The sequence below is a fragment of the Ranitomeya variabilis genome, chromosome 4, assembly GCF_051348905.1.
Source record: "Ranitomeya variabilis isolate aRanVar5 chromosome 4, aRanVar5.hap1, whole genome shotgun sequence".
In the NCBI taxonomy this organism is placed as follows: domain Eukaryota; kingdom Metazoa; phylum Chordata; class Amphibia; order Anura; family Dendrobatidae; genus Ranitomeya; species Ranitomeya variabilis.
This window is the reverse complement of record NC_135235.1, coordinates 683,850,547-683,994,725: the sequence shown is the minus strand read 5'-3', so window position 1 is coordinate 683,994,725 and position 144,179 is coordinate 683,850,547. Positions and strand designations below refer to the sequence as shown.

The window sequence follows — 144,179 nt, the reverse complement described above, 5'->3', positions numbered from 1 at the left end:
CTATCAGACACAATATTTTCAGGAATGCCGTGCAAGCGAACCACATTCTGAAAAAATAGAGGAACCAAATCGGAGGAAGAAGGCAACTTAGGCAAGGGCACCAAATGGACCATCTTGGAAAAACGATCACACACCACCCAGATGACAGACATTTTCTGAGATACTGGAAGATCCAAAATAAAATCCATGGAAATGTGCGTCCAAGGCCTCTTCGGAACAGGCAAAGGCAAAAGCAAACCGCTGGCACGAGAACAGCAAGGCTTAGCCCGAGCACAAATCCCACAAGACTGCACAAAGGAACGCACATCCCGCGACAAGGAAGGCCACCAGAAGGACCTAGCCACCAAATCTCTGGTACCAAAAATCCCAGGATGACCCGCCAACACCGAAGAATGGACCTCGGAAATAACTCTGCTGGTCCATCTATCCGGGACAAACCGTCTCTCTGGTGGACAACGGTCAGGTCTATCCACCTGAAATTTCTGCAGCACTCGTCGCAAATCTGGGGAAATGGCAGACAAAATCACTCCCTCTCTGAGAATACCAGCCGGCTCAGAAACTCCCGGAGAGTCAGGCACAAAACTCCTAGAAAGTGCATCAGCTTTCACGTTCTTCGAACCAGGCAGGTATGAGACCACGAAGTTAAAACAGGAGAAAAACAACGACCAACGAGCCTGTCTAGGATTCAGGCGCTTGGCAGATTCAAGATAAATCAGTTTTTTGTGATCAGTCAAGACCACCACACGATGTTTAGCTCCTTCGAGCCAATGTCGCCACTCCTCAAATGCCCACTTCATAGCCAACAACTCCCGATTACCAACATCATAATTCCGCTCGGCAGGCGAAAACTTTCTTGAAAAGAAAGCACATGGCTTCATCACAGAGCCATCTGTTGTGAATTAGACTTTTTGGCTCCCTCTTGTGGCCACTAGTGATATGACTCTGGGATTGTCTTTCCTCAGTTTGGCACCCACCTGGGTCGTTAGTCCAGGGGTGTTGCTATATAACCTTCCTGGATCCTTAGTCCAGTGCCTGGCATCGTTGTAATCAGATCCTTTCTGTTTGCTCCTGTCTGCTGGTCCTGGTTCGTGCAAAATTAAGCTAAGTCCTGCTTCTTTTTTTTTTGTTTATTTACTTTGCTCTTATTTTTGTCCAGCTTGTACTAAATGTGATTCCTGACTTTGCTGGAAGCTCTAGGGGGCTGGTTTTCTCCCCCCGGGCCGTTAAACGGTTCGGGGGTTCTTGAATATCCAGCGTGGATATTTTGATAGGGTTTTTTGCTGACCATATAAGTCATCTTACTATATTCTGCTATTAGCTAGTGGGCCTCTCTTTGCTAAATACCTAGCTCATTCTTACGTTTGTCTTTTCCTCTTACCTCACCGTTATTATTTGTTGGGGGCTTGTATCCAACTTTTGGGGTCTTTTCTCTGGAGGCAAGAAAGGTCTTTCTTTTCCCTTCTAGTGTTAGTTAGTTCTCCGGCTGGCGCGAGACGTCTAGAACCAACGTAGGCACGTTCCCCGGCTGCTGCTATTTGTGGTGCTAGGATTAGATATATGGTCAGCTCAGTTACCACTGCCCTATGAGCTGGTTTTTTGTGTTTGCAGACTTAGTAATTATTTCTGAGACCCTCTGCCATTGGGGTCATAACAGTATGCCAGGCCAACATTGAATGTTTAATGCATTGCAGAAGTGGGATTATAAGAAAGGAAATTCTGAGGTTTTTTTTTTTTTCCTCTCTTCCTCCCCTTTACCTCTGAGTGGCTTGTGCTTGCTGCAGACATGAATGTCCAGACCTTGATTACAAGTGTAGACCAGCTTGCTGCTCGTGTACAGGGTATACAAGATTTTGTTACCAGTAGTCCTATGTCTGAACCTAAAATACCTATTCCTGAACTGTTTTCTGGAGACCGATTTAAGTTTGGGAATTTCAGGAATAATTGTAAATTGTTTCTATCTCTGAGACCCCGTTCATCTGGAGATTCAGCTCAGCAAGTTAAAATTGTTATCTCTTTTTTACGGGGCAACCCTCAGGATTGGGCTTTCTCGCTAGCGCCAGGAGATCCGGCATTGGCAAATATTGATGCGTTTTTTCTGGCACTCGGATTGCTTTACGAGGAACCCAATCTTGAAGTTCAGGCAGAAAAAGCCTTGCTGGCTATTTCTCAGGGCCAGGATGAAGCTGAAGTGTATTGCCAAAAATTTCGGAAATGGTCCGTGCTTACTCAGTGGAATGAGTGTGCTCTGGCCGCAAATTTCAGAAATGGCCTTTCTGAAGCCATTAAGAATGTGATGGTGGGTTTCCCCATTCCTACAAGTCTGAATGATTCCATGGCGCTGGCTATTCAAATTGACCGGCGTTTGCGGGAGCGCAAAACCGCTAATTCTCTGGTGGTGTTGTCTGAACAAAACACCTGATTTAATGCAATGTGATAGAATTCAGACTAGAAATGAGCGGAAAAATCATAGACGTCAGAATGGGTTGTGTTTTTACTGTGGTGATTCTACACATGTTATATCAGCATGCTCTAAACGCCTAACAAGGGTTGTTAGTCCTGTCGCCATTGGTAATTTGCAACCTAAATTTATTTTGTCTGTGACTTTAATTTGCTCATTGTCTTCTTACCCTGTTATGGCGTTTGTGGATTCAGGTGCTGCCCTGAGTCTTATGGATCTGTCATTTGCCAAGCGCTGTGGTTTTGTTCTTGAACCGTTGGTAAATCCTATTCCTCTTAGAGGTATTGATGCTACGCCATTGGCGGAAAATAAACCGCAGTTTTGGACGCAGGTAACCATGTGCATGACTCCTGAACATTGGGAGGTGATTCGTTTTCTTGTTCTGCATAAAATGCATGATTTGGTCGTTTTGGGTCTGCCATGGTTACAGACCCACAATCCAGTCTTGGATTGGAAGGCAATGTCTGTGTCAAGTTGGGGCTGTCAGGGAATTCATGCTGATTCCCCGCCGGTGTCTATTTCTTCCTCTACTCCTTCGGAAGTTCCTGAGTATTTGTCTGATTATCAGGATGTATTCAGCGAGTCCAGGTCCAGTGCTCTGCCTCCTCATAGGGACTGTGACTGCGCCATAGATTTGATTCCAGGTAGTAAATTTCCTAAGGGAAGACTATTTAATCTGTCTGTACCTGAGCATGCCGCAATGCGTTCGTATATCAAGGAGTCTCTGGAGAAGGGGCATATCCGTCCATCCTCTTCCCCTCTTGGTGCGGGATTCTTTTTTGTGGCCAAGAAGGACGGATCTTTGAGACCTTGTATTGACTATCGGCTTCTGAATAAAATCACTGTTAAATTTCAGTATCTTTTGCCTGTGTTGTCAGACTTGTTTGCCCGGATTAAAGGTGCCAAGTGGTTCACCAAGATAGATCTTCGTGGTGCGTACAACCTTGTGCGCATTAAGCAAGGAGATGAATGGAAGACAGCATTTAATACGCCCGAAGGTCATTTTGAGTACTTGGTGATGCCTTTTGGGCTCTCTAATGCTCCCTCAGTGTTTCAGTCTTTTATGCATGATATTTTCCAGAAGTATCTGGATACATTTATGATTGTTTATCTGGATGATATTCTGGTTTTCTCTGAAGATTGGGACTCACATGTGGAGCAGGTCAGGATGGTGTTTCAGGTTTTGCGTGAGAATGCTTTGTTTGTTAAGGGCTCAAAGTGTCTCTTTGGAGTACAGAAGGTTCCCTTTTTGGGGTTTATTTTTTCCCCTTCTGCTGTGGAGATGGACCCAGTCAAGGTCCGAGCTATTCATGATTGGACTCAACCCACGTCAGTTAAGAGTCTTCAGAAGTTCTTGGGTTTTGCTAACTTCTACCGTCGTTTTATCGCTAATTTTTCTAGCGTTGTTAAACCTTTGACGGATATGACCAAGAAAGGTTCTGATGTTGCTAACTGGGCTCCTGCAGCCATGGAGGCGTTCCAAGAGTTGAAGCGCCGGTTTACTTCGGCGCCTGTTTTGTGCCAGCCTGATGTCTCACTTCCCTTTCAGGTCGAAGTGGATGCTTCTGAGATTGGGGCAGGGGCCGTTTTGTCGCAGAGAGGCCCTGGTTGCTCGGTAATGAGACCATGTGCTTTCTTCTCTAGGAAGTTTTCGCCTGCTGAGCGGAATTATGATGTTGGCAATCGGGAGTTGCTGGCCATGAAGTGGGCATTTGAGGAGTGGCGTCATTGGCTCGAGGGTGCTAAGCATCGTGTGGTGGTCTTGACTGATCACAAAAATTTGATGTATCTCGAGTCTGCTAAACGCCTGAATCCTAGACAGGCCCGCTGGTCATTGTTTTTCTCCCGTTTTGACTTTGTGGTCTCGTATTTACCAGGTTCAAAGAATGTGAAGGATGATGCTCTTTCAAGGAGCTTTGTGCCTGACTCTCCTGGAGTCGCAGAACCTGATGGTATTCTTAAAGAGGGAGTTATCTTGTCGGCCATTTCTCCTGATTTGCGACGTGTGTTGCAGAGAATTCAGGCTGGTAGACCTGACTCTTGTCCACCTGACAGACTGTTTGTTCCTGATAAGTGGACCAGCAGAGTCATTTCCGAGGTTCATTCCTCGGTGTTGGCAGGGCATCCGGGAATTTTTGGCACCAGAGATCTGGTGGCTAGGTCCTTTTGGTGGCCTTCCTTGTCACGGGATGTGCGGTCATTTGTGCAGTCCTGTGGGACTTGTGCTCGAGCTAAGCCTTGCTGTTCTCGTGCCAGCGGGTTGCTCTTGCCCTTGCCTGTCCCGAAGAGGCCTTGGACACACATTTCCATGGATTTCATTTCAGATCTCCCGTTGTCTCAGGGCATGTCTGTCATCTGGGTGGTATGTGATCGCTTTTCTAAAATGGTCCATTTGGTGCCTTTGCCTAGGCTGCCTTCCTCTTCCGATCTGGTTCCTGTGTTCTTTCAGAATGTGGTTCGTTTACACGGCATTCCTGAGAATATTGTGTCTGACAGAGGATCCCAGTTTGTTTCCAGGTTCTGGCGATCCTTTTGTGCTAGGATGGGCATTGATTTGTCGTTTTCGTCTGCCTTTCATCCTCAGACTAATGGACAGACGGAGCGAACTAATCAGACTCTGGAGGCTTATTTGAGGTGTTTTGTTTCGGCAGATCAGGATGATTGGGTGACCTTCTTGCCGTTGGCTGAGTTTGCCCTTAATAATCGGGCTAGTTCCGCTACTTTGGTTTCGCCATTTTTCTGCAACTCTGGTTTCCGTCCCCGTTTTTCCTCGGGACATGTGGAGCCTTCTGACTGTCCTGGGGTTGATTCTGTGGTGGATAGGTTGCAGCAGATCTGGAATCATGTGGTGGACAACTTAAAGTTGTCACAGGAGAAGGCATAGCGTTTTGCCAACCGCCGCCGCGGTGTGGGTCCCCGACTTCGTGTTGGGGATTTGGTATGGCTGTCTTCTCGATTTGTTCCTATGAAGGTCTCCTCTCCTAAATTTAAGCCTCACTTCATCGGTCCTTACAAGATATTGGAAATCCTTAATCCTGTGTCCTTTCGCTTGGATCTTCCGGTGTCGTTTGCCATTCACAACGTGTTCCATAGGTCTTTGTTGTGGCGGTACGTTGTACCTGTGGTTCCTTCTGTTGAGCCTCCTGCTCCGGTGTTGGTTGAGGGCGAGTTGGAGTACGTGGTGGAGAAGATCTTGGATTCTCGTCTCTCCAGGCGGAGGCTTCAGTATCTGGTCAAGTGGAAGGGCTATGGTCAGGAGAATAATTCCTGGGTGGTTGCCTCTAATGTGCATGCGGCCGATTTAGTTCGTGCCTTTCACGCTGCTCATCCTGATCGCCCTGGTGGTCGTGGTGAGGGTTCGGTGACCCCTCCTTAAGGGGGGGGTACTGTTGTGAATTAGACTTTTTGGCTCCCTCTTGTGGTCACTAGTGATATGACTCTGGGATTGTCTTTCCTCAGTTTGGCACCCACCTGGGTCGTTAGTCCAGGGGTGTTGCTATATAACCTTCCTGGATCCTTAGTCCAGTGCCTGGCATCGTTGTAATCAGATCCTTTCTGTTTGCTCCTGTCTGCTGGTCCTGGTTCGTGCAAAATTAAGCTAAGTCCTGCTTCTTTGTTTTTTGGTTATTTACTTTGCTCTTATTTTTGTCCAGCTTGTACTAAATGTGATTCCTGACTTTGCTGGAAGCTCTAGGGGGCTGGTGTTCTCCCCCCGGGCCGTTAGACGGTTCGGGGGTTCTTGAATATCCAGCGTGGATATTTTGATAGGGTTTTTGCTGACCATATAAGTCATCTTACTATATTCTGCTATTAGCTAGTGGGCCTCTCTTTGCTATATACCTAGCTCATTCTTACGTTTGTCTTTTCCTCTTACCTCACCGTTATTATTTGTTGGGGGCTTGTATCCAACTTTTGGGGTCTTTTCTCTGGAGGCAAGAAAGGTCTTTCTTTTCCCTTCTAGGGTTAGTTAGTTCTCCGGCTGGCGCGAGACGTCTAGAACCAACGTAGGCACGTTCCCCGGCTGCTGCTATTTGTGGTGCTAGGATTAGATATATGGTCAGCTCAGTTACCACTGCCCTATGAGCTGGTTTTTTGTGTTTGCAGACTTAGTAATTATTTCTGAGACCCTCTGCCATTGGGGTCATAACAGCCATCAGAGCTTCTCTGCGACAAAACAGCCCCTGCTCCAATCTCCGAAGCATCAACCTCGACCTGGAATGGGAGAGAAACATCTGGCTGACATAAGACTGGAGCTGAAGAAAACCGGTGCTTCAGCTCCCGAAAGGCCTCCACGGCCGCAGGAGACCAATTAGTCACATCAGAACCCTTCTTGGTCAAATCCGTCAAAGGTTTAACCACGCTAGAAAAATTAGCGATGAAACGACGGTAAAAATTAGCAAAACCCAAGAACTTCTGAAGACTCTTAACAGACGTGGGCTGAGTCCAGTCATGAATAGCCTGGACCTTGACTTGGTCCATCTCCACAGTAGAAGGAGAAAAAATAAAACCCAAAAAGGAGACCTTCTGTACTCCGAAGAGACATTTTGAGCCCTTCACAAATAAAGCATTAGCACGCAAGACCTGAAACACCATCCTGACCTGCTTCACATGGGACTCCCAATCATCAGAAAAGACCAAAATGTCATCCAGATAAACAATCATAAATTTATCCAGATATTCTCGGAAGATGTCATGCATGAAGGACTGAAACACAGAAGGAGCATTAGAAAGTCCAAAAGGCATCACCAAGTACTCAAAATGGCCTTCGGGCGTATTAAATGCTGCTTTCCATTCATCTCTCTGCTTAATGCGCACAAGGTTATACGCACCACGGAGATCTATCTTGGTGAGCCAACTGGCACCCTTAATCTGAGCAAACAAATCAGACAATAGTGGCAAAGGATACTGAAATTTGACTGTGATTTTATTCAGAAGACGATAATCTATACAAGGTCTCAAAGAACCGTCCTTCTTGGCCACAAAAAAAAATCCTGCACCAAGAGGGGAAGAGGATGGGCGAATATGTCCCTTCTCCAAAGACTCCTTTATATAACTCCGCATCGCGGCATGCTTGGTTATAGACAAATTAAAAAGTCGTCCCTTAGGAAATTTACTACCAGGAATTAAATTTATAGCACAGTCACAATCCCTATGAGGGGGCAGGGCACTGGACCTGGGCTCATCAAATACATCCTGGTAGTCAGACAAAAACTCAGGGACCTCAGAAGGAGTGGAAGAAGCAATAGACACCAACGGAGTATCGCCATGAATTCCCTGACAACCCCAACTTGACACAGACATAGCTTTCCAATCTAAAACTGGATTATGAGCCTGCAGCCATGGCAGACCCAAAACGACAACATCATGCAAATTATACAAAACAAGAAAGCGAATCACCTCCTGATGTACGGGAGTCATGCACATGGTCATTTGCGTCCAATACTGAGGCTTATTCTCAGCCAATGGCGTAGCATCAATTCCCCTCAGAGGAATAGGAAATTCCAAAGGCTCCAGGACAAAACCACAGCGCCTGGCAAACGACAAATCCATCAGATTCAGGGCAGCACCCGAATCCACAAAAGCCATAACCGGGTAGGACGACAAACAACAAATCAAAGTAACAGACAAAATAAATTTAGGCTATAAAGTACCAATGGTGACAGGTTTAGCGAATTTTTTTAAGCGTTTAGAGCATGCTGAGATAACATGAGTAGAATCACCACAGTAAAAGCGCAACCCATTTTGACATCTATGACTCTGTCGCTCAATTCTGGTCAGAGTTCGATCACATTGCATAGACTCAGGTCTCTGTTCAGAAAATACCGCCAAAGGATGAGCAGATTTGCGCTCCCGCAAACGCCGATCAACCTGAATGGCTAAAGCCATAGAATCAATCTAACATTTCAGATTTATAGCGGGAACTTTAAACAGCATAGTGAACATATATCTCCTTTAAAACACAACTTTTAATAATATTATTATAAAAATAACACCACCCCAGTGTTTCTCCCAGCAAAAAAATGTTGCAACATTTTTTTGCTGGGAGAAACACTGGGGTGGTGTTATTTTTATAATAATATTATTAAAAGTTGTGTTTTAAAGGGGATATATGTTCACTAAGCCATAGAATCACTCAGACTTATAGGGTTTCCCACCATAACATTCTTAACGGCCTCAGAAAGACCTTCTCTGAAATTTGCAGCCAGGGCACACTCATTCCATTAAGTAAGCACCGACCATTTCCGAAATTTTTGACAATACACCTGCTTCATCATGACCTTGAGAGATAGCCAGCAACGCTTTTTCTGCCTGATTCTCAAGATTAGGCTCCTCATAAAGCAGTCCAAGAGCCAGAAAAAATGCATCTACATTAAGCAATGCAGGATCTCCTGGCGCCAGAGAGAAAGCCCAATCTTGAGGGTCGCCACGCAACAAGGAGATAACAATTTTAACTTGCTGAGCGGAATCACCAGAGGAACGAGGTATCAGAGATAGAAATAACTTACAATTATTCTTAAAATTTAGAAACCTAGATCTATCTCCAGAAAACAACTCAGGAATGGGTATCTTTGGTTCTGACATAGGGCTATGAATAACAAAATCCTGAATAATTTGCACCCGTGCAGTAAGATGATCCACACTAGAAGTCAGAGTCTGAACATTCATGTCTGCAGCTGAGCTCAAAACCACCCAGAGTTCAAGGGGATGAAAGAAGCTAAACAGACTGCAGCAAAGGAAAAGCGGGAGGAGAAAAAAAAAATGTACTCAGGTCTTCTTTTTATCCCACTTCTGCGATGCATTAAACACTTTTTGGCCTGCTATACTGTTATGATCCTTAGTGGTTGAGGATCACAAATTACTCCAGCTAAGTAACAAACATAGGACAGGCTCTAGGGAGGTGGCAAACTGGACTGACCGCAAATCTGAACCTATCCAAACACACTAGAAGTAGCCGTGAACATGCCTAAAATCCTAGAAGTCTCGAGCCAGCCTGAGGAACTAACTACCCCTAGAGAGAGAGAAAGACCTCACTTGCCTCCAGAGAAATAATCCCCAAAGATATAGAAGCCCCCAACAAATAATAACGGTGAGGTAAGAGAAAGGCACATACTCAGGGGTGAAAGCAGATTCAGCAAATGAGGCCCACTAATACTAGATAGCAGAAAATAGAAAAGGGGTCTGTGCGGTCAGTAAAAAACCCTTACAAAATATCCACACTGAGAGTTCCAGAACCCCCGCACCAACTAACGGTGTGGGGGGAGAAACTCAGTCCCCTAGAGCAACCAGCAAGCGAGGAAATCACATTTTAGCAAGCTGGACAAGAAACATGATGAATGCTGATAATCAAAAAATGAACAAACAAAAACTTAGCTTGTCTTGGAGAGACTGGGAGCAAGGTAGTCACAAGGAATCTGAAGAGCACTGAAAACATTGATAGCAGGCAAGGAACTGAGTATCCAGGTGAGCTAAATAGGAAACCAGCCAAAGATAACGAACCAGCTGATGCTGCCAACCTGCAGAAAGACAACACTACACAGTACCGCTTGTGACCACTAGAGGGAGCCCAAAAATAGAGTTCACAACAGCCTCCATCCTCACCCTATCTCCTGTTTCAACCCTAGGCTGAAACAACCACCCACCACCCAGTGAAGAGACCACACACCAATACCCACAGTTAGCACAGACAAGGATAACGGAAAATATGAACCACGCCGCAGTCACTCAGGAATACACTATAAATGCACAGGGAAAAACAAATACAAATATAGAAAGGAAAAAATATGACAAAGGGAAATACTCCACCAGATACGATACTCCTTCTCCTAGATCACCACTCTAGACCGAGATAACCAAGCACAAGACAGAAGCTATAATTGGCGATGCCCAATGTTCAGAAGAACTATTTAAAGGCAGTGGGCGTGACCCAGCTTCCAATCCGAGCACCAGCTAAATTAACCCCGGACCAGCTAGATAAAATCTAGCCGACGCCACTGAGCACATAGTGGACAAAAGCGGAATTACCGCTGTCTGACGAACGACCTAGTATGAACAGCGTCCGACATGACAGTACCCCGCCTTCTACGAGGGACCCCAGGGCCCTCACGACTTATAGGACCCGGCTTGTCCGGATGGCAGCGGTGAAACATACTGACCAGCCGATCCGCATGAATGTCCAAGGCTGGTACCCAGGACCTCTCCTCAGGCCCATAACCACGCCAGTGTACCAAGTACTGTAAAGTGCGGCGCACCACACGAGAGTCAACCACCTTGGAGACTTCAAATTCCAAATTACCATCCACCAAGACTGGAGAAGGCATCGGTGTCGTGTCCACAAGACCCACCATCTTTTTTAGCAATGATCTGTGGAACACGTTGTGTATCTTATACACCGTAGGAAGCTCCAAACGGTACGCTACTGGGTTAATGACGGCGGCGACCCTAAACGGACCAATAAACCTTGGACCCAATTTAAGGGATGGTATTTTGAGTCTTATGTTTTTTTGTGGATAACCACACCCAGTCATCCACACTCAGGTCCGGACCTGGCACACGCCTACTGTCAGCCACACGTTTGTACCTAGCACCCACACTCAACAGGCGCTGTTTAACTCTCCTCCAGACTGATGACAATTGTGCTCCTAACTGGTCTTCCTCCGGGAAGCCAGAAGAGCCCCCGTGACTCCAAGTACAAAAGTGAGGATGTAGCCCATAAACACAAAAAAAGGAGACTCCCCAGAAGACTCCTGGCGGTGATTATTGATGGCAAACTGAGCCAAAGGAAGGAACGTCGACCACTCCTCCTGGTTATCAGAAACAAAGCAGCGCAAGTACTGTTCCAAATTTTGGTTCGTACGCTCGGTCTGACCATTTGACTGAGGATGAAACGCCGAAGAATGAGACAACTTGATCCCCAGCCGTGAGCAAAATGCTTTCCAAAATTTTGCCACAAACTGAGACCCCCTATCAGAAACGATGTCAGATGGAACCCCATGAAGTCTGACCACCTCCTGCACAAATACCTGAGCCAGAGTCTTAGCGTTAGGCAACGAAGGCAACGACACAAAGTGCGACATTTTTGAGAACCGATCAACAATCACCAAGATGACCGTGTTCCCAGCTGAAGAGGGCAAGTCAGTGATAAAATCCATGGAGATCTCCGTCCATGGCTTACTAGGTACCTCGAGAGGAAGTAGTGTGCCAACAGGACGGGAGCTGGGCGTCTTAGCCCTAGCGCACGTGGTGCAAGCTGACACGTATGAGACCACGTCCTGTCGGATTTTGGGCCACCAAAACCGACGTGACACCAACTCCAAGGTACCCCTAACCCCTGGGTGGCCAGCCAGGACAGCATCATGATGCTCCGCCAAAACCTTTAAGCGGAGATGAAGCGGTACAAACGATTTGTTGATGGGAAGTTCAGATGGTACCTCCTCCTGGGCCTCGGCAATCTCAGCCTCAACCTCGGTAGTGAGAGCTGAAACCACAACACCCTTTTGGAGGATGGGTACCGGATCTTCCCGAGGTTCTCCCCCCCCGGAAAACACCTGGACAGAGCATCCGCCTTAGTGTTTTTAGACCCAGGTCTGTAAGTAAAAACAAAGTTGAAACGCGTGAAAAACAATGCCCAGCGAGCCTGCCTGGGAAATAGATGCTTGGCAGATTCCAAATAAAGCAAATTCTTATGGTCGGTAATAACAGTAACCTGATGAACTGACCCCTCCAGGAAGTGTCGCCATTCCTCAAAGGCCAACTTGATTGCCAACAACTCCCTGTTGCCGATATCGTAGTTACGTTCGGCGGACGACAGTTTCTTGGAGAAATAGGCGCATGGACGCAAATCGCTCAAGGATGAACCTTGTGACAACACCGCCCCTACACCCACCTCAGACGCATCGACTTCCACAACAAAAGGTTGTGATATGTCTGGCTGCACAAGAATGGGGGCCGAAACAAAACTGTTCTTAAGAAATTCAAATGCGCGCACAGCAGCCTCAGGCCACACGGAGAAATTGGTACTCTTTTTAGTCATGTCAGTTAGCGGTTTAGCAATGATAGAAAAATCCTTGATAAACTTCCTATAGTAGTTAGAAAACCCAAGGAACCGCTGAAGTGCTTTCAGGTTATCAGGCCGTTCCCAACGCAACACCGCTTGCACCTTAGCGGCGTCCATTTTAAAACCAGAAGCAGACACAATATAAACCAAGAAAGGCAACTCCTGAACCGAAAATACACATTTCTCAAGTTTTGCATATAGCTTATTCTCTGTGAGAAGCTGTAACACCTGCCTGACATGATCCAAATGAGTATCACGGTCGCAAGAATATATGAGAATGTCATTTAGGTACACGATAACTAATTTTCCCAAAACATGCGAGAACACATAATTTATGAAATGTTGAAACACTGCAGGCGCGTTTGTCAACCCAAAAGGCATCACCAAATTTTCAAAATGACCCTCAGGAGTATTAAAAGCCGTCTTCCACTCATCACCTTGACGGACTCTTATGAGGTTGTACGCCCCCCTGAGGTCAAGCTTGGTAAACCACTTAGCACCTGCCGCCTGGTTGAACAAATCCGGTATCAATGGCATAGGGTACGGATCATGAACCGTAATCTGGTTTAACTCCCTGAAATCCAGACACGGGCGTAGTCCGCTATCTTTCTTCTTTACGAAGAAGAACCCCGCTGCCACAGGCGAGGATGAAGGCCTGATGTGCCCTTTTCTCAAACTTTCAGCAATGTAATCCTTTAACGCTTGTCTCTCCGGACCGGAGATGTTAAACATCCTTGCTTTAGGCAATTTGGCCCCTGGTTTAAACCTGATAGTACAGTCATAGGGGCGATGTGGTGGCAACTCTGAGCAACCCTTCTGAGAGAAAACATCTGCAAAATCGAGAAATGACTCAGGAACGCTTGAAGTCACAGCAGACACACATGTGGCCAGGCAATTCTCCTGGCAGAATTCGCTCCACTGAATTATGTCCTGAGTTTTCCAGTCAATAACCGGGTTGCGCATAGACAACCATGGAAAACCCAAAACCACCTGTGCAGGTAGATTCTTGAGCACCTTACATGTAACCTGCTCGAAATGTAGAACCCCAATGTGGAGTTTCACCTCAGCCACAAACTCAGTAATTTCCCCCTGTGAGAGAGGAGCAGCATTGATGGTGACCACACGGATAGGATGAGGCAGTTTTTCGATCTTAAAACCGGCAGTGCGCGCAAACACCTCATCAATGAGATTTGTGGCAGAACCACTATCCACGAAAACAGTAAATTGGCAGCTCTCTGCCAGCGATAATAACCTTAGCAGGGAGCATGCATTGAGAATCCACCATGGAGGATATACAGTTATATGAAAAAGTTTGGGCACCCCTATTAATCTTAAGCTTAATGTTTTATAAAAATGTTTTTTTTTGCAACAGCTATTTCAGTTTCATATATCTAATAACTGTTGGACGCAGTAATGTTTCTGCCTTGAAATGAGGTTTATTGTACTAACAGAAAATGTGCAATCTGCATTCAAACAAAATGTGACAGGTGCATAAGTATGGGCACCCTTATCATTTTCTTGTTTTAAATACTCCTACCTACTTTTTACTGTCTTACTAAAGCACTTTTTTTGGTTTTGTAACCTCATTGAGCTTTGAACTTCATTGCCAGGTGTATGCAATCATGAGAAAAGCTACTTAAAGTGGCCACTTGCAAGTTGTTCTCCTGTTTGAATCTCCTCTGAAGAGTGGCATCATGGGCTCCTCAAGACAACTGTCAAATGATCTGAAAACAAAGATTATTCAACATAGTTGTTCAGTGGAAGGATACAAAAAGCTGTCTAAGAGATTTAACCTGTCAATTTCCACTGTGATGAACATAGTAAGGAAATGGAAGAACACAGGTACAGTTCTTGTTAAGGCCAGAAGTGGCAGGCCAAGAAAAACATCAGAAAGGCAGAGAAGAAGAATGGTGAGATCAGTCAAGGACAATCCTCAGACCACTTCCAGAGACCTGCAGCATCAACTTGCTGCAGATGGTGTCACTGTGCATTGGTCAACTATACAATGCACTTTGCACAAGGAGAAGCTGTATGGGAGAGTGATGTGAAAGAAGCCGTTTCTGCAAGCACGCCACAAACAGAGTCGGCTGAGGTATGCAAAAGCACATTTGGAGAAGCCAATTTCTTTTTGGAAGAAGGTCCTGTGGACTGATGAAACCAAGATTGAGTTATTTGGTCATACAAAAAGGAGTTATGCCTGGCGGCAAAAAAACACAGCATTCCAAGAAAAACGCTTGCTACCCACAGTAAAATTTGGTGGAGGTTTCATCATGCTTTGGGGCTGTGTGGCCAATGCCGGCACCAGGAATCTTGTTAAAGTTGAGGGACGCATGGATTCCTCTCAGTATCAGCAGATTCTTGACAATAATGTTCATGAATCAGTGACAAAGTTGAAGTTACACAGGGGATGGATCTTTCAGCAAGACAATTATCTAAAACACCGCTCCAAATCTACTCAGGCATTCATGCAGAGGAACAATTACACTGTTCTGGAATGGCCATCCCAGTCCCCAGACCTGAATATCATTGAACATCTGTGGGATCATTTGAAGAGGGCTGTCCATGCTCGGCGACCATCAAACTTAACTGAACTGGAATTGTTTTGTAAAGAGGAATGGTCAAAAATACCTTCATCCAGGATCCAGGAACTCGTTAAAAGCTACAGGAAGCGACTAGAGGCTGTTATTTTTGCAAAAGGAGGATCTACTAAATATTAATGTCACTTTTCTGGTGAGGTGCCCATACTTATGCACCTGTCACATTTTGTTTGAATGCAGATTGCACATTTTCTGTTAGTACAATAAACCTCATTTCAAGGCAGAAACATTACTGTGTCCAACAGTTATTAGATATATGAAACTGAAATAGCTGTTGCAAAAAAAACATTTTTTATAAAACATTAAGCTTAAGATTAATAGGGGTGCCCAAACTTTTTCATATAACTGTACATAAGCTCAGATTGGCCTCCTCCACACCCTCTGAGCTTAGAAGTTTTCCGCCGTTGCGTTTTTCTTAGACAGCAGAGGACAAATGTTAACAAAATGACCAGTTTTACCGCAGTAAAAACAGGCTCCCTGCTTCCTGAGCACAGGGGCTCGACGCTTAACATGTGACACCCCTGCGATTTGCATAAGCTCCGTGGGCTCACCTGCAGCAACCTCACGTGAACCTGAACCCTCTCCCAAAAGCGGCGTCTCATGCTCCCCCTGACGCAAACGGCGATCAGTGTGGACAACCAGACTCATAGCGGAATCTAGAGAAGCAGGAGTCTCGTACATCAGGAGGGCTTTTTTAACCCTTCCAGAAACCCCATGAATAAACTGACTCCACAGCGCGGGATCATTCCACTGTGTGTCGACCGCCCAGCGACGAAATTCAGAACAGTAATCCTCTGCAAAATGCTCCCCCTGGCGAATAGTGCGTATCTTAGATTCTGCTAGAGCCATTCTGTCTGGATCATCGTAAATGTGTCCAAGAGCAGAAAAAAAACTCTCCACAGAGTCAAATGCAGCAGAATCAGATGGCAAAGAAAACGCCCATGCTTGGGGGTCCCCGTTTAATAAAGACAACACCAGACCCACACGCTGAGCCTCATTACCCAAGGAAATCGGGCGCATACGGAAATATAGTTTGCAAGCTTCACGAAAAGAAACAAATTTACTGCGTTCCCCAGCACCTTTTCAGGCAAAGGAAACTTAGGCTCAGCAACTCTACCTGTAGCTCCAGCTTGCACATTAGATACTGCTAGTCCCTGGTGCTGCACTGCCCCCCTCAACTCAGTGACCTGTAGGGACAGCGCCTCCAACTAGCGGGTTATGGTAGTCATGGGATCCATGGAATACAAATAATGTTGTCCGATTATAATGTCACGGGAAGCCTAGGTAGGCAAGAGCTAATAACCCGGGCCCCTGCGATTTCCCTCAGACAAGGGAAATCCTGACTGACCCTCTCCCAGAGTTTACAATGATGGTGTGCATGTCTGGGCCTCCATCCTCACCCTATCTCCTGTTTCAACCCTAGGCTGAAACCACCACCCACCACCCAGTGAAGAGACCACACACCAATACCCACAGTTAGCACAGACAAGGATAATGGAAAATTTGAACCACGCCGCAGTCACTCAGGAATACACTATAAATGCACAGGGAAAAACAAATACAAATATAGGAAGGAGAAAATATGACAAAGGGAAATTGTTGTGAATTTGCTTTTTGCTCCCTCTAGTGGTTACTAGTTTTTTGACTCTGGTTTTTCTGTCATTCCTTTTATCCGCACCTGGGTCGTTAGTTAGGGGTGTTGCTATATTAGCTCCCAGGACCTTCAGTTCTATGCCTGGCAACGTAGTTATCAGAGCTTGTCTGCTGTGCTCTTGTCTACTGATCCTGTTCCAGTTATTTCAGCTAAGTCTGCCTTTTGCTTTTTGCTATTTGTTTTGGTTTTGTATTTTTGTCCAGCTTGTTCCAAATCTATATCCTGACCTTTGCTGGAAGCTCTAGGGGGCTGGTGTTCTCCCCCCGGACCGTTAGACGGTTCGGGGGTTCTTGAATTTCCAGTGTGGATTTTGATAGGGTTTTTGTTGACCATATAAGTTACCTTTCTTTATTCTGCTATCAGTAAGCGGGCCTCTCTGTGCTAAACCTGATTCATTTCTGTGTTTGTCATTTCCTCTTACCTCACCGTCATTATTTGTGGGGGGCTTCTATCCAGCTTTGGGGTCCCCTTCTCTGGAGGCAAGAAAGGTCTTTGTTTTCCTCTACTAGGGGTAGCTAGATTCTCCGGCTGGCGCGTGTCATCTAGAATCAACGTAGGAATGATCCCCGGCTACTTCTAGTGTTGGAGTTAGGAGTAGATATATGGTCAACCCAGTTACCACTGCCCTATGAGCTGGATTTTTGTATTCTGCAGACTTCCACGTTCCTCTGAGACCCTCGCCATTGGGGTCATAACAGTTTGCCAGGCCAGTATTAAATGTTTAATGCATTGCAGAAGAGGGATTATAAGAAAGAAGATTCTGAGTTTTTTTTTTTTCTTTTTCCCCTTTACCTCAGAGTGGCTATGCTTGCTGCAGACATGAATGTCCAGACCTTGATTACAAGTGTGGACCAGCTGGCTACTCGTGTGCAGGGCATACAAGATTATGTTATCAGAAATCCTAGGTCAGAACCTAAAATACCGATTCCTGAACTGTTTTCCGGAGACAGGTTTAAGTTTAGGAATTTCGTGAATAATTGTAAATTGTTTTTGTCCCTGAGACCCTGTTCATCTGGAGATTCTGCTCAGCAAGTAAAAATTGTTATTTATTCAGTCGTCATGACAGCACTAACGAGAGAGGGGATCCGCCCTTCAGGGACAGGAAACCTACAGAGATAAAAGGGCGGCACCTCTCTCCCGCATCAGTTGGTTTCCTGTCCCTGACAGGGGACCCTGCAGAGGCCTTTGGAAGAAGGCGAAGAAAATTTGACCCAGGTCCGACTCACCGATCCTGGAGGCGGGATGGCCCCTTCCTCGGTGTTGATCGCGACGCTGGATGTGCCGCACCACAGAGGGCTGTGGGGGTAGGCAACAGCACGGCAGGAGCAGCCTTCAGGGGGAGTGCTGTCTCCAGGGGTGTCCCATCGCCAGGTACGCGTGAGTATACGGTGGGAGGCCCTCCATTCCCTGGCGTCCCCTCTCACCGGCGTTCTAAACGGTACTCACATCGCAGCAGCGGTACTCTTACGGCCGGCACTACACTCGAGCGTCCCCTCTCATCGGCGTCTAAAACTAACACACAGCGCAGCAGCGATACTCTTACTGCCGGCACTGCGCTGGAGCGTTCCCTTTTCACCGGCATCCTAACCAGCACGAGCGCTGCGTTCAGCGTCCAGGAAGCGTCGCACCGGAGGTGACGCGCATAAGGGGGCGGGGCTTAATTCGGCAGCAGGCAATGACGCTCGGCGCATGCGCAGTGCGTCGCACTGGGGAAAACATGGCGGCGCCCAGCGGTTTTCTTTTGTATAGGCGGCGTGCGCGGATTTTTCGGATATTTCTGGCGGCGCTACTTCCAGACGAGGATCGTGGTACCATTGGCGGGGGTCTTGGAAGGGGAGGGGCCTCCCACACGCCAGATTGTACCAGGCAGTTCACCGGGATTGGCCGGCTGTCCCCCATCAGGGGGAGGTACCTTTAGGGGGCCGGCTATTTAAGGATTCAATGATGGCTGCTTCATGCTTCATGTCCATTGTTACAATGGAGTCTCAGGAGCAGGTGCAGTTGCCTTCTGAGCAGCAGTGTTTAACCCTGGAGAAGCCCCATACAGCGAACACCCAGCGACGTTCTAGTGGCAGTAGTCGTCCTGGAGGTAAAGCTGGGCAATCTGATAAAGCCGGAAAGTCCTCGAGCCGGATGGATATTGCTTCGGTGGAGAGGGTCCCCCCGCAATCTTCGGTACCACTTGGACACTGTAGGGGTAAGTGATCATCGTGAAAGTTCACTTAGTGATTAGTGTCCCTCCTTATTCCCTCTTTTTACATCAGGGAAAAAAGCGGTCCTCTAAATCCAAGCACAAGGAATGTGCAGAATGTGGTATTCCTCTCCCTGACGAATACGTTAAGAGACTATGTGGTCCGTGTATCCAGCGTCTAATAGCGGAAGAAACACCGGATTTCGCTTCTAGTCTAAGACAGATGGTTAGACAGGAGATTAGAAGCTCTACAAGATCTCAATCTCATAGGGGGTCTAAAATAACAGACCCTGGATCCCCAAGTTCACATGAGGATAGTGACTTAGGAGATCTGAAGTCGGAAGTCTCTCTCTCGTCAGTATCCTCCTCGGGTTCTGAATACGAACATTCCTGTTTTTCTTTTGACCGCATAGACCGCCTAGTTAAAGCGGTAAATAATACAATTGGGATTGAGCAGACGACACCAGAGAGATCCATGCAGGATGTCATGTTCCGAGGTCTGGACCGTAAATCCCGCAGATGCTTTCCGGTAGTGGAGAAAGTTAGCGCCCTAATTTCCAGAGAATGGAAAAAACCGGAAAGAAAAGGTTCTCTTCCTCCATCCTTCAAACGGAAGTATCCGTTCGAGGAGTCTGCTTCGGCCACGTGGGATAAAGCCCCGAAGCTTGATGCGGCTGTTGCCAAAGCTTCAAAAAAGTCCTCTCTACCATTTGAGGATCTTGGTACTTTAAAGGATCCACTGGACAGAAGGGCAGATGTGTTTCTCAAGGGAGCCTGGGAAACTTCAGCAGGGGCTCTCAGACCATCAATCGCCGCCACCTGCACGGCACGGTCTATGATGGTGTGGTTGGATAGCCTGGAGAGTCAGCTGAAGAACAAAACGCCGAGAGATGAAATATTATCCTCCCTCTCTATGATTCAGGGGGCTGCGGCTTACCTTGCTGACGCTTCAGCGGACTCAGTTAAATTGGCGGCTAGGTCAGCCGCGCTCTCTAATTCAGCCCGTAGAGCAATCTGGCTGAAATGTTGGCAAGGAGACATGCAGGCCAGATCCAAATTGTGCAACATCCCGTGTGTGGGAGAACACCTATTCGGTCCGGTTCTGGACGAGTTATTAGAAAAAGCGGGAGACAGTAAGAAACGGTTTCCCTACCTCGGTAGGTCCTCTTACAGAAGAGGCACTAATAGGAGGTGGTTTGATCGAACAAGACCAAATAGAGAAAGATCCAGATACGATGCCAACAAAAAGAAAGGTAGAGGCTACATGTTTAGCTCCTTTAGAGACAACAGGAAGCCGCAATGACTGGCGGACCGGGTAGGAGGCAGGCTTCTAGCCTTCTATCCGGCATGGCGTACTATATCCAATAGCCCGTGGGTCTTGAACATTGTGGAGTCTGGTTTAAAGTTTGACTTTCGTTTCACTCCTGACGACAAGTTTCTGGTAACACCATTGCGTTCTTCCTCCACAGAACAGCTGGCGTTAGAGACTGAGGTCCAGGAACTCCAACAAAAAGGCGTTTTGGTGGAGGTTCCTGAAACACAGAGGGGTAAAGGCTTCTATTCTCCCCTCTTCTTGATTAAAAAGCCAGATAACACTTTTCGCACAATTATAAACCTGAAAGGCCTAAATAGATTTTTGTGGATCCCGTCATTTAAAATGGAGTCGGTCAAGTCCGCAATAAAGTTATTGTTTGGCGGGTGCTTTATGGTCGTCTTGGATCTGAAAGACGCGTATTATCACGTCCCCATACACGTAGACCACCAGTGTTATCTAAGAGTTGCAGTCCTCTTAGGAGAATCAATAAGACACTTCCAATACAGGGCACTCCCCTTTGGTGTTGCGGTGGCCCCTCGGGTATTCACTAAAATAATGGTGGAGGTTATGGCGCATCTTCATGAGCAGGATATTCTCATAGTCCCATATCTCGATGACCTATTAATAATAGGAAATTCCGAATCACACTGCACGTCCCAACTACACAAAGTAATCGCAGCCTTGCAAAGGTTGGGGTGGATAATCAATTTTAAAAAGTCACGGTTGCAGCCTCTAGAGATCCAAGAATTCTTGGGTCTCATATTGGACTCAAGGTTACAAGAATGCCGTCTACCTGACGTTAAGTTGGAAAAGATCCAACGACAGATTCTTGGAGTGATTGCTAATCCAGTTATAACATTGAGGGGAGCAATGTCACTGTTAGGCTCACTCACGTCGTGCATCCCGGCAGTACGATGGGCCCAGTACCACACCAGGGTCCTACAGTGGGAGGTTCTGTACAACACTCGTCGGTTAGAAGGTCACTTGGACAGTTTTCTTTCCTTGTCAATTGCCACTATTCAGTCCTTACGTTGGTGGTTACACGCTCCAAACCTTCGTAAGGGGGTACCCTGGATAAACCACATATCACGAGTATTAACCACAGACGCTAGCCCCACGGGATGGGGGGCACATATGGGCGAGATGTGGGTCCAGGGGGTTTGGTCACCCTCCGAACAGAGTTTGTCATCTAACCTCAAGGAGTTGTTGGCCGTAGAACGAGCTCTGAGATATTTCCTTATATCCTTACAGGACCATCACGTCAGAATATTCTCAGACAATCAGGTAACGGTAGCTTACGTTAACCACCAAGGGGGAACCCGATCCAGGTCCTTAATGGAGGTATCGGGTCGTATCTTACAGATAGCCGAGAATCATCTACGGTCACTAACATCACTGCACATAAAGGGGAAGCACAACGTTGTAGCCGACTTTCTAAGTCGCAGAAAGCTCGGGCAAGGAGAGTGGGTGCTCAATCAGACCATCTTCGATCAGATCACCCATCGTTGGGGATACCCACAAATAGACCTCTTCGCCAACAAAGAAAACAAAAAATGTCGTCGGTTTTGTTCCCTAAATCCCAGAGACAATCCGGTGGCGGTGGACGCTCTCCTGATTCCTTGGCACTTCGAAACAGCCTATGCCTTTCCCCCGTTGAACTTGATCCCGATAGTCCTCAGAAAGATTCGGGAGGACAGAGCTCACGTGATTCTGATAGCGCCATTCTGGCCCAAGAGGCCATGGTTTCCTTGGTTGAGGAAGATGTCCATTTCTCAACCATGGATTCTCCCAGAACTCCCAGACCTCCTCTCACAGGGTCCGATCTTCCATCCACGAGTGGCCAGTTTACATCTGACGGCGTGGGATTTGAAGGGTCATTATTAAGAAAAAAGGGATTTTCTGACGGACTTATTAATACCCTATTAAAAAGCAGAAAAAACTCCACTACAAATATTTATGTAAGAATCTGGAGAAAATTCCTTTCAGTCTCAGGATCGGTTATCGGTCAGAAAGCTAGTATTCCAAAGATCTTGGAGTTCCTGCAGAAAGGTCTCGAAATGGGGCTAGCTACAAGCACCCTCAGAGTCCAAGTTTCAGCCTTGGGGGCACTGTATAACTGTGGGTTAGCTAAAAATTATTGGATTGCTCGGTTTATTAAAGCGGCCGCTAGATCAAGACCCATCGTTAAGAATAAACTAGCCCCGTGGGACTTAAACTTAGTCCTCTCGGCGTTAACGGAACCCCCCTTTGAGCCTTTAGAATCTGCGTCTATAAAGATCCTGTCCTTAAAAACTGCTCTTTTGATTGCTCTTACGTCTGCTAGGAGAGTTAGTGATTTGCAGGCCCTCTCTAGACTAACTCCTTATATGCAGATTAGAGAAGATAGAGTAGTATTAAGAACGGATCCCCTCTATCTCCCAAAAGTAGCATCTAGGTTCCACAGACTCCAGGAGATAAATCTCCCTACCTTTTGTCCTAATCCTAAAAACCCAAAGGAACTCAGACTCCATACATTAGATGTCAAAAGATGCCTTCTTAAATATATTTCTTTAACAGATCCCTGGAAAAAAGACAATTCCCTGTTTATATCCTATCAGGGAGTCAAAAAAGGGTGTAGAGTGTCCAAAAACACCTTGAGTAGATGGATTAGGGAGGCAATTTCTCTGGCTTATTCAGCAGGTGGCCTAGAAGTCCCGGAAGGCGTAAAGGCTCATTCCACTCGTGCCATGGCATCTTCCTGGGCAGAGAGATCGGAGGTGTCAATTGAGGACATATGTAAGGCGGCCACATGGTCATCTCCGTCTACTTTCTTGAATCATTATAGATTAGATCTTGGTAGCTCCAACGATCTCACATTTGGTAGAAGGGTGCTGGAAGCAGTAATCCCACCCTAATACTCTTTTCTCTGTAATTCTCTCGTTAGTGCTGTCATGACGACTGAATAAATACTCAAGCTACTTACCAGGTAGCGGTGTTTTTCAGGAGTCCATGACAGCACTCCTATATTCCCTCCCTTTCTACTGGTATGGGTTTCATCACGATAAGTATATTCTAATGTAGATTAATTTTCTACAAAATTTAGTCACAAGGTGAAATGTGTTAAGATATTTATGTGTTACTAATCAATGGAGGTCCTCTCATGCTCTGTAATCCAACTGATGCGGGAGAGAGGTGCCGCCCTTTTATCTCTGTAGGTTTCCTGTCCCTGAAGGGCGGATCCCCTCTCTCGTTAGTGCTGTCATGGACTCCTGAAAAACACCGCTACCTGGTAAGTAGCTTGAGTATTTCGTTCTTACGGGGCGACCCTCAGGATTGGGCTTTTTCGCTGGCGCCAGGAGATCCGGCATTGGCTGATCTTGATGCGTTTTTTCTGGCGCTCGGTTTACTTTATGAGGAACCCAATCTTGAGATTCAGGCAGAAAAGGCCTTGCTGGCTATGTCTCAGGGGCAGGACGAGGCTGAAGTGTATTGCCAAAAATTTCGGAAATGGTCCGTGCTGACACATTGGAACGAGTGTGCACTGGCCGCTAATTTTAGAAATGGCCTTTCTGAAGCCATTAAGAATGTTATGGTGGGTTTTCCCATTCCCACAGGTCTGAATGATACTATGGCACTGGCTATTCAAATTGACCGGCGGTTGCGGGAGCGCAAAACCGCAAATTCCCTCATGGTGTTGTCTGAACAGACACCTAATTCGGTGCAATGTGATAGAAAAAACGCAAATTCCCTCATGGTGTTGTCTGAACAGACACCTGATTTAATGCAATGTGATAGAATCCTGACTAGAAATGAGCGGAAAATTCATAGACGCCGGAATGGCTTGTGCTACTACTGTGGTGATTCTACACATGTTATCTCAGCATGCTCTAAACGTATAGCTAAGGTTGTTAGTCCTGTCACCGTTGGTAATTTGCAACCTAAATTTATTCTGTCTGTAACCTTGATTTGCTCACTGTCATCTTATCCTGTCATGGCGTTTGTAGATTCAGGTGCTGCCCTGAGTCTCATGGATCTCTCATTTGCTAAGCGCTGTGGTTTTACTCTTGAACCATTAGAAAATCCTATTCCTCTTAGGGGTATTGATGCTACACCATTGGCAGCAAATAAACCGCAGTATTGGACACAGGTTACCATGTGCATGACTCCTGAACACCGCGAGGTGATACGTTTCCTGGTTTTACATAAAATGCATGATTTGGTTGTTTTGGGGCTGCCATGGTTACAGACCCATAATCCAGTCCTGGACTGGAAGGCTATGTCAGTCTCAAGTTGGGGCTGTTGTGGTATTCATGGGGATTCCCTGCCTGTGTCTATTGCTTCTTCTACGCCTTCGGAAGTTCCGGAGTATTTGTCTGATTATCAGGATGTCTTCAGTGAGTCTGAGTCCAGTGCACTGCCTCCTCATAGGGACTGTGACTGTGCTATAGATTTCATCCCAGGCAGTAAATTTCCTAAGGGAAGACTGTTTAATCTGTCGGTACCTGAACATACCGCTATGCGTTCATATATCAAGGAGTCTCTGGAGAAAGGACATATTCGTCCGTCTTCTTCCCCTCTTGGTGCGGGATTCTTTTTTGTGGCAAAAAAGGACGGATCTTTGAGACCTTGTATTGATTATCGGCTTTTAAATAAGATCACTGTCAAGTTTCAGTATCCTTTACCGCTGTTGTCTGACTTGTTTGCCCGGATTAAGGGTGCCAAGTGGTTCACCAAGATAGACCTTCGTGGTGCGTACAACCTTGTGCGCATTAAGCAAGGTGATGAATGGAAAACCGCATTCAATACGCCCGAAGGTCATTTTGAGTACTTGGTGATGCCTTTTGGGCTCTCCAATGCGCCTTCAGTTTTTCAGTCCTTTATGCATGACATTTTCCGGAAGTATCTGGATAAATTTTTGATTGTTTATCTGGATGATATTTTGGTTTTTTCTGATAATTGGGATTCGCATGTGGAGCAGGTCAGGTTGGTCTTTAAAATTTTGCGTGAAAATTCTTTGTTTGTCAAGGGCTCAAAGTGTCTCTTTGGTGTACAGAAGGTTCCCTTTTTGGGGTTCATTTTTTCCCCTTCTGCTGTGGAGATGGACCCAGTCAAGGTCCGAGCTATTCTTGATTGGACTCAGCCCTCGTCAGTTAAGAGTCTTCAGAAGTTCTTGGGCTTCGCTAACTTCTACCGTCGTTTTATCGCTAATTTTTCTAGCATTGTGAAACCTTTGACGGATATGACCAAGAAGGGCTCCGATGTAGCTAACTGGGCTCCTGCTGCCGTGGAGGCTTTCCAGGAGTTGAAACGCCGGTTTACTTCGGCGCCTGTTTTGTGCCAGCCTGACGTCTCACTTCCCTTTCAGGTTGAGGTGGATGCTTCGGAGATTGGGGCAGGGGCCGTATTGTCGCAGAGAGGCCCTGGTTGCTCTGTTATGAAACCTTGTGCCTTTTTCTCTAGGAAGTTTTCGCCTGCCGAGCGAAATTATGATGTGGGCAATCGGGAGTTGTTGGCCATGAAATGGGCATTTGAGGAGTGGCGTCATTGGCTCGAGGGTGCTAAGCATCGTGTGGTGGTCTTGACTGATCACAAAAATCTGATGTATCTCGAGTCTGCTAAACGCCTTAATCCGAGACAGGCCCGCTGGTCATTGTTTTTCTCCCGCTTTGATTTTGTTGTCTCGTATTTACCAGGTTCAAAGAATGTGAAGGCCGATGCTCTTTCTAGGAGCTTTGTGCCTGATGCTCCTGGAGTCGCTGATCCTGTTGGTATTCTTAAAGATGGAGTTATCTTGTCAGCTATTTCTCCGGATCTGCGACGTGTGTTGCAGAGATTTCAGGCTGATAGGCCTGAGTCTTGTCCACCTGACAGACTGTTTGTCCCGGATAAGTGGACCAGCAGAGTCATTTCCGAGGTTCATTCCTCGGTGTTGGCAGGTCACCCGGGAATTTTTGGCACCAGAGATCTGGTGGCCAGGTCCTTTTGGTGGCCTTCCTTGTCTAGGGATGTGCGGTCATTTGTGCAGTCCTGTGGGACTTGTGCTCGAGCTAAGCCTTGCTGTTCTCGTGCCAGCGGTTTGCTCTTGCCCTTGCCTGTCCCGAAGAGACCTTGGACACATATCTCCATGGATTTCATTTCTGATCTTCCGCTATCTCAGGGCATGTCCGTTATCTGGGTGATATGTGATCGCTTTTCCAAGATGGTCCATTTGGTTCCTTTGCCTAAGCTGCCTTCCTCTTCCGATCTGGTTCCTGTGTTTTTCCAGAACGTGGTTCGTTTGCACGGCATCCCTGAGAATATTGTGTCAGACAGAGGATCCCAGTTCGTTTCCAGGTTCTGGCGATCCTTTTGTAGTAGGATGGGCATTGATTTGTCGTTTTCGTCTGCTTTCCATCCTCAGACTAATGGACAGACGGAGCGAACTAATCAGACTTTGGAGGCTTATTTGAGGTGTTTTGTCTCCGCTGATCAGGACGATTGGGTGACATTCTTGCCGTTGGCTGAGTTTGCCCTTAATAATCGGGCTAGTTCCGCCACCTTGGTTTCGCCTTTTTTCTGCAACTCTGGTTTCCATCCTCGTTTTTCTTCGGGTCATGTGGAGCCTTCTGACTGTCCTGGGGTGGATTCTGTGGTGGATAGGTTGCAGCAGATCTGGAATCATGTGGTGGACAACTTGAAGTTGTCACAGGAGAAGGCTCAGCGCTTTGCCAACCGCCGCCGCGGTGTGGGTCCCCGACTACGCGTTGGGGATTTGGTATGGCTTTCTTCCCGCTTTGTTCCTATGAAGGTCTCCTCTCCCAAATTTAAACCTCGTTTTATTGGGCCTTACAAGATATTGGAAATCCTTAATCCTGTATCTTTTCGTCTGGATCTTCCTGTGTAGTTTGCTATTCACAATGTATTTCATAGGTCCTTGTTGCGGCGGTACATTGTGCCTGTAGTTCCTTCTGCTGAGCCTCCTGCTCCGGTGTTGGTTGAGGGCGAGTTGGAGTACGTGGTGGAGAAGATCTTGGATTCTCGCCTCTCCAGGCGGAGGCTTCAGTACCTGGTCAAGTGGAAGGGCTATGGTCAGGAGGATAATTCCTGGGTGGTCGCCTCTGATGTTCATGCGGCCGATTTAGTTCGTGCCTTTCATGCCGCTCATCCTGATCGCCCTGGTGGTCGTGGTGAGGGTTCGGTGACCCCTCACTAAGGGGGGGGTACTGTTGTGAATTTGCTTTTTGCTCCCTCTAGTGGTTACTAGTTTTTTGACTCTGGTTTTTCTGTCATTCCTTTTATCCGCACCTGGGTCGTTAGTTAGGGGTGTTGCTATTTAAGCTCCCTGGACCTTCAGTTCAATGCCTGGCAACGTAGTTATCAGAGCTTGTCTGCTGTGCTCTTGTCTACTGATCCTGTTCCAGTTATTTCAGCTAAGTCTGCCTTTTGCTTTTTGCTATTTGTTTTGGTTTTGTATTTTTGTCCAGCTTGTTCCAAATCTATATCCTGACCTTTGCTGGAAGCTCTAGGGGGCTGGTGTTCTCCCCCCGGACCGTTAGACGGTTCGGGGGTTCTTGAATTTCCAGTGTGGATTTTGATAGGGTTTTTGTTGACCATATAAGTTACCTTTCTTTATTCTGCTATCAGTAAGCGGGCCTCTCTGTGCTAAACCTGATTCATTTCTGTGTTTGTCATTTCCTCTTACCTCACCGTCATTATTTGTGGGGGGCTTCTATCCAGCTTTGGGGTCCCCTTCTCTGGAGGCAAGAAAGGTCTTTGTTTTCCTCTACTAGGGGTAGCTAGATTCTCCGGCTGGCGCGTGTCATCTAGAATCAACGTAGGAATGATCCCCGGCTACTTCTAGTGTTGGAGTTAGGAGTAGATATATGGTCAACCCAGTTACCACTGCCCTATGAGCTGGATTTTTGTATTCTGCAGACTTCCACGTTCCTCTGAGACCCTCGCCATTGGGGTCATAACAGGAAATACTCCACCAGATACAATACTCCTTCTCCTAGATCACCACTCCAGACCGAGATAACCAAGCACAAGACAGAAGCTATAATCGGCGATGCCCAATGTTCAGAAGAACTATTTAAAGGCAGTGGGCATGGCCCAGCTTCCAATCCGAGCACCAGCTAAATTAACCCCGGACCAGCTAGATAAAATCTAGCCGACGCCACTGAGCACATAGTGGACAAAAGCAGAATTACCGCTGTCTGACGAATGCCCTAGTATGAACAGTGTCCGACATGACAAAAGGTGAAAGGATGGACTCTACATGCCTGGTTCCCACAGAGAAGCATGGAGGAGGAGGTGTGATGGTGTGGGGGTGCTTTGCTGGTGACACTGGGGGATTTATTCAAAATTGAAGGCATACTGAACCAGCATGGCTACCACAGCATCTTGCAGCGGCATGCTATTCCATCCGGTTTGCGTTTAATTGGACCATTTACTTTTCATCAGGACAATGACCCCAAACCCACCTCCAGGCTGTGTAAGGGCTATTTGACCAAGAAGGAGAGTGATGGGGTGCTACGCCAGATGACCTGGCCTCCACAGTCATCAGACCTGAACCCAATCGAGATGGTTTGGGGTGAGCTGGACCTCAGAGTGAAGGCAAAAGGGGAACTCCTTCAAGATTTTTGGAAGACCATTCCCGGTGACTACCTCTTGAAGCTCATCAAGAGAATGCCAAGAGTGTGCAAAGCAGTCATCAAAGCAAAAGGTGGCTACTTTGAGGAACCTAGAATACAGGTCCTTCTCAAAAAATTAGCATATAGTGTTAAATTTCATTATTTACCATAATGTAATGATTACAATTAAACTTTCATATACTATAGATTCATTATCCACCAACTGAAATTTGTCAGGTCTTTTATTGTTTTAATACTGATTATTTTGGCATACAACTCCTGATAACCCAAAAAACCTGTCTCAATAAATTAGCATATTTCACCCGACCAATCAAATAAAAGTGTTTTTTAATACCAAACAAAAAAAACATCAAATAATAATGTTCAGTTATGCACTCAATACTTGGTCGGGAATCCTTTGGCAGAAATGACTGCTTCAATGCGGCGTGGCATGGAGGCAATCAGCCTGTGACACTGCTGAGATGTTATGGAAGCTCATCCAGAGTGTTGGGTCTTGCGTCTCTCAACTTTCTCTTCACAATATCCCACAGATTCTCTATGGGGTTCAGGTCAGGAGAGTTGGCAGGCCAATTGAGCACAGTAATACCATGGTCAGTAAACCATTTACCAGTGGTTTTGGCACTGTGAGCAGGTGCCAGGTCGTGCTGAAAAATGAAATCTTCATCTCCATAAAGCATTTCAGCCGATGGAAGCATGAAGTGCTCCAAAATCTCCTGATAGCTAGCTGCATTGACCCTGCCCTTGATGAAACACAGTGGACCAACACCAGCAGCTGACATGGCACCCCACACCATCACTGACTGTGGGTACTTGACACTGGCCTTCAGGCATTTTGGCATTTCCTTCTCCCCAGTCTTCCTCCAGACTCTGGCACCTTGATTTCCGAATGACATGCAAAATTTGCTTTCATCAGAAAAAAGTACTTGGGACCACTTAGCAACAGTCCAGTGCTGCTTCTCTGTAGCCCAGGTCAGGCGCTTCTGCCGCTGTTTATGGTTCAAAAGTGGCTTTACCTGGGGAATGCGGCACCTGTAGCCCATTTCCTGCACACGCCTGTGCACGGTGGCTCTGGATGTTTCCACACCAGACTCAGTCCACAATCTTCCTCAGGGTCCGGTCACCTCTTCTCGTTGTACAGCGTTTTCTGCCACATTGTTTCCTTCCAACAGACTTACCATTGAGGTGCCTTGATACAGCACTCTGGGAACAGCCTATTTGTTGAGAAATTTCTTTCTGGGTCTTACCCTCTTGCTTGAGGGTGTCAATGATGGCCTTCTTGACATCTGTCAGGTCGCTAGTCTTACCCATGATGGAGGTTTTGAGTAATGAACCAGGCAGGGAGTTTTTAAAAGCCTCAGGTATCTTTTGCATGTGTTTAGAGTTAATTAGTTGATTCAGAAGATTAGGGTAATAGGTCGTTTAGAGGACCTTTTCTTGATATGCTAATTTATTGAGACAGGTTTTTTGGGTTATCAGGAGTTGTATGCCAAAATCATCAGTATTAAAACAATAAAAGACCTGACAAATTTCAGTTGGTGGATAATGAATCTATAGTATATGAAAGTTTAATTGTAATCATTACATTATGGTAAATAATGAAATTTAACACTATATGCTAATTTTTTGAGAAGGACCTGTATAAGACATATTTTCAGCTGTTTCACACTTTTTTGTTAAGTATATAATTCGACATGTGTTAATTCATAGTTTTGATGCCTTCAGTGTGAATGTACAATTTTCTTAGTCATGAAAATACAGAAAAATCTTTAAATGAGAAGGTGTGTCCAAACTTTTGGTCTGTACTGTATCTCTGTGATTCAAGGGGATAAAAATTCAAAGTTGGAAAATTGCGAAATTTTCAAAATTTTCACCAAATTTCCTTTTTTTTCACAAATAAACGCAGGTAATATCAAATAAATTTTACCGCTATCATGAAGTACAATATGTCTCGAGAAAATAATTTCAGAAACACCGGGATCCATTGAAGCGTTCCAGAGTTATAACCTCATAAAGGGACAGTGGTCAGAATTGTAAAAATTGGCCCGGTCATTAACCCCTTAATCCCATATGACGTACTATCCCGTCAAGGTGACCTGGGACTTAATTCACAGTGACGGGATAGTACGTCATATGCGATCGGCCGCGCTCAAGGGGGGAGCGCGGCCGATCGCGGCCGATCGCGGCCGGGTGTCAGCTGACTATCACAGCTGACATCCAGTATTATGTGCCAGGGGCGGTCACGGACCGCCCCCGGCACATTAACCCCCGGCAGATTGCGATCAAACATGATCGCAGTGTTCTGGCGGTATAGGGAAGCATCGCGCAGGGAGGGGGCTCCCTGCGTGCTTCCCTGAGACCCCCGGAGCAACGCGATGTAATCGCGTTGCTCCAAGGGTCTCTTACCTCTTACTCCCTGCAGCAGGCCCGGATCCAAGTTGGCCGCGGCATCCGGGTCCTGCAGGGAGGTGCTCCTGGAGCTGTGCACGTCAGATCGCCGATCTGACACAGTGCACAGCAAAGTGTCAGATCGCCAATCTTACACTATAACATCATTCCCCCCTGGGGCAATGTTATAGTGTAAAAAAAAAAAAATCACATGTGTAAAAATAAATAAATAAAAATCCCAAAAAAATGCAAAAAAAAATAAATATATTGTTCCTATAAATACATTTCTTTATCTAAATAAAAAAACAATAAAAGAACACATATTTAGTATCGCCGCGTCCGTAGCGACCCGACCTATAAAACTGTCCCACTATTTAACCCCTGCAGTGAACACCGTAAAAAAAAAAAAAAAAAAAAGAGGCAAAAAACAACGCTTTATTATCATACCGCCAAATAAAAGGTGGAATAACACGCGATCAAAAAGACGAATATAACGTCATCTTGTCCAGCAAAAAACGAGCCGCCATACAGCGTCATCAAAGAAAAAATTAAAACTTTATAGTCCTCAGAATAAAGCAATGCAAAAATAATTTTTTTCTATGAAATAGTTTTTATCGTATAAAAGCACCAAAACATAAAAAAATGATATAAATGAGGTATCGCTGTAGTCGTACTGACCCGAAGAATAAAACTGTTTTACCCATTTTACTAAATGTGGAACGGTATAAACGCCTCCCCCAAAAGAAATTCATGAATAGCTGGTTTTTGGTCAATCTGCCTCACAAAAATCGGAATAAAAAGCGATCAAAAAATGGCACGTGCCCGAAAATGTTACAAATAAAATCGTCAACTCGTCCCGCAAAAAAACAAGACCTCACATGACTCTGTGGACCAAATTATGGAAAAATTATAGCTCTCAAAATGTGTTAACGCAAAAAATATTTTTTGCAATAAAAAGCGTCTTTCAGTGTGTGACGGCTGCCAATCATAAAAATCTGCTAAAAAACCCGCTATAAAAGTAAATCAAACCCCCCTTCATCACCCCCTTAGTTAGCGAAAAATTACAAAAATGTATTTATTTCCATTTTCCCTTTAGGGTTAGGGCTAGGGCTACGGTTAGGGCTAGGGTTAGGGTTGGAGCTAAAGTTAGGGTTAGGGTTGGGGCTAAAGTTAGGGTTAGGGTTTGGGATTAGGGTTGGGATTAGAGTTAGGGGTGTGTCAGGGTTAGGGGTGTGGTTAGGGTTACCGTTGGGATTAGGGTTAGGGGTGTGTTTGGATTAGGGTTTCAGGTAGAATTGGGGAGTTTCCACTGTTCAGGCACATCAGGGGCTCTCCAAACGCGACATGGCGTCCGATCTCAATTCCAGCCAATTCTGCGTTGAAAAAGTAAAACAGTGCTCCTTCCCTTCCGAGCTCTCCCGTGCGCCCAAACAGGGGTTTACCCCAACATATGGGGTATCAGCGTACTCGGGACAAATTGGACAACAACTTTTGGGGTCCAAGTTCTCTTGTTATCCTTGGGAAAATAAATATTTGGGGGGCTAAAAATCATTTTTGTGGGAAAAAAAGGATTTTTTATTTTCACGGCTCTGCATTGTAAACTGTAGTGAAACACTTGGGGGTTCAAAGTTCTCACAACACATCTAGATAAGTTCCTTGGGATGTCTAGTTTCCAATATGGGGTCACTTGTTGGGGGTTTCTACTGTTTGGGTACATCATTGGCTCTGCAAATGCAACGTGACGCCTGCAGACCAATCCATCTAAGCCTGCATTCCAAATGGCACTCCTTCCCTTTCGAGCTCTGCCATGTGCCCAAACAGTGGTTCCCCCCCACATATGGGGTATCAGTGTACTCAGGACAAATTGGACAACGACTATTGGGGTCCAATTTCTCCTGTTACCCTTGGGAAAATACAAAACTGGGGCTAAAAAAATCATTTTTGTGGAAAAAAAAAGAATTTTTATTTTCACGGCTCTGCGTTGTAAACTGTAGTGAAACACTTGGGGGTTCAAAGTTCTCACAACACATCTAGATAAGTTCCTTGGGTGGTCTAGTTTCCAATATGGGGTCACTTGTTGGGGGTTTCTACTGTTTGGGTACATCATTGGCTCTGCAAATGCAACGTGACGCCTGCAGACCAATCCATCTAAGCCTGCATTCCAAATGGCACTCCTTCCCTTCCGAGCTCTGCCATGCGCCCAAACAGTGGTTCCCCCCCATATGGGGTATCAGCATACTCAGGACAAATTGGACAACAACTATTTGGGTCCAATTTATCCTGTTACTCTTGTGAAAATACAAATCTGGGGGCTAAAAAATCATTTTTGTGAAAAAAAATATATATATTTTCACGGCTCTGCGTTATAAACTGTAGTGAAACACTTGGGGGTTCAAAGCACATCTAGATAAGTTCCTTAGGGGGTCTACTTTCCAAAATGGTGTCACTTGTGTGGGGTTTTAATGTTTAGGCACATCAGGGGCTCTCCAAACGCGACATGGTGTCCCATCTCAATTCCAGTCAATTTTACATTGAAAAGTCAATCGGCGCTCCTTCCCTTCCGAGCTCTGCCATGCGCCCAAACAGTGCTTTACACCCACATATAGGGTATCAGCGTACTCAGGACAAATTGCACAACAATGTTTCTGTTCCAATTTCTTCTCTTTCCCTTGGGAAAATAAAAAATTGGGGGCGAAAAGATCATTTTTGTGAAAAAATATGATTTTTTTATTTTTACGGCTCTGCATTATAAACTTATGTGAAGCACTTGTTGGGTCAAAGTGCTCACCACACATCTAGATAAGTTCCTTAAGGGGTCTACTTTCCAAAATGGTGTCACTTGTGGGGGTTTTCAATGTTTACGCACATCAGGGGCTCTCCAAACGCAACATGGCGTCCCATCTCAATTCCAGTAAATTTTGCACTGAAAAGTCAAATGGCGTTCCTTAACTTCCGAGCTCTGCCATGCGCCTAAACAGTGGTTTACCCCCACATATGGTATATCGGGGTACTCAGGACAAATTGTGCAACAACTTTTCAGGTCCATTTTCTCCTGTTACCCTTGGTAAAATAAAAGAAATTGGAGCTGAAATAAATTTTGTGTGAAAAAAAGTTAAATGTTCATTTTTATTTAAACATTCCAAAAATTCCTGTGAAACACCTGAAGGGTTAATAAACTTCTTGAATGTGGTTTTGAGCACCTTGAGGGGTGCAGTTTTTAGAATGGTCACACTCAAGTCTTGGAAATGTGGAAAATTTTCTTTGTTTTTTATTCAAGTGTACAGGCACCACCAAGTGAATTTACAGAAACAACAAGTGGTTGCGGACCATAAGGAACGTTTCGACCTGGCGCGGTCTTTTTCAAATCTCACTGCAATAGTAACTACAACATATAAGTGTGCTGTACAACAGGCTATAGAATCCCTACGCACCAACAAATCTATAGTTATAAAACCGGCAGACAAGGGTGGGGCCATAGTAATCATGAATCATCATGATTACATCAAAGAAATAAACAACCAACTGGCTGATACATCCACCTACCAGAAGCTATCACATGACCCCACCCCTAATATTAAGTCCAAAATTAATGGAATTCTTGATAAATATCTCTCCAATAATTGTATAGATCAGAAAACAGCCACCTTTTTAACAAATCCATGTCCAACAATACCGTTTTTTTATGTGCTTCCAAACGTTCATAAATCCTCGTCAAATCCCCCGGGCCGCCCCATCGTGGCATCAACAAATTCCATCCTCTCTCCCTTGTCCATTTTCTTGGAAAAATGCCTTACTCCATTTGTCAAAAAGACCAAATCATTTGTCCTCGACACGGGCCATTTTATCGGTATAACTAAACGGATCTCCAATCTATCACCACAGTGCCTCTTGACAACTCTGGACGTCAAAAGCCTTTATACGGCGATTAAGCATGATTTAGGCCTGGAGGCTGTGGGCAGCCTCCTACAGACCTCTGACCTAGGTCCACAAGCCCAACAGCTTATATTAGATCTCCTCTCCACTGTCCTTAGAGAGAATTTTTTTCTGTTCGGCGACCAGTTTTTCTTACAAACCTGCGGTACAGCCATGGGGTCCAACATGGCACCAGCATATGCCAACATTTACATGGACACTTTTGAGAAGGATTATATATACAATAACGCCCTGTTTAAGTCACACTCAAAATGTTGGCTCCGGTACATAGATGACGTCTTTTGTCTATGGGACGGACCAACAGACAGCTTTTCTCTCTTCGTATCGCAGATCAACGGGATCAGACCAGAATTACAGTTTACACCTAACTGTGACACCAATAAGATTCCATTCCTGGACACCTTGGTTACTAAGAACAACCAAGGTGGCCTGGATACCGATATTTATATAAAACCTACCGATTCCAACAACCTGCTCTTGTTTTCAAGTTGTCATCCTAAATCTACACGTGAGAGCCTTCCATACTCCCAATTCCGTAGGGTGACCAACATTGTGTCAGACACCAACCTGACGGAGTCCAGACTGGACGACATGATACAAAAATTCAGAGACAGAAATTATCCTGATAGGATTCTTCAAAAAGAAAAAGCAAGGGCCCTTGAGTACCTCCCCTCTAGACCACGATCCCCTAAACAGGAACGAATCCCGTTCATACACACGCACCACCCCACTATGCCTCTGATTTATAGGACCATTAATAAGCACTGGCCCCTACTTAAGGAAGCCTACCCACAGGTAGCTGCCTTTCCAGCTCCAGCACTAATGTGCAAGCGTAGACCAAGGAACTTTAGGGACAACCTGGTCAAGGCCGACATCGGAAGTTTCATTAAACAACCAAAACAACAATTCCTTGGAACCCAAAGAACAGGTACATTTCCCTGTCTAGGTTGTGCCTGTTGCGCCAACGTGATTAAAGCAAGTGAGTTTACACATCCACACACGGGGAAGAAGTTCAACATCAAGGGATTTTACACCTGTGAAACTAACTTTGTTGTGTACTTGATTAAGTGTCCCTGTGGTCTTATGTACGTGGGGGAAACCATACAACACGTGCGTGACAGAATCTCCAGCCACAAGTCTACCATTAGACTCAAGAAAACCTGGCTTCCACTCCCCCATCATTTTGTCTCAGCCAACCATTCCGTATCTCAACTCCGTTACCAGGTAATAGAAAGAGTGGAACGTCCAAGACGTGGCGGTGATCATATAAAACTTCTCAAGGAACGAGAATCGTTCTGGATCTACACATTACAGACTTTGGCCCCCAAAGGCCTAAATAGGGAATTGGACTTCACCTTGTAGAATAATATGGGCCTAATGTATACTAATCATTTTGTATTTTATTCTTCTTATGTCACTGTATCAAGACTGCCTCTCTAATCATTTTCTACTTCTTCCCACTTTCTTTTTTAGACTTCTTAGGAAGGAAATACAGGGAAACCCTAGGTTTTTCCTCCACAATCTACCACTTTTGGTAAGTTTACCATGACCTTTTTATTTATTTATTTTTTATTTTTTATTTTTATTTTTAATTTTATTTTTGTATTTTTTATTTTTTATTTTTTATTATTTTTTATTTTTATTTTTATTTTATTTTTATTTATTTCTTTTTTGTTATTTTTACTATTTTTATTTTTTATTTTTTATTATTTATTTATTATTTTTTATTATTATTTTAATATATTTTTTTATTTTTTATTTATTTTTTTATTTTGGATTTTTGTTTTTTCCTTTATCATTTTTATTATCTGATTTTTTTCTCTTGCTTATTTTGTTCTTTTCTTCATCTCATTCATTTTGTTTTATTTCTTCCAATTTTTATATTTTTACAGTTTTTTTCTCCCAAAGATATTTCTTTAGTCATTTAACTTCTGCAGAGTATGCATCCTCTATTTTTTTCTCTCCATCTATATAGTTCCACACTTATACCGCCCATAGACCCCTTCCCCTTCCCGTCTAACTCACATTCTGTCTTATAGAATACCCCAGCCTCCTTATTGCCTCTGCTTCTAGTCCTCATGGGACAGGAGAGGTCCTTCATGCACACAAGCTCCCCCTGATCGCTGCTACCCTTTGCCTCCACTCCCCCTGCACGAGCGCTGCTTGGTCCAGTCTCCTTATACACACTGCGCATGCTCCAGGCCCTCTTGCATTACTTGTACGGCCACAGTATCTATCCCGGAACCTGGCTACCACTGCGCATGCGCCGGTCTGACACGCACGCCGCTCTGCGGTTCAGACCTCGCTTTCAATATACAGGAGGCACGCTAACACACCGGACATGACCGCATCTGCGGTGTATTTATAGCGCTTACAGCGGGCATACCAGCCACTGCACCACCAATAGGACGGACATCTTATTCCTGAAGTCTACTGTGAGCTGGTAAAGACGGCGCTTTCATTTGGCTCTATTACCCTTCCCCCTTCCCCCCCCCCCCTTTTTGTTTAGTGCATCATATATTTAACCATGTCCTCTCTGCTTTTCTTTAGTCCTGGGGGACACTCTTCCCATCTTCCTTTCCTCCTAAACCATTCCTCTTACCAAAGGTCAGTATACCATTTCTGGCATCTTGAACAGTGTTTTTTATATCTATGTGCCCACTACCAATCCCAGGATTAGATCTCAGCACAACGTCGTCCTTTTGAATAGCCCTTACTTGCAAACCTTGTTTTCAGGGTATATCTATTTCCTTTTTTTATATGCCATGATCTATTGCCCTAGGACATAGATGTGTCCATAGTCAGTATACTACAAACTGTGGGTATACAGGTATATTTTCATGTGTATATATGTATATATGTTTAAAAAAATTCTTTTTGCTGTTATTTCACGTATATTCTGTAGCTTTATGTAGGAAGTTTATTTATTATACTACATGGTCTTTTGTACACGTGTATATATATGTACAGCACACTTATATGTTGTATTTACTATTGCAGTGAGGTTTGAAAAAGACCGCGCCAGGTCGAAACGTTCCTTATGGTCTGCAACCACTTGTTGTTTCTGTAAATTCACTTGGTGGTGCCTGTACACTTGAATAAAAAACAAAGAAAATTTTCCACATTTCCAAGACTTGAGTGCGGCTACTTTTTGTGTATTTGACTTTGGATGTCTAGCCAGCACCTTCTTCATTGAACTCTACAGTGTGCCCATTATATTCTTTTCTGTTTTTAGAATGGTGTCACACTTGGGTATTTGCCATCATATAGACCCCTCAAAATGATTTCAAATGAGATGTGGTCTCTAAAAAAAAATGGTGTTGTAAAAATGAGAAATTTCTGGTCAACTTTTAACCCTTATAACTCCCTAACAAAAAAAATTTTGGTTCCAAAATTGTGCTGATGTAAAGTAGACATGTGGGAAATGTTACTTATTAAGTATTTTGCGTGACATATCTCTGTGATTTAAGGGCATAAAAAGTCAAAGTTGGAAAATTGTGAAGTTTTCAAAATTTTTGCCAAATTTCCGTTTTTTTCACAAATAAACGCAAGTTATATCAAAGAAATTTTACCACTATCATGAAGTACAATATGACACGAGAAAACAATGTCAGAATCGCTAAGATCTATTGAAGCGTTCCAGAGTTATAACCTCATAAAGGGACAGTGGTCAGAATTGTAAAAATTGGCCCGGTCATTAACGTGCAAACCACCCTCGGGGCTTAAGGGGTTAACGTGCAAACCACCCTCGGGGCTTAAGGGGTTAAATGTATAAAATTTCGAGGAAAGAGGCACAAAATGGCAATTTTAAACCTTTTACTTGCTGTTCCAGATCTTCCATTTCTTAGAATATTTGTAAACACTGCTATTGTTAGCCAGAAATTTCCATTCCAGAGCGCTATGTTGGTGAAATTTGTCCAAAATATCTGAGAATTTGGGTGTTTTGGATTTTTTCCACCATAATGCCAATGTATTTTTGACAACTAGGAGGATCTGTATGATGACATATCTAACCGGGGGGTCAAATTGCTCCACATCAAGGGAAAGAAGCGCCCTTTGAGGGCAATCAAGGGTGATCACAAAGTTTTCAGAAAAGGAGTTAATATGGCGCGATACTTGGAACCAGAGATTTTTTATTATCGGACAACCAAAAAATAAGTGAAAGAGATTACCCCATTGTCCGCAGTCTCTCCAACATAAGGGAGAGTGTTCCTGGTTTATATGTGACAATTTGATGGAAGTTTGATACCATCTTGTCATTATTTTAAAATAGGACTCATGGAACGACATTGAAATGTTTGACTGGTATGTGTTTTTTATAGCGCTGTCCCATTGTTCAGTTCGCAAGTCTGTACCAAGGTCGGACTCCCACCTCTTCATATATACGTTTTTATAGCTAACATTGTCCTTGATAAAGAACAGTGCCTTGCAAAAGTATTCGGCCCCCTGGAACTTATCAACCTTTTCCCACATATCATGCTTCAAACATAAAGATATCAAATGTAAATTTTTGGGGAAGAATCAACACCAAGTGGAACACAATTGTGAAGTTGAATGAAATTTATTGGTTATTTTATATTTTTTGTGGAAATTCAAAAACTGAAAAGTGGGACGTGCAATATTATTCAGCCCCCTTAATACTTTGTTGCGCCTCCTTTTGCTGCGATTACAGCTGCAAGTCGCTTGGGGTAGGTCTCTATCAGTTTTGAACATCAAGAGACTGAAATTCTTTCCCATTCTTCCTTGGCAAACAGCTCGAGCTCAGTGAGGTTTGATGGAGATCGTTTGTGAACAGCAGTTTTCAGCTCTTTCCACAGATTCTTGATTGAAGTCTGGACTTTGACTTGGCCATTCTAACACCTGGATACGTTTACTTGTGAACCATTCTATTGTAGATTTTGCTCTACATTTTGGATCATTGTCTTGTTGGAAGACAAATCTCCATCCCAGTTTTTATTATCGGACAACCAAAAAATAAGTGAAAGAGATTACCCTGTTGTCCGCAGTCTCTCCAACATAAGGGAGAGTGTTCCTGGTTTATATGTGACAATCTGATGGGAGTGAGATACCATCTTGTCATTATTTTAAAATAGGACTCATGGAACGCCATTGAAGATTTTGCTTTATGTTTTGGATCATTGTCTTGTTGGAAGACAAATCTCCATCCCAGTCTCAGGTCCTGTATTTGGCATTGTTGACAAAAAGTTCCCTTTTGGTTTCATGTGAGCAGAGCACCTTCTTCCACATGTTTGGTGTCTCCCAGGTGGCTTGTTGCAAACTTTAAAAGATACTTTTTATGGATATCTGTGAGAAATGGCTTTCTTCTTGCCACTCTTCCATAAAGGCCAGATTTGTGCAGTTTACGACTGATTGTTGTCCTATGGACAGACTGCCCCACCTTAGCTGTAGATCTCTGCAGTTCATCCAGAGTGATCATGGGCCTCTTGGCTGCATCTCTGATCAGTCTTCTCCTTGATTGAGATGAAAGTTTAGAGGGACGGCCGGGTCTTGGTAGATTTGCAGTGGTATGATACTCCTTCCATTTCAATATGATCGCTTGCACACTGCTCCTTGGGTTGTTTAAAGTTTTGGAAATCATTTTGTATCCAAATCCGGCTCCAAACTTCTCCACAACAGTATCAAGGACCTGCCAATTGTGCTCCTTGGTCTTCATGATGCTCTCTGTGCTTCAAACAGAACCCTGAGACTATCACAAAACAGGTGCATTTATACGGAGACTTGTTTACACACAGGTGGATTATATTTATCATCATTAGGCATTTAGGACAACATTGGATCATTCAGAGATCCACAATGAACTTCTGGACTGAGTTTGCTGCACTGAAAGTAAAGGGTCTGAATAATATTGCACGCCCCACTTTTCAGTTTTTGAATTTCCACAAAAATTTAAAATAACCAATAAATTTCATTCAACTTCACAATTGTGTTCCACTTGTTGTTGATTCTTCACCAAAAAGTTACATTTGGTATCTTTATGTTTGAAGCATGATATGTGGGAAAAGGTTGAAAAGTTCCAAGGGGGCCGAATACTTTCGCAAGGCACTGTAACTATATATATAGCTTACTTCGGCTCCAAATGTTTTTATTGTTTACGTTGCACGGCAGTGAAGAAAGGATTTCAAGATTCAAGGCTTTACCGGTCAGGAGTTTTTGTATACTGTCCTTTAGCATAATAATAAGGACCAGTTCAGAAGAGGGTAAGTTGTATTTAGATTTTATCTCACTGAATGTGAGGAATTTAATCCCATTGTGAATATTCCCAATTCTCTGTGATTGTATTCAGGGACCCGGCTGAAATAAGCCCCTAGAATCCCGGCACCTCCGGGGAGGAGATTGTATGTTTGCATGACCACTGACTGCTATCAGTTCGGCAGTTAGCTTGTGCTCCTGTGAGTCTAACAGGGCGCAGTGCTTTCCTTTCAAGGCTACTCTGTGAAGTAACAGAGCTAGCCTATACCGCCAAATAGTGCCGCCATTCACTAGCAGCAGGTTCTCCTGCACGGTGGACCCCGGGCTGCGAACGCACCAATAATAATAAACATCTATATTTACTCGGTGCGTTCCGCTAGCCCTAACATACATAGATAGGAATAATAGAGGGAAATATTGGGGAACAATACATGTAATATTGAGATGGATCCAATCATTGTTTTATAAAAAAAAATCTACTTATTAAACGAACAAAGCTCCGCTCCATACACACACGGCTCTGCTCAGTACATGTCGTAGACACACGGCTCTGCTCAGTACATGTCGTAGACACACGGCTCTGCTCAGTACAAACATGGCTCCTGTCCATACACAAACAACTCAGCACCGTACAGCCTGTACACACGCAGCTCCACTCAACACACCCTGTACACAGGCGGCTCCACTCCATATATCTCATACACACACGGCTCTGCTACATCCACACTGTAAACCCCTCCTGACCTCACACATAAACTTCCCCTCATCCAGCACCATGACAACCAGCACAGCAGAGTCCTGTATACACTGAGGCCCCTGATCATGTGACCCCTGACTCCTCCCCTCCTGTGACCTCATCACAGGTCCTGTGCACACAGAAAAGCCATATATGTGGGTTAAGCCTAGACCCCCGGAAATGACGTCACACCTGGAAGGAGCCCATACACTCTAGCTTCTACCCATATATGTGGAGTGCGGCTCTGCGGGTGGAGGTCGGTGCTGGAGGCTCCATTATTCTCTATGTGGAGTGCGGCTCTGAGGGTGGAGGTTGGTGCTGGAGGCCCCATTATTCTCTATGTGGAGTGTGGCTCTGCGGGTGGAGGTCGGTGCTGGAGGCTCCATTATTCTCTATGTGGAGTGCGGCTCTGAGGGTGGAGGTTGGTGCTGGAGGCCCCATTATTCTCTATGTGGAGTGCGGCTCTGCGGGTGGAGGTCGGTGCTGGAGGCTCCATTATTCTCTGTAGAGTGCGGCTCTGTGGGTGGAGGTCGGTGCTGGAGGCTCCATTATTCTCTATGTGGAGTGCGGCTCTGCGGGTGGAGGTCGGTGCTGGAGGCTACATTATTCTCTATGTGGAGTGTGGCTCTGCGGGTGGAGGTCGGTGCTGGAGGCCCCATTATTCTCTATGTGGAGTGCGGCTCTGCGGGTGGAGGTCGGTGCTGGAGGCTCCATTATTCTCTATGTGGACTGCGGGTGGAGGTCGGTGCTGGAGGCTCCATTATTCTCTATGTGGAGAGCTGCTCTGCGGGTGGAGGTCGGTGCTGGAGGCTCCATTATTCTCTATGTGGAGAGCTGCTCTGCGGGTGGAGGTCGGTGCTGGAGGCTCCATTATTCTCTATGTGGAGTGCGGCTTTGCGGGTGGAGGTCGGTGCTGGAGGCTCCATTATTTTCTATGTAGAGTGCGGCTCTGCGGGTGGAGGTCGGTGCTGGAGGCTCCATTATTCTCTATGTGGAGAGCTGCTCTGCGGGTGGAGGTCGGTGCTGGAGGCTCCATTATTCTCTATGTGGAGTGCGGCTCTGCGGGTGGAGGTCGGTGCTGGAGGCTCCATTATTCTCTATGTGGAGTGCGGCTCTGAGGGTGGAGGTTGGTGCTGGAGGCCCCATTATTCTCTATGTGGAGTGCGGCTCTGCGGGTGGAGGTCGGTGCTGGAGGCCCCATTATTCTCTATGTGGAGTGCGGCTCTGCGGGTGGAGGTCGGTGCTGGAGGCTCCATTATTTTCTATGTAGAGTGCGGCTCTGCGGGTGGAGGTCGGTGCTGGAGGCTCCATTATTCTCTATGTGGAGTACGGCTCTGCGGGTGGAGGTCGGTGCTGGAGGCTCCATTATTCTCTATGTGGAGAGCTGCTCTGCGGGTGGAGGTCGGTGCTGGAGGCTCCATTATTCTCTATGTGGAGAGCTGCTCTGCGGGTGGAGGTCGGTGCTGGAGGCTCCATTATTCTCTATGTGGAGTGCGGCTTTGCGGGTGGAGGTCGGTGCTGGAGGCTCCATTATTTTCTATGTAGAGTGCGGCTCTGCGGGTGGAGGTCGGTGCTGGAGGCTCCATTATTCTCTATGTGGAGAGCTGCTCTGCGGGTGGAGGTCGGTGCTGGAGGCTCCATTATTCTCTATGTGGAGTGCGGCTCTGCGGGTGGAGGTCGGTGCTGGAGGCTCCATTATTTTCTATGTGGAGTACGGCTCTGCGGGTGGAGGTCTGTGCTGGAGGCTCCATTATTCTCTATGTGGAGTGCGGCTCTGCGGGTGGAGGTCGGTGCTGGAGGCTCCATTATTCTCTATGTGGAGTGCGGCTCTGAGGGTGGAGGTTGGTGCTGGAGGCCCCATTATTCTCTATGTGGAGTGTGGCTCTGCGGGTGGAGGTCGGTGCTGGAGGCTCCATTATTCTCTATGTGGAGTGCGGCTCTGAGGGTGGAGGTTGGTGCTGGAGGCCCCATTATTCTCTATGTGGAGTGCGGCTCTGCGGGTGGAGGTCGGTGCTGGAGGCTCCATTATTCTCTGTAGAGTGCGGCTCTGCGGGTGGAGGTCGGTGCTGGAGGCTACATTATTCTCTATGTGGAGTGTGGCTCTGCGGGTGGAGGTCGGTGCTGGAGGCCCCATTATTCTCTATGTGGAGTGCGGCTCTGCGGGTGGAGGTCGGTGCTGGAGGCTCCATTATTCTCTATGTGGACTGCGGGTGGAGGTCGGTGCTGGAGGCTCCATTATTCTCTATGTGGAGAGCTGCTCTGCGGGTGGAGGTCGGTGCTGGAGGCTCCTTTATTCTCTATGTGGAGAGCTGCTCTGCGGGTGGAGGTCGGTGCTGGAGGCTCCATTATTCTCTATGTGGAGTGCGGCTTTGCGGGTGGAGGTCGGTGCTGGAGGCTCCATTATTTTCTATGTAGAGTGCGGCTCTGCGGGTGGAGGTCGGTGCTGGAGGCTCCATTATTCTCTATGTGGAGAGCTGCTCTGCGGGTGGAGGTCGGTGCTGGAGGCTCCATTATTCTCTATGTGGAGTGCGGCTCTGCGGGTGGAGGTCGGTGCTGGAGGCTCCATTATTCTCTATGTGGAGTGCGGCTCTGAGGGTGGAGGTTGGTGCTGGAGGCCCCATTATTCTCTATGTGGAGTGCGGCTCTGCGGGTGGAGGTCGGTGCTGGAGGCCCCATTATTCTCTATGTGGAGTGCGGCTCTGCGGGTGGAGGTCGGTGCTGGAGGCTCCATTATTTTCTATGTAGAGTGCGGCTCTGCGGGTGGAGGTCGGTGCTGGAGGCTCCATTATTCTCTATGTGGAGTACGGCTCTGCGGGTGGAGGTCGGTGCTGGAGGCTCCATTATTCTCTATGTGGAGAGCTGCTCTGCGGGTGGAGGTCGGTGCTGGAGGCTCCATTATTCTCTATGTGGAGAGCTGCTCTGCGGGTGGAGGTCGGTGCTGGAGGCTCCATTATTCTCTATGTGGAGTGCGGCTTTGCGGGTGGAGGTCGGTGCTGGAGGCTCCATTATTTTCTATGTAGAGTGCGGCTCTGCGGGTGGAGGTCGGTGCTGGAGGCTCCATTATTCTCTATGTGGAGAGCTGCTCTGCGGGTGGAGGTCGGTGCTGGAGGCTCCATTATTCTCTATGTGGAGTGCGGCTCTGCGGGTGGAGGTCGGTGCTGGAGGCTCCATTATTTTCTATGTGGAGTACGGCTCTGCGGGTGGAGGTCGGTGCTGGAGGCTCCATTATTCTCTATGTGGAGTGTGTCTCTGCTGGTGGAGGTCGGTGCTGAAGGCTCCATTATTTTCTATGTGGAGTGCGGCTCTGCAGGTGGAGGTCGGTGCTGGAGGCTCCATTATTCCCTATGTGGAGTGTGGCTCTGCGGGTGGAGGTCGGTGCTGGAGGCTCCATTATTCTCTATGTAGAGTGCGGCTCTGCGGGTGGAGGTCGGTGCTGGAGGCTCCATTATTCTCTATGTGGAGTGTGGCTCTGCGGGTGGAGGTCGGTGCTGGAGGCTCCATTATTCTCTATGTGGAGTGCGGCTCTGCAGGTGGAGGTCGGTGCTGGAGGCTCCATTATTCTCTATGTGGAGTGCGGCTCTGCGGGTGGAGGTCGGTGCTTGAGGGTCCATTATTCTCTATGTAGAGTGCGGCTCTGCGGGTGGAGGTCGGTGCTGGAGGCTCCATTATTCTCTATGTGGAGTGCGGCTCTGCAGGTGGAGGTCGGTGCTGAAGGCTCCATTATTTTCTATGTGGAGTGCGTCTCTGCGGGTGGAGGTCGGTGCTGGAGGCTCCATTATTCTCTATGTGGAGTACGGCTCTGCAGGTGGAGGTCGGTGCTGGAGGCTCCATTATTCTCTATGTGGAGTGCGGCTCTGCGGGTGGAGGTCGGTGCTTGAGGGTCCATTATTCTCTATGTAGAGTGCGGCTCTGCGGGTGGAGGTCGGTGCTGGAGGCTCCATTATTCTCTATGTGGAGTGCGGCTCTGCAGGTGGAGGTCGGTGCTGAAGGCTCCATTATTCTCTATGTGGAGTACGGCTCTGCAGGTGGAGGTCGGTGCTGGAGGCTCCATTATTCTCTATGTGGAGTGCGGCTCTGCGGGTGGAGGTCGGTGCTTGAGGGTCCATTATTCTCTATGTAGAGTGCGGCTCTGCGGGTGGAGGTCGGTGCTGGAGGCTCCATTATTCTCTATGTGGAGAGCTGCTCTGCGGGTGGAGGTCGGTGCTGGAGGCTCCATTATTCTCTATGTGGAGAGCTGCTCTGTGGGTGGAGGTCGGTGCTGGAGGCTCCATTATTCTCTATGTGGAGTGCGGCTCTGCGGGTGGAGGTCGGTGCTGGAGGCTCCATTATTCTCTATGTGGAGTGCGGCTCTGCGGGTGGAGGTCGGTGCTGGAGGCTCCATTATTCTCTATGTGGAGTGCGGCTCTGCGGGTGGAGGTCGGTGCTGGAGGCTCCATTATTCTCTGCGTTATGGAAGATGAGTCTATGAGAGAAACGTATTCAGCTGCCGACTCTGAAGAAGAAACTGCTTGTTGTCTGTGGCCTAAATATATAGGTTTTATTAGTAGATGTCAAAGAAGAAAACTAAATAGTGTAAAATAATAAATCTCCTCATATGTTTCCCTTATTATCTCCAGTAATTGTATTATTACACAGGATTTTTATGATATTACATCGGCTCATCTTCTCATTCAGGTCTCGGATCTTCTCAGTGAAGATCCTTCCATTGAAGAGAATTTTTTTGGCTTATCCATCAAAGATGAATATAGACAGAGACAAGATGGTGGAGAGGATATTACACCTCACCCTAGAGATCCTCTTCCGGCTTACTGGAGAGGTGAGAGATTCTGATGACGTCACATTACATCATTCTTATCTATGGGAATAACAGATGGACAGAACTGGAGAGGTGAGGACTCTGGAAATGTCTGTAGTGAGATTTATTAATGTGTCTCTCCATAACCAGGATTACACAGTAGTGAAGAAGACCTCTAGTGAGCGCTGTCAGGACCCTGTGTCTGAGGGATGGGGAAGACCCTTGAGCCCAATCACGGGGCCTCCACCTCACCCCCTGATACATAAGGACATCAATGACCAGAAGATCCTAGAACTCCTCTACAAGATGATTGAGCTGCTGACTGGAGAGGTGACACTGCTGGGAATGCTGGGACATTATACAGTAACGCTATGAAAGGATCGGGGGATGACGGTATCATTGTATGTGTCAGGTTCCTATAAGGTGTCAGGATGTTGCTGTCTATTTCTCCATGGAGGAGTGGGAGTATTTAGAAGGACACAAAGATCTGTACAAGGACGTCATGATGGAGGTTCCCCAGCCCCTCACATCACCAGGTAATGGACAGGACTAAATACACACAGCCTATAATTATCTGTATGTAAAGAATGAATTCAGTCCCTGTATGTGTTTCCTCCAGATCTATCCAGTAAGAGGACAACACCAGAGAGATGTCCCCGTCCTCTTCTTCCACAGGACTGTAAACAAGAAGATCCCAATGTTCCTCAGGATCATCAGGTAGATGGAGACAAGGTGTCAGGAGATCTCCCCTGTGATGTGTAGACGGCTGTGAAGGTCTTGTGCTCAGTATTGTTTTATCCACCAGTATTATATGTTTTATACTTGTGTAATGAGAACAGTGGAGATGGCAGGATTAGAGCTGATCATAGATGTGACTTCTTCGTCTCTCTGTGATTGATACAATATTTGTTTCAGGGTGAAGATCTGACCCATATTAATACTACAGAGATATATGTGAGGGGTGATGAGTGGTGTAAAGAGGAGATTCCTACTTGTGACCACCCAGGTGAGTAGTAACCACTTAGTATAGAGAAGTAAAGAAGTAGTTCAGTCATGTCACACTATCCCAATGACTGGGTATTGAAAGCTCTTTTCTATAGAGCTTACAATCTGGGAAATCCACCTACCAACATAAATTAGGAGGCACTGACCATTACCTGTCCAGGTCTGTAAACTACAAAGCCAAATGACAAAGACAAAAGAGCACCACGCAGTCATAGAGTGCAAACATAGAACAACACTTTATTGGATAAAATTATACATATAACAACCAGAGAGTTAGTGTTAGAAAGGGCTAAAAGATGACAAAAATGCCAGCAGCAACATGTGAACAGTAAACCAGCCCAAGGTACGGCGATCCCCAGCTGCAGAGAATTTAAAGTATACTATAAAAAGATGGTATATAGTGCAATTCGTAGAGGCTCAGCCCCACAGGATAGCAGAACTCATCCAGAGTACATGGAAGAAATGTAAATAACCAGTGATTATACAGGTAAAGGCACATAAATGAACTACTACACATCACCTGGTAATAGCGATCCCGTGGTAAACCTCCGCAGTATGGGGACCCCGATCCATCCTGACGCGCGTTTCGGTTAGGATACCTTTCTCAGGGGGCGCGTACATAGAATGGGCATAGAGGAGTATATATAGGAAACCCATAATGGAGACTGCATGCCACCGCAACATACTGCTTCCGCCCAGTCCAGCACGCCGAACAACGACGACCGGAAACGCATGGGGCCCCATGTGATCTGGAAGTACGTGCGCGGCTGTCAGAGAAGGACGGAGCAGTAACAGAGCGGCGCATGCGCCTAAAGTGATCAGTGCGTAGACGCCATCTACAATAGGGGCAATGGAAAGGGCAAACAGAAGCGTTTAGAAGCAACTATTAGCGTAGAAGGACAACAAGGAGATATGCAGATATAACAGCATATCAAATAATACATACGGACAAATGCAGTTATAAAAATGAATTGTACAAAGAGATAGACACATTGGCCAAGAGGAGACTGTGACCACTTTACATAATATAATATATCAAATAATAATATAAAATACAATGACCATAAACAAAACAATATAACATGGTACAGTCCCACAAGGCACATGAGCATTGATGATAGCATCATAAAAAGTAATAACAGTACTAACAGCATGTCCGCATATGTCCCCTACACCCCAATGGGGAAGGGAAGAACCCAAACGATGGCTTTATCAGGGTAGGGAAAAATGACAAAAATAGCAGTCCATCAGCTTCAATTTCCATGTCACATAGTCCAGATGAGTTCCAAAAGCACAATAACCAATTCAGTATAGCGATATGGGAATCCTAAGTAATAAAAAGGTGAATTAAAAACAGAACAACAATAAAAGAATTAAAACAAAATGTGCACAAATTGCAAGAAGGCACACTAAGCACACCAGTGCAGCGACTACAGGAAGGGAGCATAACTAATGTTCTCATTCAGACCTGCAGGGTATACGGTATTGAGGGACCAAATCCAACGTGTTTCCAGTTGGCCCAAACGTTTAAACAAATTCCCGCCACGGATATTAACATTGAGCATATCTATACCCCGCACCCTAAAAAGGGAACTGTCACTATGATGTTTAGTCCTGAAATGTCTCGGGATTGTTTTGAGGCCAAATGACAGCGTAAGTAGACTGTGCTGACAGGTTAGAAAATCACTTGAAGAAAAATATTATAATGGGCCTGTAAGAGAAATCAGAGGGTAACGATGCTGTTACATTTGTAAAGGCGATTCTGCTGTTTCAGTGTGGTCATTCTCACTCCTGTGGCACGGATGCCAACATGCTCAATGTCCCGGCCAGTCGGCGATCTATCTGTTCCCTGTTGTGCCTTCCTGCTTCTCTAGGTCTGCATACACTCGCTCCGATTCTTAAAGGGGCAGTGCTCGCTGCAGTGCTGTGGGAGTTGCTCCAGCCAAAAGCTGGTAGGCATCAGGTACAGGTGCTTCTCACAAAATTGGAATATCATCAAAAAGTTAATTTATTTCTCTGATCGCCCATGACGGCACCACGGAGAGAGGGGATCCGCCCACCAAGGACAGGAAACCTACGGATAAAAAAGGCGGTACCACTCTCCTGCATCAGTTGGTTTCCTGTCCTTGATGGGAGACCTACGGACTTACCAGTTCGACGTTGGAATTCCGGGGCCATCCAGTCCGATTCAAGGCAGCTGGGGTCCCTCTGCCTCGGCTAGGTTGGTGACCCGAAGCGCCACCGCTGGGAGCCAGGGGCGACAGGGTGTGCGGGGGAGGTGACAAGGAGTCGCGGTCACCTCCCCAGGTAAGATGCAGCAGCGGCAACATCCAGGGGGGTCCCTCTGTGGTTGCGGGAGGTGCAGCGCGACCCTCCCTGAACAAAGCATGAGTCTGCACGCTGTACCGCCATCGGGCGTGCAGTGGAACGCGCTACAAGGGCTGCATAGGACCGGGGGCGCCGGTCAGCAGCGCCATAAATGCTTCCCGGGCGCCATCTTGAAAGTCGGCGCATGCCCGGGATCCAGACTGGTCTCGCTGGAGCTCGAGCGGCGCGGTCTGCGCAGGCGCTGAAGGGCGCCGCTCGGGCGCTGGGCGCGCGCCGCTTGTGCGGCGCGGTCTGCGCGGGCGCTGGAGGGCGACGCTCGAGCGCCGGGCGCGGTCTGCGCAGGCGCTGACGAGCCGCTCGGGCGCTAGGAGCAATCTGCGCAGGCGCCGGCGGTGAGCGCCGAGCTAATAGTCGGCGTTCGGCGCTCCTCCCCGTGGGCTGCGCAGAAGCGGCGGGGGAGTTTAAATATAGGATCCACATCCTCCCAGTGGCTCTGCTGTAATAAGCAAAAGAGCCTCATGAGTAGTAGTGCCGCAGCGTCAGCTCAGCATACGCAGACCAGCAGCAGTATGAGCGACCCGACATCACCTCAGCCCGAGTCACCTCCACCTGTAGCATCGCCGCCGCAGCAGCAGCAGCAGCAAAAAAGGCGACAGCAGAAAGGGCACCAGGACACCAGCAAAGAACGCCAAAAGTCCCAGCACAGTAAGGAGTCCAGTACGGCGTCGGGGAAGAAGCCAGAGGCAGACAATCCCCAACCGGTATTTATGGGTCCTGGAGGTGGTAAGTGGATCTTTGTGAATGTCAGAGACAGTAAGATTGTTATTTGTCTCTTATAGGGGAGGAAAAGCGTATGTAAAACTAAGCACAAAAGTTGCGCCATCTGTAGAGAGGATCTTCCACCTACATGGGATAAGAGACTATGCAATACTTGCATTCAACAAACTTTATCCGACAACCTTCCTGGGTTTGCAACAGACCTTAAGAGCCTGATTAAAGAACAAGTAGAGGACACCTTCAGATCACTAAAAAGTGGGAAAAAAAGGAGAAAAACCAGACTCAGGTCCCCATCTCCCGTCTGAAAATCAGGAAGTGATAGTGAGAATTCAGTGTCCTTCAACTCTTCCACCTCATCCTCATCATCTACTTCTTCCTCGGGGGGACATAACTGTTTCCCTCTAGAGGATACTGATGGCCTCATAAAAGCCGTGAGAAGTACCATGGGTCTGGTAGACTCCCACCCTAAAAAATCGGTACAAGACATAATGTTTGGGGGCCTGGAACAAAAAAAGAGAAGAGCTTTCCCTCTTAACGAAGCAATAGCAGCCTTAATTAAGAAAGAATGGAAGAAGCCTATGAAAAAGGCTCTTCTAACGCCTAAAAGAAAATACCCCTTCGAGGAGGAATCCTGCTCCTTTTGGGAGAAGGCCCCCAAATTAGATGTAGCGATCGCTAAGGCCTCAAAAAAATTTTCCCTCCCGTTCGAGGACATGGGGGTCCTAAAAGACCCTATGGACAAAAAGGCAGACGCCTTTCTCAAAGGTACCTGGGAGGCAGCGGGAGGAGGCCTGAAGCCGGCGGTAGCGGCAGCATGTACTTCACGCTCCCTGATGATTTGGCTGAACCAACTAGAGGGCCAATTAAAGGGGAAAACTTCCCGGGACTCAATGCTAGACACACTACCTGTAATGAGAGGGGCCGCGGCTTTCCTAGCTGATGCCTCGGCCGACTCTATCAGGCTATCCGCCAGAGCAGCAGGGTTTGCTAATGCGGCCAGGCGCGCCCTCTGGCTTAAGAATTGGCCAGGCGACCTACAGACGAAAACAAAACTGTGCACTATCCCCTGTGAAGGAGAATTTCTGTTTGGTTCCACCCTGGATGACATCTTGGAAAAAGCGGGGGACAAGAAAAAATCCTTCCCCCCTCTGGGTCTCCCCTCTTATAGGAAGCCCTTTCGGAACAAGAGGTTTTTCCGTAAGAACACGGGGAGAAACCAGGGGAAATGGGAAGATAAAAAGAACAAAAATAAGGGATTTATCTTCAATAAAAAACCTCAATGACAACAAAAAACCTTCACAATGAAGGTTCGCCCCAGGTGGGGGGGAGGTTATCTCTTTCTCCCAGCCTGGGAAAAGATTACCTCAAGTCGATGGATACTAAACATCATAGAGTCGGGACTGAGATTAACATTCAAGAGGTACCCCCGTCCCTCTTTCAAGATAACACCCACAAGATCCTCGGCAGAAGAGCAGTTGACGTTAGAAAACGAGGTTGTCGGGTTAGTAAAAAAAGGAGTACTCCTGGAAGTTCCCCCTCAGGAAAGAGGGCAAGGGTACTATTCCCCTCTTTTCTTGAGGAAGAAGCCAGATGGTTCCTTCAGGACCATTATCAATCTGAAAAACCTAAACAACTACCTAGAGGTTCAAGCATTCAAGATGGAAACAGTAAAATCATCTATCAAGATGTTATTTCCTCAATGCTTCATGGTGGTCCTGGACCTAAAGGACGCGTATTATCACGTCCCAATACACAAGGACCACCAAAAATTCCTCAGACTGGCAGTCCACATCCAGGGAGTCCTAAGTCACTTCCAGTTCTCAGCTCTACCATTTGGCTTAGCAATCTGTTGTGAATTGCGTTTTGCTCCCTCTAGTGGTCATTAGTGATTTGACACTGGAGCTTCTGTCTTCTCCTATTTGCTCACCTGGGCCGTTAGTTCAGGGGCGTTGCTATATAAGCTCTCTGGACCTTCAGTTCTATGCCTGGCATCGTTGAATTCAGAGCTAATCTGTTGTGCTCTTGTCCTTTGATCCTGGTTCCTGTATTTCAAAGCTAAGTCTGCTTCCTTGCTTTTTGCTTTGGTTTTGTTTTGTATTTTTGTCCAGCTTGTTCCAATCTGTATCCTGACCTTTGCTGGAAGCTCTAGGGGGCTGGTGTTCTCCCCCCGGACCGTTAGACGGTTCGGGGGTTCTTGAATCTCCAGCGTGGATTTTTATAGGGTTTTTGTTGACCAGATAAGTTATCTTGCTTTATTCTGCTATTAGTAAGCGGGCCTCTCTTTGCTGAACCTGGTTCATTTCTGTGTTTGTCATTTCCTCTTACCTCACCGTTATTATTTGTGGGGGGCTTGTATCTTGCTTTGGGGTCCCTTTCTCTGGAGGCAAGAGAGGTCTTTGTTTTCTTCTCCTAGGGGTAGTTAGATTCTCCGGCTGGCGCGTGTCATCTAGCGATCACCGTAGGCATGATCCCCGGCTACTTCTAGTGTTGGCGTTAGGAGTAGCTATTTGGTCAACCCAGTTACCACAGCCCTATGAGCTGGATTTTTGTATCTCGCAGACTTACACGTTCCTCTGAGACCCTGTCCACTGGGGTCATAACAGCAATCGCCCCGAGGGTTTTCACAAAGTTGGTGGCGGAGGTAATGGTGCACCTCAGGGAAGAAAATACCCTGATCGTACCATATCTGGACGACTTCCTGGTGATAGGCTCCTCCCCGCAGCATTGCAAGAGCCAACTAGACCTTGTGATTCATTCTCTAAAAAATCTAGGTTGGCTAATAAACCTAGAGAAATCCAGACTGGTGCCTTCTCAGGTTCAGGAGTACCTAGGTCTCACTCTAGACTCCAAACAAATGGAATGTCGGCTCCCAGAGAGCAAAATACAAAAGATAAAAAGTTTAGCGTTAAGAGTACAATCTCTCCCGTCTATAACACTCCGTCAGGGCATGTCCCTATTAGGCTCTATGACCTCTTGCATCCCGGCGGTCCAGTGGGCCCAACTACATTCAAGAGATCTCCAATGGCAACTACTGTCAGAGCAAAACCGTCTAGTAGAACATTTAGACGGGCGGTTAACATTGTCTCCTCGCACCAATCACTCCCTGACTTGGTGGACATTGCAGAAAAATCTTTCCCAGGGGGTCCCATGGGTAATTCCGATCTCGAAAGTCCTAACTACGGACGCAAGCCCCTCAGGGTGGGGGGCTCATCTGGGCGACCTAGTAGCCCAGGGTATTTGGTCTCCGTCCCTTGCAAACAATTCCTCCAATATGAAGGAACTCCTGGCAGTGAAATTTGCCCTTCAGGAATTTTTGGGAGTCCTTCAATCTCACCATGTAAGGGTGATGTCAGACAATCGAGTAGTAGTATCCTACCTAAATCATCAGGGGGGTACCCGTTCCAAAAACCTAATGGAAGTGACCAGCTCAATCCTTCAGATAGCCGAGAGCAGCCTTCTATCCCTGACAAGCCTACACATAAAGGGGGTAGACAATTACAAGGCAGACTTTCTAAGTCGTTCCAGCCTAAAACAGGGGGAATGGGAACTAAACCCAGTGATATTTACTCAGATCACAAAAAAATGGGGGGTTCCCAAAATAGATCTCTTTGCGAGCCATTTAAACAAAAAAGTAACCTCCTTCTGCTCCCTATCTCCCTTGGGAAACCCAGTAGCTGTGGACACTTTCCTGATTTCTTGGGGTCACCACCTGGTCTATGCCTTTCCTCCTCTCATCCTGATTCCAGCAGTGCTGAGGAAGATTCGGGAGGACGGGGCACTGGTCATCTTGATTGCCCCGTTCTGGCCGAAGAGACCTTGGTTCTCATGGATGAGGAAAATGTCAATATCCGACCCGTGGGTATTACCAGACCTCCAGGATCTGTTGTCGCAGGGCCCAGTTTGTCATCCGCAAGTCAAGAACTTGCACTTGACAGCTTGGTTCTTGAGAGGAAGATATTAGAAAACAGAGGGTTCTCTTCAGGCGTAATCTCAACTCTGTTAAAAAGTAGGAAGCCGGTTACAACAAGACAGTACGGCAAAATATGGAAAAAGTTTTTATCTTCTTCAGGGGCAAAAATAGGGAAAGAGATTCCCCTTAATTCCATATTAGAGTTCCTACAAAAAGGTTTGGAGATGGGTTTAGCCACCAGTACCCTAAAAGTTCACGTGGCAGCATTAGGAGCATTATTCAATTTTGACTTAGCTTCAAATAGGTGGGTCTCTAGATTCATCAGAGCAGCAGGAAGATCGAGGCCTCTGCCAGTGAAAGTGGTTCCACAATGGGACTTAAACTTGGTCCTTAAAGCCCTGACTAGTCCACCATTTGAACCATTACACAAAACTTCAATAAAAAACTTGTCTCTCAAAACCGCTCTGTTAGTCGCCCTCACTTCTGCCCGTAGGGTCAGCGACTTCCAGGCTCTATCAGTTAATGCCCCTTACACACAAATTTTAGAGGATAGGGTCATTTTAAAAACAGACCCAGCATATCTCCCGAAAGTGGCTTCAAAATTTCACAGGTCTCAAGAGATATCTCTCCCCTCCTTCTGTCCCAACCCTACAAATAAGGAGGAACAGACATTACATACTCTGGATGTAAGAAGGTGTCTCTTACAATACCTAGAAGCCACTAGAGAGAGTAGGGAGGATTCCTCTCTGTTTGTGTGTTTCCAGGGTCCCCGGAAGGGGAAAAAAGCTTCTAAGGCCACCATAGCAAGATGGATCACGGACGCCATCAGTCTTTCATACTCGGCAAGTGGGATGTCCGTTCCCGGGGAGGTTAAGGCTCACTCGACAAGGGCAGTGGCGACTTCCTGGGCGGAGAAGGCCGGAGCTTCTATAGACCAGATATGTAGAGCTGCTACCTGGTCCTCACCATCTACATTCTATAGGCACTATAGATTGGACCTAATCTCTTCCTCAGATCTTACCTTCGGTAAAAGGGTTCTGGAAGCAGTGGTCCCTCCCTGAATGTACTATCTATGCAATTCTCTCCGTGGTGCCGTCATGGGCGATCAGAGAAAAATATAGTTCTTACCGATAACGGTATTTCTCTGAGCCCATGACGGCACCCGTACATTCCCTCCCTTCACTTATGGGTGTGCACATTCAAAAAGTGCCATAGTCTATTCATAGTCTACTTTTAGTTAAAGTCACGCGGTATCTTATTAGGCTAAACAGTTAAAAATTACAAATGCCTTAGTAGTCTCCCATCATTCTCTATGTAAACAAACTGATGCAGGAGAGTGGTACCGCCTTTTTTATCCGTAGGTTTCCTGTCCTTGGTGGGCGGATCCCCTCTCTCCGTGGTGCCGTCATGGGCTCAGAGAAATACCGTTATCGGTAAGAACTATATTTTTCAGTTCTTCAATACAAAAAGTGAAACTGATATATTTTAGAGTCCTTACAAGCAGAGTGATTTATTTCAAGTGTTTTTCTGTTAATGTTGATGATTATGGCTTACAGCCAATGAAACCCCAAAAGCCATTACTTCAGTCAATTATAATAATTAATGAAAAACACCTGCAAAGGCTTCCTAAGCTTTACAAAAAGTCCCTTAGTCTGTTTCAGTAGCTCCACAATCATGGGAAAGACTGCTGACTTGATAAATGTCAATAAAGCAGTCACTGACACTCCACAAGGAGGGAAAGCCACAAAAGGACATTGCTAAAGAAACTGGCTGTTCACAGAGTGCTGTATCCAAGCATATTAATGGAAAGTTGAGTGGAAGGTAAAAGTGTGGTAGAAAAAGGTGCACAAACAACCGCGATAACCACAGCTTTGAAAGGATTGTTAAGTAAAGGCCATTCAAAAATTTGGGGAAGATTCACAAGGAGTGGACTGCTGCTGGAGTCATTGCTGCAAGAGCCACCACACACAGACGTATCAAGTACATGGGCTACAAGTGTCTCATTCCTTGTGTCAAGCTACTCGTCACCAATAGACAATGCCAGAAGCGTCTTCCCTAGGCCAAGGAGAAAAAGAACTGGACTGTTGCTCAATGATCCAAGGTGGTGTTTTCAGATGAAAGTGAATTTTGCTTTTCATTTAGCAATGAAGGTCTCAGAGTCTGCAGGAAGAGTGGAGAGACAGACAATCCAAACTGCTTGAATTTGAGGTCTAGTGTGAAGTTTCCACAATCAGTGATGGTTTGGGGAGCCATGTCATCTGCTGGTGTAGGTCCACTGTGTGTTATGAAGACCAAAGTCAGCGCAGCTGTCTACCAGGAAATTTTAGAGCACTTCATGCTTCCCTCTGCCGACAAGCTTTTTGGAGATGAAAATTTCATTTTCCAGCAGGACTTGGCACCTGTCCACACTGCCAAAAGTACCAATACCTGGTTTAAAAACAGCAGTATCACTGTTCTTGATTAGCCAGCAAACTCACCTGACCTTAACCTCATAGAGAATTCATGGGGTATTGTCAAGAGGAAGATGAGACACCAGACCCAACAATGCAGACGAGCTGAAGACTGCTATCAAAGCAACCTGAGCTTCCATAACACCTCAGTAGTGCCACAGGCTGATTGCCTCCATGTCGCACTGCATTGATGCAGTAATTGATGCAAAAGGAGCCCCAACTAAGTATTGAGCACATTTACTGAGCATACATTTCGGTAGGCCAACATTTTTGATTTTAAAATAATTTTTCAAGCTGGTGTTATAAGGTATTCTAACTTACTGAGATAATGACTTTTGGGTTTTCATTGGCTGTAAGCCATAATCATCATCATTATCAGAAAGAAACACTTGAAATAGATCACTCTGTTTGTAATGACTCTATGTAATATGTGAGTTTCACTTTTTGTATTGAAGAACTGAAATACATTAACTTTTTGATGATTTTCTGATATTGTGAGAAGCACTTGTATGTAAAGCACCCTCCTTAGGCTGCCGTCACACTAGCAGTATTTGGTCAGTATTTTACATCAGTATTTGTAAGCCAAAACCAGGAGTGGTTGATAAATGCAGAAGTGGTGCATATGTTTCTATTAGACTTTTCCTCTTTGTTCCACTCCTGGTTTTGGCTTACAAATACTGATGTAAAATACTGACCAAATACTGCTAGTGTGACAGCAGCCTTAGTAGGGAGGTGCCTGAACAACTCCTGTATTTTCTCTACTTAGTCTGTGTATGTAAGTAGTATGTAGCCAGGTCCCTGCTCCATAACCTGTTCCTGATTCCCATGTTGTCTAAATATGTTCCTGAAACCTGTGTTGATTGAATTAGCACCAGTGTCCTTCCTGGCTTGTCTCAAAATCTGCACTGTTTGAACAAGGATCAGTGTCTGTCATCTGGGTGAGCCAGAATCCATACCATCTGTATATTCTCCTATAGCTGGTCTACCAGTATCCAAATCCTGTACTGCCCGTGACTCCGAATCCATGTCCTTGACTGCCATCCTGACCCATTGGGTGAGCTTCTACAGTACCAGGGACTGCCCAGGACTGTTACCCAACGGCTATCTGCAGTACAAGCCTAACTCCATTATGAGAAGCTCTAGCAAAAACCAAGTAGCCACTCCTGGTTCTTCAACTATCGTCGAGCAGGAGCCTAATCCCTGGCTGACCCTGGAGAAGGATGGGGTAATCACTAGTCAGCCCCCACTACAACTAAAAACAAATAAGGTAAACAAAGTAGGGAATACACTTAGCTTGAGAAGACACCAAAGAGGTCACGCCAGCTATCCTTCCAAGAGAACACCAAGAAGGAGCTAGTTGATTACAAGTACTTCCAACCAGACAAAGGGAAATAGTAGAACTATCACTGGCTCCTTGCTGAAGCGACTAAAGGAATTTAAACATCCAGCAAAGGTGTGTTAATCAGCAGTAGTGAAGATCACTGCTAGGTCCTAGAGGGAGAAGGATATCACTTCGCAACAGAGGTACAAGATCCAGAAATTGCCTGCAGAGCTCAGCGCAAAAACCTTCTGTAGCCGGACCCAGAATGACTGACTGATGCACCCGTGACAGTATCCTCCCCTTCTATGAGTGGCCTCCGGACACTCAGGACCTGGTTTTTCAGGATGAGGCATGGAACGAACGAACCAGCCTAGGGGAATTCACTTCTGATGCAGAAACCCACATCCTCTCTTCTGGACCATATTACCTCCAGTGCATTAAGTACTACAGGACACAATGTTGAAAACGGGAATAAACAATCATCAAAATCTGGAACTCCAAATTACCATCAATAAGGATTGAGGGTGGCAGCAGGGAGAGGACTCAAGAAGTTCTACATATTTATTGAGTAAAGACCTGTGGAACACATTGTGGATCTTAAGAGCCTGAGGTAACTCAAGAATGACAGTGGTTATTTTAAAGGGACCAATAAACCTAGGTCCCAGCTTCCAGGAAGGGATTTTCAACTTCATATTCCTGGTTGATATCCACAAAAAGTCATTCACATTTAGGTCTGGACCTGTCGAGTGTTTCCTGTCAGCAATAGGTTTCTACCTGTCTCCCATGATCCTCAAATTACTCTGAGCCCCTCGCCACACAGAGGAGGGAGATAAAGCAAAACATTCCTCCTCAGAAACTCCTGAAGCCCCCTCCCTCACTAAAAGTACCAAACTGTGGAAGGAAACTGTATGCACAAACAAATACTGACCTGCCGGTAGATTCTTGGCAATGATTATTAATAGCATACTCGGCCAACAGTAAGTAAGATGCTCAATCCTTCTGGTTTTCAGAGATAAAACACCTGAGCTAAGCCTCTAAATTCTGATTAATGCGTTCGTTATGTCCATGCAACTGAGGATGGAAAGAAGAGGAAATGAACAGCTGCACCCCAGTCGAGAACAGAAAACTTTCCAGAACTTGGAAACAAATTGGGTCCGATGTAACACAACAGCGGAGGGAACCCCGTGAAGCTTCATGATCTCATAAAAAACCTGAGCGATAGTCTTAGCATTCAGAAGCAGCGTCGGACTGGAGTACCTTGGGCCCACCAGAGAAAAATCATTCTTGGGGCCCACCATGCAGTTTAAAAATACCACACAGGATAGATCCTATATGCCACACCACACATGAGAGCTGACAGATCCTCTATATACAACACTACACAGGAGAGCTGACAGATCTCTCTATATACTACACCACACAGGAGAGCTGACAGATCTCTCTATATATACTACACCACACAGGAGAGCTGACAGATCCTCTATATACTACACCACACGGGAGAGCTGACAGATCCTCTATATACTACACCACACGGGAGAGCTGACAGATCCTCTATGTACTACACCACACAGGAGTGCTGACAGATCCTCTATATACTACACCACACGGGAGAGCTGACAGATCCTCTATATACTACACCACACGGGAGAGATGACAGATCCTCTATATACTACACCACACGGGAGAGCTGACAGATCCACTATATACTACACCATACAGGAGAGCTGAGAGATCCTTTATATACTACATCACACAGGAGAGCTGACAGATCCTCTATGTACTACACCACACAGGAGAGCTGACAGATCCTTTATATACACATTATATATATATATATATATATATATATATATATATATAATGTATATATACATAATCACATTAATCCCATAATCCGACAATTAAATTGGCAATAGCACTTCGATCATAGATGCTTACAAATGTTTACCTAATAAGGTATGAAGTGACTAGAAGATGAGTGAATGAAAAAACATTTTTTTTATTAACATAATGTTAAAAACAGATAATATATAAAAAGACAGAAAGATGTAATAATGGGACCTCCAAAACAAGTCAGGGCGTGACACTTGAAAAGTGATGGTTTGTGTTAGGAGTCGAGTTCCCGCCACTGCACAGGGGGAATCTCGAGCCATGTCTGCTGTGGTCTCCCATTCTGCATCAGCCGCAGTGGAGCCTGCTCGGTGGAGACGTCTCACTGAATCTGGTACTGTGCAAAGGGTTACTGCTGCCTCTCCAGGCTCTGCTATTGTACCCTGCACTGGTCTGCGGCGAGCAGGCTTTTCTGGGACTAAGTCCTGCTTTGCACACACTGAGCATGCCCAGGGTAAGATCTCTCATTGGAGATCAAGGGCCACATGCTCAGGTACTGCAGCAACTTCCATTGGTCCTCCAGGAAGGTCATATACCTGATCAAGTTCTGTGGAAGTCTTCCATTGGTCCTTCTTGGAAGGTCCTGAAGTTGCTGCAGCTTTAAAAGGTTCTCATGACCGCATGGCCATGCGCTAGTGTCAATTTATGTATGCGCTCAGCGCCAGTGAGGTCATGTGTGTGTGTGTATTCAGGGACCCGGCTAAAATAAGCCCCTAGAATGCTGGCACCTCCGGTGAGGAGTTTCATGTGAGTGGATTCAGGGCTGGCGTATAGCCATCAGAATTCTGGCTCCACCGGAGAGGAGCTGCGTGTTTGCATTTGACTGCATGACCACCATCTGCTCTACTAAGTAGCCGTGTTCCCCTGTGAAGCTAACCGGGTACAGCATTCTCTTTACTAACGGACTCTGTGAAGTAACAGAGTTCGTTTATACTACTATATATATGCAATCCGCCAACCCTAACAGTTTGTGATCTGACAGCAACTGGAAAGAGGCCCTATAGAGTGGTTAGGTGGACTTGCTATAGTGGATGGACACTATATGGCGTCTCATTGTTTCCTTACACAATCCTAACCAAAAAAAGGGGAACCCTGACCAGAAGAAACGACAGTAATGATCATCCCACAAAGTGCCCAAATTGCCAAAGATTAAGTTACTAACACAGGCTACAGAAAAAGTGCAATAAGTTACATCTCTGCTGTGGTGTGTCTATAATCATGAGCATAAAGTACAAAGAGACTACTAGATGGCAGTCAGTTATAAGGGTAGGTAAGCAGTACATGCAAGAGACGTAGAAACTAGATTAGCACATAATACAGCTGGTTGAAGACCAGTCAGAGTTTACCTAAATTTAGTAAATGAGGGCTTGGGCAGCCTGGAGAGATGATGGTGTCACGTCCTGCGCCCGACGAGCGCCGTTTCGCATGACTGCTTCTTCATAAAGGGGGGCGTGATGGAGACTAGGTAGGGGAGGAGGTTTTTATATCCTAAGGGCGGGTGTAAAGTAACTAGGAGGGCGGAGTGGTAAGCAGAGGGTGGGAATGGGGAGATTGTCAATGGTCTTTGTTCGGCGCCATGGTCCAGTCGGATACACACCCAGCACATGTGAAGTCAAAGGAGAGGGCGGGGTTATGTGCGGAGGGTGAAGGAGTTGCAGAGGTGTATCTGGCAGTGGTAATGGCGCATGCAGCCGGTCAAAGCTCCCACAGCGAAGGGGACTCCCGGTCCTGCGCCTCATGACACGCAGTGGAGCGCACCGCGTGTCATGGAACTGGCGCTGATCGGAACTCAAGTGGAGATATGAGACAGGGCATGCGCACTAGCCAGAAGGAGAGGGCTTGTGAGCGTGACAGACACAAAGTATAGTACCGCCCCCTCCATTCATCCTGTTCTCCGCAGCTGTGGACGAACAGTAAGCAACAAATAAAGGGGAAGTAAAATGGGAGGAAGGAGGAGAAAAGGAAATCATGAGGGTAAGGAGGGGGAAACTATATCTTTTGAAAAGAGGACCGGTGCCATTATGTGCGCCGTGTGAAAAAGGACAAATAAGGCTAAGTGCGGTTAAAGGCCAAAAAAGAGAAGGGGGTCATTCCATATCAAGTGATCCAAATATGAATATTTTTTTTACCTTACGCCTTTAGATTTCTTTTATTTTTTGTTTTTATGAAGTACAACTTTAGTTAATTACAAATTAAAAGTTTAGAATTTTTTTCTTCATCAGTTAATTTTTTACAGATTTTTAAAGTTTTGAAAAAGCATGGATTTTGGCCTGGTATGGCTTTACATTTTTTATCATATCTCGGGCTAGAATTAAGATATAGAGGTGGGAGAAGCATCATTTTTCTCAGAACGGTACCGGCTTTCATTTGATATGTCACAAGACTATGTTTCTTTATATTTTGTTTTGGAGAAATCTAATTAAAAATTTTGATGCGCAATTCTGAAAAAAACGTATGTTTTAAAATTGTGAAAACATGCATGTGTGTTACTTGTGTCCTTGTTTATATTTGTACAGGGATTCAACTTGGGATCTATCACATTTGTATTTTTTTTTAAGCCTTGAATAATCTGATTTTATGTTTGTGTGAGTTTCTTCCTTTTTTCTTTTCAAATTACAACTTACTGCATTCAACATTTATATGTAACAATAAAGAAACACAAAAAACAACTACTGAAGTGCCAGAATAAATCATCATAACAACTTGCTCAGCATTTTCAACCTGAATTCATTGAACAAGCCAAAAGAAAAAACGTGATCACATCCTCAAGTGTGGTTTTCTAAATACAGTCTGATCCTAATTATATGTTAAAAACAAGATTAAAAGAACCAATATTTCTACCACCTATTTATACATGGAACAATTTTTTTTCTACTATATCACTAAACATGTCATTTCTGAAGTGTTTAAGAAGAATAGTCCAGTAGTTAAATCCTCGTACTATAAAATATGAACTAATCAAACAATTAATAGTAGGTTTTTACACTGGCCTTCTATCATCAATGTGTCCCTTCTAGTGGGTGAAATGTCATCTTGTCCATAAGCGCTCACTAGCAATGGCCGTTTCCTTCTGTTTCAGAGTATGTGCGGCTGTCATGGTGCTCGGCTCCACCTGAGTTAATATCTGATTTTTGTTCACTTTTACAATGTCTGATTTTCTTGGATACACAAACGACGGCGCTGGACCAGACGGTGCAGAAAAGTCACTTCTACGTCTTCATTTTCACAATCTTTGGAGAGTCCAGCGCCCATCATATTCACAGGTCACATAGCCAGTTGTGTCATCCATTGCCGATCTTGTGCCGCCTTCTACCACCTCATGGATGTCACTGTCTTTATTTCCACTACATGGGATGACAGTCCGGTATTGCCGAGTCCCTGTGATGGGTTCTGCTTCCTGTAACCGATGTTATAACAAACTCTCCTCCTCCTCTTTGTAGTCCTGGTTTGTACAATACATGAACTGGATGTTCAGAATATTTTTCTCCCTCCATTTGAGGAGTTGCCTGGGTGTTCAGATTTGGTGTGAATACGGCCCGAGCTGCTGGCCTGTCATCTGCTCTGTAGTCACCGTCTACCCCTGGTCATTCTCAGCCCTAACAAAGCTTCTCCTCTGTCCTCTCCTGCTTCTAATACTCTGTAACATAATAAATAATACCGTAATATCTAGCAATCATGGATTATTTGGTAAATATGGACCCCACACTGTTAGACCACAAGCTGAGCAGATCTGAAATCAAGATTTTTTAACTGACACTGTAATATTTTTATTTTTTAAAATATGATCCCATCATGATCCCATCTTGTATTTTGGTACAGATGTGAATAGGAGCATAGCAGGCACATGTGCAGTTTTTGAAATTTTTAAATTAAACGTTTTTTCCAGAAATGCGTTTTAAAGTTTTGCGCTTGCGTTCGCATAGGTAAAATATTATCAAAGATACTCTTGTGACATATCTGGTGAAAGCCTGTACAGTTCTGAGTAGAATGGTGTTTATTTTGTTTCTCTATCTCTTTTCTAGCCTGAGTTATGGGGAGAAATGTAAAGGCAGGCAACACCGAAATTCGCACTTTTTCCGAACTTTGAAAATCAATAAAAAATAAAAAAAAAAATCTAGAATTTTTTTCTTCTTCACATTTTGCATTCTCTGACACACTATTACCAAATAACAAAATCTCAAAAGAATTAAAAATATAGTGGTAAAAATCATTGGTTCACTTGACATGGAATGACCCAAGGGTTTAAGAGGTGGGTGCTGAATTGGCCTTACAAGCTGAAGGTGAATATGTTTAGTAAAAACTATTTGTAATAATATGAATGGGTGAGTGGAAATGGAGGGGCTTGAAAGGTGCTAAAAGGAAAATTATGAAAAGGGAGCAAGATAAAGAAATTGTGTGGAGAAAAAATAAATGAAATAAAATAATATCCGTAATTATAAACACATGGATGGAGTGAAGGTGCTGTGAGATGGAACATTACATAATGATGCAGTGTCCATATAAGTCCCTTGTGTAAAGAAATTTCCTTTTCTTGTCCTCTCAACTTTATTTTCCAGCTGGGATGATTTTTCTTGAAAAGAGCCGCCAGGAACCGACCATTAGGGCTGCGTCAAAACAGGAGACAGGAAGGAAGAAACGGTCCATACACCAATCCTTTGGAGAACAAGTGGCCCAGAAAGGAAAGCCTAGGATACCTACGGGTAAGTTAAAAATGATGATAGGGTAAATATACAAATGAAATGATAAATAGTTAGGGGTGATGAAGAGGGAAAGAAGATAAAAAAGAATTAATTAAAACCTAGCGACCAATTAAAACTTGGATTGTTGTTATTATTATTAGGAAACGAAGTCTGCTATAGGAAGGAAACAATCATAATTTTCACTCAGGCGAAAGGATGTTATAGTGTTCAGGCCGTGTTTCCTATAAAAAGGAAGCAAAGCCATGTTTTTCATTTAGGCCAGAGGGTGTGATGGTGTTCAGGCGGTAGATCCATCTACTCTCTTGTTGCGCTAATAATTTGCTTAAGTCCCCCCCCGCTGATGCCCAGGTCAATTTGATCTATGGCTTTAAAAATAAGGCCTCTTGATTGGGAATTGTGGTGTGTTTTAAAATGACGGGGTAGGGTTTTAAGTAGAGAAATATCTTCAATGGTCTTAGGTTTCTCTATGTCTCTAATGTGTTCCCTCACCCTAATTTTGAGTTCCCGCGTTGTTAAGCCAATATACTGTATATCAAATTGCAAGGGCAAGTTGCATGGTATATGACCCCTTGGGTGGAGCATGTAAGATGTTTTCTGATGGTAAATGATTTGGATCCATCAGAATTGGTAAATTTTTTTGGCCTTTTTTAGGTTAATGCATGCTTTACATAAGCCACAGGGACAGAAGCCTTGTAGTGGAATTGAGCATGTTGAATTAGTTGTGGAATCATAGTGGCTATGAACCAGTATATCCCTGAGATTGCGGCTTCTTTTTGCCACCATTAGTGGATGTGGAGGGAGACATTGTTTTAAGACCGGATCTGTCATAAGGATGTGCCACTGCTTATTAAGTATTAGCCTTAGGTCTTTCCATCGATTTGTGATATGAGGAAATAAATCTTACCTGGCCATCTTGGGAGCGCGCATCCTTGTGCCTAGGGTATAGTAGTTGTTCTCTTGGTTTTTTTTTGCCTTTTTATAGCCAAATCTGATGGATTGTTTGCTATAACCTCTGTCATAGAATCTATTTGTCAAGTCAAGGGCTTGTTTTTCAAAGTCACCACTTTTCGAGCAGATCCTCTTGGCTCTTAAAAATTGGCCAGTTGGAATATCCTTAATGGTTGCTGGTGGGAGGGAAGAAGTGGCGTGTAGAAAGGAGTTGGTTGAGGTGGGTTTTCTGTATAAATCTGTTGCAATCATCCCATTTGGCATTGTAAAGATTTTTAGGTCCAAAAATTCCAGGTCCTTGCCAAACTTGTAGGTTAGTTTTATGTTCTGATTATTTTGATTTAGTTTGTCCACGAGGAGATGCAAATTGTCTACCGTACCTTCCCAGATGAAACAGATATCGTCTATATAACGCATCTATCCCTGGATGCTTTGTATCTCCCCAGTGTCATCTCCCTGGAAAATGGTCCTCTCCCACGCCCCCAGAAACAAGTTGGCATATAAGGGGGCACAAGAGGCTACCATGGAGGTCCCCTGGGTTTGTAGATAAATTTTATTATTAAACGTAAAAAACGTTATGGGTGAGAATAAAATCTAGTAGGGCCAGAATCCAATTAGCCAGAGGGGATGCCAGGTTGCTCATTTGAAGATACCACAATATGGCTTTTAGGCCATATCATCATCTTACCATCAGCTTATGGTCTTCAAGGTATATATAATCTAGTCTTTGTAGTGCTGCAGTGGTGTCTTGTATGTAAGAGGGAAGAGTGGTTACCAGTGGTTCCAGGTAATAATCAAGTCACAAATTACCTCACACAGGCCGCCGTTGCCCGATATTATGGGTTTCCCTGGCAGATCTAGTAGGTTTTAGTTAATCTTGGGGACCAGATATAAAGTTGGCAATTTGGGATGAAGATTCTTGACATGTTCCAGCATTTTTTAAGGAACAATTTCTTGGTCAAAAGCTTGATTATGAAAATTTGAAAGGGGATTTGTGAGTAGTTTTTTGAAGCAGTCAGGTTCATTTAGCAGTCTCAAAGCCTGCTTTTCATACAGGGGGTTGGCCATATGACTAGGTTTCCCCCTTTATCAGCAGGTTTGAAGACTACGTCAGGAAGACTGTAATTTGGCCAGAGCCAATCTCTCCTCCTGTTTCTTATTGGATGCCCAGAATGGAGATTTTTGGAGTGTTTCTATCTCAGATGTAACCATTTTGGTAAAGACCTCTATAGCTGATACCGTGCTAATGGGGGGAAATTTTTTGCTTTTGCTAAATAAATTGTGGGGAAAGTTACTGACCTCCAAGGTGTTCTCTTCCAATAGAGCTTCTAGATTTCTTAGAGGTGGACCTCAGCAGCTACCACCTGCTCTTTAGGGAAAGAGTGTTTTTGTCAATAATGAATAGGACAAAATCTAAAGAGCATTGATGAAAATGTTGAAGAATTAGAAAGGACACTAGTGAAAGACCTACCGGTGGAGGATTTTGATAAAATATTAGTTGACATCAATAAAGACCTTGACAAATGGGAAAGTGAGATATCACAAAGTAAACTTAAAAAATACCAAAGAGATCTAAATGACTATGATAGTAACAAAGTATACCGTTGGCAACAGAAAAAGACAACGAGAAGACCAAACCAAGACAATTCCAAACCTGCAACATCTCACCATAGGACTCAGTCCGAAAGTTCAGCTCAATCGAAGTCGGACATGAATACCTCGGCAAGTGACAATGAAGCATCGAATAATGAATCAATAAGCACTAGACTCAGAAGCGCCTACCTGACATTTTTACGAAGTCCAAATCAGCTAAAAACTTTGGAGAACACCAAAAGGTAATTAACCTATCTTCACACACTTTGTCAAATGCACAACTCAATTTATTGGAAAAAGGTCTATCTTTCTCCCCTTCATGTCATTTAGATACGTTTTCAGTGGTAAGAGATCTACATCTCTTTGCCAGAAAATTGACTTTCAAAAAATTGCACAATAAAAACATGAACCACGACATCTTTACCTCTGCCGATGAGAGAGAAGCTCTTGAGCTGGACCTCATCTTTAAAGTCAAATGAAGGATGAACTTGTACCCTCAAACCACGTGGAACGATTTGTTGGTTCATATAGTTCTCAAGAGAGGATTTGTTCTAGCATATTTTGGTCTTCTTGTATAGAGCATTCCTATATAGTCGAATTGTTTCCTTAACAGTTTTATTAGTATCCGAGGAAGGGGTGGAGGTCCCCTGTCTGAAAAAATGTGATGCCTTAGACTGCCAGGAGCGTTCCCTGGCTTTGAAATCCATTAGAGTAAAGTTGCAGATAATCTGTTTACTAAGCACAGAGATATTTATTAATCCCATAATCCAACAATTAAATTGGCAATAGCACTTCGATCATGGATGCTTACAAACGTTTACCTAATAAGGTATGAAGTGACTAGAAGATAAGTGAATACATTTTTTTTTTTTTATTAACATAATGTTAAAAACAGATAATATTATATAAAAAGACAGAAAGATGTAATAATGGGACCTCCAAAACAAGTCAGGGCGTGACACTTGAAAAGTGATGGGCGCCGAACAAAGACCATTGACAATCTCCCCATTCCCACCCTCTGCTGCTTACCACTCCGCCCTCCTAATTACTTTACACCCGCCCTTAGGATATAAAAACCTACTCCCCTACCTAGTCTCCATCACGCCCCCCTTTATGAAGAAGCAGTCATGCGAAACGGCACTCGTCGGGCGCAGGACGGGACACCATCATCTCCCCAGGCTGCTCAAGCCCTCATTTACTAACTTCAGGTAAACTCTGACTGGTCTTCGACCAGCTGTATTATGTGCTAATCTAGTTTCTACATCTCTTGCATGTACTGCTTACCTACCCTTATAACTGACTGCCATGTAGTGGTCTCTTTGTACTTTATGCTCATGATTTATAGACACACCACAGCAGAGATGTAACTTATTGCACTTTTTCTGTAGCCTGTGTTAGTAACTTAATCTTTGGCAGTTTGGGCACTTTGTGGGATGATCATTACTGTCGTTTCTTCTGGTCAGGGTTCCCTTTTTTTTGGTAAGGATTGTGTAAGGAAACAATGAGACGCCTTATCGTGTCCATCCATTACAGCAAGTCCACCTAACCAGCCTATAGGGCCGCTTTCCAGTTGCTGTGAGATCACAAAACCATCACCCGTCAAGTGTCACGCCCTGACTTGTTTTGGAGATCCCATTATTACATCTTTCTGTCTTTTTATATAATATTGTCTGTTTTTAACATGTTAATAAATAAAAATTATTTTTTTTTCTTCACTCATCTTCTAGTCACTTTATACCTTATTAGGTAAATGTTTGTAAGCATCTATACATACATCTCTACATACTGCACCACACAGGAGAGCAGTAATATAGGTCCAGTGTGTGTAGTAAAATACTTACCGGTGGCCATATTCCACTGCAATGAAGAAGACAGAAGAACGACACAGCGGCAGAAGACGGCGACTGCTGCGTATTTTATTACACACAGGGAAGCGGTATCATAGCTTTCTGTTGGGGGTGAGACATTGTTTTTGTTAGTACGATTTTGGGATAGATGTGGTTTTCATCACTTGCTATAGCTTTTCTTGTGGAATTGTGGCGAACAGAAAAAAGTGCATTTGGTGTTCTTGAGTTGTTTCTGTTTATGGTGTTTACTATGAATTGCAGCCAATCAGTGTTTACTCTGCTGCCCAGGGCTTTGTGGAAGAGGAGCAGAGAGATACAGTACAGGAAACTGGTGACTGCGGGTCAGCTGTTGTGTGCGTGTCTCCTCTCAGACTCAGCCGCACAGTCAGCTGTTCCGCTGACTTGTCTGGCTGAAGTGAGGGTCGGCACGCACCCAGAGCTCTCCTGGCAGAGTTACAGAAGTCCGGCAGCGACAGCAGGTGATGTGAAGGAGCTGCGCATGCACTTCCCATCACCTGTGCAGTCTGCCAGCCGGTGCCGACTATACAATAAAGTGCGCACTGCTGGACACACGCTAGGAGCATGCAGGGCAGGCACAAATGAAGGAGCTGGGGCTGGGAGCGGGGCCCACCGGAGGATTCTCCGGTGTCCCGGTGACCCAGTCCGACCCTGTTCAGAAGTCCCGGTAATGCCACGAAATGCACCATTTAACTGAACCTATCTACAACCACCAAAACACCATCTTGGCTGCCAATACCGGAAGGTCACTAATAAAATCCATGGACTAGTGTGTCCATGGTTTACTAGGAATGGGCAGTGGAATAAGAGAACCAGACGGACAGGTATGCGATACTTTAGAACGCGGGCGAACACTGCAAGCAGACACCTGTTCAACTACATCCCGATGCAACCATGGCCACCAAAAACAACGAGAATGGAGGTCTGCGGTTGCCTTACCCTCTGGATGACCAGCAAGCACGGAGTTACGATGTTCCTATATAGCTTTACGCGCAAATTATATGGTACAAATAATCTCCCCGAAAGGCAGGTGCATATCCCTGAGCATCCAACACCTCTCCCTCCAGGTCAGGGTACAAGGCTGTAATAACTACTCCCTTCTGTAGAATTGAGACAAGGTTCTCATGATCACCACCACCTGGTAAGCTATGGGACAAAGCATTAGCCTTGGTGTTTTTAACTCCTGGATGAAAAGTGACCACAAATTTTAATCTAGTAAACAGTGACCACCTAACTTGCCTTGGGTTGAGACGTTTAGCCAATTGAAGATATGACAGGCTCTTGTGGTCCATGATAACCGTAATAAGATGGACTGGCCCTCTAACGAATATCGCCATTACAGGAACACCAATTTAATTGCCAGAAGCTCCCTATTACCCATGTCATAATTTCTCTCAGTCGATAATAATTTTTGGGAAAAGAAGGCGCATGGACCCCATTTACCAGGTGACGGTATAGCCCCAACCCCCACCTCCGACGCATCCACTTCTACTATGACAGGTTGAGAAACTTCCGGTTGACAGAGTATAGGTGCTGTGTCAAAACAACTCTTTAAGGAGGAAAAAGCCTGCTGAGCAGCATTCGATCAATTAGAAAAATCAGACCCCTTCCTTGTCATGTCAGTAAGGGATTCCACCATTACCAAGTGATGAGCTTAACTAAGGTTGAGCAAGCAAGCAAGCCCATGAGTTCTAGAAAACTCAGCATCAACCATCTTGACTTCAGCTCCACTGTCTAGAAACTCTGAAATTCTGTTGTGCTCTCTAGCACCATCTCTGCTGTCAGGGCAAACCGAAAATTACAGGTTGGCGACAAGCATTCCCCTCGATTATCCAACTCCAGACTCCCAAGGGTTACTCGAGACTTTTTTAGCTTAGGAATCAAGGGGCAGGCCCCAATAAAATGTCCGTTTCCCCTACAAAAGAAACACACTCCCTTTTTTCTTGCGAATCTCAAAGGAGACATATGACGTAGAAGCACCTCCTAACTGCATGCGTTCCTCCTAACTCCACAAGTACTGGTACACCCCCAGACAGTAGCGTAGCTACCAGTGGGGCAGTGGGGGCGGTCGCCCCGGGCCCTGTGCTCTGAGGGGGCCCACCCGGAGCTACGCTACTGTCAGGGCCGGCGTTAGGGGCCCTTGCCTCCGGTCAATGTTTATCTTTAATTTCCCCTGCGTTTGTACTGTGTATGTAGCTAAAGTAACATGCACGGTACAAACGCTCACAGGGAGTCAGTAGAGAGAAGGAAGAGAAGGCCTCCAATCAGAGTGCAGGGAGTGAGTCATGTGATCACTCTTCTGCAGTCTGTGGAGGAGAGGGGGAAGGGAGGTCACTCACCACTCACCCAATCCTGGCTGAGCGCGCTCTGCTTCAAAGCTCCTGTGCTGCAGAGAAGTGATCAGCTCCAGCAGCAGCCGGGGATGCAGGGGGACTCTGCCTCTGACTGTGACCTGAGCTCACTATCTACACATGATGTCTGCACCTGACTGGGAGGAGCAGCCCCCAGGACCAGAGGGCACTCTCCACACAGCATGATGAGTATCTTGGCACATGTCATTTGCTTTTTGATATGTCTGATCTGTTGCCTTAAATACATACATACAGGCACAGTATATAAAGCAATGAAGGTTCTTAAACTTGTATGTCTTGTCTATCCTGCAATCTGGACAGACCCTGAAAACTGGCATGTGATCGATAAGTGTCTTGGCACATAATGTATTTACTGCTGATTAGCTTATGAGAAGGAGAATGATTGATTATTTTCTAAAGTTTGCGAGCGGCGAATCTTGCAAGATGGCTTTTACATGTGGGGGCCTGTCACCATATAAGGTCCGGCCAGCATCTGTACGCCCTCACATAGTGTTCTAGAACGCTCTCTATGTCCCCAATCCTCTACGCAAGGCACAAAAAAGAGCTTTTATTATACTCACGGATGGCGCAGTCCGGGCGTCACTAGTCTTGATCTGGCGCAGTCCCTCTTCCTGTGATCGCTGTCCCTCTTCGTGTGGAAGATGCGTCCTACATCCTGCATTCAGTGTCCTCTATCGCACTCCCATGTAGGTGCACTTCTCTTTGCCCTGCTAAAGTCAGAGCACAGTATTGTAGTGCGCATGCGCCGGCTTTATTTCCAGGTAATCAGTGCCCTTTGGCCTTTCCCAGCACATATGCACTACAGTACTTAGCTCTGCACTCAGCAGCCTAGAGAGAAGTGTGCCTGCACAGGAGCGCGATGGGTGACACGGTGTGGATGACGTAGGATGTGTCATCCAGATGAAGCAGTAACGGAGGATGGCGATCTTAAGTCAAGACCAGCTATGCCTTGGTGAGCGGCATTGGTGAGTATAATGAGAGGTCATTTTTATGCCTTGCGGAGGGGATTGGGGACACATTTACAGCCTTCCTTATAGAGGCTGCCTATGGGAGCTGCATTATACTATATAGTCTTCCTATGTGAAGGGCATTATACTATAGGGTCTGCCTATGGGGAGTGCATGATACTATATGGAGGCCTATGGTGAATGTATTATACCAAATTGAGGACTATCTGGTGTATTATGCTATATGGAGGCTATCTAGAGGGCCATGATTGAGTGTGGAGATTACAGCGACGGGGCCATCATACAGTGTTGGAGCCAGTTTGGGGAATATTAAGGGGTCAGTATATACAGTGAGGGGGCATCATACTGTGTATAGGGGAGCTGTACAGTGGGGGAGACTCGGGACTTTATTAAATGTAAAGTGGGCACTTATTCTTACAGGGGAACTCGGGTTACTGTGACTATCAAAGGGTCACACACAGAGGGCATTATTACTTTCTAGGGGACAAAATGTGGGCACTGTTTTCTATGGCACTTGCACCCGGCATTACTATATTATAGAGGGGTGCTTTAGAATTTAGAGGGCACAGAGAACCACACAGCAGGTGCAGTAATAGGGACACATACGGCAGCAGCGACTCAGTATTGGGGTATCAGGTGCAGTAATAGGGACACATACGGCAGCAGCGGCTCAGTATTGGGGTATCAGGGGCAGTAATAGGGACATATGGCAGCAGCGGCTCAGTATTGGGGTATCAGGGGCAGTAATAGGGACACATGGCAGCAGCGGCTCAGTATTGGGGTATCAGGTGCAGTAATAGGGACACATGGCAGCAGCGGCTCAGTATTGGGGTATCAGGGGCAGTAATAGGGACACATACGGCAGCAGCGGCTCAGTATTGGGGTATCAGGTGCAGTAATAGGGACACATACGGCAGCAGCGGCTCAGTATTGGGGTATCAGGTGCAGTAATAAGGACACATACGGCAGCAGCGGCTCAGTATTGGGGTATCAGCAGGATGAAGAGTTTGTGCAGGTTGGGAATAGATGGTGATGGGGCTGGAATGTGAGAAGTGAAATGTGTCTTTGTTGTATTCTCTGCAGATGAGTTGTAGCTGGAAGAAGTTGTCATGTCGGTCTGGCCCAGATAGAATTGTTCATTTTTCCCATCTTTTCCATCAGAAAGAACGTCAGAGGTAAGTCATTATCTGTAACTGTGCAGTGATCAGTTATATGTTCTGTAGGACTGGTATCTACCACTGACCATATGGCGGTAATATCTATGTTGGTCTTTATATAGAGATTATCTTCAGTAACAGCGCGGTCATCTGCTGAGGTTCTCCTCCACTATTAGGGCGCATCACCGAATTGTAATGAAGGTTACCTGGTTAGGGGTCCACTCAGAAGCTTCGCCCCCCCTGGACCAAAACCCTAGCTACGCCTCTGCCCCCAGACCATCCCCCTACCGGCACAGGAGTATTGTCCCGGAAAGAGGGCTCCAGAGAAGGTGGTCTTACCCATCTATCCCGCAGGATGCTGTCCACATGTATAGCCAATGACATGGCAGCCTCCAAGGACTCTTTTAACCTTTCTGTAAGGTCTGCCTTGCTAAAACTGGCTTTTATGACCGGGTCATTCCACTTGGTATCGGTTGCCCACCTGTGGAATTCCTAGCTGTAAGGCTAGGTTCACGTTGCATTAGCGCATGCATTAAACGGACTGCGTTAATGCAATTGCCGAAAAAGATCGCTTTATGCGATCGCGCTAGCGCAGATGCTCTATCTGCGCTAGCGGTGACGGACCCGGAAACGCTGCAGCCCACGTCTGGGGGTCCGTCACAGAATGACGGCACATCGCTAGTGCATGCTGATTATGGCATGCGTTGGAGATGTGCCTGATAATAGGGGTTAATGGCAGCATTAACTGACTGCATTACACCGCGTTATGCCGCGGTGTAGCGCAGTCCGTCTAACGGACTGTTATAACGCAATGTGAACCCAGCCTAAATCTTCACTGAACTTTTCTCCTGCTGAAGGCGACACAGCCTAGAATCAGCCAGGGAAGTGCAGTCATAAGCATCATAGATAAGGGCTAAAGCCCCCACAGTAGGCGTCTGCAGCAGCTGCCATTGCTGCTGAACCTCAGAACGTAGGTCAGTCACTTCAAACCTCTGCAGCTGCTCTGCCAGCCCAGAAATGGGATCCAAAAAGAAAAAAATACACACACAAAAAAATGTCATAGAATGGTAGAGTTGGAAGGGACCTCCTGGGTCATCTGTCCAACCCCCTGTTCAAAGCAGGATTCACTAAATCATCCCAGACAGATGTCTGTCCAACCTCTGTTTGAAGGCTTCCATTGAAGGAGAACTCACCACATCTTGTGGCAGCCTGTTCCACTCATTGATCACCCTCACTGTCAAAGTTTTTTTTCTAATATCTAATCTGTCTCCTCCCATTCAGTTTCATCCCATTGCTTCTAGTCTTTCCTTGTGCAAATGAGAATAAGGGCTCATACTCACCTGTGAGAAACTGAGTCTCGCGTGTTAATACCCGGCACTCAGATCGGAGCATGCGGCCGCATTAGAATACATGCAGCCACACGCTCTGCTCCTGAGTGCCGGCAGCAGCGCCGGGTATTGACATGCGAGACTCATCCATTTTTCTCGCAGGTGAGTATGAGCCCTAAATATGATCCTTTTACAATGTGACAGCCCTTGAGATATTAGTAGACAGCTATTAAGTCTCCTCTGTCTACTTTTTTGCCAGCTAAACATTCCTAAATCTTGTAAACGTTCCTCATAGGACATGGTTTGCAGAGCGGTCACCATTCTGGTCACTCTTCTTTGAACTTGCTCCAGTTTGTTGATGTCGTTTTTTTTAAATGTGGTGCCCGAAAACTGGACACAGTATTCCAGATGAGGTCTGACCAAAGAGGAGTAGAGGGCAATAATGACTTCACATGATCTAGACTGTATGCTTCTGTTAATGCATCCCAGAATTGTATTTGCCTTTTTTGCTGCTGCATCACACTGTTGACTCATGTTCAGTCTGTGATCAATTAGTATACCCAAGTCTTTTTCACATGTGCTGTTGCTTAGCCCTATTCCTCCCATTCTGTATATGCTTTTTTAATTTTTATTGCCCAGATGTAGTACTTTGCATTTTCCCTGTTAAAAACCATTCTGTTAGTTGCTGCCCTCTGCTCCAGTTTGTGTTTGAATCCTCTCTCTCTCTTCTCTAGTATTAGCTATCCCTCCTAGCTTTGTGTCATCAGCAAATTTTAATCAGTTTACCCTCAATGCCTTCATCTAAATCATTGATAAGATGTTGGACATTACAGAGCACAGGACAGAGCCCTGTGGTACCCCACGTGAGACATTCTTCCAACTGGATGTGCAGCCATTTACGACCACTCTTTGGGTCCGATTAGTGATGAGTGAGCACTAAAATGCTTGGGTGCTCGGGTCGAGCAAATTGGAATACTTGGGTACTCGACCCAAGCAACAAGCCCAATATAAGGGAAACCTCAGTATTTTTACCGCGATTCCCCCCGGGGGTCCTTTTTAAGGTCTGAAAATGATGGGAACACTGCTCAAATGACACAGGAACATCATGGGGATTGCCCCTGGAAGCATTTCTGACTCCTAGGTCACAACTGTAAGCAATGTTGTCAAAGTTTCACGTCATTTTTACAAGTGCACCAAAAATACATACCAAAACGTAAACAAAATGGATTTTGCTGGGAAATATGTTAATGTACGTCCTTTCCAGGGTAATGACTTGTATGCAAGGCAAACTAATTAACCCCAGACCAAAATGTTCCTCCACCACTTGGGCTATGTTCACACGCAGCGTTTTTGATGCATTTTTCAACTTTCACATTGCTTTCAACCAATACAAATGCATTCACTGGGAAATGTCATTGATGCTTACAGACGTTACCTAATAAGATATGAAGTGACTCGAAGATGAGTAATTAAAAGAATTTTTTATTTATTAACATGATGTTAAAAATCAGTATCATATAAAAACACAGAAAGATATAAAATTGTATATAAAAAGTCAGGGTGTGACACTTGGAAAGCGATGGTTTTGTGATCTGTCAGTACCTGGAAAGCGGCCTTATAGACTGGTTAAGTGGACTTGCTATAGTGCATGGACACAATCGAGCGTCTCATTATTTCCCTACACAGTCCTTACCAGGAAGAAGGAACACTGACCAGAAGAAACGACAGTGATAATCATCCCACAGTGTGCCCAAATTACCAAGATTAAATTACTGGGGCAGGCTAAGAAAGAAGTGCAATAAGTCGCATCTCTGCTGTGGTGTGTCTTTAAATATAATCATAAGCATAAAGTACAAAATGACCATTAGATGGCAGTCAGGTATGAGGGTAGGTAAGCAGTACATGCAAGAGATGTAGAGACTAAATTAGCACATAATAAAGCTGGTCAAAGGCCAGTCCGAGCTTACCTGGATTTAGAAGATAAAGGCTTGGGCAGCATGGGGAGATGATGGTATCACGTCCTGCGCCCGACGAGCGCCGTTTCGCATAACTGCTTCTTCATAAAGTGGAGGCGTGGTGGAGACTAGGTAAGGAAATAGGTTTTTATATCCTAAGGGCGGGTGTAAAGTGATTAGGAGCGCGGAGTGGTAAGCAGAGGGTGGGAAGAGGGAGGTTGTCAATGGTCTTTGTTTGGCGCAGAAGTCCGGTTGGGTACACCCCCAGCACATGTAGAGTAAATGGGGAGGGCGGAGTTGTGTGCGGTGGGTGGGGATTTGCATGGGTGTGTCTGGCAGTGGTAATGGCGCATGAAGCCGGTCAAAACTCCCACAGCAAAGGGGACTTCCGGTCCTGCGCCTCATGACACGCGATGGAACGCACCGCGTGTCATGGAACTGGTGCTGATCCGAAATCGGATGGAGATATGAGACCGGCGCATGCGCACTAGCCAGGGGAATGGTGTTTGTGAATGTGACGGGCACAATGTGTAGTACCGCCCCCTCCATTCACCCTGTTCTACGCGGCCGTGGATGAACAATAAACAGCAGAGAAGGGGAAGGTAAAAGGGAAGAAAAGGACAATCATGAGGGTGGGGGGAAGCTATATCTTTTGGAGAGAGGGCCGGTGCCATTATATGCGCCAAGTGAAAGGGGGCAAATGAGACTAAGTGCAGTTGGAAACCAAAAGTGAAGAGGGTTATAAGATGGGTGCTAAATTGGTTTTCCAAGCTGAAGATGGAGATATTAAGTAATTGTTTTTATAATAATGTGAGTGGATGAAAGAAAATCGAAGGACTAAAGAAGTGCTGAAAAGAATTTTTTTTAAAAGGCAGCAAAGGTAGAGAAGTTGTGTTGAGAAAAGAAAAAAATATAATCATAACCGTAGTTATAACATATAGAAGGAGTGAGGTATGGGGGGATGAAGGGAGTTTATATATTGGGAAGGTGGTGAGATGGGGACCCACTAATTGGATCCAGTGGGGATGTTAGAAAATGCACCAGGGGTGCAGTGACATTGAATGGTGGGGAAAGGGTACATGCCTGTATAAGGTGGCAAGGACATTGTATGCTTATAAAATGCAATAGTACTGATAATAAAAAAAGTTGAAGGGTTGAAGTGAATGGAAAAAGTGTAAAAATATATATCCATATATATTATACACATATGTAAATGTCCAACGAATATCTTACTTGTCATGTTAAAATGTTAAAAAACCAATGCTAAGTGATAAACATTACATAATGATGGAATGTCCGTATAGATCCCTTGTATAACGAAGTTTCCTTTTCTTGTCCTCTCACTCTATTTTCCAGCTGGGATGGTTTTTCTTGAGAAGAACTGCCAGGAACTGACCATTAGGGCTGTGCCAAAGACAGGAGACACATCAAAAAAAGAGTCTATACACCAGTCCTCCGGAGAACTAGCGGCCCAGAGAAGGAAGAATAGGATACCTACAGGTATAATTGTAACATTTAACAACGGAAGCTGGCCATGTGGTGTGTGACACATAAGGAGACACATCTTGTTTCATTTATGAAGGAGGGACTCTTAAAGTCACAAACCTATTTTTAGAGGGGCATCAGGCAGCATTAATATTCTTAAAGGGACATTAATAAACAGTGGGTCTCCTATGCTATTATTGCCTATGCAGTGAGTAGCTGGGCTGCCAAGAATTACAATGCACCCCAATACACCTTTCACGAGAGGTACAGGAGGGCCTCCTGAAAAAATGTTGCATTGAATGCAAGGCCTGCCGTGCTATCAAGTGATATGCACCCCAATAATAAGCCTTTGAACCCAGGTACTGGATGGCCACAGGAAAACCCACTTCAGTGTTCAGTTGGTCCTGCCATACAGTTTCCTTATGCATTGAATGCAAGGGCTGCCTTGATCCAAATTTGCACCCCTTGGAAGAAACATGGTAGATGGCCTACTAAAAACAAAACAAAACTGTCCCATTTACAAAGGAGCTGGTCTCCTAGACTCGTGATGCCCATACACTAAGTGTATGGGCTAACAAACATTTCCCCATGGGGGGTGAATTTTTTTTTTTTTTAAATTCAGCTCAAAATAGTGTTTACTGTTTAGAGCTAGGGTAACACACAGAAAAAAAAAGGTGAATGGAAGCCTGAAAAGCACACTTTGTAGACCAAAGATACATGAGGCATGTCACGGAGATACCACACTGTAAAATATGTGTCCTGTGTTTTTATTTTGGCCCCCAAAATAGTGTATAGAAATCAGGTCAAAGACAGCAAATACAGTGGAATGTAGCCCTCAAATACCACAATTTGTAGGCCACAGATACATCTGGCGTTTGACTGAGATACCAGACTCTTCAATATGTGGCCTGTATATTTATTTTTTTACTGCTAAATAGTGTTTAGAGCTAGGGTAACACACCACAAAAAAAGGAGAATGGAAGCCTCAAATGCACACTTTGTATCCCACAGATAGATGAGGTGTGTCACAGAACTACCACACTGTAATATGTTATTTTTGCTTTTTTTTTTTGTTTTAACCAAGATAGTGTATAGACCTAGGGTATTAGACATACCAAAAATTGGAATGTATGCATGAAAACAACTATTTTTAGATCACACGTATGTGGCCTGTATTTTTAAAACATTTAAAACCGCAAAATACTGTATACACAAAGGGTAGCAGACCAAAAACTGGAATGTATGGCTGAAAAGCCAAGATTTGAAGACCACAGATAGATGAGACGTGTGACTGAGATAAGACTTTCAATATGTTATTTTGTAAAAAAAATGTAAAACAAAAAATTCTGTGTACAGCAAGGATAGCAAACCAAAAAATGATATGCATGCCTGCCAAGCAAGGATTTGGACACCACAGATACACTGTGCATCTGACGGAGATAACAGAGTGATCTTAATGTGGCCTTGATTTTTTTTTTTTTGGGGGGGACCGACAAAATCTTTTTAATAAGTAGGCTATGACACTATAATAAAACATTTGGAGTACTAAAATTGTACAATATTTAGCGCAATGATATGCGATGCGTGTGGCGTACAAATCACAGTGATAAATATAAGAACTGTAGCTAAATATTTTCTTTGCCAGCTAAAGATTTTTTGGTCACCAAAATGTTGTTCAAAAATGTTGTAAGACACTCCAAAAAAAAACTATAGTACCAAAAAAAGGCCAGAATTTTATGCTCACTCTCATCTGATGCCTGGGACAAAAACAGCCATTTTAAATTATGTTTTAATGCTCTTGTATTTAAAATTACCTGGCTGTAGTCTGCAGTGTGACCAAGCCAATAAATGTAAAAAATGGGGTCCCGTATTGCTTTGTACTAAAATTTGCAGGTATAAGGTGCCTCCACCCAAAAGAAATCATGGCCACGGATACCTGCAGCTGCAGCAGCAGACGGTAATAGAGTCTTTTGATGTATGCAGGGAGATCTATAGACTCAACATACCGTGCCTGCATGCCTTGCAGTGATGTAGATATGTGCACATAGACTCTCCCGCCTACCTAGCACAATTAAAAACTAGGCCCAATGTAAAGGAGCTTGTCTCCTAGACTTGTAATGCCCATACACAAAATGCATGGGCTGACAAACATTTCCCCATGGGGGTACCTTTTTTAAAAAATATTTTATGGGTATCATAGACACTCTTGTCAAAAATTGGACTGGCTGTAGCAGCACAGAACACTTTAACCCTGGTGATCTAGTGGCGGAGCATGAGGAGACATAACGATCAATCATACTGAAATCAAACAAATGAATAAAGGATGTGAATCCACCTATGAAAGAAAATAACAAAAGGGAGGGGCGAACACGGGTTAATAGATATGAAGCCAGAATGTGTCCAACGAGATATGTTGGTCCCTAGCAACAGCTCAGAGACAGGCATCTAAATAAAAATATAATATAATAGTATTTCAATATATTTTATATTGGAGAGGTATATACTAGGTCCATAAGAGGATGGTCCAGAGATATAAAAAATTAAAAATGTAAGAATAAATGGGAAGAATATACGTACATCTCATTTTTATTGCATTTTTCCCTGGGGGAGTAACTTTTTTTGTTTTGATTTCAAATTCGTAACTGGCATCATAAAAACACCATTGCACAAAAATGTAATGACTTTAGCATCACCGAATACGTTCACCCTGGTGTTCTAGTGGTTGTGGTTAAAGAGCATGAAGATAAGGAGGAGGATAACAGCAAACAGACCAAATCAGGAAGCGCATACCCATGTGTGGTTGTGAAGAGGTGCATGAGAATACACCTCCACAAAAAAGACAATGTATTTAAGGTTATGTTTCGCTGTTTTCATTTGGTGGTGTACAGAAGTCTTGCCCAATCCAGCCTTTGTTCATTTTTATAAGAGTCTGCCTGTCAGCATTTACAGTTGACAGGCGGATGCACTTATCTGTTATAATTCCTCCAGTGGCACTAAAAACCTGCTCTGACAGAACGCTAGCTGTATGTGGTGGAGAAGATTTTGGATTCTCGTATTTCGAGGCGGAAGCTTCAGTACCTGGTTAAGTGGAAGGGTTATGGCCAGGAGGATAATTCTTGGGTCGTTGCCTCTGATGTCCATGCTGCCGATTTGGTTCGTGCCTTTCACTTGGCTCGTCCCGATCGGCCTGGGGGCTCTGGTGAGGGTTCGGTGACCCCTCCTCAAGGAAGGGGGGTACTGTTGTGAATTCCGTTCTTGGGCCCCCTCTGGTGGCTTTGAGTGGAACTGCTGATCTTTGAGGTTTCCCTTCTCAGCTGCACTCACTTATTATTCTGCTGGCTTTCCTATTTAACTTTGCTCATGTCGTTAGTTCATGCCAGCTGTCAATGTCTTAGGACTGGTTTTGATCTCTCTTGGATTTCTCAGATGGTCTGTCCATTCCAGCAGAAGCTAAGTTCCTGCTAAGTTGTTTTTTGTGTCCAATTGCGTTGGAGGTTATTTCTCAGAGCCTGCTATTTTTCTTGTCCAGCTTGCTATTATGATATTTCCTTGCTAGCTGGAAGCTCTGGGGGTGCAGAGTTGCCCCTCCACACCGTGAGTCGGTGTGGAGGTCTTTTTGTATACTCTGCGTGGAATTTGTTAGTGTTTTGTACTGACCGCACATGTTATGGTTCTCAATGGCAAGAGAACATAGCCCAGCAAACATAAGAACTAGCTCTAGGAAGGATGGAAACTAAACTGACCATGAACTAAACCTGCCGCACAACTAACAGTAGCCGGGTAGCGTTGCCTACGTTTTTATCCCTAGACGCCCAGCGCCGGCCGGAGGACTAACTAATCCTGGCAGAGGAAAATATAGTCCTGGCTCACCTCTAGAGAAATTTCCCCGATAGGCAGACAGAGGCCCCCACATATATTGGCGGTAATTTTAGATGAAATGACAAACGTAGCATGAAAATAGGTTTAGCAAAATTGAGGTCCGCTTACTAGATAGCAGGAAGACAGAAAGGGCACTTTCATGGTCAGCTGAAAACCCTATCAAAACACCATCCTGAAATTACTTTAAGACTCTAGTATTAACTCATAACATCAGAGTGGCAATTTCAGATCACAAGAGCTTTCCAGACACAGAAACGAAACTACAGCTGTGAACTGGAACAAAATGCAAAAACAAACGAGGACTAAAGTCCAACTTAGCTGGGAGTTGTCTAGCAGCAGGAACATGCACAGAAAGGCTTCTGATTACAATGTTGACCGGCATGGAAGTGACAGAGGAGCAAGGCTAAATAGCGACTCCCACATCCTGATGGAAACAGGTGAACAGAGGGGATGATGCACACCAGTTCAATTCCACCAGTGGCCACCGGGGGAGCCCAAAATCCAATTTCACAACAGTACCCCCCCCTCAAGGAGGGGGCACCGAACCCTCACCAGAACCACCAGGGCGATCAGGATGAGCCCTATGAAAGGCACGGACCAGATCGGAGGCATGAACATCAGAGGCAGTCACCCAAGAATTATCCTCCTGACCGTATCCCTTCCATTTGACCAGATACTGGAGTTTCCGTCTGGAAACACGGGAGTCCAAGATTTTTTCCACAACGTACTCCAACTCGCCCTCAACCAACATCGGAGCAGGAGGCTCAACGGAAGGCACAACCGGTACCTCATACCTGCGCAATAATGACCGATGAAAAACATTATGAATAGAAAAAGATGCAGGGAGGTCCAAACGGAAGGACACAGGGTTAAGAATCTCCAATATCTTGTACGGGCCGATGAACCGAGGCTTAAACTTAGGAGAAGAAACCCTCATAGGGACAAAACGAGAAGACAACCACACCAAGTCCCCAACACAAAGCCGAGGACCAACCCGACGCCGGCGGTTGGCAAAAAGCTGAGTCTTCTCCTGGGACAACTTCAAATTGTCCACTACCTGCCCCCAAATCTGATGCAACCTCTCCACCACAGCATCCACTCCAGGACAATCCGAAGATTCCACCTGACCAGAAGAAAATCGAGGATGAAACCCCGAATTACAGAAAAAAGGAGACACCAAGGTGGCAGAGCTGGCCCGATTATTGAGGGCAAACTCCGCTAAAGGCAAAAAAGCAACCCAATCATCCTGATCTGCAGACACAAAACACCTCAAATATGTCTCCAAGGTCTGATTCGTCCGCTCGGTCTGGCCATTAGTCTGAGGATGGAAAGCAGACGAGAAAGACAAATCTATGCCCATCCTAGCACAGAATGCTCGCCAAAATCTAGACACGAATTGGGTTCCTCTGTCAGAAACGATATTCTCCGGAATACCATGCAAACGGACCACATTTTGAAAAAACAGAGGAACCAACTCGGAAGAAGAAGGCAACTTAGGCAGGGGAACCAAATGGACCATCTTAGAGAAACGGTCACACACCACCCAGATGACAGACATCTTCTGAGAAACAGGAAGATCCGAAATAAAATCCATCGAGATGTGCGTCCAGGGCCTCTTCGGGATAGGCAAGGGCAACAACAATCCACTAGCCCGAGAACAACAAGGCTTGGCCCGAGCACAAACGTCACAAGACTGCACAAAGCCTCGCACATCTCGAGACAGGGAAGGCCACCAGAAGGACCTTGCCACCAAATCCCTGGTACCAAAGATTCCAGGATGACCTGTCAACGCAGAAGAATGAACCTCAGAAATGACTTTACTGGTCCAATCATCAGGAACAAACAGTCTACCAGGTGGGCAACGATCAGGTCTATCCGCCTGAAACTCCTGCAAGGCCCGCCGCAGGTCTGGAGAAACGGCAGACAATATCACTCCATCCTTAAGGATACCTGTAGGTTCAGAGTTACCAGGGGAGTCAGGCTCAAAACTCCTAGAAAGGGCATCCGCCTTAACATTCTTAGAACCCGGCAGGTAGGACACCACAAAATTAAACCGAGAGAAAAACAACGACCAGCGCGCCTGTCTAGGATTCAGGCGTCTGGCGGACTCAAGATAAATTAGATTTTTGTGGTCAGTCAATACCACCACCTGATGTCTAGCCCCCTCAAGCCAATGACGCCACTCCTCAAAAGCCCACTTCATGGCCAAAAGCTCCCGATTCCCAACATCATAATTCCGCTCGGCGGGCGAAAATTTACGCGAGAAAAAGGCACAAGGTCTCATCACGGAACAATCGGAACTTCTCTGCGACAAAACCGCCCCAGCTCCGATTTCAGAAGCGTCGACCTCAACCTGAAAAGGAAGAGCAACATCAGGCTGACGCAACACAGGGGCGGAAGAAAAGCGGCGCTTAAGCTCCCGAAAGGCCTCCACAGCAGCAGGGGACCAATCAGCAACATCAGCACCCTTCTTAGTCAAATCAGTCAATGGTTTAACAACATCAGAAAAACCAGCAATAAATCGACGATAAAAGTTAGCAAAGCCCAAAAATTTCTGAAGACTCTTAAGAGAAGAGGGTTGCGTCCAATCACAAATAGCCTGAACCTTGACAGGATCCATCTCGATGGAAGAGGGGGAAAAAATATATCCCAAAAAGGAAATCTTTTGAACCCCAAAAACGCACTTAGAACCCTTCACACACAAGGAATTAGACCGCAAAACCTGAAAAACCCTCCTGACCTGCTGGACATGAGAGTCCCAGTCATCCGAAAAAATCAAAATATCATCCAGATACACAATCATAAATTTATCCAAATAATCACGGAAAATGTCATGCATAAAGGACTGAAAGACTGAAGGGGCATTTGAAAGACCAAAAGGCATCACCAAATACTCAAAGTGGCCCTCGGGCGTATTAAATGCGGTCTTCCACTCATCCCCCTGCTTAATTTGCACCAAATTATACGCCCCACGGAGATCTATCTTAGAGAACCACTTGGCCCCCTTTATGCGAGCAAACAAATCGGTCAGCAGTGGCAACGGATATTGATATTTAACCGTGATTTTATTCAAAAGCCGATAATCAATACACGGCCTCAAAGAGCCATCTTTCTTAGCCACAAAGAAAAAACCGGCTCCTAAGGGAGATGACGAAGGACGAATATGTCCCTTTTCCAAGGACTCCTTTATATATTCTCGCATAGCAGCATGTTCAGGCACAGACAGATTAAATAAACGACCCTTAGGGTATTTACTACCCGGAATCAAATCTATGGCACAATCGCACTCCCGGTGCGGAGGTAATGAACCAAGCTTAGTAGGTTCTTCAAAAACGTCACGATATTCAGTCAAGAATTCAGGAATCTCAGAGGGAATAGATGATGAAATGGAAACCACAGGTACGTCCCCATGCGTCCCCTTACATCCCCAGCTTAACACAGACATAGCTTTCCAGTCAAGGACTGGGTTATGAGATTGCAGCCATGGCAATCCAAGCACCAACACATCATGTAGGTTATACAGCACAAGAAAGCGAATAATCTCCTGATGATCCGGATTAATCCGCATAGTTACTTGTGTCCAGTATTGTGGTTTATTACTAGCCAATGGGGTGGAGTCAATCCCCTTCAGGGGTATAGGAGTTTCAAGAGGCTCCAAATCATACCCACAGCGTTTGGCAAAGGACCAATCCATAAGACTCAAAGCGGCGCCAGAGTCGACATAGGCATCCGCGGTAATAGATGAAAAAGAACAAATCAGGGTCACAGATAGAATAAACTTAGACTGTAAAGTGCCAATTGAAACAGACTTATCAAGCTTCTTAGTACGCTTAGAGCATGCTGATATAACATGAGTTGAATCACCGCAATAGAAGCACAACCCATTTTTTCGTCTAAAATTCTGCCGTTCACTTCTGGACAGAATTCTATCACATTGCATATTCTCTGGCGTCTTCTCAGTAGACACCGCCAAATGGTGCACAGGTTTGCGCTCCCGCAGACGCCTATCGATCTGGATAGCCATTGTCATGGACTCATTCAGACCCGCAGGCACAGGGAACCCCACCATAACATCCTTAATGGCATCAGAGAGACCCTCTCTGAAATTCGCCGCCAGGGCGCACTCATTCCACTGAGTAAGCACAGCCCATTTACGGAATTTCTGGCAGTATATTTCAGCTTCGTCTTGCCCCTGAGATAGGGACATCAAGGCCTTTTCCGCCTGAAGCTCTAACTGAGGTTCCTCATAAAGCAACCCCAAGGCCAGAAAAAACGCATCCACATTGAGCAACGCAGGATCCCCTGGAGCCAATGCAAAAGCCCAATCCTGAGGGTCGCCCCGGAGCAAGGAAATCACAATCCTGACCTGCTGAGCAGGATCTCCAGCAGAGCGAGATTTCAGGGACAAAAACAACTTGCAATTATTTTTGAAATTTTGAAAGCAAGATCTATTCCCCGAGAAAAATTCAGGCAAAGGAATTCTAGGTTCAGATATAGGAACATGAACAACAAAATCTTGTAAATTTTGAACTTTCGTGGTGAGATTATTCAAACCTACAGCTAAACTCTGAATATCCATTTTAAACAGATGAACACAGAGCCATTCCAGGATTAGAAGGAGAGAGAGAGAGAAAGGCTGCAATATAGGCAGACTTGCAAGAGATTCAATTACAAGCACACTCAGAACTGAAGGGAAAAAAAAAAAAAAAACTTCAGCAGACTTCTCTTTTCTCTCCTTTCTCTGTCAATTAATTTAACCCTTTCGGCCGGTCAAACTGTTATGGTTCTCAATGGCAAGAGAACATAGCCCAGCAAACATAAGAACTAGCTCTAGGAAGGATGGAAACTAAACTGACCATGAACTAAACCTGCCGCACAACTAACAGTAGCCGGGTAGCGTTGCCTACGTTTTTATCCCTAGACGCCCAGCGCCGGCCGGAGGACTAACTAATCCTGGCAGAGGAAAATATAGTCCTGGCTCACCTCTAGAGAAATTTCCCCGATAGGCAGACAGAGGCCCCCACATATATTGGCGGTGATTTTAGATGAAATGACAAACGTAGCATGAAAATAGGTTTAGCAAAATTGAGGTCCGCTTACTAGATAGCAGGAAGACAGAAAGGGCACTTTCATGGTCAGCTGAAAACCCTATCAAAACACCATCCTGAAATTACTTTAAGACTCTAGTATTAACTCATAACATCAGAGTGGCAATTTCAGATCACAAGAGCTTTCCAGACACAGAAACGAAACTACAGCTGTGAACTGGAACAAAATGCAAAAACAAACGAGGACTAAAGTCCAACTTAGCTGGGAGTTGTCTAGCAGCAGGAACATGCACAGAAAGGCTTCTGATTACAATGTTGACCGGCATGGAAGTGACAGAGGAGCAAGGCTAAATAGCGACTCCCACATCCTGATGGAAACAGGTGAACAGAGGGGATGATGCACACCAGTTCAATTCCACCAGTGGCCACCGGGGGAGCCCAAAATCCAATTTCACAACACGCACAGTTCCCTTAACTATTCTGTCTATCTAGTGTAGATTTGGGCCTCCTTTGCTAAAATCTGTTTAATTTCTGCGTTTGTCACTTCCCTCTTAACTCACAGTCAATATATGTGGGGGGCTGCCTTTCCTTTGGGGAATTTCTCTGAGGCAAGGTAGTTTTCTATTTTCCATCTTTAAGGGGTAGTTAGCTTTTAGGCCGTGAAGAGGCGTCTAGGGAGAGTTAGGAACGCTCCACGGCTATTTCTGGTGTTGGTGTTAGGATTAGGGAATTGCGGTCAGTAGAGTTACCACCTCCCCAGAGCTTGTCTATGATTTTTGTTTTAACCACCAGGTCATTTCTTTGTGCACCTAACCACCAGGTCATTTCTTTGTGCACCTAACCACCAGGTCATTTCTGTGTGCACCTAACCTCCAGGTCATTGTAGTGTTTTCCTAACATCTAGGTCTGTTCAGTGTGCACCTTACCACCAGGTCATAACAGTACAGCTGGCCCACAAAGTGTTAATGCATCTCAAAAGAGGGAACAAAGAAGTTCTGAGTTATATTTTTTTCCTTTGCAGCTTGTTTTGTCTTTTTTTTTCCCCTTAACCTCTGGGTGGTTCAAGACTCAGGTGCTGATATGGATATTCAGGGTTTATCTTCTTGTGTGGATCAGCTCGCTGCAAGGGTACAGAATATTCAAGATTATGTTGTCCAGACTCCGGTGTTAGAGCCTAGAATTCCTATTCCTGATTTGTTTACTGGGGATAGATCTAAATTTTTGAACTTCAAAAATAATTGCAGATTGTTTTTTCTCTGAAACCCCGTTCCTCTGGTGACCCCATTCAGCAGGTGAAGATTGTTATTTCTTTGCTGCGTGGCGACCCGCAGGACTGGGCATTCGCCCTTGAGCCAGGAAATCCTGCATTGCTCAATGTGGATGCATTTATTCAAGCGCTCGGATTGCTGTATGATGAACCTAATTCTGTGGATCAGGCAGAAAGGACCTTGCTGGCTCTATGTCAGGGTCAGGAAGCAGCAGAGGTTTACTGCCAAAAGTTTAGAAAGTGGTCTGTGCTCACGCAATGGAATGAGTATGCCCTGGCAGCGATTTTCAGAAAGGGTCTTTCTGAAGCCCTTAAAGATGTTATGGTGGGGTTCCCCACGCCTGCTGGTCTGAATGAATCAATGTCTTTGGCCATTCAGATTGATCGGCGCCTGCGTGAGCGCAAGGTTGTGCACCATATGGCAGTGTCCTCTGAGCGGAGTCCTGAGCCTATGCAATGTGATAGGACTTTGACTAGAGCTGAACGGCAAGAACTCAGACGTCAGAATGGGCTGTGTTTTTACTGTGGTGACTCTTCTCATGCTATTTCTGATTGTCCTAAGCGTACTAAGAGGTTCACTAGGTCTGTCACCATTAGTACTGTACAGCCTAAATTTCTCCTGTCTATTACTCTGATTTGCTCATTGTCGTCCTTTTCTGTTATGGCATTTGTGGTTTCTGGCGCTGCCCTGAACTTAATGGATTTGGAATTTGCCAGGCGCTGTGGTTTTTCCTTGGAGCCGTTGCAGAGCCCTATTCCCCTAAGGGGGATTGATGCTACGCCATTGGCCAAGAATAAACCTCAGTACTGGGCTCAGTTGACCATGTACATGGCTCCCGCACATCAGGAAAATATTTGCTTTTTGGTGTTGCATAATTTGCATGATGTTGTTGTGCTGGGTTTTCCATGGTTACAGGTACATAATCCAGTATTGGATTGGAAATCCATGTCTGTGACTAGTTGGGGTTGTCAGGGGATACACAGTGATGTTCCTTTGATGTCAATTTCCTCTCCCCCCTCTTCTGAAGTCCCTGAGTTTTTGTTGGATTTTCAGGATGTATTTAATGAGCCCAAATACAGTTCCCTACCTCCTCATAGGGACTGTGATTGTGCTATTAATTTGATTCCTGGTAGTAAATTCCATAAGGGCCGACTTTTCAATCTGTCTGTGCCAGAGCATGCCGCCATGCGGAGTTATGTAAAGGAGTCCTTGGAGAAAGGGCATATTCGCCCGTCTTCGTCACCGTTGGGAGCGGGGTTCTTTTTTGTTGCCAAGAAGGATGGCTCCTTGAGACCTTGTATAGATTATCGCCTTCTCAATAAGATCACGGTCAATTTTCAGTACCCTTTGCCTTTGCTTTCTGATTTGTTTGCTCGGATCAAGGGGGCTAGTTGGTTTACCAAGATTGACCTGCGAGGGGCATATAATCTTGTTCGTATAAAACAGGGCGATGAATGGAAAACAGCATTTAATACGCCCGAGGGTCATTTTGAATACCTAGTGATGCCATTCGGGCTTTCTAATGCTCCATCTGTGTTTCAGTCCTTTATGCACGATATCTTCCGGAATTATCTGGATAAATTCATGTTTGTATATTTGGATGATATTTTGGTCTTTTCGGATGATTGGGAGTCTCATGCGAAGCAGGTCAGGATGGTATTTCAGGTCCTTCGTGCTAATGCATTGTTTGTTAAGGGGTCTAAATGCCTTTTTGGAGTTCAGAAGATTTCTTTTTTGGGCTTCATTTTTTCTCCTTCAGCTATTGAAATGGACCCTGTTAAAGTTCAGGCTATTTATGATTGGACTCAACATACATCTGTGAAGAGTCTTCAAAAGTTTTTGGGCTTTGCCAATTTTTATCGCTGCTTCATTGCTAATTTTTCCAGTGTGGTTAAGCCTCTGACTGATTTGACGAAGAAAGGCGCTGATGTGATGAATTGGTCCCCTGTGGCTGTCGAGGCCTTTCAGGAGCTTAAACGTCGTTTTACTTCTGCCACTGTTGTCATGATCTCTGCAGGCAGAGATCATAGCAAGCCTATAGAGGGACAAGCTCTCGGAAGATGGAACTATACTGACCATGAACTAAGCCTGCCGCGCAACTAGAAATAGCCAGGTAGCATTTCCTATTTATCGCTAGATGCCCAGCTCTGGCCTAAGACCTAAATAGCTAGCAGAGGGAAATATAAGACCTGGCTCACCTCTAGAGAAATATTCCAAAGAAGACAGTAGCCCCCCACATATAATGACGGTGAGTTCAGATGAAACAACAAACGCAGCAGGAAAATAGTCTTAGCAAATTTGAGGTCCGCTTACTAGATAGCAGAAGACAGATAGTATACTTTCATGGTCAGCAAAAAAACACTAACAAAACACCATCCAGAGATTACCTTAAACTCTGGCATTAACTCATAACGCCAGAGTAGCAATCCCTGATCAACGAGAGCTTTCCAGACACAGTAACAAAACTTCAGCTGTGAACTGGAACAAATAGGCAAAACGAAACATGGACAAAAGTCCAACTTATCTAGTAGTTGTCTAGAAGCAGGAACAAGCACTGAGAGGCATCAGATAACATTGTTGACCGGCAAGAAACCACCAGAGAAATGAGCTTAAATAGCGACACCCACTACTGATGGAACCAGGTGAAACAGGAAAGAGGATGACAAGTCCAATTCCACAAGCGGCCACCGGGGGAGCCCAGAATCCAAATTCACAACAGTACCCCCCCCCTCAAGGAGGGGGCACCGAACCCTCACCAGATCCACCAGGGCGACCAGGATGAGCCCTATGGAAGGCACGAACAAGATCAGAAGCATGAACATCAGATGCATTGACCCAAGAATTATCCTCCTGGCCGTAACCCTTCCAGTTGACCAGATACTGGAGTCTCCGTCTGGAAACACGAGAGTCCAAAATTTTCTCCACAACGTACTCCAACTCACCCTCAACCAACACCGGAGCAGGAGGCTCAACTGAAGGTACAACAGGTACCTCATACCTGCGCAATAACGACCGATGAAAAACGTTATGAATGGAAAAGGACGCAGGGAGGTCCAAACGGAAAGAAACAGGATTAAGAATCTCCAATATTCTATAAGGGCCGATGAACCGAGGTTTAAACTTAGGAGAAGAGACCCTCATAGGGACAAAACGAGAAGACAACCACACCAAATCTCCAACACAAAGCCGAGAACCAACACGACGATGACGGTTGGCAAAACGCTGAGTCTTCTCCTGGGACAACTTCAAATTGTCCATAACCTGCCCCCAGATGTGATGCAATCTCTCCACCACCGCATCCACTCCAGGACAATCCGAGGATTCCACCTGACCGGAGGAAAATCGAGGGTGAAACCCCGAATTACAGAAAAACGGGGACACCAAGGTGGAAGAGCTGGCCCGATTATTGAGGGCGAACTCTGCCAATGGCAAAAAAGCAACCCAATCATCCTGGTCAGCAGAGACAAAACACCTCAGATATGTCTCCAGGGTCTGATTAGTCCGCTCGGTCTGGCCATTAGTCTGAGGGTGAAAAGCAGATGAAAAAGACAAATCTATGCCCATCCTAGCACAGAATGCCCGCCAAAATCTAGACACAAATTGGGTACCTCTGTCAGAAACAATATTCTCAGGAATACCGTGCAATCGGACAACATTCTGAAAAAACAGAGGAACCAACTCAGAAGAAGAAGGCAACTTGGGCAGAGGAACCAAATGGACCATTTTAGAGAAACGGTCACAGACCACCCAGATGACAGACATCTTCTGGGAAACAGGCAGATCTGAAATAAAATCCATCGAGATGTGTGTCCAAGGCCTCTTAGGAATAGGCAAGGGCAACAGCAGTCCGCTAGCCCGAGAACTACAAGACTTGGCCCGAGCACAAACGTCACATGACTGCACAAAGACTCGCACATCTCGTGACAGGGAAGGCCACCAGAAGGATCTTGCCACCAAATCCCTGGTACCAAAAATTCCGGGATGACCTGCCAATGCAGAAGAATGTACCTCAGAGATGACTCTGCTGGTCCAATCATCCGGAACAAACAGTCTATCAGGCGGACAACGATCCGGTCTATCCGCCTGAAACTCTTGCAAGGACCGCCGCAGATCAGGAGAAACGGCCGACAAAATTACTCCCTCCCTAAGGATACCTGTGGGTTCAGAATTACCAGGAGAGTCCGGGTCAAAACTCCTAGAAAGGGCATCTGCCTTAACATTCTTAGAACCCGGTAGGTATGACACCACAAAATTAAAGCGAGAAAAAAATAAAGACCAGCGCGCCTGTCTAGGATTCAGGCGTCTGGCAGTCTCAAGATAAATCAAATTTTTGTGGTCAGTCAATACCACCACCTGATGCCTAGCCCCCTCGAGCCAATGGCGCCACTCCTCAAACGCCCACTTCATGGCCAAAAGCTCCCGATTCCCAACATCATAATTCCGCTCTGCGGGCGAAAATTTGCGAGAAAAGAAGGCACAAGGCCTAATGACGGAGCAGTCGGAACCTTTCTGCGACAACACTGCCCCAGCTCCGATCTCCGAAGCGTCAACCTCAACCTGAAAAGGCAGATTCACATCAGGCTGACGCAACACAGGGGCAGAGGCAAAACGGCGCTTAAGCTCCTGAAAGGCCTCTACAGCATGAGGGGACCAATTAGCAACATCAGCGCCTTGTCTGGTCAAATCAGTCAGTGGTTTAACGACATCCGAAAAACCAGCAATAAATCGGCGGTAAAAGTTGGCAAAGCCCAAAAATCTCTGAAGACCCTTAAGAGAGGAGGGCTGAGTCCAGTCACAAATAGCTTGCACCTTGACGGGATCCATCTCAATGGAAGAGGGAGAAAAAATATACCCCAAAAAGGAAATTTTCTGGACCCCAAAAACGCACTTAGACCCCTTCACACATAAAGAATTAGACCGCAGAACCTGAAAAACTCTCCTGACCTGCTGGACATGAGAGTCCCAGTCATCAGAAAAAATCAGAATATCATCCAGATATATTATCATAAATTTATCCAGAAAATCGCGGAAAATATCATGCATAAAAGACTGGAAAACTGAAGGGGCATTAGAAAGACCAAAAGGCATGACCAAATACTCAAAGTGGCCCTCGGGCGTATTAAATGCGGTCTTCCACTCATCCCCCTGCCTGATCCGCACCAAATTATACGCCCCACGAAGATCAATTTTAGAGAACCACTTAGCACCCTCTATACGAGCAAACAAATCAGTAAGCAATGGCAATGGGTATTGATACTTAACAGTGATCTTATTCAGAAGCCGATAATCAATACATGGTCTCAAAGAGCCGTCTTTTTTTTAGACAAAGAAAAACCCAGCTCCCAAGGGAGAAGAAGATGGACGAATATGTCCCTTTTCCAAAGACTCCTTTATATATTCCCGCATAGCAGCATGTTCCGGCACAGACAGATTAAACAAACGACCCTTTGGATATTTACAACCCGGTATCAAATCTATGGCACAATCGCACTCACGGTGCGGAGGTAACGACCCAAGCTTGGGTTCGTCAAAGACGTCTTGATAATCAGAGAGGAACTCAGGGACTTCAGAGGGAATGGACGACGAAATAGAAACCAAAGGTAAGTCCCCATGAATACCCTTACATCCCCAGCTCAACACAGACATTGCTCTCCAGTCCAAGACTGGGTTGTGAGACTGCAACCATGGCAATCCCAGTACCAAATCGTCATGTAAATTATACAGCACCAGGAAACGAATAATCTCCTGGTGATCCGGATTGATACGCATGGTTACTTGTGTCCAGTATTGTGGTTTATTATTAGCCAATGGGGTGGAGTCAATCCCCTTCAGAGGAATAAGAGTCCCCAAAGGCTCCAAATCAAAACCACAACGATTGGCAAAGGACCAATCCATAAGACTCAGAGCGGCGCCAGAGTCAACATAGGCGTCCGTGGCAATGGATGACAAAGAGCAAATCAGGGTTACAGACAAAATAAACTTAGACTGAATGGTGCCAATGGAAACAGACTTATCAAGCTTCTTTGTACGCCTAGAGCATGCTGATATAACATGAGTAGAATCCCCACAATAGAAACACAATCCATTCTTCCGTCTAAAATTCTGTCGCTCGCTCCTGGACAGAATTCTATCACACTGCATACTTTCTGGCGTCTTTTCCATAGACACCGCCAGATGGTGCACCGGTTTGCGCTCCCGCAGACGCCTATCAATCTGAATAGCCATTGTCATGGACTCATTCAGACCTGCAGGCACAGGGAACCCCACCATAACATCCTTAACGGCATCAGAGAGACCTTCTCTGAAAGTTGCCGCCAAGGCGCACTCATTCCACTGAGTAAGCACAGACCATTTACGGAATTTTTGGCAGAAAACTTCAGCTTCGTCTTGCCCCTGAGATAGTGCCATCAAAGTTTTTTCTGCCTGAAGTTCCAAATGAGGTTCCTCATAAAGCAAGCCCAAGGCCAGAAAAAACGCATCCACATCGCGTAACGCAGGATCCCCTGCTGGCAATGAGAAGGCCCAATCTTGAGGGTCACCCCTGAGCAAGGAAATCACAATCCTAACCTGCTGAGCAGGGTCTCCAGCTGAACGAGACTTCAGGGACAAATAAAGCTTACAATTATTTCGGAAATTCTGGAAGCTAGCTCTATTCCCTGTGAAGAACTCCGGCAAAGGAATTCTCGGGTCAGATACCGGAGCATGTACCACAAAATCTTGTAAATTTTGTACTTTCGTGATGAGATTATTCAAACCCGCAGTTACACTCTGGAGATCCATTATTGTCAGGTGCACACAGAGCCATACAGAGATTAGGAGGAGAGAGAGAAAAAAGACTGCAGCAAGGCAGACTGGAGGGAAAAAAAAAAAAAAAAAAATTTCCAGCAGACTTCTTATAACTCTCCTTTCTCAACCTGGGTCTTTAACACTTTATTGGCCGGTCAAACTGTCATGATCTCTGCAGGCAGAGATCATAGCAAGCCTATAGAGGGACAAGCTCTCGGAAGATGGAACTATACTGACCATGAACTAAGCCTGCCGCGCAACTAGAAATAGCCAGGTAGCATTTCCTATTTATCGCTAGATGCCCAGCTCTGGCCTAAGACCTAAATAGCTAGCAGAGGGAAATATAAGACCTGGCTCACCTCTAGAGAAATATTCCAAAGAAGACAGTAGCCCCCCACATATAATGACGGTGAGTTCAGATGAAACAACAAACGCAGCAGGAAAATAGTCTTAGCAAATTTGAGGTCCGCTTACTAGATAGCAGAAGACAGATAGTATACTTTCATGGTCAGCAAAAAAACACTAACAAAACACCATCCAGAGATTACCTTAAACTCTGGCATTAACTCATAACGCCAGAGTAGCAATCCCTGATCAACGAGAGCTTTCCAGACACAGTAACAAAACTTCAGCTGTGAACTGGAACAAATAGGCAAAACGAAACATGGACAAAAGTCCAACTTATCTAGTAGTTGTCTAGAAGCAGGAACAAGCACTGAGAGGCATCAGATAACATTGTTGACCGGCAAGAAACCACCAGAGAAATGAGCTTAAATAGCGACACCCACTACTGATGGAACCAGGTGAAACAGGAAAGAGGATGACAAGTCCAATTCCACAAGCGGCCACCGGGGGAGCCCAGAATCCAAATTCACAACACACTGTGTTGCGTCAGCCAGATGTTTCTCTCCCTTTTCAGGTCGAGGTTGACGCCTCTGAGATTGGGGCAGGGGCCGTTTTGTCTCAGAGAGGTTCTGATGGCTCTTCGATGAAACCGTGTGCTTTCTTCTCCAGAAAATTTTCGCCTGCTGAGCGTAATTATGATGTCGGCAATCGGGAGTTGTTGGCTATGAAATGGGCATTTGAGGAGTGGCGACATTGGCTTGAGGGAGTCAAGCATCGCGTGGTGGTCTTGACCGATCATAAGAATCTGATTTACCTCGAGTCTGCCAAGCGATTGAATCCTAGACAGGCTCGATGGTCTTTGTTTTTCTCCCGTTTTGATTTTGTGGTCTCGTACCTTCCGGGATCTAAGAATGTGAAGGCTGATGCCCTTTCTAGGAGTTTTGTGCCTGATTCTCCGGGAGTCCTTGAGCCGGCTGGTATTCTCAAGGAGGGGGTGATTCTTTCTGCCATCTCCCCTGATTTGCGGCGGGTGCTTCAGGAGTTTCAGGCTGATAAGCCTGACCGCTGTCCAGTGGGGAGACTGTTTGTTCCTGATAAATGGACTAGTAAGGTAATTTCTGAGGTTCATTGTTCAGTGTTGGCTGGTCATCCTGGGATTTTTGGTACCAGAGATTTGGTTGCTAGGTCCTTCTGGTGGCCTTCCTTGTCACGGGATGTGCATTCTTTTGTGCAGTCCTGTGGGATTTGTGCTCGGGCCAAGCCTTGCTGTTCCCGTGCCAGTGGGTTGCTTTTGCCCTTGCCTATCCCAGAGAGGCCCTGGACGCATATTTCCATGGATTTTATTTCCGATCTTCCGGTTTCTCAGAAGATGTCTGTCATCTGGGTGGTTTGTGATCGGTTTTCTAAGATGGTCCATTTGGTACCTATGCCTAAGTTGACTTCTTCCTCTGATTTGGTTCCTTTATTTTTTCAGCATGTGGTTCGTTTACATGGCATTCCGGAGAACATTGTGTCCGATAGAGGTTCCCAGTTTGTTTCTAGGTTTTGGCGGTCCTTTTGTGCTAGAATGGGCATTGATTTGTCTTTTTCTTCAGCGTTCCATCCTCAGACAAATGGCCAAACTGAGCGAACTAATCAGACCTTGGAAACCTATTTGAGATGCTTTGTGTCTGCTGATCAGGATGATTGGGTGACCTTTTTGCCGTTGGCCGAGTTCGTCCCTAATAATCGGGCTAGTTCGGCTACTTTGGTTTCGCCTTTTTTTTTGTAACTTTGGTTTTCATCCTCGTTTTTCTTCAGGGCAGGTTGAGCCTTCTGACTGTCCTGGTGTGGATTCTGTGGTGGACAGGTTGCAGCAAATTTGCACTCATGTGGTGGACAATTTAACGTTGTCTCAGGAAAAGGCTGAACGTTTTGCTAACCGCCGTCGCTGTGTTGGTCCCCGGCTTCGTGTTGGGGATTTGGTCTGGTTGTCTTCTCGTCACGTTCCTATGAAGGTTTCTTCTCCTAAGTTCAAGCCTCGTTTTATTGGTCCTGATAAGATTTCTGAAATTGTCAATCCTGTGTCTTTTCGTTTGGCCCTTCCAGCTTCTTTTTCCATCCATAATGTGTTCCATAGATCTTTGTTGCGGAGATATGTGGCGCCCATGGTTCCTTCTGTTGATCCTCCTGCTCCGGTGTTGGTTGAGGGGGAGTTGGAGTATGTGGTGGAGAAGATTTTGGATTCTCGTATTTCGAGGCGGAAGCTTCAGTACCTGGTTAAGTGGAAGGGTTATGGCCAGGAGGATAATTCTTGGGTCGTTGCCTCCGATGTCCATGCTGCCGATTTGGTTCATGCCTTTCACTTGGCTCGTCCTGATCGGCCTGGGGGCTCTGGTGAGGGTTCGGTGACCCCTCCTCAAGGGGGGGGGGTACTGTTGTGAATTCCGTTCTTAGGCCCCCTCTGGTGGCTTTGAGTGGAACTGCTGATCTTTGAGGTTTCCCTTCTCAGCTGCACTCACTTATTGTTCTGCTGGCTTTCCTATTTAACTTTGCTCATGTCGTTAGTTCATGCCAGCTGTCAATGTCTTAGGACTGGTTCTGATCTCTCTTGGATTTCTCAGATGGTCTGTCCATTCCAGCAGAAGCTAAGTTCCTGCTAAGTTGTTTTTTGTGTCCAATTGCGTTGGAGGTTATTTCTCAGCGCCTGCTATTTTTCTTGTCCAGCTTGCTATTATGATATTTCCTTGCTAGCTGGAAGCTCTGGGGGTGCAGAGTTGCCCCTCCACACCGTGAGTCGGTGTGGAGGTCTTTTTGTATACTCTGCGTGGAATTTGTTAGTGTTTTGTACTGACCGCACAGTTCCCTTTCCTATTCTGTCTATCTAGTGTAGATTTGGGCCTCCTTTGCTAAAATCTGTTTCATTTCTGCATTTGTCACTTCCCTCTTAACTCACAGTCAATATATGTGGGGGGCTGCCTTTCCTTTGGGGAAATTCTCTGAGGCAAGGTAGTTTTCTATTTTCCATCTTTAAGGGGTAGTTAGCTCTTAGGCCGTGAAGAGGCGTCTAGGGAGAGTTAGGAACGCTCCACGGCTATTTCTAGTGTTGGTGTTAGGATTAGGGATTGCGGTCAGTAGAGTTACCACCTCCCCAGAGCTTGTCTATGATTTTGGTTTTAACCACCATGTCATTTCTGTGTGCACCTAACCACCAGGTCATTTCTGTGTGCACCTAACCACTAGGTCATTTCTGTGTGCACCTTACCACCAGGTCATAACAGCTAGCAGCAGGGCAGACCAGGACCTCCAAGGCGTAGAGAACCAGTTCATGCCACGTGTCCAGCTTGGATACCCAATAATTTAAAGGCACAGAGGAATCCCGGAGGACGTTTGTACGATCTGCAAGGTAATCCCTCAGCATCTTCCCAAACATTGCGCTACTTGTGCCAGCACGTCTTGCCTCTGCGGCGGCACGATGGGAGGGTCTGAGAAAGCTGTCCTAGAACTTTGCCATTGTTCCCCCTGCCTGAGTTGGATTGTACTTCTGTCTCTCTCGCTTGGACTCCTTGGTAGTACAACATACTGTGACATCCGCTGCCAGCGTTCTCAGATAGGAATTATTTAAGTAATTCCGCTACTAGGACCCCCTGGTACCGCAAAATTTTAGTACACTTATCTGCCTCTGGAAGAAGAGATTGAAAGTTCTCTTTGTAGCGTGGGTCACCAACCAGTAATTAGTGTCTCCGAAAATTTTATTAATGCAAGGGTCACAGGAAACGCAGCGCAACATAGCAGTCTGGCACGCATGGCTGACTAACAGGTGAAACTTCCGTGTCCTCAACCAACAGGATGAATGACCATGCTGTCCTCATCCTGCTCCTCCCAGTCCTCAGGCCATCCACGCTGAACATACGGTATGACAGCTGTGCTTGTGGTACCGTCTATAGCGCATGAAAGTAGCTCCTGTTCTTCCTCCTCCTCCTCATTGTCTACCAATCCACGTTGGGTGACATGAGGCTGGGCTGAGTGTAATATCCCTGTATGGTTCCTTACTCCATGTCCTCGTGCTCTGCCTGCAATGCATCCTCTTTAATTGTGAGCAGAGAGGTTTTCAGAATGCAGAGAAGCGGGATGGTGATGCTAATTATGGCGTCAAAGCCGCTCACCATCTTGGTGCAGTCCTCAAAGTTTTGGAGGATGGTACATATGTCTGACATCCATGTCCACTCCTGAGGTCTTGTGTGGAGTCTGAACTGAATATCGACAGCCTTGTTGATGCTGGTAGTCAACAACTACTCTCTTCTGCTCACAAATCCTTTCCAACATATGCAGTGTAGAGTTCCACACATCACACACCAGTCGGTGAGCCGGAAACTGCACACCCTGCTGAAGCACGTCAAGGGTGGCTGAAGGTGTAGCTAACTTTCTAAAATGGGCAGACAGACGGCATACTTTCACTAGCAGATCCAGCAGCTCCAGGTAGCTTTTCAGAAAATGTTGAACCACGAGGTTAAGCACATGGGCCAGGCAATGTACGTGTGTGAGCTCACCTTGCCTCAGAGCCGCCACCAGGTTCCGGCCATTGTCACACACGACCATGCCTGGCTGTCGGTTCAGCGGTGTCATCCAAATATCTGACTGCTCTTTCAGCGCTGTCCACAACTCTTCAGCATTGTGCGGTTTGTCACCTAAGCAGATTAGCTTCAGCACAGCCTGTTGCTGCTTGGCTGAAAAAGTGCTTCCAGCTTCTGACTGATGTGTTCGTTTCAGAGATGGAGGCTGAAGAGGAGTAGGAGGAGGAGTTGCAGGAGCTGTAGACTGTGGGGGAAACCCTTATTGACGTAGGGCCCGATATCCTTGGCGTGGGGAGGATGTGTTCCATCCCAAGGTCCGACTGGGTCCCAGCTTCCACTATGTTAACCCAGTGTGCCGTCGGTGAGATGTACCATCCCTGCCCACAAGAACTTGTCCACGTGGCAGTGGTTAGGTGGACTTTCCCAGTAACAGCTTTGTTGAGGGCACGGGTAATGTTGTGGGACACATGCTGGTGTAATGCTGGTATGGCACACCAGGAGACATGTGGCGACTGGGGACCGAGTACCTTGGAAAGGCCACCGCTTTCAGGTTGTGGAAAGCTTCCGTCTCAATGAGTCTAAAGGGCAACATTTCGAGCGCAAGCAGACGAGAAATGTTAGAATTTAGTACTGTGGCTTGTGGGCGTTGGCTGGGTATTTCCCCTTGTGTTCCAGTGACTGGGGTATAGACAACTGAAGGCTGCCCTGGGACAAGGACGTGGATGGGATTGATGATGGTGCTGGTTGACTGTGGGCAACATCAGGTGCAGGACCCGAGGCATCTTTACAGGTACGGTGAACTGGGGATTGGCTTGTATGCAAAACAGTGGAAGAAGCAGTGGTGTCACCTGCAGACAGTGTTCCTGGAACCTGGGGTTCGGCCCACAAAGTCGGGTGCTTTGGTGCCATCTCCTGTTTGGGGTTATCGGCAGAGTCTTTAAAAAAATAACCTGACTCTGGAAGATCTAACAGTTGGAATGGCAACTTCCGTCATGTTGGTGTTACGGGGAACGGATGCACGCCTTCTGTCTATGGCCACCACACTGCTTCTTCCTGCCTGTTGGGGTGATATGCCTCCTTCCCCATGTGTGCTGCTGTCCTCGCTCTGCATGTCGTTCTGCCAGGTTGGGTCAGATACTTTAGTCATCCTCCACATCTGCACCCTGCTCCTCCTCCTGACTTTCTGGCAATTGTCTCATCGTCCACCTCTTGTGACACTTTCCCACCATCGCCTTCGTGTGACCGTGGCTGTTTAAATCTTTAGGCATCGCTACATGCGATCTCATGTGGCCCCACTTCAAATTGACCGGCCGAGAGTCCGGAATCTTTAAAGGGTAAACTGATCAGCTCTTTGGAGTGTCCAAGTGCGGGATCATTTGTCTCAGGGCACTCGGCATGATGGTAGGAAGGAAGATCAGGGTGGTTAATATCCGGTCCTCACTCACGGCTACTCATACTTGACCGTGTGGAAGACGTGGTGGTGGCTTAGTGACTGGAAGCATTATTCGGTATCCAACCAACAATCATTTCACAATGCTGTGGCTTCAATAGTGGTGTGCTGCGGTCCCCTAGAAAGTAGGACAGGAAGGTCGAGCGCGAAGATGTGGCTCTTTGTTGTTCACTTTCAGCTGGGCCTCATCCTCTGCGTTCACCATCAGCATCACGGCCACTTCCCCGTCCCTTGCCCCTTGCCTTGCCCATTTTAAATGGACTACTAAAATATTTGAAAAGCTCAATACAAATAATTTTTCTCCAAATAAATCCATGTGATCAGTATGCCTGAAAAGCAAGTATTTGTCAGGCATCCAGATGTAGCAGAGCTGGGCTCGTCTAGACTGTGTGCACATACAACACACAACATACAACATTGAACATACAACATGCACCATGCGACATACAACATGCGACCTACATGTTACGACATTTGACATGCAAAACATAGAACATTGACCATGCGACGTGCACCATGCGACGTGCACCGTGCGACGTGCACCGTGCGACGTGCACCGTGCGACGTGCACCATGCGACATGCACCATGCGACGTGCGACATGCACCGTGCGACGTACAACATGCGACATACAACATGCAACATACATGTTACATACATTTGACATGCACAACATGCAACATTGAACATGCGACATACATCATGCAACATGCGATGTACAACATGCGACATACGACATGCACAATGCGACATACAACATGCGACATGACATACGCGACATAACATACGCGACATGACATACGCGACATACCGCATGCGACATACCACATGCCACATGCGACATACGACATCCGTTGATATGTATATGTATAGGGTATGTGGAGGAAATGTTAACTGGCAATACAACTAAAATTGTAATTGCAAGATTGTTTATTGCAAGGAAACTGATTGCAAAATATTGGGTTAGAGAGGAGCCTCCGTCCGGACGCGAATTCATTGCTCAAAAGAGCCACATAATTGAATTTGAGAAAAGTATTTACACCAGGAGAGACGGCTGGATTTATTCTCTTCATTATGGCAGCCGTGGTTGGATAGGATTAATTAATGTTATACCAGTATAGAGTACAACTTTTGGTAAACTGGAACTCTGGTTGATATTGTCAACTATGGATGAATTATTGTTTCCACCTGATATGGTCTCCATGGGGGGGGGGGGTAATTTACTGTAAAACATAAAATGAGTATGAACATGTGATCTGTTGTGAATATCATGGTTAATAGAAATTTATCTGATTAAAAAAGGTGTGGTGCTTTCCAGTTGTCTAAAACAGGGAGCAGATTACTGCAGCTGACAGCACACATGCCCATACTGCCAGACTGGATGGTACTACAGATGACAGGCTCCCTAATCTTAGTGGCTGGATAGAGCCTGCACTGCCAACAGCTTCTGGTTCCAACCCCATCTCTTACCAGCATCGCCTGCAGAATGAGTAAGCCGCGTCTGGTGTCCAAAGCAGACATTGCAGGAGCAGATACCAGAGGAGATGGGAAACACCATTTGCAGAATCCCTAATATGACAAAATTTGCAGAATCCCTAATATGACAAAATTGCAGAAAACCAGAGCGGATGAAATCCCTTTAAAGTGACTCCATTTTGTAAATTATAACCCTCAATGAATTAATCTATAGGAATGGTGACTATTTTGACTCCATTGGCAGTTTCCAGATATTAGCACGCACAGTGGATGTTGGAAAATGAAAATTGCAAATATCCCAAGTTATTACCCAACACATAGTTCCCAGATTGTGCTCCAGGAGATACACATGCCGTAAAATAAGTGGTTTCTTCTCCTATAGTGATGCCAAAAGCATGGATGCTTAATGTGGTTTGAGCACAGTCTAGTTAACTGTAAACTGTCATTGTCTTGGTGAATAATTAAATAATTTTGCATAACTTTCCATTTTTACAGACCATTTAAGTAGAAATGTTCAAAAATATAGAATTCAAGGATATTTTATTCTAAAATAATAATTGGTTTTATTCTTGGCAGATGACCGTACCAGGAGATCAGCAGGACAGCTGACATCTTCAATGTTTAAATCAGATGATCTTGAGATCCCACAGGATACAATTGAAGTGAATGCCATTACTCCAGATACACCACCATCCCATCACCGCAAAGATCTGTCATCTGATCTTTTGGAAAAGGTCCTGTCTTCTGATTCATTACCTACTACTATGGAAAATCAAAGTCACAAAATAAGCATTAAAAAAGGAACTGCTCCTAAAGCAATGAAGACATCTTCATTATCAGAATATGGAAATAGTTTTCCCCTAATACAGTCCTTTCTCAAACAACAAAACCTTCACAAAGCAAACAATGTATTTTCTTGTTCCAAGTGTGGGAGAGGTTTTAACCAGAAATCAGATTTTGTCAGTCACCGGAGAATTCACACAGGGGAGAAGCCATTTTCATGTTCAGAATGTGGAAAATGTTTTATTCGGAAAGCGCAGCTTGTTCCCCACCAAAGAACTCACACAGGAGAGAAGCCTTTTTCCTGTTCAGAATGTGGGAAATGTTTTACCAGGAAAGCGACTCTTGATAGCCACCAGAAAACCCACACAGGGGAGAAGCCTTTTTCATGTTCAGAATGTGGGAAATGTTTTAACAGGAAAACGACTCTTGATAGCCACCAGAAAACCCACACAGGGGAGAAGCCTTTTTCATGTTCAGAATGTGGGAAATGTTTTAACAGGAAAGCGAATCTTGTTAGCCACCAGAAAACCCACACAGGAGAGAAGCCTTTTTCATGTTCAGAATGTGGGAAATGTTTTAACAGGAAAGGGAATCTTGTTAGCCACCAGAACACCCACCCAGGGGAGAAGCCTTTTTCATGTTCAGAATGTGGGAAATGTTTTAACCACAAAGCGCATCTTGTTACCCATCAAAAAACTCACACAGGAGATAAGCCTTTTTCATGTTCAGAATGTGGGAAATGTTTTAACAGGAAAGCGAATCTTGTTAGCCACCAGAAAACCCACACAGGGGAGAAGCCTTTTTCCTGTTCAGAATGTGGGAAATGTTTTAACCACAAAGTGAATCTTGTTAGGCACCAGAAAACCCACACAGGAGAGAAGCCTTTTTCATGTTCAGAATGTGGGAAATGTTTTACAGAAAAAAAAGTTCTTATCAGACACCATAGATCTCATACAGGGGAGAAGCCTTTTTCCTGTTCAGAATGTGGGAAATGTTTTAACAGGAAAGCGACTCTTGATAGCCACCAGAAAACCAACATACGGGAGAAGCCTTTTTCCTGTTCAGAATGTGGGAAATGTTTTAACCAGAAAGCAAATCTTGTTACCCACCAAAGAACTCACACAGGGGAGAAGCCTTTTTCATGTTCAGAATGTGGGAAATGTTTTACAGAAAAAAAAGTTCTTATCAGACACCATAGATCTCACACAGGGGAGAAGCCTTTTTCATGTTCAGAATGTGGGAAATGTTTTACAGAAAAAAAAGTTCTTATCAGACACCATAGATCTCACACAGGGGAGAAGCCTTTTTCCTGTTCAGAATGTGGGAAATGTTTTAACCACAAAGTGAATCTTGTTAGGCACCAGAGAACCCACACAGGGGAGAAGCCTTTTTCCTGTTCAGAATGTGGGAAATGTTTTCTAGATAAATCAGTTCTTGTCAGACATCATAGATCTCACACAGGGGAGAAGCCTTTTTCCTGTTCAGAGTGTGGGAAATGTTTTAACCAGAAATCGAATCTTGTTAGCCACCAGAAAACCCACACAGGGGAGAAGCCTTTTTCCTGTTTAGAATGTGGGAAATGTTTTCTAGATAAATCAGTTCTTTTCAGACATCATAGATCTCACACAGGGGAGAAGTCTTTTTCATGTTCAGAATGTGGGAAATGTTTTAACCACAAAGTGAATCTTGTTAGCCACCAGAAAACCCACACAGGAGAGAAGCCTTTTTCATGTTCAGAATGTGGGAAATGTTTTAACAGGAAAGCGACTCTTGATAGCCACCAGAAAACCCACACAGGGAAGAAGCCATTTTCATGTTCATAATGCGGAAAATGTTTTGTGAAGAAACAATCTTTCTAGCCAACAAAGAATTCACACAGGAGGGAGTGGCGGTGTAGTGGAGCTGAGAGGACATGTCCAGACAGAGCTCCTATAATCATGTCACAATCCTGACTTTGTTAAAGTGAGTTTACCTGCAAGCAGTGTAGTTCCCTGGGCTCTTGGAGGTCTCCGGCTCCTGGAGAAGTGCGGTCCGCGACTCTGGTGTGTCGGGTTCTGATTAAACTCTCATGGGACATAAGGCCTGTGGAGGAAGGTGGACATTTTCTACTGTGCGCTTGGGTGGCAGGAGGCATGGAGCTGTGGACTTTGCTCCTGGAGGGACTGACGGAGCAGTGCGGCTATATCCTGGAGGTACCTGAGGGGGAAGCATGGTGTGAGCTCTGAGAAATGAGCTCAGCGCTCCCTTATTGATAATATAGCTGGTTCGTCGGTTCCCGCCATTTCAAGGGTCTCTGGACTCTTGTTGCCATCCCTGCAGATGCTGCAGGTCATTCTGCTACACAGGACTTGTGCAACAGTTTCAGATTTGCCATAAAACCCAGCACTCTACCTTACTAAATACTTGGAGCTGTTTGCACTCCTCTGTATTAATGTGCCTAGACAAGTATATGTATACTTTATAATAATACTGCTGCATCTGGAAGTAGAGAAACAGGGAACTCTATAAATACAAGTTTTCTCAACTTGCTATACTTTATATTTGTTAACCATGAATCATTTAAAATGGTCAGGGATGGCAAACAAACTAAGAGTTTGCAAGGATTGATCCATCTGATAATGCATGATCTCTCAGGAATAATCCATCACATGCTAAGACTGCGGATCAGTGTAAAAAACGCATTTCTGATAGTGAGAAGATGGTGACCAATAGGATCTAACTCTTAAACAGTCATCCAAACAGTTAATGCAAGCCATATCTTTACCTAGAATATCCCTGACCGGAAAAATAGAGGATGTGCACTCTGAAGTAGGGCAAGATTTGCAAGCCATGGGGAGGCGCTTTACAGAAGTTGAATCAAGATTATCACACTTGGAGGACAATCTTACACCTATAGAGACTAAATTGACAAAAGAGGCTGGCTCCATAAATGCCTGGAAGCAAAAGGCAGATGATCTGGAAAATAGACTGTGCCGGAATAACATTCGAATCATTGGATTACCGGAGCGTTCGGAAGGCCAGCAGCATGAGCAATTCCTTGAAGGTTGGCTAAAGGATACTTTGGGAGATGAATTCTCCTCCACATTTTCTGTGGAAAGGGCTCATAGGGTCCCTATAAAATCTCTTCCTGCAGGCAGTCTACCTAGACTCCGTCTCCTCAGTAGTAAAGACAGAGATGCTATTATATGCATGGCACGACAAAAGAGTCCTATTAAGTTCAATAATGCCACGATTTCAATATTCCTTGATTTCTCTATGGAACTCTAGAAACAACAGGCACAGTTTATGGAGATCAAGAAGCAGCTCAGAAGAAAGAATGTTCTATCTTCAATGATCTATTCAGCTCGACTCCGAATTGTCCATGAGGGTTCTTCCATATTTTTTTACGGATCCAGCGGAGGCAGCTGAGTGGTTCCGATCCCATATGGGATCTCATGAAAAAAAGTCCTGATATGCTTGCAGCTAATTTGGAACTCTCCTAACAATTGTATGATTTGAGCTTTTTCCACTAGCGTCCAGTTGAACAGCAATACCGGACACTGTGTTCAGTGAGGGTATTCCCTTGTTCAATCCATGATAGGAGCACAAGACTTGCAACTTTATTTTTGACATTTATTTTGTTCTCACTTATATCAGTTCTGTTTGTTGTTTATGTAGAAGCTGCCGCCAAGAGTCTTTATATGATGCCTGTAAATTTTACCTGTGTTATAATGTATATCATATTTGGATGAGAAAACATGGCTTCTAAAATTATATGTATGACTTGGAATGTGAGGGGTCTTAAATCTCCTCTTAAGAGAGTTAAGGTATTTTAACAGATTAAGCGTTATCACCCTCATATTGTGGCTTTGGTTGAAACGCGCCTAACCAGAGATTCAGCTCGGTGCGTACAGAAACCATGGGTGCAATGGTTCATTCACACATCCCATACTAGTTATTCAAGGGGGTATATCATTATTGATACATAGAGACGTTAGATGGGAGGTCAAGGAGGCTCAGAAAGACCCTGAGGGATGCTTTATTTTTGTACATGCATTGATAAATTCAAGTAGGTACCTTATATTGTGTGTTTTATAATCCTCCCCCAGCCAATGTCTCGGTTCTTCAAATGGCAATGAGCTTTGCTTTAAATTATCCGGATGCACACATTATATGCATGGAAGACTTTAATCTAGTCATGGACAATTGTCTTGACAGAATTAGGCTGGATGGGGGGACTTCTGTATGGACCCCTTCTCCATCTTCGTCTCAGCTAGCACTAGTCATAGAGGGTAGTGGGTGGCTAGATCTATGGAGGATGCGTCATCCTAAGGTGAAGGAATATACTTGTCACTCATCTACTAGACGCATTCTATACCGTATAGACTATATACTTGGATCCAGTAGTTTAGCTACGTGGGTAGATGACATAAAGCATGGTAATAAAGGGTTCTCGGATCACAGTCTAATTATACATAGACTTAGATTTGGCCAAATGAACCGTAACCGCACCCCCTCCCTCCCCTCTCATTTCTGCTGAAGACTTTGATCGTATCAATCTTTTTTAAGATATAGGCAGAGAAAGCTTTGGCTCACAGCACCCAATGCCCCTCTTAGCTGCTTAACCCTGCTCCTCGAAAACCAGCTTCACCATGGCAGATCAGCTCTCCACCCTCCTGTCAAGATCACACCTCACCACTTGCACGCTTGACCTGCTCCTGTCCCACCTCATCCCTAATCTTGCCACGGTCTTCATCCCAACCCTAACACCGCTCTTCTACCTCTCACTCACAACAAGTGTCTTCCTCTCATCCTTCAAACATGCCAAGATCACACCCATCCTCAAAAAGCCCTCCCTCGACCCATCCTCTGTGTCTAGCTATTGCCCGATATCTCTTCTTCCTTATGCCTTAAAATTTATGGTACAACATGTCCATCTTGAACTGTCCTCCCACCTCTCCTTCTGCTCCCTCTTTGACCGGTTACAATCTGGCTTCCGACCCCATCACTCAACTGAAACTGCCCTAACTAAAGTCACCAGTGACCTATTAACTGCCAAGAGCAAGCAACACTACTCTGTCCTCCTTCTGGACCTGTCTTCTGCCTTTGACACTGTGGACCACTCCCTTCTGCTACAGATCTTCTCATCTCTTGACATCACAGACTCGGCCCTATCCTGGATCTCGTCAGATCTGACAGACCGAACATTCAGTGTCTCCCTCCCCCACACCACCTCTTCACTCCTCCTCTTGTCTGTCGGTTTTCCTCAAGGCTCTGTTCTAGGACCCCTACTCTTCCCCAACTACACCTTCGGCCTGGGACAACTCATAGAATCCTACGGTATGCAGTATCATCCCCTACTCTGCCCTCTCTTTCAAGCCACATATCCAAGCCTTTGCCTCCTCCTGCCACCTCAAACTCAAATATATCTCCCGGATCTATGAATTCCTTGACCGTGACACCACAAAAACACTAGTGCATGCCCTTACTTACTCTCTGGCCTCCCCTCTAGCACTCTGGCACCCTTCCAATCCATCCTACACTCTGCTGCCCGACTAATATATCTGTCTCCCCACTATTAACCTGCCTCTCCCCTATGCCAAGCACTTCACTGGCATCCTATTGCCCAGAGACTCCAGTTCAAAACCTTTACAATGACGTACAAAGCCATCCACAGCCTGTCTCCATACATCTGTGACATGGTTTCCCGGCACTTACCTACACGCAACCTCCGATCCTCTCAAGATCTTCTTCTCTAATCCCCTCTCATCTCTTCCTCCCACAACCGCATCCAAGACTTCTCCCGTGCTTCCCCCATCAGACTCTCGCCTACCATAGAAACTTTCAAAAAGAACCTGAAGACTCACCTCTTCCAACAAGCCAACAGCCTGCAGTGATCCTCAACCTACTGAACTGCCGCACAACCAGCTCTACCCTCTCCTAGTGTATCCGCACCCATCCCCTGCAGACTGTGAGCCCTCGTGGGCAGGGTCCTCCCTCTTTATGTACCTGTGTGCCTTATTTTTTGCTCATGTTTAATTGTATTTGTCTATATTTGCCCCCTTTTCACATGTAAAGCGCCATGGAATAAATGACGCTATAAAAATGTATAATAATATATTGTGGAAGTTAAATCCATTCTGGCTAAAGCTAATAGGTTTGAATGATAGAACTATTGATCAATTAGATCATTTAATTTCATCCCACCCTGAACCCCAGAATATTAACCTATTTTGGGATACCCTCAAGGCGTACTTAAGAGGATTTTTATGTTTTACAATTTCTTATATTAAACGGGTAACTTCACGGGAGGATGATGAGATGGAACAGCGATTGAAGGACTCAGAAGCCGCGTACATATCTAGTCAAACTAATGAAAATAGAATTGAGTGGCTGACCTCACATAGACTATATATCAAATATATGGACACCAAATCTAAACGCAAACTATTTTTTACCCGTGAATCCTACTTTGAACTGGGGAACCAGGCAAGGCTTTTGACTCCCTTGATTGGCCTTTCTTGTCTGCTTGTTTACAGAAATATGGTTTTGGTGCTAGATTTAAAAAAATGGATTGGCGTAATGTATGTGAAACCTAAAACTCGTATAATTATAAATCCCTCTGTATCGGAATCATTTTCTCTATCTAGGGGAACACGTCAGGGATGCCACCTCACATCGGCCCTCTTTGCTCTTGCGATTGAGGCGTTGGCAATACGTATAAGGTCCTCTCCAAATATTAGGGGTATAAACATAGCAGATCATTTAAACACTATCGGCTCATATGCTGATGATATGGTGATATTTATAGATGGGACGTCACAGGTGATTACTACCATAGATACATTTAGTAAATGCTCGGGGTTATACATAAATTGGGATAAGTCTGCCTTATTGCCCCTTTCTCATAGCCAATGGTCCACCTTGATATCTTGTCTCCATTTCCTATTGTGTCTCATTTTAAATACTTAAAAATTAATATACCCAAATGCAGTGACCTTGACCTACAGCTTAATATTCCTCCACTATTGGAACTGATCAAGCTTAAATTTGGCTCTTGGAGTAAACTTCCATTATCTGTAGCCGGTCGTATAAATTTAATTAAGATGATTTTACTTCCTAAGTTTAGCTACTCCCTACAACATAGTGCTGTATTGGTTCCTAAATCCTTTTTCCCAAATTTAAATTCCATGATCACGTCTTTTATATGGGGGAAAATTAGACTTAAACTTAACTACTTTGCAGAGGTCTAAACAAACGGGAGGAGGGGCATTGCTGGACTTCTTTTTATACTATTTGTCCTGGCAGGTTAAAGCTTTTGGTAAATGGATGCCTCGGAAAGTCATCTAGTCCATGCTGCAAGGGTTGATTGCCTGTTAAGTTTCCTGGAAACAAACTTAATGTCCCTCGATTATTGCCCCTACTTCAATTAGCGCGGTCAGTTTGGAAACAAATGAAAAAAGTAATTAGCTTTAAGGACATTATAGCTGAAATGCAGCTATGGAATAATTATTTCCCAGTGTTACTAAACCACTCATCCACTGATTTCTGGATCTTACATAATGTTTCCTTGGTAAAAGATTTATATGATCATGATGTTTTAATGTCCTTTGAACAAATACAAACTAAATATAATATCCCGAGGTTCCAATTCTTTCGCATTTACGTTATATGAATACGACCCAAACTATCTCATCTCTCCCTTTAATGGGTGTCCTTAAATCACAAGGTCCCCAAGGTCTCATTTCCGTTTTATATACGTACATGTCTGTGGGAACTGACTCCGCTATAATGATAATTAAGGGGAAATGGGAAGGACTTATCTCTGATGCTTAAGGTGAAGACTCGGAGGAGATAAGGTATCCCCATCTGTTAATAATAGAATGATTCAGTTGTATATAATATATCATATCTGACTCCATTACAACTTTTTTAAATGGGTCAGCTCCAATCCTCAGAATGTTTGACATGTCATTCACTAGACGCAGATTTTATACATATGATATGGGACTGCCTCATTATTCTTTCCTACTGGAGCGCGGTAACATCGTTTCTGACATCCTTAATACAAACCCCTGGTCCTCTTAGTGCACTAGTTTGTTTATTTGGGGTGTTGGTTGAGGAGACATGGGACACTATACTAGGATTTTCCTGCGCGAGACACCTTTTCTGGCCAGGAAAGTGTTGGCATTACATTGGATGGGTGGTTCACATCCCTCTCTCAGAGCTTGGATTGAATTAGTAAATTTAGCTACACCATATGAGCGAATTCTATATCAGAATAGTAGGTGTTTAGGGAAATATGACAAGATTTGGGACAGGTGGAACTCTTCTCATCTTACTATACCAGTACGTAGCGGTCCAGTACCACCATGAATGTTATGTTTAGAATGCATCGAATTCTATTTTATGGCATCACAAGACTATTAATATTGTGTGACTATACTTGGCGGCAGGATAGTTGTAGTTTAATTAGTTATGTAGTGTCTTTTTGAGCTATATACTACTAAATATATATGGCTAAATATTGTTTTTTTGTTTATTTGCTAATTAATCTATTGTCCATAAAGCATTATATGGATTTGAGAAACTAAAATTGTGCAAACAATTAAATGTACAAATTTGCTGTTCTTTTATAACCACTTTGACAGATGCATATGTATTATTGTGGTTGTATACTAATGAGTACATTTTGATTTGTGGTTTAATAAACACATTTAGAAAATAATTCAAAAAAGGGGAGAAGCTTTTTTTATGGTCTTAATTGTTTTTACATAGTCACATACAAGTGCTTCTCACTAAATTAGAATATTATCAGAAAGTTAATTTATTTCAGTTCTTCAATGCAAAAAGTGAAACTCATATTATATAGGGTCATTACAGAGTGATCTATCTCAAGTGTTTATTTCTGTTGAATAAATCTACAGCCAATGAAAACCCAAAAGTCATTATGTCAGTAAATTAAAACAAAAACCCCTGCAATGGCTTCCTAAACATTTAAAAAAGGTCCCTTAGTCTGTTTCAGTAGCTCCACAATCATGAGGAAGACTGCTGATTGGACAGATGTCTAGAAGGCAGTCATTCCAGAAGGAAGGTAAGCCACTGTAAAATATTAGTATTTCAATAATAAAAAAATATATAGATTACTTAACATATGCAGGTTCTAACTAGCAAATAGATACTCTGGATAGTGAGGGACTGAGTTATTCTGAGGATTTTGCCCATACATCTGTTCTCTGTCTGAACTATAGGGCTTTTGTCAGAACTGGGGCTATTTGCAGATAGTAAATGGCTCTTAACCCCTTTCTGACATATGACGTACTATCCCATCGAGGTGGGGTGGGCCCATATGCCCACCGACGGGATAGTACGTCATCACTGATCAGCCGTACTCACAGGTGGAGCACGGCCGATCAGGGCCGGGTGTCAGCTGACCATCGCAGCTGACATCCGGCACTATGTGCCAGGAGCAGTTATGGACCGCTCCTGGCACATTAACCCCCAGCACACTGCGATCAAAGATGATCGCAGCGCTCCGGCGGCATAGGGAAGCATCTCGCAGGGAGGGGGCTCCCTGCGTGCTTCACTGAGTCCCTCGGAGCAATGCGATGTGATCGCTTTGCTCCGAGGGTCTCCTACCTCCTCCTCCCTGTAGGCCCGGATCCAAAATGGCCACTGGGCTGCATCCGGGTCCTGCAGGGAGGTGGCTTCCAAGCACCTGCTCAGAGCAGGCACCGGGAAGCCTCCCTGCAGTGCCTGTCAGATCGCTGATCTGACACGGTGCTCTTCAAAGTGTCAGATCAGCGATCTGTCACTTTACTGTGATGTCCCCCCTGGGGAAATGTAAAAAAAAAAATATTTACATGTGTAAAAAAATGTAAAAAAAAATCCTAAAGAAAGAAATAATAATTTTTTTTACAATATACATTTCTTTATCTAAATAAAAAATAAATAAAAGTATACATATTTATCACCACGTCCGTAACGACCTGACCTATAAAACTGTTAACCGTTAGTTAACCCCTTCAGTGAACACCGTAAAAAAGAAAAAAAACAAGGCAAAAAAATGACGCTTTATTATCATGCCCCCAAACAAAAAGTGGAATAACACACGATCAAAAAGACGGATATAAATAACCGTGGTACCGCTGAAAACGTCATCTTGTCCCGCTAAAAACGAGCCGCCATACAGCATCATTAACGAAAATATAAAAAAGTTATTGTCCTCAGAATAAAGTGATGCAAAAATAATTATTTTTTATATAAAAGTTTTTATCGTATAAAAGTGACAAAACATAAAAAAATGATATAAATTAGATATCACTGTAATCGTTCTGACCCGAAGATTACAGGACTGGACTCAAATAGAGACACCGTTATGGGTAATTAACCCCTTATTTTGTTAATGTGTGTGTGTTTCCTTGCAACAGCGCTGTACCACGAGAAATGACCTGTGTTTTTGGCTTAGGATTAATGGCATGATTATGAGCCCATGATTTGACACATGGTTCAGGTAGACATAGTTTTCAGCACTGTGTTACATTTGTCCCGGTTGGCGGCAGCTCTATATTATCACCTTTTAGGATCAATCTCTATGAATATGATAATATGATATGTAATTAAACATTGTATTTATTTATGTATATAATTTCTGTATCACGTGTATCTAAAATTAACTTCTTTTACATAAATAAATAATGGAATTTTTTTAATATATGAAAACTCTAGTTCTCCTATTTCTTTAATATTTGGTTTATAAAACACACCTTCCGCCTACTCGGTATGATGGACAAAATTTTCAGTGACCGGGGTCCTTAGTTTGCATCTCGGTTCTGGAGAGAGCTTTGTCGTCTTCTCAGCATTGAGTTGAATCTCTCTTCTGCATATCATCCCGAGACAAATGGGTTGGTAGAGAGGGCCAACCAGACCTTGGTCACATATCTGCAACATTTTCTCTCAGCCAGGCAGGATGACTGGGCATCCTTGCTACCGTGGGCAGAGTTTGCGCTGAACAATGCCGTAGCTGACTCCACTGGACAGACCCCATTCCTCCTTAACTATGTTCAGCATCCGCGGGTACCTGTGCCTATGCCGTGTCTTCCGCCGACTCCAGGGTGGCAGACTGGGCTGTGGAGGCACGGGACATTTGGGACTGCACTCAGGATGCCATTCGGTCCTCCAAGGAGAGAATGAGGTCCTCCGCCGATGCACATCGGCGCCCCGCTCCGACCTTTGCTCCTCGCGACAATACAGAAATATATTGCTTGGTCTTCCAGACCTTATCTTGACCTCCACTGTTCCTGTTAACTGTTATTTCTTAATTACATTTAGGACTGAGAAAAGGGCAACTTGAAAATGCTTTATCATCTTATATCCTCCTGCTTTGTGGGCCTCCGCCATTTTCAGAGTGCTAGGCAGCTGCTTAGAACCCATGACTGCTGTTTTTTGGCACAAGGTTAGAGGAGGCTGGATTTTTACAAAGCTGGGAAATTTACATCATCTGGCCTTTCCTAACAATGATACTGAACAAGCCGTAACCCTAACAGGTTAATTAAGGTGTGAAACCTGGGTCAAAGAAGACTGAGCACACAAATCTCCAAGCATGCCCAACTTTTTCATCTTTTCATCACCCCCTTTTCCTTTTTGTACTTTTTAAAATGTAAAAAATGTGTGTGTGTGTGTGTGTGTGTGTGTATATATATATATATATATATATTGTAGGGATTTCACTCACTCAGTTGCGACGGCTGACACTTAGGAGGCAGGTTCCAACAAAAGTTCAAAGGTTTATTGCTTCATAAACCAGTTTAGCATAAACAGGAAAAGAAATGGCCTTTAACTCAGGCAAAAGGGAAAAACAACTCCATTCCTTCAGGCTCAGTGCTGGTGCCTTAACACACTGGAGGCTAGCAGCTCCACACATATCCCCCTGTGTTAAGGATTAGCCTGTCTTATATAAAGCTAACCACACCCAGTAACCCATCACATGATTAGCCATGTGGTCTGACATCACCACAGGTCCTGAACACACATATATACATGGTAATATACAACAAAGAAATACTCTGGGCTACATTACAGCAACCAGGCACTTATGTGGCACATACCTCCCATCGACTACACACCCTTTAGCCATGCTACATACCTCCCCCCTCTGCCTAAAGCCGTGGGGCTTGGCACTTTTTCCCACTAAACAAGGGATTCTTGATAGAGCATCCGCATTACCATGCAGCTTTTCGGCCCTATGTTCCACATGGAAACTGAAGTCCTGCAGGGCTAAGAACCAACGGGTGACCCAAGCATTTCTACCCTTTGTTTCCCTCATCCATCTTAGTGGGGCATGGTCAGATATCAGTCTGAATTTACGACCCAGCAGATAGTACCGTAACGTGTCCACCGCCCACTTTATGGCCAAACACTCTTTCTCAACGACTGAGTAGTTCTTTTCAGACGAGGACAACTTCCTACTCAGATAGAGGACAGGATGCTCCTCCCCATGTAGCTCTTGGGAAAGGACTGCTCCCACCCTGACATCTGAGGCATCTGTCTGAAGAATAAACTCTTTTTTTGAAGTTTGGGGCCATCAGAACGGGTTGCTTACACAAAGCCTCTTTCATTTCTTGGAAGGCTGACTGTTTCTTCGGACCACTTAACCATTACTGATTTTGTCCCTTTTAGCAGGTCAGTCAGAGGCGCAGCCATCGTGGCGAAGTTTGGGATGAACCTCCTGTAATATCCCACGATTCCCAGGAAGGCTTTAACTTGCTTCTTGGAAACTGGTTTTGGCCATGTTTGAATTGCCTCCACTTTACTGATTTGGGGTTTTATTTCTCCACGACCCACTATGTATCCAAGGTACTTAGCTTCTTCTTTACCCAAGGCACACTTCCTCGGGTTTATTGTAAATCAGGCCTCTCTTATAGCATCAAACACCGCTTGGACCTTTTCCAGATGACTCTCCCAGTCCAGGCTAAAGATGACGATATCATCCAGGTACGCAGCAGCGTATGCCTTATGGGGGGCAAGGATTCTATCCATAGCCCTCTGGAAGGTCGCCGGAGCTCCCTGTAGGCCAAACGGCATCCGGACATACTGGAAACATCCATCTGGTGTAGAAAACGCCATCTTCTCCTTGGCTTCCTGTGCCATGGGGATCTGCCAATACCCCTTCGTCAAATCCAAGGTGGTTATGTACCTGGCGGGCCCAAGCCTTTCGATGAGCTCATCAACGCGGGGCATGGGATAAGCGTCAAACTTGGAGACCTCATTCAACTTCCGATAGTCGTTGCAAAACCTCCACTCTCCATCAGGTTTTGGGACCAGGACAATTGGGCTCGACCAACCGCTCTTGGATTCCTCAATGACTCCAAGCTTCAACATACGCTCCACTTCCTTGGAGATAACTTCTCGACGAGCCTCAGGAATACGATAGGGCTTCATGTTCACCCGCACATGTGGCTCTGTTAGGACCTCGTGCGCTATGACCTTCGTCTGTCCTGGCAACTCTGAAAACAGGTCCCTGTTTTTCTGGAGTAACTCCTGGCATTGTTGTTTCTGGGTCTTCGATAGCGTCTCCGCTATAGTAACCGCTCCAACCTCACCTTCTGGGTTGCTTAACAACGATGGAGTTACTGTCGGCTCTCTATCTTGCCACGGCTTGATGAGGTTGACACTTGGTACACTTGGAATGGTTTCTGTCTTCCTGGTTGGTGAATTTTATAATTTACTTCACCAAGTTTCTCAACAACCTCATATGGCCCTTGCCATTTGGCCAAGAACTTGCTTTCCACCGTGGAAACTAACACAATAACTCGGTCTCCCGGATTGAACTGCCTCACTCTTGCAGACCGGTTGTAGATTCTGGCCTGAGCTTCTTGTGCCTGGAGGTGTTCTTTCACGATAGGCATCACCTTTGCAATCCTCTGCTGCATCAGGGCCACATGCTCAATGACGCTTCTGTTGGGCGTGGCTTCAGCTTCCCAGGCTTCCTTGGCTACATCCAGGAGTCCTCGCGGATGTCGGCCATATAGAAGCTCAAACGGTGAGAACCCTGTGGAGGCCTGTGGAACTTCACAAATGGAAAACATCAGATAGGGTAAGAGACAATCCCAGTCTCTACCGTCTTTCTCTATAGCTTTTCTCAGCATGCTCTTCAGTGTCTTGTTAAATCTCTCAACAAGACCATCTGACTGGGGATGGTACACCGAGGTCCTCAACTGAGAGATTTTCAGGGCTTTGCATAACTCCCTCATCACCTTGCTCATGAAAGGTGTCCCCTGGTCAGTCAGGATCTCCTTCGGCAGACCTGTCCGGGAAAAGACATGGACCAACTCGCGGGCTATACTCTTCGAGGAAGAATTTCTCAAGGGAATTGCCTCAGGATAGCGTGTGGCATAGTCCAAGATGTCTAATATATACTGATGGCCCCTGGCTGATTTAACTAAGGGACCAACCAAGTCCATGGCAATTCTCTCGAACGGTACCTCAATAATGGGCAGTGGCACAAGGGGGTTCCGGAAATGAGGTGTGGGAGCAGTTAGCTGACATGTAGGGCAGGACCTGCAATAGTTCACTATTTCTCGGTGACACCCAGGCCAATAGAATCTCTGCACAACCCGTTCCTGCGGTTTTTCCACCCCTAGGTGTCCACCCAAGATGTGTGAATGGGCCATGTCCAACACCTTCCGTCTATATGGACCCGGCACTACCAACTGCTCTACCAACTCCTCCCTTATTTTCGTGACCCGGTACAACAACTCCCCACTCATCAGAAAATGGGGAAACCTTGTGTCTGCCCCCGGCTCCTGTACCACCCCGTCAATAACTGTGACATTGTTAAAGGCTTCCCTCAGAGTGGGGTCCCTATGTTGGGCAGTCCCAAAATGTTCACCGGTTACCTCTAACTCCATAGTGTCATATGCAGGGGACACTTCCTCCTCATCCCCAACCAGCACACAAAAAGGAAACCTGTCTGTCTCTGGGTGTGGTGACACCCTTCCAGGGTTCACTGGTTCCCTACTCTTGCTAGGGAGCTTAGAACCTTTTCCCCACAAATCCCAAAACAGACAGAAATCCCGGCCAATAATTATAGGGTGCAACAAGTCCTGCACGACGCCGACTATGTGGGACTCAGTGCCACATGCCATTTCAATGTCCACCCTGGCCAAAGGGTAGTCCTTGGCATCACCATGTATGCACCGCACGCCGACCTTCTTTCCCGGGAGCAGGTGGAGAGGGAAAGTGGCCCTCACCAGGGTCACTAAGCTCCCTGAGTCTAACAGCGCCGTTGCTGCTCGACCGTTCACCTTTACGGGACACGCTTGAGGTCCCTCGTTGGGCGGAGAGTTCACACTGCAGGCAGGATACGCATAGTATGAACAACGGCGTCCCATGCTGCAGTCCATCTGCTCAGTGGTCTGGGAACAATGGGCAGCTATATGTCCTTGCCCGTGGCACTTCCAGCAAATAATATCACCCGTAGGGACCTTGGGCAAATTTGTGACCTAGGACGCACCACCCCTTTTTGGGACTCAGCAGCTTTCTGGGACCCCCAGTATGGCATGGGCTACCTCCCAAAGGAGCCTTCCATCCCTTGGTATCTCTCGACCAGTCCGATCAGTTCGTCAGCATTCTGGGGATCACCCTGGGCAACCCAAGTCTGTATGGACCTCGGAAGTGAATGCACAAACCGATCCATCATTACCCGTTCCACCGTCTGTGCAGGTGTACATGACTCTGGCTGCAGCCATTTCTGGACCAGGTGCAACAGATCAAACATTTGAGAGCGAGGCGGTTTGTCCCGGTGATGGGCCCAGCTGTGAACTCGCTGTGCCCTGACAGTCAGTGTCACCCCCAAACGTGCGAGAATCTCGACTTTCAACTTGTGATACTCTGGCATCCTGCAAGGTCAATTCATAGTACGCCTTCTGGGGTTCTCCCGTCAGGTATGGCACCAGTACCTCTGCCCACTGCTCTGGCGGGAGTTTTTCCCTCTCAGCGACCCTCTCAAACACCGTCAGGAAGGCCTCAACATCATCCCCGGGGGTCATTTTCTGCAATGCGCGTCTTACCGTCTTCCGGACGTGGGTGTCATCAGCCAGACCTGGGGTTGGGGCACTCGTCTTGCCCTGGATGGCGGTTGCCAGAAGCTGCATCTGCTCCCGTTGCTCCTGCTGGTTCTGTTGCATCTGCTGCCGTTGCTCCTGCTGGTTCTGTTGCATCTGCTGCCATTGCTCCTGCTGGCTCTGCTGTTGCTCCTGCTGTATTTGCTGCATCAACAGCCTGTTAGCCTCTTGCTGCTGTGACTGCAACTGGACCAAGTGTTTAAGCAGTTCCTCCATTTTCCCCGGCTGGCTTACAACAGACTTGACCCAGGACATTCAATAACAGACTTTTCGTCTCCGCTGGGAACGCTGCCCGCACGTCTACCACCAATTTTAGGGATTTCACTCACTCAGGTGCGACGGCTGACACTTAGGGGGCAGGTTCCAACAAAAGTTCAAAGGTTTATTGCTTCATAAACCCGTTTAGCATAAACAGGAAAAGAAATGGCCTTTAACTCAGGCAAAAGGGAAAAACAACTGTCCATTCCTTCAGGCTCAGTGCTGGTGCCTTAACACACTGGAGGCTAGCAGCTCCACACATATCCCCCTGTGTTAAGGATTAGCCTGTCTTATATAAAGCTAACCACACCCAGTAACCCATCACATGATTAGCCATGTGGTCTGACATCACCACAGGTCCTGAACACACATATATACATGGTAATATACAACAAAGAAATACTCCGGGCTACATTACAGCAACCAGGCACTTATGTGGCACATACCTCCCATCGACTACAATACCTATATATATATATAATTGTCTAAGGGTTTTTCCGTCTGTCTGTCTGTCTGTCCTGGAAATCCCTGGCGGCCTCGACCAATCAGCGACGGGCACAGCATGGCGACGATGATGTCATAAAGGTTGCCTCGACCAATCAGCGACGGGCACAGTCTGCCGCGAATTCTGGAATCATCATTGTCCATATACTACGGGGACATGCATATTCTAGAATACCCGATGCATTGGAATCGGGCCACAGTCTAGTGTATATAATATATATATATATATATATATATATATTTCTCTCGCTCTCTCTCTCTCTCTCTATATATATATATACTATATAATTGTCTAAGGGTCACTTCCGTCTTTCTGTCTGTCCTTCTGTCTGTCACGGATATTCATTGGTCGCGGCCTCTGTCTGTCATGGGATCCAAGTCACTAGTCTTGCCAGCTGCCTGTCATGGCTGCTGCGACCAATCAGCGACAGCCACAGTCCGATTAGTCCCTCCCTACTCCCCTGCAGTCAGTGCCCGGCGCCCGCTCCATACTCCCTGCAGTCACCGCTCACACAAAGTTAATGCCAGCAGTAACGGACCGCGTTATGCCACGGGTAACTCACTCCGTTACCGCCGCTATTAACCCTGTGTCACCAAGTTTTTACTATTAATGCTGCCTATGCAGCATCAATAGTAAAAAGATCTAATGTGAAAAATAATAAATAAAAAATCATTATATACTCCCCTTCCACCGCCTTTCCCGCTCCTCGCTACGCTTCTGTAACCGTTCCATGCAAGCAGCAGGTTCCGGTGGCAAGGATGGTATGCGAGAAGAACCTGCCATAATGTCACAGTCATCACAGGCCCTGTGCGAGAAGGACCTGCCATGACGTCACGGTCATGTGACCGCGACGTCATCACAGGTCCTGCGCTCATACCAAGGCTGGGACCGGAAGCTGCCGCGTGCATCGCACACAGGCAACAGGACTACAAGGGGACCTGGGAAGGTGAGTATATGTTTGTTTTTTATTTTTAAAGCTGTGACATGCGTGGCTGGGCAATATACTACGTGGCTGGGCAATATACTACGTGGCTTGTTATGGACCTGGTGGTTAGGAGCACCCGGAATGACCTGATGGTTAAACTAGAAATAGTGACAAGCTCTGGTGAAGTGGGAACTCTGCTGACCGCAAACCCTACTCCTATCACACACACTAGAAATAGCCGTGGAGCGTACCTAACTCTCCCTAGACGCCTCTTCACAGCCTAAGAGCTAACTACCCCTAAAGATAGAAATAGAAGCCTTACCTTGCCTCAGAGAAATTCCCCAAAGGAAAAGGCAGCCCCCACATATATTGACTGTGAGTTAAGAGGAAAGTCACAAACACAGGAATGAAACAGGTTTTAGCAAAGGAGGCCTGTCTTCACTAAATAATCAGAGGAAAGAAAAGGGAACTATGCGGTCAGCACAAAAAACTACAAAAACCACGCAGAGTATGCAAAAAGACCTCCACACCGACTCACGGTGTGGAGGTGCAACTCTGCACCCCCAGAGCTTCCAGCTAGCAAGGAAATATCATGATAGCAAGCTGGACTAGAATTTAGCAGTACTAAGAAATATATTCAGGAAGCAGTAACAACAAATGAACTCGCAGGGACTTAGCTTCTGCTGGAGTAGACAGGTCATCAGAGAAGTCCAAGAGAGATCTGAACCAATACTGAGACATTGACAGCTGGCATGAAGTAACGATCTGAGTGGAGTTAAATAGGGAAGCCAGCATAGCAATAAACGAGAGCAGCTGAGCAAGCCAACCTCAAGGACCAGCAGTTCAACTCAAAGCCACCAGAGGGAGTCCAAGGACAGAACTCACCGAAGTACCATTCATGACCACAGGAGGGAGGCCGAGAACGGAATTCACAACAGTGGCTCTGTGCTGTATACTACGTCACTGGGCAATATACTATGTCGCTGGGCAATACACTACATGGCTCTGTGCTGTATACTACGTCACTGGGCAATATACTATGTCACCGGGCAATATACTACATCACTGGGCAATATACTACGTGGTTGGGCAATATACTACGTCACTGGGCAATATAGTACGTAACTGGGCAATATACTACATCACTGGGCAATATACTACGTGGACATGCATATTCTAGAATACAGGCAACCATCTAGTGTGTATATGTGTGTATATATATATATATATATATATATATATATACCTAAGGCTACGTTCACATTTGCTTTGCGTCGGGCGCAGGTTCGGCGACGCATAGCGGCGCATGCGTCATGTGCCCCTATATTTAACATGGGGGCACATGGACATGCGTTGTCTTGCGTTTTGTGACGCATGCGTCATTTTTGGCACAAGTGTCAGGGCGCACAGGATGCTGCATGTTGCATTTTTTTTGCGCCGAAAATCATGCCAAAATTGCCGACGCTGCGCCGCACAACGCAAATGTGAACGTAGCTTAAGATGCAAAGGAAATGTGTCATATTTAACTTTAGGCCTTTTAGACATCATTTAATCTTTAACTTGCTTAACTGTTCACAATAAACAGCAAAAAATATCTTTTATAATTGGGATAATTTTCAGTTTAGTACTTAGCAGCACATCTGCACTTTTATTATTTCCCTTTTTGCACAGTAATATTACATACACTAGTCCCATATTTTCATTTTTCTTTTTAAAATATTTTTATTAGATTTTGTATTAAAAAGCGGGATTAGGGAAATGAGGGAGGGTGTTGTGAATTCCGTTCTCGGGCTCCCTCCTGTGGTCATGAGTGGTACTTTGTGAGTTCTGTTCTTGGGCTCCCTCTGGTGGCTTTGAGCTATACGGCTGGTCTGTAGCTGGGCTCCAGCTGCCTCGTTTTCTGCTATGCTGGCTGCCTATTTAACTCCACCTGGACCTTTACTTGTTGCCTGCTGTCGTTGTATTCAGTACTGGTTCAGATCTCTCTGGGACTTCCCTTGTGACCGGTCTCCTCCTGGAGAAGCTAAGTCTTGCTAATTCATTTTTGCTCATTGCTTTTTGAAAATGTTTCTTAGTATATTATGAGTTCAGTCCAGCTTGCTTATATGCTATTTTCTTGCTAGCTGGAAGCTCTGGGGTGCAGAGTTGCGCCCCTCACATCGTGAGTCGGTGTGGGGGTTTTTTGTATTCTCTGCGTGGATAATTTTTGTAGTATTTTATACTGACAGATACCTTGCTATCTTCTGACTATTTAGTTATTAGCGGGCCTCATTTGCTAAAACCTGTTTTCATTTCTATGTTTGTGTTTTCCCCTTAACTCACCGTTATTATTTGTGGGGGGCTGTCTATACTTTGGGGTAAATTTCTCTGAGGCAAGTGAGGCTTTGTTTCTCTCTAGGGATAGCTAGTTCTCAGGCTGTGAAGAGGCATCTAGGCCTGTCAGGAACGCTGTTATGGTCCTGGTGGTTAGGAACACATGAACTGACCTGATAAGTAAACCAGAAATACAGGACAAGCTCTGGGAATGTGGGAACTTTACTGACCGCAACCCTGATCCTATCAACACACACTATAGGCAGCCGTGGAGCGTTCCTGACAGGCCTAGACGCCTCTTCACAGCCTGAGAAACTAGCTACCCCTAGAGAGAAACAAAGCCTCACTTGCCTCAGAGAAAAACCCCAAAGTATAGACAGCCCCCCACAAATAATAACGGTGAGTTAAGGGGAAAGCACAAACGTAGAAATGAAAACAGGTTTTAGCAAATGAGGCCCGCTAACACTAAATAGTCAGAAGATAGCAAGGAATCTGTGCGGTCAGTATAAAATACTACTAAAATTATCCACGCAGAGAATACAAAAAAACCCCACACCGACTCACGATGTGAGGGGCGCAACTCTGCACCCCAGAGCTTCCAGCAAGCGAGAAAATAGCATAGCAGAAAACGAGGCAGCTGGAGCCCAGCTACAGACCAGCCGTAACACTGAAAGCCACCAGAGGGAGCCCAAGAACAGAACTCACAAAGTACCACTCATGACCACAGGAGGGAGTCCGAGAACGGAATTCAAAACAGAACGCTCCACGGCTGCCTATAGTGTGTGTTGATAGGATCAGGGTTGCGGTCAGTAAAGTTCCCACATTCCCAGAGATTGTCCTTATTTTCTGGTTTACCTATCAGGTCATTTCATGTGTTCCTAACCACCAGGACCATAACAGTACAGCAGGCCCGTAAAGTGTTAATGCATCGCAAAAGAGGGATAAGAGAAGTCCTGAGCTCATTTTTTTTTTCTCCTCTGCAGTGTGTTTAGCCTCTCTCCTCCCCTTAATCTCTGGGTGGTTCAGGATTCAGCTGCAGATATGGACATTCAAAGTCTGTCGTCTAGTGTGGATCATCTCACTGCAAGGGTACAAAGCATTCAGGATTATGTAGTTCACAGTCCTATGTCAGAGCCTAAAATACCAATTCCTGAGTTGTTCTCTGGAGCTAGATCTAAGTTTTTGAATTTCAAAAATAATTGCAAATTGTTTCTTTCTCTGAGACCTCGTTCCTCTGGTGACCCTGTTCAGCAAGTTAAAATTATTATTTCTTTGTTACGTGGTGACCCTCAAGATTGGGCATTCTCCCTGGCGCCAGGAGATCCTGCATTGCTAAATGTGGATGCATTTTTTCTGGCGCTTGGATTGCTTTATGAGGAACCTAATCTAGTAGACCAGGCAGAAAAGATTTTGCTGGCTCTCTCTCAGGGTCAGGATGAAGCAGAGGTTTACTGTCAGAGGTTTAGGAAGTGGTCTGTGCTCACTCAATGGACTGAGTGTGCCCTGGCAGCGATTTTCAGAAAGGGTCTTTCTGAAGCCCTTAAGGATGTTATGGTGGGGTTCCCCACGCCTGCGGGTCTGAATGAGCCAATGTCTTTGGCCATTCAGATTGATCGGCGTTTGCGGGAGCGCAAACCTGTGCACCATCTGGCGGTGTTTTCTGAGCAGAAGCCTGAGTCTATGCAATGTGACAGGATTGTGACCAGAATTGAACGGCAAAAATCACAGACGTCAGAATGGTTTGTGCTTTTACTGTGGTGATTCCACTCATGTTATCTCTGATTGTTTTAAGCGCACAAAAAGGTTCGCTAAGTCTGTCACCATTGGTACTGTACAGCCTAAATTCATTTTGTCTGTTACTTTGATTTGCTCTCTGTCATCCTACTCAGTTATGGCTTTTGTGGATTCAGGCGCTGCCCTGAATTTGATGGATTTGTCATTTGCCAGGTGCTGTGGTTTTATCTTGGAGCCTTTGCAATTCCCTATTCCACTAAAGGGAATTGATGCTACGCCATTGGCCAAGAATAAGCCTCAGTACTGGACTCAAGTGACCATGTGCATGACTCCTGCACATCAGGAGGTTATTCGCTTTCTGGTGTTACATAATTTGCATGACGTTGTCGTGTTGGGTCTGCCATGGCTGCAGGTTCATAATCCAGTCCTGGATTGGAAAGCAATGTCTGTGTCAAGTTGGGGTTGTCAAGGGGTACACGGCGATGTTCCTTTGGTGTCAATTGCTTCTTCTACTCCTTCTGAAGTCCCTGAATTTTTGTCGGATTACCAGGATGTATTTGATGAGCCCAAATCCAGTGCCCTACCTCCTCATAGGGATTGTGATTGTGCTATAAATTTGATTCCTGGTAGTAAGTTCCCTAAGGGTCGACTTTTTAATTTGTCTGTACCATAACATGCCGCTATGCGGAGTTATATAAAGGAGTCTTTGGAGAAAGGGCATATTCGCCCGTCCTCGTCACCTTTGGGTGCAGGGTTCTTTTTTGTGGCCAAGAAGGATGGTTCTCTGAGACCTTGTATAGATTATCGCCTTCTAAATAAAATCACGGTCAAATTTCAGTACCCTTTGCCTCTGCTGTCCGATCTGTTTGCTCGGATAAGAGGGGCTAGTTAGTTCACCAAGATAGATCTTCGAGGAGCTTATAATCTTGTGCGTATAAAGCAGGGCGATGAATGGAAAACAGCATTTAATACGCCCGAAGGCCATTTTGAGTACTTGGTGATGCCTTTTGGGCTTTCTATTGCCCCTTCCGTGTTTCAGTCCTTCATGCACGACATCTTCCGAGAGTATCTGGATAGATTTATGATTGTGTACCTGGATGATATTTTGGTCTTTTCTGATGATTGGGAATCTTGTCATGGTTCCCAATGGCAGGGAAACATCAGAACACAAAAATAACGGACGAGCTCTGTGAGATGGAATCTTGAGCTGACCGTGAGCTAAATCTACCACACAACTAATATTAGCCAGGGAGCATACCTACGACTTCCTAGATGCCACGCGCCAGCCGGAGGACTAACTACGCCTGGTAGAGGAAGGAACAGACCTGGCTTACCTCTAGGGAAATACCCCAAAAGATGATAGCAGCCCCCCACATGTAATAACGGTGAGTTAAGAGGAAAAGACATACACAGTATGAAAGTAGATTTAGCAAAGAGAGGTCCACTTACTAGATAGCAGAAGGATACAAAAGAGGACTTCACGGTCAACTGAAAACCCTTTCAAAAACCATCCTGAAATTACTTTAAGACTCCTGTGTCAACTCATGACACAGGAGTGGCAATTTCAGCCCGCAAGTGCTTCCAGCTACAGAGAATAACAAAAACTGCAAACTGGACAAAAGATACAAAACAAAAGGACAAAGTCCACTTAGCTGATCAGCAGACTAGTAGCAGGAACATGCAACCGAAGGCTCTGGTTACAATGATGACCGGCAAGGAAATGACTGGAGAGCAAGGCTAAATAGGAAACTCCCAAACACTGATGGAAGCAGGTGAACAGAAACAGCAAAGTGCAAACAAGTCACCAGTACCACCAGCAACCACCAGGGGAGCCCAAAAAGCAGATACACAACAGTACCCTCCCCTTAAGGAGGGGGCACCGAACCCTCACAAGAACCGCCAGGGCAATCTGGATGGGCCCTATGAAAGGCACGAACCAAATCCGAGGCATGAACATCAGAGGCAGTTACCCAAGAATTATCTTCCTGACCATAGCCCTTCCATTTAACCAGATATTGAAGTCTCCGTCTGGAAATACGGGAGTCCAAGATCTTCTCTACCACGTACTCCAATTCACCCTCCACCAGCACAGGAGCAGGAGGTTCAGTAGAAGGAACCACCGGTACCTCATATCTCCGCAACAACGACCGATGGAACACATTATGGATAGCGAAAGATGCCGGGAGGTCCAAACGAAAGGAAACAGGGTTAAGAATCTCCAAAATCCTATAAGGACCGATGAACCGAGGCTTAAATTTAGGAGACGAAACCCTCATAGGGACAAAACGGAAAGACAACCACACCAAGTCCCCAACACGAAGGTGAGGACCAACACGACGACGGCGGTTAGCAAACTGCTGAGTCCTCTCCTGGGACAATTCCAAATTATCCACCACTTGTCCCCAAATCCGATGCAACCGGTCCACTACCGCATCCACTCCAGGACAATCCGAAGATTCAACCTGACCAGATGAAAAACGCGGATGAAACCCTGAATTGCAAAAGAAAGGAGAAACCAAAGTGGCAGAACTAGCCCGATTATTAAGCGCAAACTCTGCCAACGGCAGAAAGGCAACCCAATCATCCTGATCCGCAGACACAAAACACCTCAAATAAGTCTCCAAAGTTTGATTAGTTTGCTCCGTCTGGCCATTGGTCTGAGGATGGAATGCAGACAAAAAAGACAAATCAATGCCCAACCTGGCACAGACTGCCCGCCAAAATCTAGACACGAACTGGGTACCCCTGTCAGAAACGATGTTTTCCGGAATACCATGCAAGCGAACCACATTTTGAAAAAACAGAGGGACCAACTCAGATGAGGAAGGCAACTTAGGCAATGGTACCAAATGAACCATTTTAGAAAAACAGTCACACACCACCCAGATGACAGACATCTTCTGAGACACAGGGAGATCCGAGATAAAGTCCATAGAGATGTGCGTCCAAGGCCTCTTCGGAATAGGCAAGGGCAACAATAACCCACTAGCCTTAGAACAACAAGGCTTGGCCCGAGCACACACATCGCAAGACTGCACAAAAACACGCACATCTCGAGACAGGGAAGGCCACCAGAAGGATCTAGCCACCAAATCTCTGGTGCCAAAAATTCCCGGATGACCTGCCAGAGTAGAAGAATGAACTTCCGAGATGACTCTACTGGTCCAATCGTCAGGAACAAACAGTCTACCAGACGGACAACGATCAGGTCTATCCACCTGAAATTCTTGCAAAGCACGTCGCAGATCCGGGGAGACAGCAGACAAAACCACCCCATCCTTAAGGACACCAGCAGGTTCAGAATTCCCAGGAGAGTCAGGCTCAAAACTCCTAGAAAGAGCATCTGCCTTCACATTCCTAGAACCCGGTAAGTACGAGACCACGAAATTAAACCGAGAAAAGAACAACGACCAACGTGCCTGTCTAGGATTCAAGCGCCTGGCAGACTCTAAATAAATGAGATTCTTGTGATCAGTCAAAACTACCACCTGATGTCTGGCACCCTCAAGCCAATGACGCCACTCCTCAAATGCCCACTTCATGGCCAAAAGCTCCCGATTACCAACATCATAGTTTCGCTCGGCGGCCGAAAATTTTCGAGAAAAGAATGCACAAGGTCTCATCACCGAGCAGTCGGAACATTTCTGCGACAAAACCGCCCCCACTCCGATCTTGGAAGCATCGACCTCAACCTGAAAGGGAAGAGAAACATCAGGCTGGCGCAACACAGGGGCAGACAAAAAGCGGCGCTTAAGCTCCCGAAAGGCCTCCACAGCAGCAGGGGACCAATTGGCAACATCAGCACCCTTTTTAGTCAAATCCGTCAGAGGTTTAGCAACGCCAGAAAAACCAGCTATAAATCGACGATAAAAATTAGCAAAGCCCAAGAATTTCTGAAGACTCTTCAGAGAAGTAGGCTGCGTCCAGTCATAAATAGCCCGAACCTTGACAGGGTCCATCTCAATAGAAGAAGGGGAAAAAATGTACCCCAAAAAGGAAATGTTTTGAACCCCAAAAACACACTTTGAACCCTTTACACACAAAGAATTCTCCCGCAAAACCTGAAAAACCCTCCTGACCTGCTGAACATGAGACTCCCAGTCATCAGAAAATATCATCCAAATACACAATCATAAATTTATCCAAATATTCACGGAAAATATCATGCATTAAGGACTGAAAGACCGAAGGTGCATTAGAAAGGCCGAAAGGCATTACTAAATACTCAAAATGGCCCTCAGGCGTATTAAATGCGGTTTTCCACTCATCCCCCTGCTTAATTCGCACCAAATTATACGCCCCACGAAGATCAATCTTAGAGAACCACTTAGCCCCCCTTATGCGAGCAAACAAATCAGTCAGCAAAGGCAACGGATACTGGTATTTGACTGTAATTTTATTCAGGAGTCGATAATCAATACAAGGCCTCAAAGAGCCATCCTTTTTAGAGACAAAGAAAAAACCGGCTCCTAAAGGTGATGAAGAAGGACGAATATGTCCCTTTTCCAGGGACTCCTTAATATACTCGCGCATAGCAGCATGTTCAGGTACAGATAGGTTAAACAAACGACCCTTTGGAAATTTACTGCCAGGAATCAGATCTATGGCGCAATCACAATCCCTGTGGGGAGGGAGTGAACCAATCTTAGGCTCTTCAAAAATATCACGATAATCAGACAAAAATGCCGGAATCTCAGATGGAATAGATGACGAAATGGACACCAAAGGTATGTCCCCATGAGCCCCCCGACATCCCCAGCTTAACACAGACATAGCTTTCCAGTCAAGGACTGGGTTATGAGATTGTAACCATGGTAATCCAAGCACCACAACATCATGTAAATTGTACAACACAAGGAAGCGAATCACCTCCTGATGGTCTGGAGTCATACGCATAGTCACTTGCGTCCAGAACTGTGGTTTATTACAAGCCAAAGGTGTAGAATCAATACCCTTCAGAGGTATAGGGACTTCCAGAGGCTCTAAATCAAACCCACAGCGCCTGGCAAAGGACCAGTCCATAAGACTCAGAGCGGCGCCAGAGTCCACATAGGCATCCATGGTAATAACTGATAATGAACAAATCAAGGTTACAGACAAAATAAATTTGGACTGTAAAGTGCCAATTGAAATAGACTTATCAACCTTCTTAGTACGTTTAGAGCATGCTGATATAACATGAGCAGAATCACCACAATAGAAGCATAACCCATTTTTACGCCTATAATTCTGCCGCTCGCTTCTGGACATAATTCTGTCACATTGCATTTTCTCTGGCGTCTCTTCAGAAGATACCGCCAAATGGTGCACGGGTTTGCGCTCCCGCAAACGCCGATCAATCTGAATAGCCATTGTCATGGACTCATTCAGACCTGTAGGCGCAGGGAACCCGACCATAACATCTTTAACGGCATCAGAAAGGCCCTCTCTGAAATTTGCCGCTAGGGCGCACTCATTCCACTGAGTAAGCACAGACCATTTACGAAATTTTTGGCAGTATATCTCAGCTTCATCTTGCCCTTGAGATAGGGCTATCAAAGCTTTTTCAGCTTGAATCTCCAAATTAGGTTCCTCATAAAGCAACCCTAAAGCCAGGAAAAACGCATCCACATTGAGCAACGCAGGATCCCCTGGTGCCAATGAAAATGCCCAATTTTGAGGGTCACCTCGCAGCAAAGAGATTACAATCTTAACCTGCTGGACAGGATCTCCTGAGGAGTGAGGTCTGAGAGAAAGGAATAATTTACAATTATATTTGAAATTCAGAAACCGAGATCTATCTCCGGAAAACACCTCTGGTGTAGGGATCTTAGGTTCAGAAATCGGAGCATGTATAACAAAATCTTGTAAATTTTGAACCTTCGTAGCAAGATTATTTAAACCTGCAGCCAAACTCTGAGGATCCATCTTTAAACAGGTGAGCTCAGAGCCATTCAAGGATTATAAGGAGAGAAAGGCAAAGGCTGTAATTAGAGCTGAAATACAACTGATCCAACTATGGAGCAAGCATAGGGGAAAAAAAAAAAATTTACAGACTTCTTTTTTCTCTCCTTTCTTCTGCCAATAAGTTTAACACAGGCCGGTCATACTGTCATGGTTCCCAATGGCAGGGAAACATCAGAACACAAAAATAACGGACGAGCTCTGGGAGATGGAATCTTGAGCTGACCGTGAGCTAAATCTACCACACAACTAATAGTAGCCAGGGAGCATACCTACGACTTCCTAGATGCCACGCGCCAGCCGGAGGACTAACTACGCCTGGTAGAGGAAGGAACAGACCTGGCTTACCTCTAGGGAAATACCCCAAAAGATGATAGCAGCCCTCCACATGTAATAACGGTGAGTTAAGAGGAAAATACATACACAGTATGAAAGTAGATTTAGCAAAGAGAGGTCCACTTACTAGATAGCAGAAGGATACAAAAGAGGACTTCACGGTCAACTGAAAACCCTTTCAAAAACCATCCTGAAATTACTTTAAGACTCCTGTGTCAACTCATGACACAGGAGTGGCAATTTCAGCCCGCAAGTGCTTCCAGCTACAGAGAATAACAAAAACTGCAAACTGGACAAAAGATACAAAACAAAAGGACAAAGTCCACTTAGCTGATCAGCAGACTAGTAGCAGGAACATGCAACCGAAGGCTCTGGTTACAATGATGACCGGCAAGGAAATGACTGGAGAGCAAGGCTAAATAGGAAACTCCCAAACACTGATGGAAGCAGGTGAACAGAAACAGCAAAGTGCAAACAAGTCACCAGTACCACCAGCAACCACCAGGGGAGCCCAAAAAGCAGATACACAACAGAATCTCATGTGAAGCAGGTCAGGATGGTATTTCAGGTCCTGCGTGCCAATGCCTTGTTTGTGAAGGGCTCTAAATGTCTCTTTGGAGTCCAGAAGGTTTCCTTTTTGGGCTTTATTTTTTCTCCTTCTACTATCGAGATGGATCCAGTCAAGGTCCAGGCTATTTATGTCTGGACTCAACCTACATCGGTGAAGAGTCTTCAGAAGTTCTTGGGCTTTGCTAATTTTTACCGTCGCTTCATCACTAATTTTTCTAGTGTGGTTAAGCCTTTGACGGATTTGACCAAAAAGGGTGCTGATGTGACGAATTGGTCTCCTGCGGCCGTTGAGGCCTTTCAGGAGCTGAAACGTCGGTTTTCTTCGGCTCCTGTCTTGCGTCAGCCGGATGTCTCTTCCTTTTCAGGTCGAGGTTGATGCTTCTGAGATTGGAGCAGGGGCTGTCTTGTCGCAGAGAAGCTCTGATGGCTCTGTGATGAGGCCATGTGCTTTCTTTTCTAGAAAGTTTTCGCCTGCCGAGCGGAATTATGATGTTGGTAATCGGGAGTTGTTGTGTTATGGTCCTGGTGGTTAGGAACACATGAACTGACCAGATAGGTAAACCAGAAATAAAGGACAAGCTCTGGGAATGTGGGAACTTTACTGACCGCAACCCTGATCCTATCAACACACACTATAGGCAGCCGTGGAGCGTTCCTGACAGGCCTAGACGCCTCTTCACAGCCTGAGAAACTAGCTATCCCTAGAGAGAAACAAAGCCTCACTTGCCTCAGAGAAATTTACCCCAAAGTATAGACAGCCCCCCACAAATAATAACGGTGAGTTAAGGGGAAAACACAAACGTAGAAATGAAAACAGGTTTTAGCAAATGAGGCCCGCTAATCACTAAATAGTCAGAAGATAGCAAGGAATCTGTGCAGTCAGTATAAAATACTACAAAAATTATCCACGCAGAGAATACAAAAAACCCCCACACCGACTCACGATGTGAGGGGCGCAACTCTGCACCCCAGAGCTTCCAGCTAGCAAGAAAATAGCATATAAGCAAGCTGGACTGAACTCATCATATACTGAGAAACATTTTCAAAAAACAATGAGCAAAAATGAACTAGCAAGACTTAGCTTCTCCAGGAGGAGACAGGTCACAAGGGAAGTCCCAGAGAGATCTGAACCAGTACTGAATACAACGACAGCAGGCAACAAGTAAAGGTCCAGGTGGAGTTAAATAGGCAGCCAGCATAGCAGAAAACGAGGCAGCTGGAGCCCAGCTACAGACCAGCCGTATCGCTCAAAGCCACCAGAGGGAGCCCAAGAACAGAACTCACAAAGTACCACTCATGACCACAGGAGGGAGCCCGAGAACGGAATTCACAACATTGTTGGCAATGAAGTGGGCATTCGAGGAGTGGCGACATTGGCTTGAGGGAGCCAAACATCGCGTGGTGGTCTTGACGGATCACAAGAATTTGATTTATCTCGAGTCTGCCAAGCGGTTAAATCCTAGACAAGCTCGATGGTCGCTGTTTTTCTCCTGTTTCGATCTTGTGGTTTCGTACCTTCCGGGCTCAAAGAATGTGAAGGCTGATGCCCTTTCTAGGAGTTTTGTGCCTGACTGTCCGGGAGTTTCTGAACCGGCTGGTATCCTCAGAGAGGGGGTGATTTTGTCTGCCATCTCCCCTGATTTGCGGCGGGTGCTGCAGGAATTTCAGGCCGATAGACCTGACCGTTGTCCACCGGAGAGACTGTTTGTCCCGGATAGATGGACCAGTAGAGTTATTTCCGAGGTTCATTCTTCGGTGTTGGCGGGTCATCCTGGGATTTTTGGTACCAGGGATTTGGTGGCTAGGTCCTTTTGGTGGCCTTCCTTGTCGCGGGATGTGCGTTCCTTTGTGCAGTCCTGTGGGATTTGTGCTCGGGCCAAGCCTTGCTGTTCTCGTGCCAGTGGATTGCTTTTGCCTTTGCCTGTCCTGAAGAGGCCCTGGACGCATATTTCCATGGATTTTATTTTGGATCTTCCAGTCTCTCAGAGGATGTCTGTCATCTGGGTGGTTTGTGATCGTTTTTCTAAGATGGTCCATTTGGTGCCCTTGCCTAAGCTGCCTTCCTCCTCTGATTTGGTTCCGCTGTTTTTTCAGAATGTGGTTCGTTTGCATGGTATTCCGGAGAACATTGTGTCTGACAGAGGGTCCCAGTTTGTGTCCAGATTTTGGCGGTCCTTTTGTGCTAAGATGGGCATTGATTTGTCTTTTTCTTCGGCCTTCCATCCTCAGACGAATGGCCAAACCGAACGAACTAATCAGACCTTGGAAACTTATCTGAGATGTTTTGTTTCTGCTGATCAGGATGATTGGGTGACTTTTTTGCCATTGGCTGAGTTCGCCCTCAATAATCGGGCTAGTTCTGCTACTTTGGTTTCGCCTTTTTTTTATAATTCTGGTTTTCATCCTCGTTTTTCCTAAGGTCAGGTTGAGCCTTCTGACTGTCCTGGGGTGGATTCTGTGGTGGATAGGTTGCAGCAGATTTGGAACCACGTAGTGGACAATTTGATGTTGTCACAGGAGAAGGCTCAGCGCTTTGCTAACCGCCGTCGCTGTGTGGGTCCCCGACTTCGTGTGGGGGATTTGGTATGGTTGTCTTCTCGTTATGTTCCTATGAAGGTTTCCTCTCCTAAGTTCAAGCCTCGTTTCATCGGTCCTTATAAGATTTCAGAAATCCTCAACCCTGTGTCATTTCGTTTGGACCTCCCAGCATCTTTTGCCATTCATAATGTGTTCCATAGGTCATTGTTGCGGAGGTATGTGGTGCCTGTGGTTCCTTCTGTTGATCCTCCTGCTCTGGTGTTGGTCAAGGGAGAATTGCAGTATGTGGTGGAGAAGATCTTGGATTCTCGTATTTCGAGACGGAAGCTTCAGTACTTGGTTAAATGGAAGGGCTATGGTCAGGAGGATAATTCCTGGGTTGTCGCCTCTGATGTCCATGCTGCCGATTTGGTTCGTGCCTTTCATTTGGCTCGTCCTGATCGGCCTGGGGGCTCTGGTGAGGGTTCGGTGACCCCTCCTCAAGGGGGGGTACTGTTGTGAATTCCGTTCTCGGGCTCCCTCCTGTGGTCATGAGTGGTAATTTGTGAGTTCTGTTCTTGGGCTCCCTCTGGTGGCTTTGAGCTATACGGCTGGTCTGTAGCTGGGCTCCAGCTGCCTCGTTTTCTGCTATTCTGGCTGCCTATTTAACTCCACCTGGACCTTTACTTGTTGCCTGCTGTCGTTGTATTCAGTACTGGTTCAGATCTCTCTGGGACTTCCCTTGTGACCTGTCTCCTCCTGGAGAAGCTAAGTCTTGCTAGTTCATTTTTGCTCATTGCTTTTTGAAAATGTTTCTCAGTATATTATGAGTTCAGTCCAGCTTGCTTATATGCTATTTTCTTGCTAGCTGGAAGCTCTGGGGTGCAGAGTTGCGCCCCTCACATCGTGAGTCGGTGTGGGAGTTTTTTGTATTCTCTGCGTAGATAATTTTTGTAGTATTTTATACTGACCGCACAGATTCCTTGCTATCTTCTGACTATTTAGTTATTAGCGGGCCTCATTTGCTAAAACCTGTTTTCATTTCTATGTTAGTGTTTTCCCCTTAACTCACCGTTATTATTTGTGGGGGGCTGTCTATACTTTGGGGTAAATTTCTCTGAGGCAAGTGAGGCTTTGTTTCTCTCTAGGGATAGCTAGTTCTCAGGCTGTGAAGAGGCGTCTAGGCCTGTCAGGAATGCTCCACGGCTGCCTATAGTGTGTGTTGATAAGGATCAGGGTTGCGGTCAGTAAAGTTCCCACATTCCCAGAGCTTGTCCTTATTTTCTGGTTTACCTATCAGGTCATTTCAAGTGTTCCTAACCACCAGGACCATAACAGGAGGGGAAGGGAAGGGTTAACAGTGGACAGAGGAAGGGATCAATAAAATTAGAGAACCCTAATAACAGTCTCTAACAAACAAATACTGATTTGCAATTTGAAGAATGTTGTATGTAGATGTTATACTTAACCCCTTAATCCCATTGGACGTACTATCCCGTCAAGGTGACCTGGGACTTAATTCCCAGTGACGGGATAGTACGTCCAGTGTGATCAGCCACGCTCACGGGGGCAGCGCGGCCGGGTGTCAGCTATCGCTGCTGACATCCAGCACTATGTGCCAGGAGCGGTCACTGACCGCCCCCGGCACATTAACCCCCGGCACACTGCAATCAAACATGATCGCAGTATTCCGGCGGTACAGGGAAGCATCGCGCAGGGAGGGGGCTCCCTGCGTGCTTCCCTGAGACCCCCGGAGCAATGCGATGTGATCTCGTTGCTCCGAGGGTCTCTTACTTCCTCCTCCCTGCAGGCCCGGATCCAAAATGGCCGCGGGTGGCCTTCCAGGTCCTGCAGGGAGGTGGCTTACCAGCGCCTGCTCAGAGCAGGCGCTGGCAAGCCTCCCTGCTGTGCCTGTGTGATCGCTGATCTGACACAGTGCACAGCAAAGTGTCAGATCAGCGATCTGTCAATATAATGTGACGCCCCCCTGGGGCAAAGTAAAAAAGTTAAAAAAAAATTTTTTTACATGTGTAAAAAAAAAATTTAAAAAAAATTTCTAAATAAATAAAAAAAATATTATTTCAATAAATACATTCTATTATCTAAATAAAAAAACAGTAAAAGTACACATATTTAGTATCACCTCTTCCGTAACAACCCAACCTATAAAACTGTCCCACTATTTACCTGCTTCAGTTAACACCTTAAAAAAAAGTAAAAAAAAGAGGCAAAAAACAACCCTTTATCATACCGCCGAATAAAAAGTGGAATAGCACGCGATCAAAAAGACATATATATGACCATTGTACCGCTAAAAACGTCATCTTGTTGCGCAAAAACGAGCCGTTATTCAGGGTCATCAGTGAAAAAATAAAAAAGTTATAGTCCTCAGAATAAAGCGATGCAAAAATAATTATTTTTTCTATAAAATAGTTTTTATCATATAAAAGCGCCAAAACACAAAAAAATAATCTAAATGAGGTATTGCTGTAATCGTACTGACCCAAAGAATAAAACTGCTTTATCCATTTTACCAAACGCTGAACGGTATAAATGCCTTCCCCCAAAAAATAATTCATGAATAGCTGGTTTTTGGTCATACTGCCTCACAAAAATCAGAATAAAAAGCGATCAAAAAAAGTCACATGCGCGAAAATGTTACCAATAAAAACGTCAACTCCTCCCGCAAAAAACAAGACCTCACATGACTCTGTGGACCAAAATATGGAAAAAATATAGCTCTCAAAATGTGGTAACGCAAAAAAATATTTTTTGCAATAAAAAGCGTCTTTTAGTGTGTGACAGCTGCCAATCATAAAAATCTGCTAAAAAAACGCTATAAAAGTAAATCAAACCCCCCTTCATCACCCACTTAGTTAGGGAAAAATAAATAAAAAAATAAAATTGTTTATTTATTTCCATTTTCCCTTTAGGGTTAAGGCTAGGGTTAGCGCTAGGGTTAGGGTTAAGGCTAGGGTTAGGGTTGGGGCTAGGGTTAGTATTACATTTAGAGTTGGGATTAGGGTTAGGGGTGTGGTTACGGTTATGGTTGGGATTAGGGTTAGGGGTGTGTTGGAGTTAGGGGTGTGGTTGGGGTTAGGGGTGTGGTTGGGATTAGGGGTGTGTTTGGGTTAGGGTTTCAGTTAGAATTGGGGGTTTCCATTGTTTAGGCACATCAGGGGCTCTCCAAACGCGACATGGTGTCCGATCTCAATTCCAGCCAATTCTGCGTTGAAAGAGTAAAACCGTGCTCGTTCCCTTCTGAGATCTCCCGTGTGCCCAATCAGGAGTTTACCCCAACATATGGGGTATCAGCGTACTCAGGGCAAATTGGGGTCCAATTTATCTTGTTACCCTTGGGAAAATAAAAATTTGGGGGGCTAAAAAAACTTTTGTGGGACAAAAACTATTTTTTATTTTCACGGCTCTGCGTTATAAGCTGTAGTGAAATACTTGGGGCTTCAAAGTTCTCACAACACATCTAGATAAGTTCATTGGGGTCTATGTTCCAAAATGGGGTCACTTGTGGGGGGTTTATACTGTTTAGGTACATCAGGGGCTCTCCAAATGCAACGTGACGCCTGCAGACCAATCCATCTAAGTCTGCATTCCAAATGGCGATCCTTCCCTTCCGAGTTCTGCCATGCCCCCAAACAGTGGTTCCCCCGCACATTTGGGGTATCAGCGTACTCAGGATAAATTGGACAACAACTTTTGGGGTCCAATTTCTCTTGTTACCCTTGGGAAAATAAAAATTTGGGGGGCTAAAAAACCATTTTTGTAGGAAAAAATGATTTTTTATTTTCACGGCTCTGCGTTATAAATTGTAGTGAAATACTTGGGGGTTCAAAGTTCTCACAACACATCTAGATAAGTTCCTTGGGGAGTCTAGTTTCCAATATGGGGTCACTTGTGGGGGGTTTCTACTGTTTAGGCACATTAGGGGCTCTACAAATGCAATGTGACGCCTGCAGACCATTCCACCCACGTCTGCATTCCAAAAGGCGCTCCTTCCCTTCTGAGCTCTGCCATGCGCCCAAACGGTGGTTACCCCCCACATATGAGGTATCAGCGTACTCAGGACAAATTGCACAACAATGTTTGGTGTCCAATTTCTCCTGGTACCCTTGATAATTTTTGAGGAAAAAAAAATTTATTTTCACGGCTCTGCATCATAAACTGTAGTGAAACACTTGGGGGTTCAAAGCTCTCACAACACATCTAGATAAGATCCTTTGGTGGTATACTTTCCAAAATGGGGGGGGATTCCATGTTTAGGCACATCAGGGGCTCTCCAAATGCAGCATGGCGTCCCATCTTAATTTCATCCAATTTTGCATTGAAAAGTCAAACGGAGCTCCTTCCTTTCCGAGCTCTGTCATGCACCCAAACAGTGGTTTACCCCCACATATGGGGTATCAGCGTACTCAGGACAAATTGCACAACAACTTTTATGGTACAAATTCTTATGGTACCCTTGGGAAAATAAAAATTGGGGGTGAAAAGTTTATTTTTGTGAAAAAATATATTTTATTTTTACGGCCCTACATTATAAACTTCTGTGAAGCACTTGGTGGGTCAAAGTGCTCACGACGCATCTAGATAAGATCGTTTGGGGGTCTACTTTCCAAAATGGTGTCACTTGTGGGGGGTTTCAATGTTTAGTCACATCAGGGGCTCCCAAATGCAACATGGTGTCCCATCTCAATTCCAGCCAATTTTGCATTGAAAAGTCAAACGGCGCTCCTTCCCTTCCGAGTTCTGCCATGCGCCCAAAAAGTGGTTTACCCCCACATATGGGATATCGGGGTACTCAGGATAAATTGTGCAACAACTTTTCGGGTCCATTTTCTCCTGTTACCCTTTGTAAAATAGAAAAAATTGGAGCTGAAGTAAATTTTTGGTGAAAAAAATTAAATGTTCATTTTTTTTTAAACATTCCAAAAATTCCTGTGAACCACCAGAAGGGTTAATAAACTTCTTGAATGTGGTTTTGAGCTCCCTGAGGGGTGCAGTTTTTAGAATGGTGTCACACTTGGGTATTTTCTATCATATAGACCCCTCAAAATGACTTCAAATATGTAGTGGTCCCTAAAAAAACAATGGTGTTGTAAAAATGAGAAATTGCTGGTCAAATTTTAACCCTTATAACTCCCTAACAAAAAAAAATTGTTTCCAAAATTGTGCTGATGTAAAGTAGACATGTGGGAAATGTTAGTTATTAAGTATTTTGTGTGACATACAGTCAGACCAAAAGTTGGGACACACCTTCTCATTTAAAGATTTTTCTGTATTTTCATGACTAAGAAAATTGTACGTTCACACTGAAGGCATCAAAACTATGAATTAACACATGTGGAATTATATACTTAATTTCAGTTGCTTCACACTTTTTTTTATTATGTCTTATATTCTAGGTTCTTCAAAGTAGCCACCTTTTGCTTTGATGACTGCTTTGCACACTCTTGGCATTCTCTTGATGAGCTTCGAGAGGTAGTCACCGGGAATGGTTTTCACTTCACAGGTGTGCCCTGTCAGGTTTAATAAGTGGGATTTCTTGCCTTATAAATGGGGTTTTGACCATCAGTTGTGTTGTGCAGAAGTCTGGTGGATACACAGCTGATAGTCCTACTGAATAGACTGTTAGAATTTGTATTATAGCAAGAAAAAAGCAGCTAAGTAAAGGAAAATGAGTGGCCATCATTACTTTAAGAAATGAAGGTCAGTCAGTCCAAAAAATTGGGAAAGCTTTGAAAGTGTCCCCAAGTGCAGTGGCAAAAACCATCAAGCGCTACAAAGAAACTGGTTCACATGAGGACCGCCCCAGGAAAGGAAGACCAAGAGTCACCTCTGCTTCTGAGGATAAGTTTGTCCGAGTCACCAGCCTCAGAAATCGCAGGTTAACAGCAGCTCAGATTAGAGACCAGGTCAATGCCACACAGAGTTCTAGCAGCAGACAAATCTCTATAACAACTGTTAAGAGGAGACTTTGTGCAGCAGGCCTTCATGGTAAAATAGCTGCTAGGAAACCACTGCTAAGGACAGGCAACAAGCAGAAGAGACTTGTTTGGGCTAAAGAACACAAGGAATGGACATAAGACCAGTGGAAATCTGTGTTTTGGTCCGATGAGTCCAAATTTGAGATCTTTGGTTCCAACCACCGTGTTTTTGTGTGACACAGGAAAGGTGTCACGGGAAGCCTAGGTAGGCAAGAGCTAATAACCCGGGCCAATGCGATTTCCCTCAGACTAGGGAAATCCTGACTGACCCTCTCCCAGAGTTTACACTGATGGTGTGCATGTCTGGGCCTCCATCCTCACCCTATCTCCTGTTTCAACCCTAGGATGAAACCACCACCCACCACCTAGTGAAGAGACCACACACCAATACCCACAGTTAGCACAGACAAGGATAATGGAAAATATGAACCACGCCGCAGTCACTCAGGAATACACTATAAATGCACAGGGAAAAACAAATACAAATATAGGAAGGAGAAAATATGACAAAGGGAAATACTCCACCAGATACGATACTCCTTCTCCTAGATCACCACTCCAGACCGAGATAACCAAGCACAAGACAGAAGCTATAATCAGCGACGCCCAATGTTCAGAAGAACTATTTAAAGGCTGTGGGCATGACCCAGCTTCCAATCCGAGCTCCAGCTAAATTAACCCTGGACCAGCTAGATAAAATCTAGCCGACGCCACTGAGCACATAGTGGACAAAAGCGGAATTACCGCTGTCTGACGAATGCCCTAGTATGAACAGCGTCCGACATGACAAATGGTGAACGGATGGACTCTACATGCCTAGTTCCCACAGAGAAGCATGGAGGAGGAGGTGTGATGGTGTGGGGGTGCTTTGCTGGTGACACTGTTGGGGATTTATTCAAAATTGAAGGCATACTGAACCAGCATGGCTACTACAGCATCTTGCAGCGGCATGCTATTCCATCCGGTTTGCGTTTAATTGGACCATCATTTACTTTTCATCAGGACAATGACCCCAAACACACCTCCAGGCTGTGTAAGGGCTATTTGACCAAGAAGGAGAGTGATGGGGTGCTACGCCAGATGACCTGGCCTCCACAGTCACCAGACCTGAACCCAATCGAGATGGTTTGGGGTGAGCTGGACCGCAGAGTGAAGGCAAAAGGGGAACTCCTTCAAGATTTTTGGAAGACCATTCCCAGTGACTACCTCTTGAAGCTCATCAAGAGAATGCCAAGAGTGTGCAAAGCAGTCATCAAAGCAAAAGGTGGCTACTTTGAGGAACCTAGAATATAAGACATATTTTCAGCTGTTTCACACTTTTTTGTTAAGTATATAATTCGACATGTGTTAATTCATAGTTTTGATGCCTTCAGTGTGAATGTACAATTTTCTTAGTCATGAAAATACAGAAAAATCTTTAAATGAGAAGGTGTGTCCAAATTTTTGGTCTGTACTGTATCTCTGTGATTCAAGGGGATAAAAATTCAAAGTTGGAAAATTGCGAAATTTTCAAAATTTTCACCAAATTTCCTTTTTTTTCACAAATAAACGCAGGTACAGTAATATCAAATAAATTTTACCACTATCATGAAGTACAATATGTCTCGAGAAAACAATTTCAGAATCACCGGGATCCATTGAAGCGTTCCAGAGTTATAACCTCATAAAGGGACAGTGGTCAGAATTGTAAAAATTGGCCCGGTCATTAACCCCTTAATCCCATATGACTTACTATCCCGTCAAGGTGACTAGGGACTTAATTCACAGTGACGGGATAGTACGTCATATGCGATCGGCCGCGCTCAAGGGGGGAGCGCAGCCGATCGTGGCCGGGTGTCAACTGACTATCACAGCTGACATCCGGTACTATGTGCCAGGAGCGGTCACGGAACGCCCCCGGAAAGACTGCGATCAAACATGATCGCAGTGTTTCGGCGGTATAGGGAAGCATCGCGCAGGGAGGGGGCTCCCTGCGTGCTTCCCTGAGACCCCCAGAGCAACGCGATGTAATCGCGTTGCTCCAAGGGTCTCTTACCTCCTACTCCCTGCAGCAGGCCCGGATCCAAGATGGCCGCGGCATCCGGGTCCTGCAGGGAGGTGCTCCAGGAGCTGTGCACGTCAGATCGCCAATCTGACACAGTGCACAGCAAAGTGTCAGATCGGCAATCTTACACTATAACATCATTCCCCCCCTGGGGCAATGTTATAGTGTAAAAAAAATAAATTCACATGTGTAAAAAAAAAAAAAAAATGCAAAAAAAAAATTAAATATATTGTTCCTATAAATACATTTCTTTATCTAAATAAAAAAAACAATAAAAGAACACATATTTAGTATCGCCGCGTCTGTAGCGACCCGACCTATAAAACTGTCCCACTATTTAACCCCTTCAG

General features: G+C 45.3%; 1 protein-coding gene across 3 annotated transcripts; it reads left to right on the top strand.

Moving 5' to 3' along the window:
* The first annotated feature begins 44,635 nt into the window (after nucleotides 1-44,635).
* On the top strand, nucleotides 44,636-115,255 carry LOC143767589 (uncharacterized). 3 transcript variants are annotated; one of them, XM_077256002.1, is made up of 9 exons: nucleotides 44,636-44,746; nucleotides 46,820-46,961; nucleotides 47,091-47,270; nucleotides 47,353-47,476; nucleotides 47,560-47,657; nucleotides 47,856-47,946; nucleotides 65,181-65,324; nucleotides 78,867-79,010; nucleotides 104,376-115,255. In XM_077256002.1, exons 2-9 carry the CDS (start codon nucleotides 46,884-46,886, stop codon nucleotides 106,403-106,405), a joined length of 2,889 nt encoding a protein of 962 aa, XP_077112117.1. In that variant the 5' UTR covers nucleotides 44,636-44,746; nucleotides 46,820-46,883; the 3' UTR covers nucleotides 106,406-115,255. The 3 variants fall into 3 exon arrangements, with proteins under 3 accessions (XP_077112117.1, XP_077112116.1, XP_077112118.1); XM_077256001.1 differs by lacking the exon at nucleotides 44,636-44,746 and adding an exon at nucleotides 46,397-46,561; XM_077256003.1 differs by lacking the exons at nucleotides 44,636-44,746; nucleotides 65,181-65,324; nucleotides 78,867-79,010 and adding an exon at nucleotides 46,397-46,561.
* Nucleotides 115,256-144,179: the final 28,924 nt, after the last annotated feature.

What these genes read in the sequence shown, in the direction of transcription:
- LOC143767589 (XM_077256001.1), top strand. Translation starts at nt 46,425, where the DNA reads ATGTGGAGTGCGGCTCTGCGGGTGGAGGTCGGTGCTGGAGGCTCCATT. An exon ending in TTGAGCTGCTGACTGGAGAG is followed by an intron (nt 47,271 to 47,352) that starts GTGACACTGCTG and finishes TGTATGTGTCAG; the next exon opens with GTTCCTATAAGGTGTCAGGA. An exon ending in ATGTTCCTCAGGATCATCAG is followed by an intron (nt 47,658 to 47,855) that starts GTAGATGGAGAC and finishes TATTTGTTTCAG; the next exon opens with GGTGAAGATCTGACCCATAT.